This window comes from Anastrepha obliqua, chromosome 1, assembly GCF_027943255.1.
Source record: "Anastrepha obliqua isolate idAnaObli1 chromosome 1, idAnaObli1_1.0, whole genome shotgun sequence".
In the NCBI taxonomy this organism is placed as follows: Eukaryota; Metazoa; Arthropoda; class Insecta; order Diptera; family Tephritidae; genus Anastrepha; species Anastrepha obliqua.
Genome location: NC_072892.1, coordinates 115,301,835 through 115,446,013, shown reverse-complemented (window position 1 = coordinate 115,446,013; position 144,179 = coordinate 115,301,835). Strand labels below are relative to the sequence as shown.

At 36.7% G+C, this 144,179-nt stretch overlaps 4 protein-coding genes across 6 annotated transcripts; 2 read left to right on the top strand and 2 right to left on the bottom strand.

Moving 5' to 3' along the window:
• The first annotated feature begins 46,137 nt into the window (after positions 1 to 46,137).
• LOC129236777 (scavenger receptor class B member 1) lies at positions 46,138 to 63,138 on the top strand. Its single transcript, XM_054870994.1, has 9 exons — positions 46,138 to 46,236; positions 57,958 to 57,985; positions 58,563 to 58,654; positions 58,761 to 59,270; positions 59,386 to 59,555; positions 59,622 to 59,908; positions 59,980 to 60,098; positions 62,571 to 62,696; positions 62,766 to 63,138. The coding sequence occupies exons 1-9, from the start codon at positions 46,138 to 46,140 to the stop codon at positions 63,123 to 63,125; spliced, it is 1,791 nt and encodes a 596-aa protein (XP_054726969.1). The 3' UTR covers positions 63,126 to 63,138.
• A 212-nt stretch (positions 63,139 to 63,350) lies between these two features.
• Positions 63,351 to 75,421, bottom strand: LOC129251766 (CLIP domain-containing serine protease HP8). Its single transcript, XM_054890858.1, has 5 exons — positions 74,258 to 75,421; positions 64,671 to 64,935; positions 63,890 to 64,594; positions 63,743 to 63,830; positions 63,351 to 63,682 (listed from the first exon to the last, which is right to left on the bottom strand). The coding sequence occupies exons 1-5, from the start codon at positions 74,355 to 74,357 to the stop codon at positions 63,515 to 63,517; spliced, it is 1,326 nt and encodes a 441-aa protein (XP_054746833.1). The 5' UTR covers positions 74,358 to 75,421; the 3' UTR covers positions 63,351 to 63,514.
• Positions 75,422 to 103,196: 27,775 nt separating this feature from the next.
• LOC129235759 (serine protease inhibitor 42Dd-like) lies at positions 103,197 to 106,189 on the top strand. 3 transcript variants are annotated; one of them, XM_054869788.1, is made up of 4 exons: positions 103,197 to 103,249; positions 104,812 to 105,749; positions 105,811 to 105,952; positions 106,012 to 106,189. In XM_054869788.1, exons 2-4 carry the CDS (start codon positions 104,862 to 104,864, stop codon positions 106,134 to 106,136), a joined length of 1,155 nt encoding a protein of 384 aa, XP_054725763.1. In that variant the 5' UTR covers positions 103,197 to 103,249; positions 104,812 to 104,861; the 3' UTR covers positions 106,137 to 106,189. The 3 variants fall into 3 exon arrangements, with proteins under 3 accessions (XP_054725763.1, XP_054725762.1, XP_054725761.1); XM_054869787.1 differs by lacking the exon at positions 103,197 to 103,249 and adding an exon at positions 103,283 to 103,301; XM_054869786.1 differs by lacking the exon at positions 103,197 to 103,249 and adding an exon at positions 103,582 to 103,855.
• A 15,385-nt stretch (positions 106,190 to 121,574) lies between these two features.
• Positions 121,575 to 126,273, bottom strand: LOC129235758 (plasma membrane calcium-transporting ATPase 1-like). The gene has a single exon (XM_054869785.1). It carries the CDS (start codon positions 125,893 to 125,895, stop codon positions 122,509 to 122,511), a length of 3,387 nt encoding a protein of 1,128 aa, XP_054725760.1. The 5' UTR covers positions 125,896 to 126,273; the 3' UTR covers positions 121,575 to 122,508.
• Positions 126,274 to 144,179: the final 17,906 nt, after the last annotated feature.

Below are 144,179 nucleotides of genomic sequence, written 5' to 3'. Positions count from 1 at the left end.
CACTGTCAAACATCTTCAGTTTGGTCTATAATTTAACCATGAATCGTCTTACAAACGAACAACGCTTGCAAATCATTGAATTTTATTATAAAAATGCGTGTTCTGTTAAGAAAGTTTAAGATCCCCTTATTGGCGGCCGCCGTAGCCGAATGGGTTGGTGCGTGATTACCATTCGGAATTCACAGAGAGGTCGTTGGTTCGAATCTCGGTGAAAGCAAAATTAATAAAAACATTTTTCTAATAGCGGTCGCCCCTCGGCAGGCAACGGCAAACCTCCGAGTGTATTTCTGCCATGAAAAAGCTCCTCATAAAAATATCTGCCGTTCGGAGTCGGCTTGAAACTGTAGGTCCCTCCATTTGTGAAACAACATCAAGACGCACACCATAAATAGGAGGAGGAGCTCGGCCAAACACCTAACAGAAGTGTACGCGCCAATTATTTATTTTTTTATTTTAAGATCCCCTTTTTTATCGAAAGATTGTGCTTAGCGACGAAGCTCAGTTTTTGGATCAATGGGTACGTAAATAAGCAGAATTGTCCATTTTGCAGTGAAGATCAGCCAGAAGAGTTGCAAGAGCTCCCAATGTATCTAGAAAAGGTCACAGTTTGGTGCGGTTTATAGGCTGGAGGTATCATTGGGCCGTACTTCTTCAAAGATGCTGCGAATCGTAACGTAACTGTGAATGGTGAGCGCTACCGTGAAATGATATCCAACTTTTTTTTGCCCAAAATGCAAGAGCTTGACTTGCATGACATGTGGTTTCAGTAAGATGGTGTCACATGCCACACAACACGCGTGACAATAGACTTGATGAGAGGCGACTTCGGTAAACATTGTATTTCACGTTCGGTAAACATAGTATTTCACTCACCCTTTATATGTAGGTTCATATGCGGTAAAGGTTTTTTTTGTTTTTCTTTTTATTCGAAGGGGGAATTTTACATAGATCCTGATCGCTAAAGGTGCACCTCATACGGGACCATGCACAGTCAGTATTACTACTAAACTGGGCTTGCGAAACAGTACACCTACGTACTAAACTCTAACTCCGACCTCTGTAGCTTTAGTTTGCTCTGCGGTACCGCCGTTTAAGCATTGCATCACAGGGCCAAGCTAGCCAGTATGACTCTTCATTTATATTTCTGTCTCCGTCTACCCTTCATTACTTCTTTGTCTTCTTGGTTTACTGCGTTCTCATTCCTTTTTCCGCAGTTCCTGTAACGCATTTGCGGACCATTCTCTCATTTTGGTCCACACCAACTTCGATTGCAGTATGTGATTTACAATGTTGCCCGGGGTTATTCTTTCTTCTATGGACATTCTTTCAGATGCATATCTCGGGTAGGAGAAGAAGACATGTTCCACGTTCTCACTACCGTTGCCGCAGAGCGAGCAGTCTGCTGCGTCCTCGAGGCCGAGTCTTCGAAGATACTCTCTATAGCATCCATGTCCCGTCAGGAACTGTGTCAAGTAGTAATCTGTGTCACGATGTCCTCTCTGAACCCAAGCCTGCACGCTTCTGATAAGTATATGCGTCCACCTCCCTTTTGTCGCTAGGTCCCAGCGATTTTGCCACTCAATTATGCTCCCCCGTCTTTCTTAAAGGGTTAAGGGATGTGAATTGTGTGCTATCATTGACTACTGAGAAAGATCAATACATTGTGAAGTCTGTATTGGCAAACAGAATGGAAGGAAAGGCGCTTCAAATGAATGAATCATCGTTGGTACTGTAGGAAAATCAATTTCTTGAAAATAATGATTAGGAATGGGTATTAACATTTTTAATCGAAAAGTTTCTGGAATTTGAATTATAAAAAAAATTATAATATCTATTTTTAGATACTTAAATTTATGCAGGTCCATTTGGCAGCTAATTCGTTCTTGTAAGTATTCCGGGGACATTTTATACTATTTTAGTAGATGTTGTGGTGTCCTGAAGTTGTTCAATTTGAACAACTGTTCGTGATATGTATTTTGAAAAACAGGTTAACGAATATTATAATCTCTTAAGGTCACAAGTGTTTGATTAAAATTATTATTGATCTTCATTAGTTGGTTTAATGTTGTAATTCCTTTCTGTCTATAATATCAAAAGTTCTACATAAAAAATTACTTAGGAATAAAAGTCGACGGCGAAATAATAAATAACATACGATTTGCCGATGACACCACTATATTGGCTGACAAGATTAATGACCTGCACCTCCTTAAAGAAGTCAGCGGAAAAATTCTGCAATACGACCTAAGTATTAACACCCAAAAAACAAAATTCATGGTTGTTTCAAAAAACTCTCAACAAATCACCACATCAAACATATTGACCTATTACGTTTATAAAGCCTTAAGTGTGGCAAGCGTAGGAATAGCAATCCTAACTTAACAAATTAATTTGTGAAAGTAAGAGTACTTTATGATCAGAATGCAAAGGTTCAAGTTTTTGAATCATGTTATTTAGTAATTTATTATATGTTGTACCTCACAAATGCCTATGAAGAAAACAAAAGTTTAAATGAATATAAATTTATCACCAATAATTTCTGATTGACGCTAGAAATATAATATTGGAAGGCAATTACATTATCCATTCTGGTTTATGCAAAGTTTAAATTTTCAGTCATTATTATGATAATAAAAAACAATTTTTTAAGAAAAAGTTTTCTATATTAAAATACAATACAACTTTACAGAAAAGAATAACTTTTGAAGATACTGTTTTAGCAAGTGAACAAAATACAAACGAAATTGCTGAATTGAAATTTCAAAACAAAAAGCCACTTACACTGACAGCAACAGCAATAGTAATGGAACTAATAATTGTTATGAGTTTACTTATTCTCTTTAAAATTATTATAAATATCAAGAAATTCGAAGAGACTCGAATCTAAAGGAGGGGCGAGTTATGTATACAAATAACAGCAGAAATAAAAAGGCGAACGATTCCCCTATGTTGATGCAAACTACTTGATGTAAACAACAAAACAACTTGGAAATAACTTACAAAAACAGCAACAACTTATCAAAAATAATATCAGAAAAGCAAAGCCGCGGTTTCAATCATTTCGCAAAAATGTCGATAAATACTGAAAATCGTAGAGTTGGAAGTGAAGATTAGACAGAAAACCTTTTGTATAAAAGTATATTCATCAGATTCACAGCGGCACTGTGCCAGTTTAGTATTAGTTTCAATCGGTATCGATCAGTGATAAAAGTTCACACACATCCGTAATATATTCAGTGCTCTTAGTGAAAAATTAGAAAAATGTCAGTGGGTCAGAGTGTAAATAGTAAATAAGGCTGGTAAAAACAAGCTTATGTATGGGCGATAGAGAGCGATCAGGATCTCTCACTGAATCTCAGAATTAGTAGAAGAAAAAAAACAAGCTTATGTATGGGCGATAGAGAGGGATCAGGATCTCTCACTGAAATTCAGAATTAGTAGAAGAAAGTGTCTGCCGTTTTTGCGAACTAGATCATGAAACGCCAGAATATTTGGATCATTTGACATCCACATTTGTTAGATGGTGCAGAATTGGTCTGAAAAGATGCTTTCTAGAAAGCAAAGTTTAAAAGTGTAATTATTTACTTTATACAATTGTTTTTATTATACAATGGAAGGCTTTTGTCGTTGGGTTTTGGGCTAGAGAATATATGTGCCTGTATATAGTTTTAAATTATTGGAAGTAATTACTGTATTTATTATGTTGTAGACTTACGTCAGAGTTTGTGAAAAAATACATTTATATTAATTATTAGAGGCAAAAAATTCCCCTGTGTGGAATACTTAAGATGGCAATAAAAACTTACATGCCTTAAAATGCCGGCGGAGTACTTAATTGTTGTAAATAAATGTTGAACTTCAACACTTACTAGAATACAATGCAATAAAATATGCTGGCTTTTCGCTAATGAATTTAAAAGAAAGAGCCTACGGGTGAAATAAATATAATTAAAAGAATTCATTGCGAATTACTAACTTTTTTTCTAAGACTTTCCATTAAACTTTCGGCTGATAGAACACTGCGGTTATGAGAATAATCCATTTAATGCCCGGCAGTAAGCTTTCAAGAAATATTAAAACAAAGAAAATTCCATATGGGTAGCACAAGCTAATAGCTCTTCCTTAGTAGAGAAAGTCAAACCTGCTGGTGCCCTTTCAGGCTCAAAAGAACGATTATAAACTCATAAAAGCAACAACAAGTGTGATATGCTTATTCTTCTTTTGGCGAGAATGCGATTTTATGTGCAAATTTTCTTACAGTAATTGATGAACTCATAATTTAAAAGTCAAGCCATAATCGACATCTGTCTAACTAACAACAATTAATTAGTTTTTTCATCTAAGTCAAGCGTGTCATTTTAAATGTACGTACATTACGATGATGATAATAACAGCAGGTGGTGAGACGATTTAAATTTTTTTTAATGATATTTCAGGAGAAGGAAGAATAATGTTTACTTAAATTGTAAAGGCTGTTGCTAGTGTCGGAAGGTTAAAAGATTAACAGAAAAAAAATGACAAATACATAGATAATATATTTAATAAAAGTCACGTAGTCGAAGGAGAAAATTGCTGTGAAATATAATACGTAAATATTAGTTTGGGAAAAAAGAAATCCATAATTTTTGCGTAAAATGATTGCGCAAATGGTTTAAAATTGTTTTATGTTCGATCTTTAGCTCCTGGGCGATGCCATGAATACTAACATGTCGCACAATTTCGGTGATTTTATCGACATTTTCTTTAACATTGAAAATGCCTGAACGGAATTCACAACACTAAAATTTCGCGTAATTAGCTATTATAGTATCAGCACCAAAAGCCCCATACACAATATAAAGGGTGATCAGATTGGAGGTAATATTTCCAACAGGATTTTTTTAACAGATCATGCGAGACTACTGTAAAACTTAATAAATAATTGTTTTCAGTATTCATTGCCATTTCATCATGGATAGACTTGTGTCGCAAGAAGGTTTACAAATCGTACATTGTATTATGAAAATGGACGCTCTGCAAAAAATGTTCATCGAGCGCTTAGGCCAACTTATTGCGTACATGGATGACCCCAAGCCATTCGAGAATAGCCATTACATCCATTGAAAATAACCGTTTGGTGCGGCCTATAGGCTAGGAGAATCATGGGCGCACATTTTTCTAAAAACGCGGCTGGCGCCAATGTAACAGTGATTGGCGAACGCTATCGCACCATGATAAAAGGCTTTTTTATGCCGGAAATTGAAGACCGTGAGCTCCAAAATATTGGGTTCCAACAAGACGACACTTCTTATCATACATCCTGTGAACCAAAGGATTTACTGCGGCGTCGCTTCGGTGAGCAATTTATCTCTCGTCTCGGACCAGTGGATATCATACATTTGGACTTTTATTTGTGGGGGTATGTAAATTGTGAATGCTTTGTGAATAAATCAGCTTCGAATGAGGCATAGGAAGTCAATATTACTAAAGTTATTCACGAGATACCGACCGAAGTCCCCCAAAGAGTCCAAATTGGTATTAGCGGATGGTGGAGTTACGGCTCAGTTGCGGCCAACATTTGAAAGGGATTATTTTTAAAAAATAAATGTTATGAATGGTTCTACAAAAAATAATAAAAAATTTTCGTTGTTTTATGACGATTTAAATTCCGGTACCTCTAAATTGATCCCCTTTTACTTTGATAATTCTTTGCCGTGAGAATCAAACATACAAAACATTGTTGTTAGTCTAGTGATACCACCTTTAAGGAATAGGCCTTGGAATGGCCTACTATGTTTTCGTAAAAAAAATATTAAAATGAGTAAGAAAGAAATAAATTGTCAAAGCTTCTCAAAAAGTCCCTATGTAAAATACGCTCTAAAATGCGCAAATATGAAAATTGACTTATAAATAATCCACAAATGAACCAACCTAGAATAAATGATTTCAAGAGTATCTCAAGCGAACTTTGTTTCAATGAAACTTCGACTACTATTTGAACAGATGCTATCTAATTTATTAACTTGATAAAAAATGTTTTTAATATAATTTAAAGAAGTCAGTTCTCGCACGTATATGTTAATAATTGTGAGCAATATACTTCTTAAAATATGTTAAACGTAGTAAAATTAAGAAAAAATGTTCTTCCTTTTCTATAGGCTATAATAATATTACAGATATAAACAGATACAAAATGGCATCCTAAGCTTATTTCTGCACTAAGTCAAATACGTGCTCAAACAAATTGACATGTTTAAATATAATTATTAGTACAGAGTCTCATATTTATTTATTACCAATATTTAAAATCCCAATTGAGTGTTAAAAGGTTTTGTTTTGAAATATATTTATAAATTCGATCCAAATAACTTCTTACATTTTATTGACTTCTGCTCTAAAAAACCAACATACAGGAGAAGTCCTCAGAAATTGTTGCTATAATATAAACAGCTCTTTCGGATCGTCAGATGTTTTCTGGCTGGAACTAGTTTGTGTTGCCCGAAAGACGGAAAGAAGTAGGCGGGCATGACTTCAAAATGTTAATATGTAATCACTTTTCAGTTCAATTTTGAGAACAAATTGGCGAAAGTAAGATTGCACACCAGACTGAGCCCCAAAAATAAGTTTACAATAACCACTTAGTTTCAATGGTTACTTTGAGAAGACTTAAGAGCCATACAAATTTTTGTTCTTGGTGAGCGCTAAAAATAGGCGGAATCGAGTTTTCTTCATAACTCTTTTATTTATTTCTTGTTGCCAAAGCCAGATTTATTGTTAAAAAGATAAGTTTGAGTACTGGATATCCGAAGGAATTACCCAAATAATACTTTAAATTTTATTAAACACAAATAACTCAATTTTGACCCCTTAGATATAACTTTACTCTTCAGAAATTTGAACATTTTAGTCACCGATGCATTTCAGACTTTTTAGAGTATTAAAGGAATAAATAAACAAATCGCAGTAAAAAAATGTGTATCATATTAAAAAAAGTTACAGCGAACTTGAACTTTAAGCTTCGTCTTAAATTAATTCCAAATTATGTCTGCGTAATTTTTTTCGAAGGAATATGGCGGAGATCTCTTTTTGTGATCCAATAGTTGAACTTGAACCGATTTCTTTGTTTTTCTTTTCATTAAATAGCTAGCTTGTATTAGTTGCGGGATACAGAAAAATTTTAAATATCAAAATGAAAAAAGTAAAAACTTACATATTGAAAAATTTTATTGCAGCAGAAGCTTTTATTCTACATGAAACTAGTTCATTCCACCGAGTTAGATTTCGTTGTTTACAAATCAAGGTAAAAATCAAGGCATTTACTAGATTATAAGTTGTGAGTTTAACCATATACCTGTATGTATATTAGGGCGGCTCAATTTGTATGGAATGATTTTGTTCGACATCGTTCCGAGGAGATTCGGATTCTACATGAAATTCTAAGAAAATAATTCCAGTATAGTTTGGATCTGAAGTCAATTTCAAACCCCCCCCAGAATGAAACTATCTTTGAGGATTGAGGAAGATAGAGACGGAGTTATGGCTATGAGGATAGAAAGTGAAAAAGACCTAAGGCCAAATGCTTTAAATCATAAAAATGCTAAATGCTTATTAATTATAAAAAAATGAATGATTTGAAAAAAAATGTTTTTAATAATATATTTTTTTAAAAACTATAAAATTAATTGATTTTGATTAATTTGCAAGTTTTAGTTTGATTTACAAATAAAAAAAAAACTACATATTGTAATTTTTTTTGCAATATTAAGAAATGACTTAAAATTTGCATTGTAGCGCCATCTTATGTTTTTTAATGAAAAGTAGGGTTAAAAAATTAACTTCCTACTAATTAAGAATAGCCTTTTAAAATTTTGAAGGCTTGAAATTAACCTTAGAACTATACTCTAATGGACTTTTCGTTTTAATATATCTACATATATATAATTTTACAATTAGGTCAAAAGCGTTAATGAATGCTGTTTTATGGCTAACATTTACTTAAACATAACATTTTTCCTTGCCCTGCAATATTGACAATTTAAAAACTAAGGTTGGCTCGCTAGGAAACCGATTGCATATCTATATCCCCGGAAATACCCAGAAAGTCGTACTAAAAAGTAATACTCGTAAATAGTAACAAAAGGTATTAACGGGTTTTACTTTAAATATGCAAATATATGTGAAACAGAAAAACATATATGATAAACAGAAAAACATAAATGATTTTTACAGTCAATTTTATCTTAAATTGTAAATAGTTTTATTTCATGGTATGTTTAAATACTTGCAGTGATTGGAATTTGTATCACCATTAACACCACAGACTTTGGCAGATCATGGCTTCCGCAGCTTAATTCTTCCATTTAACTTGACAATTAGTCAGCCCCTTTCAATTGACACCGCTCGTTGTCCTTAGATCGTCTCCTACAGAATCCAACCACCTCTCCGCGGTTTTCCTCTGATTTTTTTTCCACCGGTGTTATGTGATACGCTATACTAGTAGCTCTATTTTTTGGCATTCTGCTAATATGACCAAGCCATATTAGCGTTGACTCTTTATATATTTTACTGCATTTGCTTTTTCTATAAGAATATCGAGCTCTTTGTCATATCTTACTCGATACGTGACTCTGCCATGTAGAGTGGACCATATATTTTTCTGAGTATTTTCCTTTCGCTTTAAGGGTACACACCTCGCAACCCTACGTAGGGATTGGCCTGATTAGCGACTTAAAAATGCAAAGTTTGTGCATGCCGAAATTCCAGTGTCAAAATTTTCCTCTAATATTGGCATCCCTAGCACATGCATATATGTACATATGCGCAATACACAGCTTTACACACAATTTTATTTAAGTTATAACTTCATATTTTGATAAGTGATCAGTAACTGCCACCATTGGAGAAGCTTTTTTCTAACAAAAATCAATAAAAGCTTTCTATACACGACACTATTGCCAACATTGGCGAATGGAATAGTAGACTATTTTGAATTGAGCAAATAACGAACAGACGCGGCTTTAGCACACATCTTTTGCTTTAAGAGCAATAAAACGCTATCTGCCCGCAACAGCTGTTGTGGCTAAACACACAAAAGAAAGAAAAAAAGCACAAAAGCAAAGTATGTAAACAAACAAAATTTAAGCAAATCAAAGGCAGAAAACTAAAGTGAGCAAATCAAAAATCACAAACTCAAAACTTTTAGTAGAGCAAAAGTTAACGCAAACTCAAACTGATAGGCGGAAAATGCTTAAGTAAGTCGAAAATTGAAAAATCAACTAGACCGGTCTAGAAATGATTGAACTGACAAAAAAGGTTTAACATTTTATTTTTTTTCGCTTCTTAAGTATTTCATTTTCTTGGTTACATTAATTTCAACACTGATGCTGAATTAAAACATTTTTTTTTCTGTCAACTCCACCTTTTTTTTTACTTTATTCGTATGCGCGTAATTTTCTGATTGCGAGCTCGGCTTCACCTACTCGCAGCTTATTATTGTTGTTGTAATTTTCGGCTTCTGCTGCGACAGCGGCTATTTGGCTTCTACTTCTAGTTATGTTGATGCTGGCTTTGCGCCTTTAAAGCAGTCGTTGCCGTTGTCGAATCTGAAACGTGTATGCTGGCGATAAGTTGGTTTTTTTTCATGGTTTCAAGTAGAGTCGATATAAAGGGTCAAGTTGCAACTATGAGATTCGCATTTACTCGCGAGATTTTGATAAGCTAAAAAGTGTTGAATGCGTGCGCATGCGCAAACAAACGTGGGGAAGAAGAAGAACATATCAATGCTGATATAAAATTATAAATAAGAGTTGGATTTAAACATTTCCGGTATAAAAAACAAAACAAAATTTGCCTTAAAAAGAGATAAAATATGCGTTAGTTAAAATCTAAGATATTTTTTTAATGACACAAAAAAAAACCCAAAATATTCCAGTGCGTTTATTGAACCGTTAATAAGTTGTGTAAGGTGTGGCTGAGCTCAATGAAGATTGTGCTCACTCTAAGTTAAATAAATAGTGAAGAAGTGCTTATAACAAAGTCGTTTTATTTTGTCATGCCGCCGTGAGAATTTAGAAAAACAAAGAAATATCCAAAAGTTTGTGATAAATCTATAAAACGAGATAAAGTAAATTACTCATAAAGTAAAATACTAGCGTATATGAGTACAAGTAATAATTTGCGAATAAATCAAGGAGTTACTTGAATTAAAAAAGTCAAAATATAAATAAGTTTCAAGAATTTTTTGGTTCATTACTTGCATAATTGCGTTTAAAGCAAAAGTGATCAAATAAACGGAAATATGAAGTTGTTTGCATCAGCATCAAAAAATGGCAGTAAGTAAAAAAATATTGAAATAATAAACTCAAGCTTTTAAGCGACCCAATCGTTCAATATGAACCTATATATAATATTATTATAAAATATTGTAGAAAAAAAGTAAAATAATAGCAAAAAATTTAAGTTTTTTATAAATACAGCATATTTATGTTTGAAAAAACAAAAACAGAATAATGAAACCAACGCAAGACTGAGTCTTGTCGAGGCCCTCTGCTTCCGAGAGAAGTGAACAAGGGGGAAAAACAAAAAAGAAAGGGTTTCGTAAATTAAAGAGTATTGAAAAGTTATTCAAAATTGTGAGTTGAAAATTTGTGTACGAGTATATCCTTGGCATGTGTTTGAACCAAATTCCTCCTTCACTTTGTGATTTGCTTCATGGTGTTTTTCATACAATAGAAGGTTAGAAATATTTATGTCACCCATTCAGGGCTGTTGCTTTTTTACAGGCATCTTTTTCATGGCAAAAATGCGCTTGTTGAAATGCTATTACCCGCTGAGGAGGGATAGTAATAAAAAATAATCCGTTTTCAGTATATTAATGGATAATGTGAACAGTGAGGATAAAAAATATAAAAAAACTAAATACAATATAAATTAATTATAAAAAAGAATTAAATATAAAATATATATATATATATATATTGTAAATTTCAAGGTTAATTTTTGTCTAAAAATATTTTGGGTTTTTTTAATTATTTATGAGTCATTTTGGTGCAAAAATTAGTTACCAAATTTTTTTTTTGTTTTTTTTTGTTTTGAATAAATTCTTTACTAAATAAAAAAAAAATGATTTTAAGTGTTGAACATCTTTACTTTAACCTTCATGCTGTATAGATCACAGTTGTAAAATATGTTTGACGCACGACGCTATTTGCAAAAATTATAAATCCCCCGATAAGGTGATTAATTTTGCGCCAACTTTTATAAGAATTCAAAATCTCGAAGTAGCCTACACATTCATTTAACAAGCTTGGATTAAATCGCGTTATAAGAAAAATGTATTAAAATAACTAATGAAATAGCAAATAACAAAAAGAAAAGTTAATTTTTGTTTAAAAATATTTTTATTTATTTATTTATTGACTAGTAATATAACTCCAAGTAATTACCTTACAATTAAAATACACTGCCTATAAGGGCTATCAACCTTATTTACAACAAAAGGAAAAACAATTCATTTTAAGCCATTCAGTTAAAATTTCGTATGTGAAATTAAAAATCTGTCTAGTCAGATCATAAATGAAAAAAAATTAAAAATATTGCTTAACTTGAATTACTAGTGATGGATTTGCAAGGTAGTAAAAATGCGCGTAAGTGTGCGCTTTTTTGTTTTCGCAAGTCCTAACTTAAAAAGTTTTATATACAAGCGTAAGTGCAATAAAATATTTCTTTTTAATTTCTTCCGGTTTCATAAAAATTGCAAACCCTTTTAGCAAAATATAAAAACATACATGTTTTTATTACCGAGGTTTATGTTACAGTTTTGTGTCTTTGTTTCTGAATTTTATAATAATATACATTTTTATGCTTCACCTTTGCTTTCCATTTGGGTATTTAACCTCCAAAAAATTGAGTCATACATTCGGTTATTTAGTGGTCTTTGTAAAGGATATATATGATTATCTAAAAATTCACTTATAACTCTGTAGGTAAAATATTATGTAATGCAATGTCGCAAAAAGACCCCGAGGTTCGTAAACTTAATTTCGGATCGTAGATTACGGATCTGTGTTACTCAAAATATTTCCATTATAATCTGCATTGGCTTTTTAGAAATAATTTGTGAATGTAAAGGTTTACAGTTTATTATTATTATAATTTTTTCAAAATTCAACATTAATTTAGATGACGGATTATCAATGGATTACAATTAATTTTTTAGAGTTTTAATATACTCGTATTTTTTTTTTTTTTCAAAATAATAGAATATTCTATTTTAACAGAAATTCTCAAGCAGGGAGAAAAAAAATTGTTTAAAACTTTAAACTTTTTAATCATAATTTGTAGAATGCTTCTGGATATGTAGTTTTATTGTCAACTGCATTTGAGTGCATGTTTCAATAGACAACCACTGACTATACAATTGATATTTGACAATTTTTCAACCCTGAATTGTTATGTCTTTTCCGTCATAAAATTACAAGCTTAATTTGTTTCTATATCGAAGAAAAGGTCTAGCAGAGCGGACTTTGAAAGCTGACCTTGATGAATAACTCGTCTCCCAGAGAAGGCAATTGTATTAGTTCCGTAGCGGCCAGAGATATGCTGATCACTTCTGCCTGAAATACAGTAGTGTTATCAACAAGAAGGAATGATAACTGAATAGGCTCCAGTTTCAAAGCTGTAGTCCAGGTTTGCCCTTGCACGCAAACTTAACATCTAATCGCAGCTCAACCTCAATATCCGAGTAATAGACTGTCCAGTGAGAAAGAACTGTGTTAGGCAACACTTAGACATAATTTTTTTTAACTGAGACCGGCAAACCTTACGAGAAACACTTGTTTTTTCTTAGCTAAAACTCTACTTAACTTAGAAAACTTGAAGAGATGTAGGTTTTAGATTCCTGAGTTAAGTTTCTAAATGCAAAGAAAGCCGTGCTAGAATTATGCTGCCATACATTTTTCTTAATTACTTTGAATAAAATTTTTAAGTGTAAAACATATGCCAACGTGTCGGAGCAAAAATGGAGCCAAAGCAAACAAATAAGCGAAACAAAACATTGTAATTTGGATGATGGAAATATCGTTGGTGCACTCGTGGTGACGCGCTTAATAACAACTTCTGCGTTTCAACGAAGTTTAAGTTAAGTCAAAGTTGTGTCTTACACAGCTCAAACTGCCTCCTTAACATTAGCTTCGAAGGTTGCATATCAATACTTCTCTCTCTATCCGGTAGAAGACTTGTGCCCTTTCACCATTACTTCCCCTTCAGTACTGAGAAACAGATGCCTCTTCTCTGCGGGTTAATTCTATACAGGCAGGTGATGCTGAGGGTAGAGCTTATTGGATTATACTAATTGCTTCATGCAGGTTTATTGGTTGCAATTCAATGCTTGGTCTGAACATTTGCTTCGATAATGGATGCCATTATTGGGCCATAAGGCGAAACTGCGGCGCCTCCAGCAACTGCTACTTTTTTTACAATATTCAAAAGTTATCAATAAATCGCTTGAAAGATAATACAAACTTAAAATTGGGATATTTTGAAAAACTATCTAATCAAGAAGACCGGAATGCAGATTCATATTCTATTACGCAAAATTATAGGTATATATATATATTCCCAAGCTGTAATTATATTTATTTAAAGAAGATTAAGAATTTGATTTGCTGCCAAATGCGACTTGCTTGCAGCGCAGCGCGTCTGTTTCCTCTAGTCGCCTCCACGTGTTAGATGCCCAACTACATCTTCGACTGGCTGCGGGTCCCAGTCTAGGGCTGCTTTTGTGATATCTATATGTGGTTTTCGCAGTGTGTAATCGATCCATTTCCACTTTCGCCGTCAGATTGCAGGGTGAACGGGTAATTGCTTCGTCAATGCCCAGAGATCGGTGTTAGTTATGGTTTCAGACCAGAAAACGCGCTGAATTGTGTGAAGACTGTGATTGATAAATACCTGGAGTGCTTCTATAACACGTATTGTTGTGCTCTACACCCTATTGACACTACTTGGGCAATAAGGAAATCAAAGTTCATCGAACTTATTTCCAAATAATCGCCAATTTCCAGCAAGCTTTAACTGCAGTTTTCTCTTAACCACAGCAGATAACCGCTTAAATAAATAAATAAAATAAATAGATTTTGAAACTCGAAAACTATAGATATTTCAGAACGGAAATATTAGAAAGGTACCAGCTGTAACGGCTACCAACCTTATATAGAAGCAAATACATGTATGCCTTTTTAACCCAACATATATTTCTTATATAAATAAGTATAGGGTTATTAAATAGGTGCGCTTCAACTTTTTTCCGATAGGGAGGGCGAACGACGCAATATTTTTTATTTTTCGCTTGTCATTTGTAAACTTCATTAGTATACATTTCATCATGGAACGCTACACACTTGAGCAACGATTGCAAATCGTGCACATTTTTTATGAAAATAATCGTTCTGTTGCTGCTACTTTAAGAGCATTACGGCCATTTTACGCTCCATTTAACAAGCCGTTCCGTTTTGGTGTTATGTGAAGTCATTGGTCTACAGTAACAAGCCGGCGACGATTTGTGAGCTCAGAGCCAATATTGAACGCGAAATTGCTGGAATTTCGGCCGATTTATGTAAAAGAGTGGTCGAAAATTGGGTTCAACGATTGGACTTCGTAAAACGTGCACGCGGTGGTCATGCAAAAGAAATCGAATTTCATACATAAATGTATATGTTCCAACTCGATAATAAAAAAAAAAATTAGTTAAAAAAGTCAAACCGTTTGTGTTTTATTCAAAAAAGTTCAAAAGTTGAAGCGCTCTTACTGAAAAACCCTGTATATAGGGTTGACAGACCTGAAAGCTAATACCTTTCCAAATGTTTAGTCGACATTTATCGAAATGCCCTATCTGTGTAAGTAAGCAAGTTATTTTTGAAGCTATAGTACAACAAATGAAGTTAGTACTGGTAAATATTTTAATTAAAAAAAAAACTGAAAACGCACACTAAAAACGTAATACGTGCAGACAACCTCTTATTAATAAAATTACAGTTATGGTAGCTACTTTTAGCCAACTAAAATCAAACGCATCATCGATTTTCTTAACTAACTTCAAAAGTCCAATTCGTACTTAGGATTCTTAACGTATCTCAATTTTCTGCTCAATTTATCACGTGTTGTGATTCAAATTATCCCAGTGCAATGTGTAGGTAAAAATGTAAAAATCTATATTTAAAATGTGTCAAAAAATTAATGTCAAGGTCACTGTGCGCTCTCAATAATACAAAAAATAAAAAATTAATATAAAAATAAAATCAAAAATTCCAACAAAGGTATGACAAAATATGAGTTGTAAAACACGATATGATAACAAAGGTAAATGATTGGTGCTAACGCTGTTATATGTATGAATACATATACATATATATAGAGTGCATGTGTGCGTTTATGTATATTTGTGCAATTAATTACAAACACTGATAGAGGGCCGTTATGTTGTGTGTTAACCAAAAATGAGCAAAATCAATGTACGAAAACTCATACATTCACACATACATAAGCAATGAAACAACTAAAATATTTACCAAAGTCAAACCATCTCACTGGGTATATCAGTGGGTATAGATATCAGAATAAAGTGCACTCAATATTAAAAATGCAAAAACTACATACCGATTTGCAGCTACATGACCATCGCAAACATTTATGCATTTATAGGTAAACATACACACACATATATAAACAAATACGAATGTCTTATACAAAAAGCCAAAAAAATTAAAAAGAAGCCATTGAAATTGATATTTTAGCAGACCAACAGAAGAAGCAGACTACAAAGATCAAGGAGAGGAAGTATATTGAAAATGAAGCAGAAGGAGAGAAGCGCTTAGAGAGCATAAAACAAAAATTAAAATAAAAAATTATAACACTTTGTTATTATTTTTTTTAAGTTCGCCGCGGGCAGAAGCAGCCCACCAACAGACAAATATATTTCGAAATAATTTGTAAAATTATCAAGTTTGTGAGTCGAATGCATATATTAAATATATATGAGCGCTAAGAATTATGCTAATTGATAAATTGCAGCAAAGCTGTTAGCGACGCTTGCGCAGACGCCGATAGCTGGTTAGGTGAAATTAATCAGCATTAAATGACTATTTCGTTAAGTGATTTAATGCTTTATTACGAGGTTTTTTTTGGGTTTTAATATTTGCTGAAAGTATATTTCCTGCGGCTTTTGTTTTTGCGTATACAAATTGTAGTTTCATTGAAGCTCTAAACACTAACAACTTCTCTAAAAAATGCTAAGCAATGAAAGTAAACAAATTGGTGCTAAATTTACAATTCTTTTTTTTTGGAAATTTTCGTCTTAAAACATAAAAAATAAATCTATAAACTACTCGAATTCGGTTGACGATCACTGCATATCCATCCATTTAATCAATTATCACCTCTTTGGAAACTAAAATTGTGGGGTTTTTTCTATGAATAAGTAGGTGTTTGTGAATTTGTTTGGTTTTTATTTTTTATTTGGCATTTTATTTGCCGTTTTTTTTTTGATATGTACTGTAAACAAGTCAAGCTCGAGTGTGTTCTTCGAATTCTCTTTTATGACTTCAATTGTCTCAAAATGTTTTCCACGGAGCGGCAACTTGAGCTTGGGAAAGAGGAAAAAGTCACATGGAGCCATATCAGGCGAATACGTTGCTTGCGGAACGATATTAACATTATTTTTGTTCAAATAATCGCGAACAAGACGTGATGTGTGACACACAATTCCTTCCTTTTAAGACGAATGTTCTCGCGCAAACGCTTTAAAACGTCTAAATAATATTTAGCGTTAACCGATCGGCCTTGCGGAAGAAACTCCGAGTGCACCACACCTTCGTAATCGAAAAAAACTGTCAGCATACCCTTAATTTTTGAGCGACTTTGGCGTGGTTTTTTGGGTTGTTATACGGCCCTCTTTGAACGATTTGTACCACTGGAAAACACGTGCACGCGATAGAGCAGAGTCCCCATAGGTTATGTGCAACATTTTTAAGGCGTCTGAAGCCGAAATTTTGTTGGAATAACAAAATTTCAAACAAATTCTTGTTCAACTTAAATTTCCATCGTTAAATTCGAAGAACACACTCGAGCTTGATTTGTTTACAGTAGCACAGAAAACAAACTATGTGACATATCACGCTGAAATTTGCCATGTAAGCTTATAACAGTCCTTCCAAAAAAAAAAATTTATTTTTGCCATATGTCATCCGCGGACCGTTTTATTGATAACGTCTCGTTCATATTTGAGTAGAAGGTATACTTGTTTACAAGGTGGCGCGAATTAATCACTCTGTCGGTAGATTTATAGTTTTTGTAAATGATGTGGTACGTCAATTATATTTGACACTTGTGAATTAGACAGCTGCGGTATACAAACGGAAACGCGCTGCACATAAAGGTAAAGTTTACCATCACTTAAAATATTTTTTTTATATTTAGTCCACCTTGTATAAACATTTTATTCCAATGAGATGCTGGTATATGCAAATACCGCTACTTTTTTGTTTTGCACTACATAAAGTAAGTAGCCACGCTCGTTTTCATTCCTACAGACCTCTCACCAAATGAACGGTATACATATGCATTAGGGTGGAGCGATATTGTATGGAAATTTTGTGTTTTTGAAATAGCATGGCAGTGAAATGCTGTCTTCATAAGAATTAACTAAAATCACAACATGTTAAAATCTTGGGTAACATTTTGAAGTGCTTTTAGCCTAATCAAATTTGGAACAATGAATGCAATTTTACGCGGTTATTAATAAACTTCATAAACCAAAGATTTAAAATTTTTTATTTGTAACTTGTTTTTAACTGCCGCTCTAAATTAAAATAATAATTATGATAATTTAAGAAATAGTGAATAAAAATCGATAAGATTTATCACCCATTTACGTACTTTCAAATTGTCAGTCGGTTTATAAAGTCCTTTCAACTGTAATTACCTAAAAAACGAAAAGGACTGCATGAACCTTCTTAACACGTTAAGGAACTTCAGCAGAGTATTATTAGGTTTGGTTTCTAGGCATGAGAGATATGAAAGTGATGAAATAGCTGATCATATAGCTAAAAAGAGGGGCGAACATGCGGCTAATTGAGGCTGAGCCTCTCTATGGACTTACAAAAGGCCACATTAATGAATTTATTAGAAAGTGGGGAAACAATTCCCAATTCACTCAGCAGAGTAGACTTAAGACTTTGAAGTGATTATTTTGCAGTCCAACTGTAGCCTGAGATGTTTCTCAAACGAAATTGGGCTTTCTGAGACCATTTTCCTTCATTTCTTTGAAATGGTCTCTGGAAATTCAAAACACATTCTTTGTGAATATCTTGCATTAGACAGAAAAAGGATACACCACCTTGGAGGTTTTGTTGTGCATACATATAAATCATATATAAACGCCAAAATATTCGAAATTAAAATAAAAACCCCAACAAATTGGGTACCTCAGCAGGCTTTGCACAATAGATCTCTTTTGGTCGCAGTGCGCAGTAGCTTAATAATAATAATAATATCACCCACAATAGAAGCTCGTCGCTGAAAGAAATTTAGACCACCAATTGCATCAGTAACAATAAACAGTGTTATAAGCTTCCTTAAAAGGCCAAGAAAACACTGTGAAATCAATCTATCATAAACACTAACGACAACCAAAAGTGAATACAAGTGTATGTAAGAAAGTATGCGTGTACGTATGTACATACTTTTGAAAAGGTTGAACTTAACATTTTTTTGTTAATTAGTGGGCTTTTATCATACGATGATGCAAGTAATTTAAATATTTATTTACTAGTAATATAATTTTAACAAATTAAAAGCAGCAGCTTTCATTTAATATCGACGATGCAAAAAATATTTTGCACCTTTATTTCTGGGATAGAAAGCCAACTTTCTGCAGGTCAGCCAAAATCGATTTACAAAACAGAAAAATTTCACTCCACCCTAATATGCACATTTCATTTCTGTATTGGTTCACCTAGACGTATACGCAATATTTAGACGAGTAGTACAAGTGCATGTATGAATATATGCTGAAGAGTATCTATTGCTAATTTGATTTCTAATGCTAGCGACCATACAATAATTCTTTTTACATCACAAATTTTTTACTACTAACAATAATTAATTTTGTTATAGTTTATATTGTTTGCAAGTTCTCTATAAGTTGCCAAGGCCTGTCCAGTTCCTAATGTTACGCAGCCACGAAAACTGTTTTATGTGAATACATCATTTTCCTTAAGTTTTACCCTTTAGTATTAACTGATTATTTATATTTTTATTATAATGATATTGGCAATATGTGGCCAAGATGTGCCGTTTTGCGACGCTTTGTTGTTTGCAGGAGATCACGATCACGTTTAATACGATGTAAACATATATATTAGAGAATTTTTAAAATTCTTCTAAACGCTCAAATTTCAAAAGCCTCAAGTCTGTTCATGTCACATACTTTCACTGCCCACCATTCCACACCGTATAGAAGGGGTTTTCAATTGGCGCGGGTCGATTTTGGCACCCTGTGGCAGCCATTTTGTTTTGGTGACATCTGTCAAATCTTTTGTTTATTATTCAGTTGTTTATGCCAAATCATCATGGCAAGTTACACGATTGAACAGAACGTCCATTTTACTCCATTTCAACATCTACCCGCCCTTATTGAAAAACCCTTTAAAACGAATTTGGTGTTTGATGTTAAAATCATCCTGAAGATTTTCTTAAATTTGCAGAAGGTGGATGTTGCCATTTCTATTCTTGTCCTTATATCAGCTGATGCGTCCCAGTTTTCATTGACCAACAACCAAGGGGTTTGTAGCTTCAAACTTTTTCTATCGGTTCACTATTTAATGTTATTGCAAATCGTTCTAAAATTCATAGGAGTGACTGTAGGTCTCCTGCTGACAGCACAAATTTATTTTTTTTTGTGTTGATTCTTAGTCCGAATTGATGATTGCTATTGGTGACTTCATTCAATAATGGAGAATATATAATATAATATTCGTTTTATATAGGGTTTCGTAATAAGAGCGTGTCGAAATTTCAGCGCTGTGAGGTACTAACGATTTTTTTATTTGAAAGCTTCGTGAATAGGGCAGGTCATCTAACGCACAAAACTTGAAATACCTTTAAATAAGGAACGAATGTTTTATTTTCAATTTATGTTTATTAGTTCAAAGTACAATTTTTACTGTCAATTAATATATTTTTTAATAATTCCCAACGTTGTTGAAGTGTAAATTGACTCATGCCATAAAACGCAGAATTAACATAACTCTCTGTTTTAATATCAACGTATTTTATTTGGAGTATTACATCCTTACTGACTATGATCACAGCTGGGGTGGATCATAAAATTATTTATAAAAATATGTAATTTTAAATTTAATTTGCAATGACTTTATGTAACTCTTATTTGGGAAAATCTCTATGTACTTAGAAATATTTGAAAAATTACACTTACCTTTTATTAATAGCTAATTGAAATCTTAGGATGGTTCCATGTGTAGAAGTCCACGCAAGTGTGGAAAGTTACTGATCGCCATTCACTTGGGAGTGGCCAGGACGATTCTTCTACATATGGTTCAAGCAGCTCACAACGTCCGGGATTAGCCCACGTATCCTCTGGTTAGCTTCCGAACACCCGTTCGGGAGTGAGCTAAAGTGAGAAGGCGAAGCATCCCAGCATAGCTGGTTGTGCGCTGGGTTTGGGACCCGCCACTTAAAAAACCCCCCCAATGAAAACAGCAACAAAGCCTCGGATGAGAACTTCCAACACTGATGACGACCCCTGCAAACGAAATAAGGAATACGATTTGAGGGCATGCACCTGGAATGTCCGGTCCCTTAATGGGGAAGGTGCCTCTGCCCGGCTGGTTGATGTCCTCGTGAGAGTAAAGGCTGACATCACTGCCATCCAAGAGATGCGATGGACGGGGCAAGGTAAGAAAAACATAGGACCTTGCTACGTCTACTACAGCTGCCATGTAAAGGAGCGCAAATTCGGTGTCGGATTTGTTGTGGGAGAGAGACTTCGTCGCCAAGTACTGTCGTTCACTCCGGTGGACGAGCGTCTCGCAACAATCCGCATCAAAGCGCGATTTTTTAATATCTCGCTAATTTGCGCCCACGCCCCGACGGAAGAGAAGGACGATGCGACCAAGGATTCTTTCTATGAGCGCTTGGAACGTTCCTATGAGCGCTGCCCCCGCCACGACATAAAAATCGTGCTTGGCGACTTCAACGCCAGGGTGGGCAAGGAGGGAATTTTTGGTCCCACAGTCGGAAAATTCAGCCTACACAACGAAACATCCGGTAACGGACAGAGGCTGATCGACTTCGCCGGGGCCCGAAACATGGTAGTCTGCAGCACCAGATTCCAGCATAAAAAGATACACCAAGCTACCTGGCTGTCTCCTGATCGAAAAACGCGAAACCAGATCGATCATGTTGTGATAGATGGAAGACACGCTTCTAGTGTATTAGACGTACGTACGATCCGAGGACCCAACATCGACTCGGATCACTACCTTGTTGCAGCCAAACTGCGCACACGCCTCTGTGCAGCAAAAAACGTACATCTACCTACGCAAAGAATGTTCGACATCGAAAAGCTGCAATCACAACAGACAGCCAGAAGATTCGCCACTCGACTCTCACTCCTGCTCTCGGAGAGCACTGCCCAACACACCGGCATGCGCGAGCAATGGAGCAACATTTCTCGTTCCCTACGTACCGCCGCCGAAGAAGAAATCGGATTCCGGCGAGCCCGAAAAAACAATTGGTACGACGAGGAATGTCATGCTGCCGCCGAAAGAAAAGATGCCGCCTATAGAGCCACGCTGCGATCGGGCGCAACGCGAGCCATGTGGGATCGCTACAGAGAGCTGAAAAAGGAAGAGAGATGTATTATCCGACAGAAGAAACGAGAGGCCGAAATACGTGAGTGCGAGGAGCTTGAGATGCTGGCCAATAGGAACAACGCCCGAAAATTTTACCAGAAAGTTCGGCGGCTTGCAGAAGGTTTTAAGACCGGGGCGTTGTCCTGTAAGAACAAAGACGGCGATCTGGTGACTGACGTACAGAGCAATCTTAAATTATGGAGGGAACACTTCTCGAACCTGTTAAACGGTGACAGCTGCGCATGTCATAGAGAATGTGAAGATCCCGATACCCCAATCGTTGACGACGGAATTGTCGTTCCGTTACCCGACCATGACGAGGTGAGAATAGCAATATCACAGCTAAAGAACAACAAAGCCGCGGGCGCCGACGGACTGCCGGCTGAGCTATTCAAATATGGCGGCGAGGAGCTGGTAAGGTGCATGCATCAGCTCCTATGCAGAATATGGTCGGATGAAAGCATGCCTGCCGATTGGAATTTAAGTGTGCTCTGCCCAATCCACAAGAAGGGCGATCCTGCAATTTGTGCCAATTACCGCGGGATTAGTCTTCTAAATATCGCCTATAAGGTTCTAGCGAGCGTATTGTGTGAAAGGCTGAAGCCCACCGTCAACCAACTGATTGGACCTTATCAGTGTGGCTTCAGACCTGGAAAGTCTACCATCGACCAAATATTCACGATACGCCAAATCTTGGAAAAGACCAATGAAAGGAGAATCGACACACACCATCTTTTCGTCGACTTCAAAGCTGCATTCGACAGTACGAAAAGGAGTTACCTGTATGCCGCCATGTCTGAATTTGGTATCCCCGCAAAACTAATACGGCCATGTAAGATGACGTTGCTCAACACCAGCAGCGCCGTCAGAATTGGGAAGGACCTCTCCGAGCCGTTTGATACCAAACGAGGTTTCAGACAGGGTGACTCGCTATCGTGTGACTTCTTTAACCTGATGTTGGAGAGCATCGTACGAGCCGCAGAACTTAATCGCTCAGGCACAATTTTTTATAAGAGCGTACAATTGCTGGCGTATGCCGATGATATTGACATCATCGGCCTTAACAACCGCGCTGTTAGTTCTGCCTTCTCCAAACTGGATAAAGAGGCAAAGCGAATGGGTTTGGTGGTGAACGAGGACAAAACGAAGTACCTCCTGTCTTCAAACAAACAGTCGGCGCACTCGCGTATCGGCACCCACGTCACTGTTGACAGTTATAATTTTGAGGTTGTAAAAGACTTCGTGTATTTAGGAACCAGCATTAACACCGATAACAATGTCAGCCTTGAAATCCAACGTAGAATCTCTCTTGCCAACAAGTGCTACTTTGGACTAAGTAGGCAATTGAGCAGTAAAGTCCTCTCTCGACGAACAAAACTAACACTCTACAAGACTCTCATCATCCCCGTCCTAACGTATGGCGCAGAAGCTTGGACGATGACAACATCCGATGAAGCGACGCTTGGAGTGTTCGAGAGAAAGATTCTGCGTAAGATTTTTGGACCTTTGCACGTTGGCAACGGCGAATATCGCAGACGATGGAACGATGAGCTGTATGAGCTTTACGACGACATAGACATAGCGCAGCGAATAAAGATCCAGCGGCTTCGTTGGCTGGGTCATGTCGTCCGAATGGATACAAACGCTCCGGCTTTGAAAGTATTCGATGCGGTACCAGCTGGTGGTAGCAGAGGAAGAGGAAGGCCTCCTCTGCGTTGGAAAGATCAGGTGGAGAAGGACTTGGCTTCACTTGGTGTGTCCAATTGGCGCCGGTTAGCACGAGAAAGAAACGACTGGCGCGCTTTGTTAATCTCGGCCAAAATCGCGTAAGCGGTTATCGCGCCAATTAAGAAGAAGAAGAATTGAAATCTTAAAGCGATCTAGTGATAGACTTATTTAAGGGAACCCGGTGGTCTACAAATTTCAAAAAACCAATTTTTTTTTCGATATTTCGAAAGTATAGTATCTTAAGAATACACTGTGAAATTTTCATGTCGAAATTCCTAATATTTTAGCTTCAACAGCCGCGCGCTCCTGCACCTTAAACTTTAAACTCATTTATCTCGAACCGTCGTTGTTCGTCTTTTTTCGGTGCTGTCAAAAAAAAAAAAAAAAACTATTCCCCCGAATCGTCTGAAATTTTAATATGTTGTTCAAAACATCTATGGCTATCGCCCGTACTAGAATCATATTATTATTTCAATTGTTTCGTATTTTTTTTATTAAAAAACTGAAACACTCAAAAATGTCAAATTCAAAACCGCGCCATTTTGTAAATTTTTTTATTTTTTTTAATTCTAGTACGGAACATAGCTACAGTCATACTGATTAATAATTTTTTTGGTTTTTGTGTTTCAAACAAATAGAAGAGCCAAAATGGACAACATCGTCCAATCGCGCCATTTTTAAAATTGTTTACATAAAAATTTGTTTTTTTTTCATTTTTGCATGTAAAGGGTGTTAAATTTCAAGGGCCGATGTTGGATGTGAAGCACACCTAAACGTCAAGCTTTTTTGTGCATTTTATTTGACATTTTTCAATTTCAGGCTAGCTCAATTTGAACCATGAAAAATACACAATCGAGCCACGCGTTCAAGTTATTCAGGCTTATTATGAAAGCGGGCGTTCAAATCGAAATGCATATCGAAGAAAATCATCTTCAGTGATGAGGCACATTTTCACCTCAGTGGATTCGTCAATAAGCAGAATTGCCGCATTTGGGCGAATGATAATTCAAGAGTGATTGCCGAAAAACCAATGCACCCACAAAGAGTGACTGTTTGGTGCGGTTTACGGGTCGGCGGCATCATTTTTTCCAAAATCAGGCCGGTCAGGCAGTTACTGTGAATAGTGTTCGCTATCGTGAGACGATAACGAACTTTTTATGGCCCGAATTGGAAGTTATGGATGTGGACGATATGTGGTTTCAACAGGACGGTGCCACTTGTCACACAGCTAACGAAACAATGGCTCTTTTGCGCGAAAAATTTGATGGCCGAATAATCTCACGTCGCGGCGATGTCAATTGGCCGCCAAGATCATGTGAATTGACACCGTTGGACTTGTTTGTTTGGGGTTATTTGAAAGAAAAGGTATACGTCGATAAGCCAGCAACAATTCAAAAGCTAAAGGATGAGATAATTCGGCACATTACCGGCATAGAACCTCAATTATGCCTCAGCGTCATCGAAAATGTGGGCCATCGGATGGAGATGTGCCGCCGAGGCCGCGGCGGGCATTTGGCCGATATTTTATTCTATATGTAATTGAGCCATACCAATATTATCATAATAAAGAGAAATGACAATAATTTAATAAAAAAAGTGTATTTTATTCAAAATCAACACTGGCCCTTATAACTTAACTAGCCTTTAGAAGAAGTTAAATAAAAAGCCTAAACAATTTAAATATCGTTTTCCTTTTTATTGTCAAAAAAAATCCTGAAAATACCTTAAAATCTCTAGAACACCTGGACCCTTTAAAGCATAATTGGCACGAGTGTCGCTTTAAAAATCCGGGCAAAAATAAATACTATTTAATTCTTTCTAATCTTTTTTATTTAGCGACATGTCATCCTTTTAGGCTTATACACTCGTCCAATGCTGTTCTAGGTTCCGTCAGAATAATAAAATTTGTCCAAGTCTGAAAAATAGCCATTTGTTTTTGCAATCACCTCCTCGTTTAAATAAAATCATTTTCCTGCCAGAGAATCCTGAGAGGGATCCGAGGAAGCCAAGTCTGGAGTATATGGAGTAAAACTTGGTGTTTGTTCTTCCAAGAGATGCTACTAACTAAAGCAAATCACACAGGCATCGGAGATATTTTACGGTACTTGCATGCGCTGATCGATTTCGACATCACTGATTGAATTATAAGACATAAAATTGGCAGTCACTGCTAAAACAACATGATCAACTCAGCTCGTCAACATTAACACGCCTCTATAAGAAACTTCTAAATATGTGTATAATTCGCATGCCTTCCTTGCTGCTAGATGTTTGGACGAGCATCTTCTCCAATTTGAGATGCTTATCTTCAAATTGTTCTAAATTTCACAGGGGGCTACAGTTTTATATTTCCTCTGAACGGCAGATGCTTCTTATGAGAAACTACTTTGTTGGCGAGGTCTCTACTAAACAACTTTTTTTATCATTTGATTTTCATCCTCACAATCAACTTCAAACCTGGCACAAGCGAATTGTAATGAAGCGGCCGCTTTGGGCTTACTACAGTATTAGTAGATTCCATGAATGGTCTCAAATCAATATTCGCGCATGTATTTTATTTCATTTTAATGTTTATTTATCATGTTTTGTTATATAAACTTGAATCCGCTTGCACTGAAATACTTATCTAATATTGACTAACAGCAAAGGGCTCCCATCACAAACGTTTTTTTTCTCTTGATATTTACATATTAAATTAAGAAGAACTTCAAAGTAGAATTTACATGTGTAAATTTACATAAAAACCATATTTGATAAAACTTGCTTGGTTTATAAAAATTTGTATTAATTACCTTTCCCGTACCTGATGTCTATAGCATAGCTGCGTGTCTATTTCCATTTTAATTTATTGGCATTACAAAGTTTGTATTTCATTATCAATAATCACTGGTTTTGAAGGGACTCCCAAGAATATTATGTAATTTTATTAGGATCCATAATACAACATTTTTGATTGTGATTCTTTTATTCTTATACATTTTTTTTTATTATTTTCAAACAAGTTCATAATCGATTTAATTTGGTCGCGGCTATTAAGGGGTGAACCATCAGCTGGTTTTAAAAACAACTTTTCAATAATTTTTGCTTTACCGCAGCTGCCTTTGCAGTAGCCTGCTTATCCAAATCAATTTTGATTTCTACAGGATTATCGGAGAAGTCCTCCTAGATAAATAAATAATTTATGATTAATTTGGTTGCATTAGTTACATTGGGAGTTTTCTTAGTGGCATGAGAACTGTTGATATTGATAACTATGGTTTGACAGCTTAGGGTGGCAAACTATGTTGACATTTCTGTTCAGTAGGATTTGGCAGGCGCCCTTTTGAAATTAATATAATATTTTCTTTTGTATAAGCTACTAACCAAATTCAATAAAATACATACACTCGTTGAATTTAAAAATAAAAATATATAATTGGCGCGCGCATTTCTCTCCTCCTTTTATTTGTGGCGTGCATCTTGATGTTGTTCCACAAATGGCGGGACCTACAGTTTTAAGCCGATTCCCAACGGACATATTTCTTTTATGAGGAGCTTTTTCATGACACAATTAAACTTGGAGGTTTGCCATTGTCTGCTGAGAGACGACCGCTGCTAGAAAAAACTTCATCTATCATGCCATGTTTCATGCACGGGTATTCGAACCTACGCATTCCCGAATGTTAGTTACGTACCAAGCTATTCGGCAAAGTCGGCCGCTCGTGGAATTTGCTCTCATCTAAATACAGTTGGAAATCCAACAGTAAGCACGATTATACCTTTAATAAAATATAGGTTGGTGGAATTTGCTTTCAAGGAAACATGGGTTGGGCATAACAGATTTAGTTATTATTTCTTTTACATAACATGCGTAATTTTGGTGGTTTTTTAGAAGCCGCCTATATCGAATACATAAATATGCAAATGAAATTTATTTTAATAATTTGATAAGGGCTTCATTTATTTAATTTGATGACTATTTATATCTAAAAATGCGGGTTATAGATTTAAATTATTTTAAAACTATTGCAAAAAGTAATAAAGCTCGAATATAAAGTCTGATTAGCTTATGTGGAGTGGGGGACCGAGGGTAGCGAAAGATTTAGCATCAGGGTAAGCACGTTTGGGCTTTAATTTATTTGCGATTTATATAGTAGCTCACGGGGCCTGTTAGGGCTCACCAATGTGATGCGGCGCAATGTCTTTTATTAAATTTATTGAGCTTTGTAGCGCGTGAGCTTCTCACACAGAATCACTCTTATGAAAAGAGTTTGATATGTGCAATATATGTATACATATGTGTCTGTAGTAAACAAATATTAAATGCTTCTAATTTGGCATTTGAGAAGTTCGGCACTTCTTGTTGAATAAACAAAAAGTGCAACTGTTTCTTGATTCGTTCACCCTGAATATGAAACATAAATTATAGGCAACATTTTTTTTATCTTAGATAGGTTGCAACTCAGACAACGGCAAAACTTCAAGTGCAATTGGGCAAAGAAAAAATTTCTCATAAAAACAGAATATCAAATTATATATTTATAATTTACACATATTTTCCCGTGCTTCTTAGGTGGAACAAAAGAACATCAAATTGCCCACTTCAAATTTGAGGAGAACCATGACCTACACACATTTCAAAGACTTGTTTTAGTTTACCATCTTTAACAACCAGTTTATTATTATTGTTAATTTACATGCGAATACCAAGAATAGAAATATGTGAGTTACACTGCACAACAAAATGCAGAATTTTATTTTAATAAACAAAATTTTGCCAACGGATACCAGTCATTCACCGTTTTTTTAATTTCATTTTGAATTTTGAAGTGGTGGACGAAGCTTTTCCTTTCTTAGGATGGATCAGCTTACGAAATCACATTATCCTTAAATATGTGATAGAAAATATTAGATGCACATACTGAAAATCCATATTTTTTTGTCAAACAAGGTGAAGAGCAGACTGAACCGTGGGGAAGTTTGGCTGGTGTACCCGAAGGAAGTATTATGCATCCTATACTTGCTATATATGATGCTTACGATCTCCCAGCTTCTGAAGAAACAATGGTTGGATCGTTCACGGATGACACTGTCATACTTACAATTGTGACGCTTTAAGCCTAACAAGACAAAATATTTCCACGGCGCTTTTACACTAAATCGAAAAACTTGGCCATCCGTTAAGCTCAATCAACTAATCATCCTCCAAACTAAAGTCACAAACTTACATAGAAAATTCATATTTTCCCCATAGGTAAGGCTCTGAAAATAAAACTCAGAAGCCTACATTCTTTACTACATCCAAGTTGTCATGTTTTTCTCGAAAGTAAGCTCTCACTTTACGCATCTATCTTGAAACCGATATGGACATATGGCATTCAACTTTGAGGGGCACTGCAGCTAACTCCAACATGGGAATATTTCAAAGATTCCATTCGAAAACCCTCAGAATGAACTCCAACTGCAGCTAACTCCAACATCGAAGTACTTGAAAGATTCCATTCGAAAACCCTCAGAATGATCTCAAACGCCCCTTATCATATCACAAATGCACAAATTCTTCGTGATGTTAAAGTACCCACAATAATTGAAGAAATAAGAAAATATGCCACATCACACAACAATCGCACTCAAGCCCAAACTCGAGAGAAAATCTAAGAAAGATCTTATATGATAATAAATTAGTCTGAATTATTGTTTGTCATAAAATTAGTAAATGGTTGCCCCGCTGGGTGTATTTCTTAAATGTTTTTTCTCTTAAATGAATTAAATAGCTTTAAGTAAAAATATTGGTTAATGTTTCAAAACAGAACACATTAAAGAAATGGATTTAAAAAAATAAGCTTATGAAAAAGTGAAAACATTTACCGATTGATGGATCACCTCCCAAGACGACGAAACTTGCACGAGCTCCGAGCTGGGTATGCATTTCATAGTCCATATATATATATATATCCTTTAACTCCTTGTGGAGCATAGCCCATGCAGTTGTATTATAATAAAGTGATAACTGGAAGTCGCGTAAAAACCGTGTTGATTTTTGGAAACTTTTTTGGCAAACGATGTTGCGAATTTTCGTCCATATAAAGCGCATGTTCGGAAGTTCGTGTGAACACTAGTGTACGAGCATGGGTAGATGACCAATAGTCGCGTGTTGCTGCCAAATATTTGCATTCGAAATTAACGAAAATAGAACTAAAGTAAAATGTCCCCTGTAAAAAAAATTATTTTGTTTTTAACCGGTTTGCTTCCGATTTTTTTCTCATTCTAATTATTCGTTATTCTAATAAGCAAATTATACAGGCTCGCATTTTATTCGGTGAGTATCTGTATTTATTCAATTTATTTATAAAATAAACAGAACTACGGAATAACATGTTTTCATAGTAACTGTTCCAAATAAAAGAAATTACACCGAAACTAGGCAAATTAATTCAGTATAGTTGTATTATGCAAAACTGTTAAAATATTCGCCCATTCTATTTATAAAATCATACAAAAATGTCTGCTAGCATGTCCGTGACGAATAAGCGAATAGCTGTAGTTATACAATATAAAATATTTTGGAATTCTGCGACATGCCTTGTTTTTTTTTTGGGGCTTATAAAAATCGGGTATATTTTTATGAGCTTGCGAACTTAAAATTATAATACAGAACAAAAATATTGTTGGAATAATCTGGTAAATAGTTCCATGGCATTTAATTTTTAAATATTATATGATATTCGTCATATGTACACCACGGCTACGAGTTGCATGGCCCACTCGATTAGTCTGGTGTCAATGGTGGCGTGAATATTGCAATAAATCAATTATGAAGCGCGCTCGTATGCTCCCAGGAGGAGTGAACAAGGAAAAAAAAAATCTGGCTTTTTAATTACAGGTTGGTAGTTAAGCTCGAAAAAGTAAATCATTTTCTTATATGTGAACCTAATATAACAACAGCGCCTTCCTCATTCCGAAAGGAATAAGAACCGATAATGCCGCGAGCTGCTATACCGCACGTAAAATAGACGAACTACTTTTAGAAGTAAATTTCCACAATTCCAAAGCGTTGTTCTGACGTTAAACGATTCATGATGACTTGCCAAATCTTACTGAACAGTTTGCCTTTCTCAGCTGTCAATCATAGTTATCAATATCGAAAAACACCCGATACATTGAATTCTTTTTATTGGGAACTTCACCGAGCAGCTAATAAAACTAATAATAATTGGCACTTTATTTTGGCACCTTTTATTGGGGAGTTGCCACTGCCCCAAAGATTGAGAGCATTTTAATTTCTCAATAAACTTTTTCTATGATACACTTTTTTATGGCAAAAATACACTCGCCGCTTTGTCCTTAACTGTCGAACAGCGACATTTCCAATTTTTCTCTAATTTGCTGAGCTGGCAGCTTGGAACCAGTCAAATGATAGTTAAGTACAAATCATATCAGCCTCGGCTTATTTACATAAATTAATACAGAGGGATATTCTGTGAACCACTGATTCGGAAGGGCGCTGCTGGAATTTCCAGTGTTTACTATACACAAAAGCGCTCTTCGTCGTAATGAAATTCATTATACGGACGTGACTAAATGAACATATGCACATAGTTGGCTTGGTCTGATAACGAAGGAGCGCTCTTCCAAAATGCCAAAAACAAAAAACAAAAAAAAAAAGAAACAGCAACATGAAATACTACTAAAAGCGGTTAGCGTTGGCTACTAATAAAACCGCTCCGCGTTTCAAATAACGCAATACACCATTTATGTTGCTTGTTTGCAGCAAGTGGCTCCAATGTAAACAAATCGCACGTGGCAACAGCACAAGCCAGCCAACCAGCCAGATACTTAACCAGCCAGTTAACAACAATATTCAATGAACGAGTGGGAAATATTCATTATAGTGAGTTAGTTAGTTGTAAACTTGTTGTTAGTGATGATCGGTTGTTGTTATTGGTGATTTATGTGTCGAAAGCATCTTGGCAACCATGTGAACGAGTTTTTGTTAACTGTTTACCTCTGCTTTGGCGTTTTAGAATGAAATGAAATGATTCAATCGCTGCGTTGAGTGCCGCTAAAGCGATAGATTGTTCACTTTTGTATTTCAATGAATAGACAACTTTTTTAAAAGTGATCACCACAGTTGCCCCATGCATTCCCAGTCTCACACACACGTACACATATATATATTGCTGCACAAATGGACTGCAATTTCGTTCGACTGGCTTCGTAAGTATTTATTTGTGCAACACTTGTACATGGATTGGAGCTTTTCCGGATTTAGTTTGTGAGAAGAATTTCAAACTCATGGGTAACTTGATTTGGTCTTTCATCGAGTTTTAGTAATCACTTGAAAACTTGTTAATAAGTATTATTTCAAAGTTTAATGGGGGCTGGGATTTTGATGAACCTGTCAGTTGGTTGTTGAATAAAATAATAAACATTTTTGCTGGCGACTTTAAGTTTTATGGCGGCTGCAGTGTTCAATTGCTTTTGTGCGCTGCATTCACGCTAGTACGTTTAGAAGTGGCGAACTCGATACCTGTTCCCAATATATTATTAAAGCACAGTTTTTATAATAATAGCAGTGGCGCCTTGGCAGGTAATGTTAAATCTCTGGAGGAGTTTCTGCTATTAAAATATTAAAATAATAATTGCCGTTCGAAGGTGGAATAGAGTTGCGTTGAAAAATCAGGTCGTACTCGTTGTAATGGTTTGATTCTGTGCTGATCTACAAACATATGTATGCATGTATGCAAATTGTTCTCCTCCCACTGTGTCACTGAGACGAAAGGTGCTGGTTATTCCAAAATGTAATTTGCTTACTTCCCGTCGATTGTCTTTCGTTAGAGTTTCTTAAGGGGAGAAGCTGGTCTAGAGCGCAAAAAATGGGCATATTTTATGAATTTATTTTGACTCAACAAAGGAATCAATCGAAAATCTGTGAAATAGGTTTAATAATATAGCATTCATGGTACAAATACAAAATTTTTCGTCTGAATTAATTTCAAAATGGCCGCTGTCCAGCAGTTCTCCTAAGGCGCCTTTTTTTCTAGTGGGTCCATTGCCGAAGACGTAAACTCCTTAATTTTTGTCCTGGATCAAAAAATAAAATTTTTTTAGTTTCTATATAACAACAGAAAGAGACGTACGTAGGATTTTTTCGATATTTTGTTTTTTCGCGAAATGGTGCACGTTTGAACAAAAAGTTACAATTTTCACTATAAAGAACGACATAAAATTGTTGATTAAAAAAAAACTATGTAATATAAATAAAAAATCCTACGTACATCTCCGGAGAAAGGTATTTCGAATGTATTGTCAAAATTTCGTAAGAATCGGTAAAGATTTGTTCGAGTTATGTCTTCGGTCAGTTTAAAAAAAGTGATTTCGAGAAAAACGCGTTTAAAGTTGTAAGTAGCGTTCGGGGTATACCTGCGAGGCACTGCCGTCGAATGAAAAATTTGGGCATTTAGACATTTTTGCTGGCATCCCTCATTTGGTATATTATTTCTAAGACCCTAAAGCACCTTTTAAGACAAAAAAAAATTTTTCGATTTTTTCAAAATTCTAGACCAGCTTCCCCCCTTAAGAGCAATTTAAAAAGGGACATAAAGAGTATTTCAAAAAACGCTCCCAGATGTTGTTTTAAAATAAAATTTAGATTCTTTTCTATTCAAAATATGATTTTTAACAATTATAAGTAAAAAATTATTATTCCCTTTTTCTTTAACTCTTATTGGGACAAAATGCTTGAACCACGCGTCTTTCCCAATGGACATGTTTTTGAGCAATATATTCCAGTTTGGTGCCCCTAAGAAACTTGTCACCTACAATACCCATGCAAAAGTTAAAAAGCGCCATACAGAGTTTGATTAAAAAGTAATGAGCCTTATTTTTTTAAGCAGTTTTATTAAGCCTTTTGGCCAATTGTTGACGAGGTCGGGCCGAACCCGGGCGACGCGGTTTTTCAGCCGAAGGAGCACTTCTTTGTAAAATGCCGCGTTAACAGTGCTTCCTGGAGGTACAAACTCCTTGTGGACGATGCCTCGAGAGCCGAAAAAGATGATCAGCATGGTTTTGACTTTCGACGTCCTCCCGGCCTTCCTTGAACGACTTGTGCCACCGATTTACCTGCGCACTGGACAGAGTTTGGCCCCCGTAAGCCTCCTTGAGTAGCCCAATGGTTTCGGTACTCGTTTTGTTTAGCTTTACGCAAAATTTGATCGAGTAACGTTGCTCCAACGATCGCTGCATTTTCGCCACTGCAAAATCCTAACACACTTTTAAAACAGCTTTCACGCGCTGAGCGATGTTGACTGCACCGCTGTTGCCAGCGAACTGGGACCGGTTTCTAGTGAAAGCGGAAGGTCCAACGATCATTTTCCCCCCCCAGCCGATTCGGTTGATCGCTAGGCAAACGCTCCGCGCGGGAAGGCTCATTACTTTTCAATCAAACCCTGTATATTCAAAACCTTTAGTTTGCTTCTTTTGGTTCATACCATTACCTCTTTAAATATTTTAAGTCCTATTTTATTACCCTGTATATTAAGTGCGCTAAATGACTATAGCAAAGGGTCTTGTTGACAAGTTTTTAATTTTAATAATATTGTTATGAAAATATACATAATTTTCCTAGAAATACCCTATAAATCCGAATTTCAAACATCGTGGAGTCTCAAACTAAAAAACAACATATTTTCAAATTTCAAACTTTTTAATTACAACCTCTCCTTACAAGAAATGCTCGAATTTTCTAGAAAGAAAACATCCAACTCCGTCATCAAACAAAACAAAAAAAAACCAATGCGATTTTTGAGCTTTTTCGGCTTGCAGATGTGCTGCAAATGGAGTGACCTACAAGTCCAATTTATATTTTTATACAAACGGCAAAAAGTAGGCTAAGAAAAATGGATGAAATTTCATAAAAATTTCAAAACTTTTACTCATATTTTTTCGAGTGCGTATTTTTGTATTTCATTCAATTTATACGTAGATAAGTATAAGTAGTATTGTGAAAATTTGAAGTGGCTATTATAAGCAGTTTAGAAATTATGACATTTTCGCTGAGCATTTATCGCATTTTTGGTTCTTATGGAGAATATTTTTAAGACTATCATGAACATGCCAGTAACTTGTATTTTTTGAAATCTCAATATAATTTGAAAATTTTGCGTAATTTTCAATGACACTTACTGTATTTTTTGGTAAGCTATAACGCACTAAGGAATTTGTAATGTTAAAAGTAATACTTTAAAAATAAATAAAATTATCAATATTTTTTATTTACGTGATTTTTGACCGATTTCAGTTAGTTTGAGTTCTACTTTAAAACCTGCATTGCATTGCTATATTGACTGTATTCAGCGTCTCAGGACGGCATGAAATTAGGAGTCGAAATTTTTTATTTCCAGGTATCTTTTCTGTCCGATATGTTAGATAGAGTATGCAGTTTTATAGTGCATTCAATATCAGTATAATAAAGTGCAAGTACGAAGCGGCTCAAAATTTGCATTGATTGTATTTAATATTTCCGCAAAGGGACGCAATAACTATTTTATACATGCTTTATATAGAGAAAAATGCAGTTGCATTACTGAAATTGAACCAACCTTAAAACCGAATATAACGGGGGATTTTTTTTAGCTATTAACACGTTTCGTGTTTTGTTTCACTGTCAAACATCTTCAGTTTGGTCTATAATTTAACCATGAATCGTCTTACAAACGAACAACGCTTGCAAATCATTGAATTTTATTATAAAAATGCGTGTTCTGTTAAGAAAGTTTAAGATCCACTTTCTTATCGAAAAATTGTGTTCAGCGACGAAGCTCAGTTTTGGATCAAAGGGTACGTAAATAAGCAGAATTATTGATTTTGGAGTGAAGATCAGCCAGAAGAATTTGCAAGAGCTACCAATGTTTCTAGAAAAGGTCACAGTTTGCTGGAGGTATCATTGGACCGCTGCGAATCGTAGCGTAACAATGGACTTGTTGAGAGGCGAGTTCGGTGAACATTTTATTTCACGTTCGGGACCTGTCAATTGGCCACCCATATCTTGCGATATAACGCGTTTAGATTATTTTTTGTGGGGCTATGTTAAAGCTCATGTCTATTCAGAGAAGCCTGCTTCAATTAACGCATTGGAAGACAAGATTAAAGCATTTATATGTGAGATACCGGCCGAAACATTGGAAAGAGTATGCCAAAATTGGACTAAGCGGATGGACCATTTGAAGCGTAGTCGCGGTCAACATTTGCATGAAATAATTTTCAAACGTTAAATTATATGGACTGTACTATCGATTTAAATAAAAATTTCATGAATTCTTCTGAATTTTACGTGTGTTTTTTAGAAAAACTTGCCTATAGCTCTTAAAAAATCACCCTTTATGTATATAAATACAAATCCATAATTTTCTCAGTAGATGGCAGTGGTGATCGATATCTCGTAAAGAATCGATTAAGAATTTAAAGTATATGGTCGTTATTAAGGTGAGATTTCACACTAAAAAAAATATTTTCCTGTTTTTTATTTCATTCAGTTGCGAGTTACGGTCGTATCATCCCCAGGAGCAAAAGGTCGATTATAAAACAGTTTTAAACCGTTTGCGTAAAAAAAAATGGATTTCTTTTTACTTTATTACTTACCGGTCTTAAGCTGTTGATGGCACTGCCGAGATAACAAAATAACAATAAAGCCGATCACTTAGTTTAAAATGCTCTAAAAATTATTTTCCAAAATTTAAAGTTTTTGATAAAAAAAAAATTAATTCGTTGAAGTTTTTTTTAACTTTTTCAAATTTGATTATAATTATTTTCTATATTTAGCTTACTGAATGACTACATTTTTATAAAATTGCTGCCCATAGGCTCCGCTGTACGAGGTTTTTTTGAAAATTTAAGGCATAGAGTAGCTTATATTGATTATAGGACTAGCCTTACGATATTTCATATTTGTAACTTTTGTCTTAACTTAGATCTGCAAAAGGCATTAAATGCCAAATAGGCTGATTCGGGTTCTTTATGAATGTAACATTTGTTATCAATGGTAGTTCTCCATTCGCTATAAAGAAGTCGAAATCAGCTGTTTTACGAAGTGAAAGCAAATAAAATTTGAAAATAACGCGTGTGCTGAATATTTCATGCTTAAACTAAAGGTGATGTAATGTTTCTCATTTTCACACTGTGACGGACATCTTGAACTGCTTAATAAAACCGTGATTTCCCTTGGAAAAACTACTTTTTATTTCAGAGCGAATTCTAAAGACAAATTACTCAAATAGAAATGAAATCCATTCAATTCATCAATTCCCGGAATTCAATGTACCTTAAGGTGCAATAAAGGAAAACATTCGACGCATTACATTTTTTTTAGCAATCTTCGGGGAATATTTTATCGTTAAAGACCGTTATCATTATTTTTAAAGACGTATACAAGTAGGCAACAAGTCCCTCACGGACTTATATCGTTATGTGCAGAAGAACTACTTTCTTCCGTACTTTTTGACATACCGATTAAATCAGGATGTACTGGAGCATTAGGAGCTCGAAACAAATGAGGTGGTTTCCGACGACTCTCTGTTCGCCAACTTTGCATTAAATGAGGACGTCAACTTTGATAGCCTATACGAAGATACGCTTGAGTACATTGCCAGAAACATAATACGAAAATTGAAGTTGACCGATTGCTCGTGCAATGAGCCTACATTCACTTGGGTTCACACTTTATCTAATATACATAAATGTGACAAATCCACGCAAATAGTTAAGCTAAAAAAATAAGTAATTAAGTACAATTTATAAAATAATATAAAATTTTTCTATGGTTTACATTGACATTTTTTTTCTTTTTACTACCTTTCCAGAAAGAGGATAAATGCATGCCCCTTTTCCCCTTAGTTCCAAATTGCATTCATGGATTCAGTAGTAGCCGAAATCAGTTGTCTAACCTTACGCAACTTTTTATTATTTAATCATGTCACAATTTTCCGTTTTTATAGCTTAAATTTTGATTTTGGAATCCTGATTCTCATGCGTCTTAAATAGACAAAAGTTCCTTTTCTTATCTAAACAGAGGGTAAAAGAGACATATGTATTGTTTAAATTTTTTATTTCCGATTTTTCTATTTCTAAGCATTCTACAAAATTTTTTAAACACGTACATTTTTTTAATTTTTGGAAGGCTCTGATTTTTTGCTCTAAAAACACATCTAATAATTGGAATTTCATCTTAACGGCGAGATATGATCTTTTGCGCAGAGATTGCTTTATGACTATTTAAATAACCATTAGGAGGTAATGGGTTAAACTAGATATCATATTAATTCATTAGCTTGAAATGATATGCTTGATAGCGTGATTAAGATTTTATGAATTTTTGTAGTTTTTTATTCTTTATGCATAATGCATTTAGCTTAAATGTAGACGAAGATTGCTTGGTATTTAACTCCTCACAAAGCCACATGAAAAAAGCAAAACTCTTCAACTGGAAGTACGTTTTGTTGCGGAAGTGATCGTTGAAGGTGTACCAGCAGCAGAAAACCAAATCAATGCAAAAATTCTGAAGTGTTAAAAGAAAAGAAAAAATCATTGAAAGAGTGCAAAAAAATCGTAATTCAAAGAAGAAAACACAAAGGGGAATAATTTAACTTCATTTTCACTTTTTGGTTTCGATTTTGTGTTTTTTGTTGTTTTACTCTGACTAGCCTGCAATATGAAGCCATAGTGTGACAGTCACTGTCATTGCCAAGATCAACACCACAATGACTTCTGCTTTGGCTCTAGTTCACCAGCATCGATACGAATTTATCTGCTTGCGGCGATAAAACAACCAACTACAACAACAAAGCAACAAAAAATAAGAAGTGGGTCAAGTTGGTTTGTAGTAAGAATTTTTTGAAATTTTCGAAATTTAAAAACAAAATGTATGTATATATACATATATATAAGTATAAATAAAATTTGGCACAAAAGAGTGTAGGAAAACCAGCACAATAACTCACACACACCAAGCTGGCAGAGCTAACCCTGTAGGGAAAACTGCTAACTGAATCATGAACGGCTCGAGTTTCTTATTTTCCATATTATCAGTTAGTGAATTTTGCACTACGATGCCCTACAAAGCCAGGTTTTGAGAGTTAAGACTTAGTGTTAACTAAGGTCAAGTCCAGGATGTTTCAGAATGAGTGTTAAATTTGATAAATTATACTCATGTATGAAAAATCAAGTAGCAACCCAGCTGGCGCTGCTGCTCATGTTGTCGCAATAGCCTATAGAATTTAACCTTACAGTTCAAGAGATCGTAGGTCGGTTTTTGAAGCAGACTAAATAATTTTCAAGTTTTGTTTTCATTTCTCAAATTATTGTACTTTAAATTATAAATTTAAGAACTTAGATAATTTGTATTTTATTAAAATTTAAATATATTTAATGAACACTCAAAAATATAATAAAAATACCTCCTATTGACAATTTTTGACTGTTTACGGATTTATTTTTGAATTTCAACTATTACAAGTCTTTTTTAATATTTCATTTTAGTTCATGGGACTATAATCCAACATAATTCAAGTATCAAACTTTGTACAAAATTTATAAAAAATTGACAAATTTCGATCAAAATTTCAAATCTTTTAAACAGAATTTTTCGGAAAATTTGGATATGGAGTTTTATTGCCCCTTAAATATATTATTTTGTTTAATAGAAATACAGTTTAAAAAAGCTCTATATTATCGTTGATTTGTGATAATTTTTTACGCTGAAGGTGTTGCACATTTCCACATATAACGAAGCCATTTGTTCAACGAAAATTCTGAACCAGTAATGTGGTTTACTAGTTCAGGGTTTCCTTGTGGGGCATAAGTCGTGTGAAGCATAGCAAGCGATTGCCGGTTGGATGAAACTATACCAGTTGCGTGTTGAGTACCCACCGAATATGAGATAATTTTGCTACTTTGACAGTATTTTATGTCTCATAGTTGTGGTTTTTTTTTACCCAAGCTGCTGTTCCTTGTTCTGAAATTTATTTGTAATGATACATCAATGGGCTTTTGGCTAAAAAATGCGTTAGCCTTTTTTCATTTCCTTGGGAATTCCTTAATGGAATATTTTGTTTTATCAAAAAACGTGATCTTTTCCGGTTTCGCATTCAATATAATTGGTCCCTGACACTGGTTGTCTTCGATTCCATTATAGTGGTCGTGCTTGCCTTTACCATAAAATCAACGACGACAACTCGCGCGACTAAAAGACCAACCAACAAGTAACATTTACTCGTATGATGATAAAAGAAAAAAAAATTGTAAATTGCAAATTCGTACCGAACTTGAACTTCATTGAAGCGAAAACGATAAAAGGAAATGCATGTAAGATCTCATTGAGCTACACACAATGGGTCACTTACGTGAAATCGCGGTCTACTATATAATAATTTTCTTTTTTTTAATTTTTAACAAATAGCGGAAATTTTGTATACAAGATTACGTAAGCAAGTTGGTTATCCCACCTATCAACAGAACCTGTGTAATTACCGCAAAGAATATTTTTACATTTATCTGTACTCTCCTTCTTCTGGGAACTGTTTTTAATCGGATAGCAGTAATTTTTTCAAAAAATAGAGCAAGTAACGGATAGCGCTTTTTGATAACTTGTATAGTAACCGCTTATTAATGCACCGAACGAGTGACTCATAGTTAGCAGGTTTACTTATTATCGAAAAAGAATATGCAACTTGTCAAAGTACGGCAGCTTATGACAGTAGAGGAGATAAATGCCTATAAATATTATAGTAGAGGAATGAAATGCGAAATTTTTCATGATCGGAGGCAGAAAAGCAGTAAGTAAAAAGCAGTTTGAAGTAACTATTGAGTTGGAAGCAGGTTAATTTCGAAATACCATATTGTATGGGCTTAAGTCATGGAATACCATATTTTTAATATATTATATAAATACCATATTTTTTATATATAAATTTAAAATATAAATACCATATTTTTAATAACAGTTAACCCTTCGTTTGGTCGATGCACCTGTTCAAGCCTTTTGTTTTAAAATTCAATTTCGAATGTATGTACTTTGCATAGTTTCATGAACCTTTGTAACAGCTTTACCGCAAAAAACACCATATATTTTGATATATAGTAAAATGTATGTGAGCATTTTTAGTGATACTATTTATTTATATTTGAAATATACATGGTGAAGTCCAAAATAAACAAGATTGAGCTAAAATAGAAAGGAAAGGAGCTTTGATCTGATAACTTCGAGCTTATTTATTCAAAATAGTCCCCTCTGGCCTCGATATACTGTTTTGCGCGATCTAAAAGCTTTTCGAAAGAGTGTTTCCGGTCATTGAGGTCAGCCGTTTGGATGTAAATTTCCGAATAGGTAGGAGTCCCAGGGAGCCATATCAGGCGAATGCGGTGAGTGACTGATGGTTAAAATGCGATTTATAGTCAAAAAATCAGTCGGAAGGGTGGATCGATGAAATGGTGCATTATCATGCAATAAGTGACAGCTTCCTCCTTCGCGGTATTCAGGTGGAATTCGACGAATGCGATGCAACAAACGCTTCAAAACGCCAAGATAGAAAATTGCATTGACGGTTTGGTCCGTTGGCACGAACTCTTTGCGGACAATTCCCCTGGAATCGTAACAACAAATCAGCATCGACATGATTTTTGACTTCTCCAAAGCGATTTTTTAGGTGGTAGCTCGTCTGGGGCCTTCCACTCGGCTCTTTGACGTTTAGTTTTAGGTTCATGTTGGGAACACCACGTTTCATCAAGAGTTACAATATTGTAAAGGAAGCTCTCATCTTTTTTGCCTCTTTACTGAGATCTTTCGAATGTTCAATCCTGAGTAATTTTTGGTCCTCAGTTAACTTGTGCGGAATGAAAAGTGAACAGACCTTTCGTAAGCCCAAATGATCAGTGAAAGTGCGATAAATCGACGTTTTGGAGATATTGAACTCCAATTCCATGAATTTCAACTATCATCAAAAACCTTTTTATGACGCCAGTCTTGTTTGTTTGGGGCCTTGTATATATTTACAAATAATATACTATACTTAAAAATTTAATATGTTTATTGAATACCCTTTTTATAGTTTTGAAATCGATTCAGATCATACGGACGATTTAGCCATTTATTCCCATTTAATGATACGTTTCCACCAAAGCCTAACCAGGGGTTTCGGGCTTGAGAGAATTGTCAACTGTTTTCACTGTTGTTATCCGTATGTCGATTATCATATATTATTATTAGTATATCGACTCCAGAGAAACAATTTTTTTTGTCAAAAGTTAGTTACGTTTTACTCTGTTATAGGTTTTTGAATATGAATTCCCCGAACTTCAATTCTGCTTTCTTACACACTTGCACAAAAGTGAGGTTATTTCGAAATCAATCATAAATAGTTTCTAAAAAATCATAGCAACTTTTTTGCGTTTTATTATTACTAAATATATATTTGATGGATTAAATAGTTTGAATTAGTTTGGGATTCCTAATTTGAAAATAAAATTGAATCAAAACTGCAGTATCATATGGGAGCCCTTATGCGGTAAAGGGTTAAAATGCATACAAGCCCAACACAAACACGCTGTGAAAGATGGTTTTGAAATGGGATTGGGTTATAATATTTCTAATGGTATTTGGTTTGGGCTTGCCCTCAAACATGCCGGCGGTAGTAAACCTAAAAGTATGACCGGGGGGAAACTTGTATAGGGTGTGTTTTAAAGAGCTTAAGCACTTAAAATGATAACACAAATCATAAAATATTGTTGGAATTGTTTTTTATATTATAATCTAGTAGATAATTATATGGGATATATTTTTTGAATATAATATCTGGCATATGCCCGACATGGCTTCTAATTACATGGCCCATTCGATCAGTTCAAATCTGAGTAATACATAAATCTAAATGAGCGCAATCAGCAAAAGTGCGCCAAAAACGATGGTAATTTGGCTTCGAATCTATCACGAGCTGTATTTTATAGGTATAAAAGCAAATATCCTTACGTAAAATTTTACACGAGGACAAAGGTCAACAAGTTGGGTCATCACCAGTGTCTGCATCAATACTTCGCTCTATGAGCTTCGCGAATAGATTTATTTTTTCAAAGTAAATTTGTACAATCGTTGCTCTGGCGTTTAACGATTTATGATGACTTACCAAACTTTACTGAACAGAAATTACAACACACTTTGCCATTCTCAGATGTCAAACCATATTTATCGATATCGATACTTCTCTTGCAGCTAAAAACCACCTTTTAAAGGCATTTGCTAAATTTTTTGTTTGGGTTTTCAGTTTTATTAAGTGTTTTCTCTGCTATTTACCATCTCGGTCTTAGCTATAGGTATTCCAAGATCTCTGCCATGATGCTCCTGTTAATGCCCTTGGCATTTTGGATTTATACATCTAAATTGGTGTTATAACTGTATTGTAGAGGAGCACTTTGTAACCTAAGCTCTATACAGATTTCTTATTTAGTGACCTGTTCAAGCCAGCTGCTTTCATTACCATCCGTAATACTTTTGAGATACGCATCTTCCAAATGTTACTCCATTTATTTTGGGGTATGTAGATGTTATTTAGAGTAATTGTGGGACACGATTGCGTAACATGTTTGCCGTTTTTTCCTTGACTTTTATGCGACATTTAGTAAGCCATTCTTCAACAAGATATAAATGTTCTTCTAGTATTTTCGATGCTTTTTTAGGGCATTTGTCACAACTGAGTAGGCAGTGTTATTCACTATCGTGGATATCATTATTTTCCTGCTTGCTGGAATATCAGATATGTAGATGAAATACAACATTGGCCCTAGAACGCTGCCTTGAAGAACACCAACCATAATTTAAAGCTCTTCGAAAAAATACTCGTTTAACACCGAATCTCCAATTAAATAAGTATTTTCCTACAATTTTAAATAATTATATCGGAATATTTTTTCAACTCACACTTCAAATACCTGATCTACATATATTAATAAAGGTTTCAGTGAGCCTCGCAAATCACTAAGTACGAATATAATTACCGAAAATCTGCGAAAAGTTGAGTTTAGAGTATCAAATAAGTAATTAATAGCAGCTAGCCAGTATTGCATTGTCTAATGACTGCTAGGAGGCATAATTGCTTGAAATAATACTATGTAATTACTTTGAGCATATTTGAGTCTCCTTTTCAATATGAAAATTTAAGAAGTTTGATTTTTCCATAGTAAAACAGCTTAACACAGCTCTTTGCTCCTCTTTTGGTTTGGCTCACAACAGCTGATTTCAATAAGTTTCCGATAAAAACTAGATAAGACACGGATTTGCACGTAACTCACGAGATGAGCCGAACTGAATGTCTTACAGTCTTACGCAATTTGAGTTAAAACACTCTGAAATAGTTTCTGAGTAATTGAGCGTATTTTCTTTGTTATCCAGCTCAGTATCCCAACCAATTACAACTGCAATGTTCCGAATAATTTGTATGGCTGTTGGCAACAGTAATATAGGTAAAACTTGTATTTTGGTAGAAATAATAAATATTATTATGTATGGACAAATTCTTGCAATATTAGCTGTTTGGAATATGACAGCATTACAGATGAAACATTACTAGAAGACAAAGGATATGTAAATAATACACATTCCCAAGAGAACGATATTTCAATTGAAAACCGACGTAATGCAGTTTTTTATGGGCTACTGTTATAAATTGTCCGTTGTTGTTGTTGTAACTGCTTACCCATATGAAACCAAACAATTACAAATTACCAATTAGCTTATGCCTAATGGCGTAGCATTAAGATTCACTATAAAATATATAACTAAATTTTTGAAGTGAAAACTTCTTTAGAATCGTTGGGAGTGATTTCAGACTCGATGAAACGAAAAAAGCGACACTCTTGGCTACGAAGCGTTATATTATATGTTGATATAAACGTAGCGACGAACTAAATAACTTTTAGGCCAGCGCCGACAGCATGGGGCGATAGCCGAGCGGCTAGCAATGTGAGGTTCCGATCCAAAATCCTTGGTTCGAATCACAAGAAAAAAATTTTTTTTATACAGTTATTTTATTTTATTTTATGATATGTTTATGAGGAGCTTTTTTTCATGGCGGAAATACACTCGGTGTTTTGCCATTGCCTGCTGAGGGGTGAGCGCTATTAGAAAAATAGTTTTCCTTAATTTTGGTGTTTTCACCGAGATTCGAACTGACGTTCTCTCTGTGAATTCTGAATAGTAGTCACGCACCAACCCATTCGGCTACGGCGTTCGTTTAATTTTACTGATGCAAAAATGAGGAAAAATATATGAATAAAGTTTGCTTACTGTTTACACATTTTCCAAAGGTGACGGAGAACCAAAAAAAAAGTCGATTTTCAAACAAATACGAGTGCATATGTGTAATTGTGTTAGAGTTTCGGTCACGCCCCAGCAAAACCTGCGTGCATATGTGTTTGTAACATTCAAAAAAATGTAATTGTGTTAGAGTTTCGGTCACGCAGGTTTTGCTGGGGACGCTCATAATAGCAACCGCGTGTGTATTTTTATATTCGTAAATATTTTCATTTTTAAATATTTACTGCAATTATGCCGAAAAATAATGCAGAAAAGTGTTGTGAATATCGACAGAAAAAAAATCAATAAATAGCATCACGGAATTCATTCACGAAAATTTAATAAAGTATACACCAGAAGTATCGCGGATACTTAGAAAAGATTACGATAAAGTTCCAATGATTTTAAGTGGCGATTTTAACGTAAATTTTGCATTGGGCACAGCGGTTCCTTTAATTGACGTTCTCAATACAACATTCAATTTAAAAATGTGTAACAATCGCACTGAATCGACAACACGATCAAAAACAACCATTGACGCGGTATTTCAAAGATATGTTGACAACATCGAAACCAAAGCATTTGTATCATATTTTAGCTATCATAAGCCACTCGTATCATTTGTTGACATTGAAAACATTGAGGATGAATAATAATAAAATGAAGAAAATAAAATATGAACTTTATAGCAATATTATAATGAACCTATAATTATCCCGCTCCTAATGCTGCTTTCGTCTCATTCTCTCTCAGTTTGTTTTACGGAAGGTTTCACTTCTATCGCGTCTAACCGTTAGACTGGTATTTTTTTATTTATTAATTTAATTTACTTCACAAAGCTTCATGATTATGTACTAGGTGTGTTTAAAAAGTATCGCGAATTTTGAATTTTCGCAGCTTACGTATATTCGAATTTCGATTTCTTTGTTGCGATATGTTGGTACTCATGTTTTTCATTCATGCCGCCGAGTTCGGCCATTTTGAATGTTCAGTTAATTGTTGACAACTGCTTCGCTTGCACGTGTTTCGGCTCGTCTTCGATTTTTACCTATTTAAAATGATGGTTCAAAGAACCTGTATCAAATTTTGTGTGAAAAACGAAAGTAAGTGCGCGGCTGCATTCCGAATGCTGACTGTGTCATACGGAGAAGCTACTTTAGACCAAAGCAACGTTTTCAGTGGTACAAAATGTTCTCAGAAGGCCTAGAAGATATGAATGACGAAAAGCGTGCCGGACGTCCGAACACTTCAACAACAGACGACAAAGTGTATGAAGTGAAGAAAATGGTATTGGCCAATCGTCGAATCACCGTTAGAGAAGTTGTTGAGGACCTAGACATATTGATTAGCTCGTGCCATTCGATTTTTTTGAATGATTTGGGCATGAGACAGGTCACCGCAAAATTCGTACCAAAATTACTCAATTTCGACCAAAAGCAGCATCGCATGAACATTGCTAATGAGATGTTGGACTCTGTCCGCGACGACCCAAATTTGCTCCAGAAGGTCATAACTGGTTAAGACGTGGAAATCAAAGCTCAGCCATCTCAATGGAAGCTGCCGCACGAACGAAGACCGAAAAAGTGCGCCAAGTTCGGTGGAATGTAAAAGTTTTGCTTACCGTTTTCTTCGATTGCAAGGGCGTTGTGCATCATGAGTTCTTGCCACAGGGTAAAACAGTCAATAAGGAATATTACCTGCAAGTTATGCGCAATTTGCGAGAAGCAATCTGCCATAAACGCCTGCATTTGTAGAAGAAAAAACATTGACTCTTGCATCACGTTAACGCCCCTGGTCACACATCGTTACTTGTGCGCGACTTTTTGGCAAAAACAACACACTAATGATGCCACAGCCACCGTATTCCCCAGATCTGGCCCCTTGTGACTTTTTCTTGTTCCCGAAACTGAAGAGCCCCATGAAAGAACGACGCTACGCTACGATTGACGAGATAAAGACGGCATCGAAGGAGGAGCTGAACAAGATAAAAGAATGATTTTTTGAAGTGCTTCGAAGATTGGAAAAAACTTTGGCACAAGTGCATAATAGCTCATGGGGATTACTTTGAAGGGGACAAAATAGATATTAATGAATAAATAAATAATTTTTGAAAAAACACAAAATTCGCGATAATTTCGAACACACCTCGTATACATTCATTTGTCAGTGCTATCAACTACAAAAAACTGTGAATTGAAAAAGTGGAAAAAATAGCTAAAATGCTGAAATATCTGAGTGAAATAATTAGTTTGAAGTATGAAGTTTTATGAGAAGTAGTTTTATAGTACGTCTTAATTCACTAACTTTTTTATGAAGAGGTGAATGAATTTGAAAGTTCGGTTAGTGGGTTAAAATATTTTGGAGGAATATTTTCAGCGACATTTCACTAGGAGCTTACAAGGAAAAAAACGTAAAATTCTACAGAAAAACAGTTACCAGAAAAAATGTGTAAATGAAGAAGAGGAAAGTCTAAAGAAAATAAATCAGATGGTTATAACTAATTGGTATATTTTTTGATATCTAAAAAGTGAATTCATGTTTCTGATAACCCGTGAAATTTTACTAAATTTGTGAAACTAGGTATTTCACTCAATTGTGCGTGTTCAATGCTTTTTCTGAAGTAAATTAAATAAATAAAAATATTGTCTTAAGAATGAGAATGAGCGTTGGAAGTTTTTAATTTCGTCTAGTACTTTCATCTTGGAATTAATGCGCCCAAAGAGACTGTTGCACTGTGTAATTCCAGAGCAAAGGTAAGAGCCCAATTAAACATTTGGCTGCGGCGTGTGTTTGCTGACATTAGTCTGCATACCTATCATATTTGACGCTTGTGAACTAGACGGCTGAAGTATATAAACAGAGCGCAATGGAGCGCGTAAAAGTCAAAATAAAGATAACCATCACTCAAAATCTGTTTTTTGTTTGTTATTTAGTAAAAAAGTTATTCACAAACAAAATTAGTTTACAAGGTTTACTTACGGTTCATATGTAGACAACCTCATGCATATTCATGCCTTTAGTAGATTTTATGTTATCAATTGTTCAAGTCAAAAGTGGGCGGTACCAATGGCTGGCTATGAAAGAAAAAAGTTATATTTATGTGTATTTGTTCCAGTGATTTAAGGTTATACTTAACCGAATTCACTAGATTTCTGATGTATTTTAGGTTCAGTTTATTTACGTAATTGCTGGCCTCTCTTTCAATTACTGTATTTTTAGGTAGTTTTTTTGTATGTATACCTTTTCACGCCCTTTTCTGTCTGCATCAGTGATTTTTGTTTTTTTTTTTTTTTTTTTTTGATTTTGTGTGATTTTTTTGACTCATTCACGTGTTTTGTTGAAATTGAATATTTTCTTAACCCTCCCCAACACTCAAATTTCTGCTCGACTGCAGTTGCATAAGTTCGAATAACATAAAAATCAACTGGTGTACATGAATATTTATTTTAGGCGTGCATTGTTGGCCTTTGCTTGTCAAATAGCCACAATCAACAATCAAGTGTTTCATTGTCGAAAAGCAGTTCATTGTCAACAATCTTGGTCTACGCTTTTATTGCAGTCCGGATGCATCCGCATCGTAAAATTGATGTTGCTTTAGAATACGTAAGTGTGTGTGTGTATCATAATATGCACCAACAGTAATGCAAGCAAGATGAGACATTGGATATGTGTAGACATAATTGGGCCAGCTACAAAATTTCGGTTGAATGCTTGCGTTATGTTAAAATGTGTGCAAGTAGTACTCACTCATGTACAGTGGCAAGCTTAAAAAATGCAGCGTGAAGCAGGAAATGATAGTGAATTAGGAATTTTATACCGATTTAGTTGGTGTTGTTTTTTCTTTTCAACTTCATCAGTGTATCAATGTTACAACGCAATACTTCCGGCTGCAGCTGCAACTCGCCCTCCTCTTTACAAGGTCGAACAAGACTTAGAAGGGTGTAGATGAGGATTAACTAAGATAAGTTGTCTGGCACGACAAGACAACTCGAGCACTTTGTCTCATACATACATTTTATGGGTGTTTTGCGTGTCAGTAATTAAACTATTTTTATTTCGCAGAACTCTTTCCTTCTCTTTTTTATCTTTTCCTTCTAGTTTCGACGCGTGTATGCTCTTGTATCTAGTGAAAAGATAGAAGTGATATCGAATCCTTAAAATCATCTGAAAATATGGATGTAGATGGTCTTTCAGCTAATTTCTTAAACGATGTTCTTCACACAGTGAACTTTTAAAAATCATTTTTATTAAGTTATTATCACCCGTGAATTTATTGCTGACTGGAAAAGAGTTTTTAGAACCAATTTTCAAAAGCGATAACAAGAATAATGTGCCAATTACAGACCGGTTGCGAAAGTGCCCACGATATTCAAAATCTTTCAGTGTTAAAGAGAAATTGCTGTTGTTGTTGTTGTAGCAGCATAAACATTCCCCATATTTACATACGGGGAATGCTGCTGGAATGACAGTCCTTGGCTGGATATAAATCCGGGTCGTTTCGGTAACGTAGAACCGGCTGTCGTGGAAACGAAGAGAAATTGCTATTCGAAGTTAGTAGCTTCATTTGCTCAAACCAACAGGGCGAGCGGATTAAATTTTATCTGAGCGATAGACATTGTGTGGTTACTTTTGACCATGTCTCGTCTGAACAATTTACCGTGCCGTCTGATTCCCTCAAGGAAACATATTGGGACCTCTGCTGTTTATCTTACTTACTTACTTACTGCAGTCCTGATGTCCTCGGATAGCATAGGACCTTTATCTTAATCATAAGTGACATTAGTTCTTGTTAGTCATCATCTATATTTCTACTATATACAGATGATCTCATGGATTTTCTGCAATTAAATATTTTCATGATTCCATTATTCTTCAAGCTGAGTTTTATTCACTACAAACTTGTACTCTTGCTTCTAAATGTGAATAAGTACTGGCATGCTCTGATACTTTTACTATGAAGTTCAATTCCCTACGCATGAGTTATCATGAAACAGGTTTATCTCTAAATAGTGCAACTGAAATTAAGGATTTAATAAGCTTCATTACGCTTATTAATTATATTGTTTGGAAATTTATGCAATTTTAAGTTTACGCTGAAAATTGTATACATTTCTTTCGTAAAATCTGTACTTGAATACGCTGTCTTAATTTGAAGGTCGCATCATGCCAATGATATTTGATGAATATTATTAATTTTCTCTCTGCTTCCAAAGAGCCTCACTGACTTTGCCATTTGTCAGATAAAAAATGTAAGCCTATATTTAGTAGTTGCACCTTTTTCACCTGCCATTTTATTGTTCGTGTTCTGAATAATTCAGTTAATTGTCTTACCCTTTTCAAAGGATTAGCTATCATATTTCCAAACGTAATCTGCAACGGACCCCGATATCTTATGTTGGAATTCCAAGATACAAATATGCCAAATTTGCTCCTTTGACTAGAGTCCTAGCTGAGTTAAATGATGCTCCTGAATCGGATCCTTCCTTGTAGAGCTGTCCATGGCTTATGATATGATTATTTCTAAATGGTATTAAGCAATTTTGTTCTACAATCAGTAAGAATTTTCCTCATTTGACTAAATAATAATAATAAATAATAAATTCGAAGGGCCTTGCTTTTTTCGATTGTTGCAGGAAAATTTTCATTTAAAATTAGGGTCCGGCCTTGGAAGAAACAAAAATTGGCAAGAAAGTCGTCAATTGAAAAAGGTGAAACTTTTAATTAGATAGAAATACGTTATTTTCAGCAAGGCATTTTTTTGCCTGCTACTGTATGTATGAGAAATAGTAATTAGGTAAATCGAATTTTGTTTAAAACAATGTTAAATAGTAACCAAAATTAGTTGCGCTTTGCGTAATTGTTTACGGCTTTTGCTTTGATATTGGTTGATGGTTATTTTTGATGGTTTTGACAATTTTAGATCTTTATTTTTTCGTTTTTTTTTCTGTTTTAAAGAGTCTCATTGTTTCAGCTAAAACACAAATAAAAATAAACTACCTGTTCATTGACCACAATGGCCGCATTGTCAGCAGTGGTTCTGCACTTATCAAAAATATATGCATGTATGTATACATACACATACATATGTGACTATGTCAATATGTGTTTACGCAAGTTCAAATATTTGATTATCATATTTCAATACATCACAGTGTCATGTTCAAGGATCTTTTGCCGCAAGCAAATCAAGTCGGTATACATACAGGTATACATACTTACTTGATATGTGCATATGTGTACATAAAACTGTCGTATAACAAGTATTTTACAAAATGCCTTGCATATTTATTAACTAGTATTGTTTTTAGTTCTTAATGATTGTATGATTTAAAATCTGTAAACACTTACGAAGAGTGGAAGATTCTTTGCTGACCGCCGTAGGTTGAAAATATGTATAATATTTATTGCTAATGTTTCCTTTCTGTTAATGTTTATTTAAATATATAATCTTATGAAACGTAAAGCGACAGGTTTGGGTCGATGTAATTATCTGCACTATAATAAAACTGTAATAGAATTCATTTGGACTATTTTTAGAATTTTTGTATTTGCGTTTGCCTGTTTGATTTTGACTAAACTCGGACTTAGCATTGAGGAATATTTTTTGTATCAAAATTGCATGCCCTTGGGTTAGTGGCTACGAAGTTCTAACTCAATCACAAAACTGGCTTCAAAAGAAAAAATATTCATAAAGTCTTCTTAATTGGCGCTATAACCGCTTACGCGATTTTGGCCGAGTTTAACAAAGCGCGCCAGTCGTTTCTTTCTCGTGCTAACCGGCGCCAGTTGGACACACCAAGTGAAGCCAAGTCCTTCTCCACCTGATCTTTCCAACGCAGTGGAGGCCGCCCTCTTCCTCTGCTACCACCAGCTGGTACCGCATCGAATACTTTCAAAGCCGGAGCGTTTGTATCCATTCGGACGACATGACCCAGCCAACGTAGCCGCTGGATCTTTATTCGCTGCGCTATGTCTATGTCGTCGTAAAGCTCATACAGCTCATCGTTCCATCGTCTGCGATATTCGCCGTTGCCAACGTGCAAAGGTCCAAAAATCTTACGCAGAATCTTTCTCTCGAACACTCCAAGCGTCGCTTCATCGGATGTTGTCATCGTCCAAGCTTCTGCGCCATACGTTAGGACGGGCATGATGAGAGTCTTGTAGAGTGTTAGTTTTGTTCGTCGAGAGAGGACTTTACTACTCAATTGCCTACTTAGTCCAAAGTAGCACTTGTTGGCAAGAGAGATTCTACGTTGGATTTCAAGGCTGACATTGTTATCGGTGTTAATGCTGGTTCCTAAATAGACGAAGTCCTTTACAACCTCGAAATTATAACTGTCTACAGTGACGTGGGTTCCGATACGCGAGTGCGCCGACTGTTTGTTTGAAGACAGGAGGTACTTCGTTTTGTCCTCGTTCACCACCAGACCCATTCGCTTTGCCTCTTTATCCAGTTTGGAGAAGGCAGAACTAACAGCGCGGTTGTTAAGGCCAATGATGTCAATATCATCGGCATACGCCAACAATTGTACGCTCTTATAAAATATTGTGCCTGAGCGATTAAGTTCTGCGGCTCGTACAATGCTCTCCAACATCAGGTTAAAGAAGTCACACGACAGCGAGTCACCCTGTCTGAAACCTCGTTTGGTATCAAACGGCTCGGAGAGGTCCTTCCCAATTCTGACGGCGCTGCTGGTGTTGAGCAACGTCATCTTACATAGCCGTATTAGTTTTGCGGGGATACCAAATTCAGACATCGCGGCATACAGGTAACTCCTTTCCGTACTGTCGAATGCAGCTTTGAAGTCGACGAAAAGATGATGTGTGTCGATTCTCCTTTCATGGGTCTTTTCCAAGATTTGGCGTATTGAGAATATTTGGTCGATGGTGGACTTTCCAGGTCTGAAGCCACACTGATAAGGTCCAATCAGTTGGTTGACGGTGGGCTTCAGCCTTTCACACAATACGCTCGCTAGAACCTTATAGGCGATATTTAGAAGACTAATCCCGCGGTAATTGGCACAAATTGCAGGATCACCCTTCTTATGGATTGGGCAGAGCACACTTAAATTCCAATCGGCAGGCATGCTTTCATCCGACCATATTATGCATAGGAGCTGATGCATGCACCTTACCAGCTCCTCGCCGCCATGTTTGAATAGCTCAGCCGGCAGTCCGTCGGCGCCCGCGGCTTTGTTGTTCTTTAGCCGCGTTATCGCTATTCTCACCTCGTCATGATCGGGTAGCGGGACGACAATTCCGTCGTCAACGATTGGGGTATCGGGATCTTCACTTTCTCTGTGACATGCGCAGCTGTCACTGTTTAATAGGTTCGAGAAGTGTTCCCTCCATAATTTAAGATTGCTCTGTACGTCAGTCACCAGTTCGCCGTCTTTGTTCTTACAGGAAAACGCCCCGGTCTTGAAACCTTCTGTAAGCCGCCGAACTTTCTGGTAGAATTTTCGGGCGTTGTTCCTGTTGGCCAGCATCTCAAGCTCTTCGCACTCACGTATTTCGGCCTCTCGTTTCTTCTTTCGCATAATACGTCTCTCTTCCTTTTTCAGCTCTCTGTAGCGATCCCACATGGCTCGCGTTGCGCCCGATCGCAGCGTAGCTCTATAAGCGGCATCTTTTCTTTCTGCGGCAGCATGACATTCCTCGTCGTACCAATTGTTTTTTCGGGCTCGCCGGAATCCGATTTCTTCTTCGGCGGCGGTACGTAGGGAACGAGAAATGTGGCTCCATTGCTCGCGCATGCCGGTGTGTTGGGCAGTGCTCTCCGAGAGCAGGAGTGAGAGTCGAGTGGCGAATCTTCTGGCTGTCTGTTGTGATTGCAGCTTTTCGATGTCGAACATTCTTTGCGTAGGTAGATGTACGTTTTTTGCTGCACAGAGGCGGGTGCGCAGCTTGGCTGCAACAAGGTAATGATCCGAGTCGATGTTGGGTCCTCGGATCGTGCGTACATCTAATACACTAGAAGCGTGTCTTCCATCTATCACAACATGATCGATCTGGTTTCGCGTTTTTCGATCAGGAGACAGCCAGGTAGCTTGGTGTATCTTTTTATGCTGGAATCTGGTGCTGCAGACTACCATGTTTCGGGCCCCGGCGAAGTCGATCAGCCTCTGTCCGTTACCGGATGTTTCGTTGTGCAGGCTGAATTTTCCGACTGTGGGACCAAAAATTCCCTCCTTGCCCACCCTGGCGTTGAAGTCGCCAAGCACGACTTTTATGTCGTGGCGGGGGCAGCGCTCATAGGAACGTTCCAGGCGCTCATAGAAGGAATCTTTGGTCGCATCGTCCTTCTCTTCCGTCGGGGCGTGGGCGCAAATTAGCGATATGTTGAAAAAACGGGCTTTGATGCGGATTGTTGCAAGACGCTCGTCCACCGGAGTGAACGACAGTACTTGGCGACGAAGTCTCTCTCCCACAACAAATCCGACACCGAATTTGCGCTCCTTTACATGGCAGCTGTAGTAGACGTCGCAAGGTCCTATGGTTTTCTTACCTTGCCCCGTCCATCGCATCTCTTGGATGGCAGTGATGTCAGCCTTTACTCTCACGAGGACATCAACCAGCCGGGCAGAGGCACCTTCCCCATTAAGGGACCGGACATTCCAGGTGCATGCCCTCAAATCATAATCCTTAGTTCGTTTGCAGGGGTCGTCATCAGTATAGGGAGGTCTCATCCGAGGCTTTTTTACTCTTTTCATTGGGGACGATTTTTAAGTGGCGGGTCCCAAACCCAACGCACAACCAGCTATCCTGGAATATTTCGCCTTCAAACGAAACTTCAAGCCGCTTCCTTTCAACGATACTGGAATATGGTTTGACAGTCTGGAACTCGCTTTACCAGATTTTTGCAGATAAGCTAGAATCTATTGAAAAATATTTTTGCCTTTTTTCCTCCCTACAATAGTCATCTTAAGCTACAAATAATACGTGTGGTTAAACTGGACACAGAATCGATTTCTATCCCGTTTTCTCTAGCGGAAGTAAACCTTAATGTTCTTCCTTCGCGAAACGTCAAGGCTTCTTTTTTGTAAATGTAATTTAATTAAGAACTTAATGAAGCATTTTGATTTGTATGCCAAGATTCGTTTTTCACCGTTAAGAAAGCAATCTCGATGCTTAACAAACTTCGGTCTTTCTTTACTTACTTACTTATTGCTATACTTTTCTCCCAGTGAAGCATTGGGTCCTGATAATCCCGATAAATCTAACTCTATTTTTTGCTTCTCTGCTTTTTGTAGTTCACGAATACCCATTGCTATCCAGTTTGACATCAATAGATCTTCGCCAGGTTTTATTAGGGGAACCTTAGTGTTTGTTTTGCAAAATAGTTGTTCCCTTTGCGAAGTGTGTGTTCTATCCATTGCCACTTCCGTTTTTTGATTTCATTGTTTGCACATACTTGATTGGCTCGATCCCAGAGCTCTTCGTTTGATGTGCGAGCAGGCCAGCATATTTTTAGAATCTGCCACAAGCACTTATTTACAAAGACTCGGATCTTATGACCAATAGATTTTGCACATTTTCAGCATTCCGAACCATAATCTAACACTGACTTGACATTAGAGTTGAATATTCGCAATTTAGTCATTTGTCTGATTTGACCTGACCGCCATATATTGCGCAGCATACTAAACGCGACATTGCTTTAACAATTCGGATAGCAACGCCTTGGTCGGCGTCACTTTTATTTGTAACTATACTACCCAGGTAAGAAAAACGATCGACGCATTCAGTATTGTAGCTGTCTAGGTATTTCTTTGCTTGTCGCCTAAACAAATATGATCTTATGCGTACTGTGCCTCTCGCATGATCGGATTAGCCTTAGCAAAGCAAAGAAGGTTAGCAATACCCAAAAGTACTCTTCTGATTAAATTTTTCAAAAAGAAAATAAATGAAAAAACACAACTAAATGTAAAAAAAAAAAACAAATAAATGTAAAAAACTGAAATATTATATACATAAAAATAAGTTTGCATCAATCGCGTAAATTATTTATTGATCTAAAGCTTTGTTTATTTGCAAGTGATGAAAATCTAGTCACAACCAGATCATAACTGCGACGTATTCTCTTTATTTTACCAATGGAAACAGCATTTTATAAGTACAAATTTGTTGATGCTGCTGCTGTAACTAACGGGACCAGAGCACTCAATCTATTCCGGTTTTGTCGAATTAGCATTGAGAATTCTAATTATTCTTCACGTAATCACATTTTCCTGCGGGGTGCGTACACAAAAAAAAAAAAAAGAAAAATCCATACAACAGTAACAATTTTGCCAATTACTCATTGTATATGTCGCTAATTTTTCGCTAATTTTAATTATAATTGACAATTGAGTGGCTTTGTTGTTGCTGTTGCAGCAAGGTTATTATTCAATTTTATTAATCTGCTTCTTGTATTTGTCAAATGAAATAAACTCCGATGCTGTTGGTATTGCTGTCGATTGTCTGACACTGACATTGACAGCGACACCGACAGCGATTGTTGCTTGTTCGATGTTTAATGCGTTTGTGCTGTTGCTGTTGTTGGTCGTTTTGTTGGTGCTGCTGCTGTTACTGTTACTATTGATGTTGCTGTTGCTGTTGCCGTTGCGCCTGCCAATGCTCTAATAGCTATTGTTGGCGCTACTATCAGGTACCCTCGATCGGTGTTGCTGACATCGGGGCGCACAAAACACGTTTATATGTATGTATACACACAAACATACATACAAATACATTTATACGCTATTTACGTATGCATATAAGCAAACAAAGTGCGGGTACAATAATCGTTCGGTTCAATGCTCTAACTTTCCTGCTACTGCTACCAACCCGACCGTTGCCAATCACACTGTTGTTGCCTTAATTGTTGTTCCAATCTGATTTATTTGTTTTTGTTAGTGTGGAGTTTGTTTGATTGTCTTGTACGAGTAGTTATTGTTTATTTGTGTTTTTTTGTCTTGCATATTTCCATAATTTCTTTTGCTGCAATTGTGATTGCATATAAATTTGCCATTTTGCAGTTATTTGTTTAGTTTGCTAATTAATTTATTTACTCCGTATAGTTGGTTTTCAATCGTATCTCAATACTTACTTGTTTTACAATTTCTGACTTACGCGACGAAAGCAAAAAGTCTTTAGTTTTAATTTTTTTTAATTCCGGTTTTCTGTTGGCGAATTTCATTGCCATTGTCATTGCCATCGCCACAGGTGGCAATAGGTGGTGATGCGCTAATAACTCAATTATGGGTTAAATGCCAAATTAATCAAAGTTTAAGAGCTGTAAAAAAATTGACAGGTGGTAGTTAGAAGTATGAATATATATCAGTATAACAAATCTAAATTTTCTGCCACACTTTTCTCATAATCTCATATCTTTATAACTAATTCAATACTGTTCCTTCTATATTTGAGCACCTCAACTTAACTTTAGATCCTTAATGTAATATTTTTCTACTACCAAGCCATATTAGAACATCATAGCCTGGAAACTGAACACAACGTAGCACTCTTGGTCAATCAAGAATGTAAAAGAAAAATCAAAATTGTATTGAGATTAAAGCAGGATTTTTAATAGGGTCACAACAATTGTGTGTTTATTATATTACAAACAAGCTTTTTAATTTAAATAGGGAAAATAATAATTTTCCTTTTTACTAAAGATCTATACCCTCAGCCGTAGCCGCCGTAGCCGAATGGGTTGGTGCGTGATTACCATTCGGAATTCACAGAGAGGTCGTTGGCTCGAATCTCGGTGAAAGCAAAATTAATAAAAACATTTTTCTAATAGCGGTCGCCCCTCGGCAGGCAATGGCAAACCTCCGAGTGTATTTCTGCCATAGAAAAGCTCTTCATAAAAATATCTGCCGTTCGGAGTCGGCTTGAAACTGTAGGTCCCTCCATTTGTGGAACAACATCAAGACGCACACCACAAATAGGAGGAGGAGCTCGGGTAAACACCTAATAGAAGTGTAAGCGCCAATTATTTATTTATTTTATTTATACCCTCAGTACGAATTACGCAAGAAATGCCCCATTGGTGCGTTCACTTCGAGAACTCAACAAGATTTGGAATTATATAATATTTTGCCTGATTTTTCTTCTCTTTAATAATCTCCCACAGATAGTGTTTATTGTATTGTATAGATTCAGCACTAAATGTTCCTATGTCGAATAATTCTCCCAATAATGTATCGAAAATATCGCAGCTATAAGTACAATAGTTCAAAATGGGCTAAAGAGTCCAGGGCCTAACTTATAGATGGAACTAATTTTACTGCGTTCACCCCTTTTTCAGTTCGTACTAATCTTAAAAATACCGCTGCTAAAATTTCATGATATTCTATTCTTTAGTTCGTGAGTCATTGTGCTAATAGGGACGCTATTTTTGTTATTTTCAAAATAATGGATCAAAAAGAATTTCGTGTTTTAATTTTACACTGCTTTTTGAAGGGAAGCGATACTTTCAGTTGCAGAAGTTAATTTCTAAAATCCAAGTTCAAAATTGCATGCCCACAAGCAATTTCGTCATCATAAATTAAAATATACCTAATTCATAATTTAAAACTGTAAGTGATATTAATTTTCCCTTTTTCGCCTCTTTTATTTCGTTTCAGGAATACTCAAATTGTGCAGTGTTGGTATTGCTTTTATAATTCTGGCTATACTGATGTTTGCGATCGACCCATTACAGATACTAGTCGATAATGTAAGTGTATTGGAAGCATAAAAATAATTACTTATCAAGCTTTATTTTGGTGCTTCTCCTCTTCTTATGCGTGCGATAATTTTCATATTTTTAATTTTGTTTACAGCAACTGACCCTCAAGACTGGCACACTACTCTATAATTTGTGGCTGAAACCACCGCTTGAAGTGTTTATAAGTGTGTACATGTTCAATATTACCAATGTGGATGCCTTTATGGGCGGGCACGATACCAAATTGAAGGTGGTCGAGGCGGGCCCATATGTATATCAGGAGTTGTTGGAGAACCAAAATGTCTTATTTAACGGCAACAACACTGTCACGTATACGCCGCAACGATCTGTGAGATTTGTGCGCGAACGTTCTGTTGGTGATCCGCTGGTTGATAAGATCGTGGCACCGAATATACCCTACTTGGGCGTAATATCAGCGGCCGCTGGTTACTCCTTCTTCGCTAGTATGGCTGTGAATGCGCTGACGAAGAAATTCAATTCGAAGCCGATGTTGGAGTTGACAGTGCATGACTATTTATGGGGCTATGAGGATCCATTGGTGCATTTGGCGTCAAAGGTGGTGCCGAATGTTATACACTTTCAGCGTTTTGGTCTAATGGAAAGGGTGAGTGAAATGAAAATATTATATTCTATTGCAAGTATAAAAAGTTCATAAAAACGAAGAGGAATTAATAATTTTGACTTACGATCTTCTTTATTTCTTTATATTTTCGTTGTAGATGTTCGATGAGGGCCAAAATGTGGTTACAATGAAATTGCCGGACAAGCTGAAAGAAGCGGAAATGGCGAGCGATGATGTTGCAGTTGAGGAAGCAGATCGTGACTTCTCTATTGATAACTGGAATGGCATGACGGGTTTCAAAAATTGGGACTACCACGAAGATCGCAAGTAATTTGTGTCTGCTGTAAAAAGTTGCATATAAAGTTAATATTAGATCTTCTCCGACATTCTCAGCCGAAGCAAAACGCCTTGCAACACACTTCGGGGCACATACGATGGCACTCTTTTTCCACGAAACATACACAAAGGTGAAACATTCCGAGTATATCGCAAAGCTTTCTGCCGGAGTCTGCCCATTCAATACTCGCACCCTGAGACAGTTAACGGCTTCAAGGGATATAAATTCAAATTGAAGGAAAATGCTTTCGATAGTGATTTGGGGGATGAGGAGACATCGTGTTATTGCAAGAATAGGCGTTGTTTGAAAAAGGGACTAGGCAACATTGCGCCTTGCTACTACAGTAAGTAGAAAAAATATATATATAGCTAATGAAAGGAATTTTTACTAAGGAAGCGCCAATTTCTCATTTAGATATTCCTATGGCGGTTTCTTTTCCTCACTTTTTCAACGGTGAACCTAGTCTGCTAGAAAATATCGAAGGATTGAAGCCTGATAAGGATAGGCATGGCACTGAGATCATCATACAACCGGTGAGTAAAACGAACCACAATTTTTAATCACACTGGAAGGCTTGCGAGTAAATCATATAGGGTTGAAAAAGCAAGTTGCGGTTCAATGTAGGGTAAGTCGCAGTCGCAGTCACTTCGCAGTCGCAGTCGGTCTTTAAAACAACTCACTTGGACCGTTGACAATCCATTTCGATACATTATTTGAAGCTGGAAATAACAAAAAAAAAAAACTACAACGAGGAACTTATTATCATATTTATCGATACCGAAATATTGAACACTTTTATTCGAAATATGCCAAAGAACTTTATATGCATACTTTCACGAAAATATCTTCAACAGCAGTCGCTTTCCAGAAGGCAATGTAGTCTGATAGTTTTCTTAGACAAATTTTCACTGCACATAATATTTTCAAATTTTCTAGTAGCCTACACTATGCAGTTAGCCTGATATACACCCTTCCTTTCCCAAGATTAAATTCTTCGCAGTGCAATTATTTTAAATTAGAAATCGCAAGAATCTCAAATAGGAAGGAGGTACTATTATTTTTTTGAGCTCAAAGGAAAGTAATTGTAGTAAAAATATATACAATTAAGGGCTTTATCAGCATCAAAATTGAGAAGAGAGACACTGTCCCACCAGTTTGGTTTAGATATAGTTGGATGTACCAGATATCACCTTACTAGCCAGTAAACATGGTGTGCGGTGCTTACTTATCAAGTGGATCGACAGCTCTGGCCGACACTAAATGCACAACGTATGAAATATCTGCTCTCTCTCTCAATAGACAGGGCACTCGTCGCGCCTCTAGCTTGAATTGCTTATAAGCTGCTAGATTTTTAGGAATGACTTCTATACAAATTCTTACAATGTGGAGGGGATGGAGACCAAGTGCATACATTACTTTCTCTACCCCTATATGGCGCTATTTATGTATTTATTTTGAACCTTATTTAAGCGCTTGGTTGGCAATACTTTAGGCAACTTTAAGATCTGAGCTTCATGGATATCAAACACCTGTCGAAATTGACTTGGTGTGCAAATTGATTTTAAGGAATAGGGATGATTTTACCATTCTGCGGAATCTAAAGAGCCTGTGTCAGTGCCGACTGCGCAACTCAATCAAACTAGAGCGACCGAACTTCGGCTTCTGCTTCGTCTACAAAAGTTCAGTTCGGTTATGATTCGGTTGCGGCAAAAAAAGAACCGTACTTTGGTCGAACATTTCTTAAAATTTTTTGTTCAAAAATTATATCAACTTTTAGTTTTTGTAAATTTTTTTGAATAGTAGAATTGAAATTGAAAGTGTTTCTTTGTTACTTTATGGAAGTGTTCAGTATAACATAAAATTATTAGACCATGACTAGCCCATAACATAAGTATAGGCACACAATGCATGAAATGGCACAAGATAAAAACTGCTTTTTTACTGAACCCATTATATTTAAATCATAATGGCCGCGGCCGCCGTAGCCGAACGTGACTACGGTGGTGCGTGATTAAAATTCAGAGAACGTAGGTTCGAATCTCGGTGAAACACCAAAATGAAGAAAAAGCTTTTTCTAATAGTAGCCCCCTCGGTAGGCAATGACAAGCCTCCGAGTGTATTTCTGTCTTGAAAAAGCTCCTCATAAAAAAATATTTGCCGTTTGCAGTCGGCTTAAAATTATAAGTCCCTCCATTTGTCAAACACCATCAAGACGCACGCCACAAATAGGAGAAGGGGCTCGGAAAAACAACTAGAAAGGGTGTACGCGCCAATTATAATATATATATATATATATATATTTAAGCGCCTGGTGGACAATTCTTTATGCAACTTGAAGATCTCAACTAGATGGATATCAGACACCTGTCGATATTTACTTTATGTGCAAACTAATTTCAAGGAACAGGGGTTATTTTACCATGCTGTGCCTTCAAAAGCGCCTATCTCATCATCGACTGCCCAACTCAAACTAACTAGAAACCGACCGAACTCTGGCTTCTGATTCATCTACAAAAGTTCTGTTCTGATACCATTCGGCTTTGGCCAAAAAAGATACCAAGCTTTGCCTGAACATTTCTTTAAATTTTTTCGTGGAGAAATTATATCAACCTTTAGTTTTTATACAATTTTTTGAATACTGGTATTGAAATTGAAATTACTTTAAATATATTATGGAACTGTTCAGTGAAACTGTTCGTGAAATGCCATCGAACGTAAACTACTGGCTGTTTTTTAATGAATCCATTATAAATCGTACCCATTTGACGTAGCTCTATTCTATGAGCTGAAATTAATGGGCTTCTTTTGTTCATAAAAATACTGAATTTTTTTTGTAGTCATGACTGTTTTTAACTTGGACCCTTAAAATAGTCAGATTTGCTTCGGCTGAAATTGGCCGAAGCTGGGTCCTGTTGAGTCGCTTTTCGGTCATTATTTAAACCCAACCTTTAAAGTTTTATGCCAAATATTAATAATACTATTTTTTCTTTTTTTTTTATTTGCAGCAACTCGGCATCCCAATGAGAGTGCGTTCACGCTTTCAAATAAATTTACTGATGGGCAATGTCAAGCATAACCGAGACGTATCGCAGTTCAAGAATATGGCATTACCCATATTCTGGATTGAAATGGTAAGTCTAAGTGAATTGAAAGGAGATGCCTAGTTTTTTGTCATATTCAAACTTCGGTGTCTCCCACAGGGCGTTGAGGATCTTACACCAGGCGTCAAAATGCTGCTCACGCTACTCTTCCGCGTCTGTCCATGCCTACAGCTAGGGCTGGTAATTACACTAATCGTGATCGGCGTTTATTTGGTATTCAGCGCATTATTATGCTGCTTTTGGGTGCCTGCATCATGGAACTCTCTCAATGCCAGCGTGGAACAAGCAATGAGTGCGGAAGCGGGTCGCAAATCGAATATGGGCTTTTTGCCGCTGCTAAAACAGCCTGCGTTAGTTGAGGTGAAAAAGTTGCCGAAACAGTCAAAATCGACAAACCAAGCGAAATGTGATTACGATGTGACATTGCTGCCGCTGCAGCGAAACTTTAAGGCCAAATGAAGAGTATGAGAAAAATCACAAGATACCTAACTGTGATATTATAAATTAAGCATGCGTTTGTTTTTTTCCTTTTGTAAATTATTGAGGGGAATTCTAGCAAGGAACAATTGAATTAATTTCTAGTTTTTGTATTTATGTACAATTTTTAATTAGTCTAAGTAACAATTTTGTACGAAACTACTTCTTTTCTATAAATTATTTAATAATAATTAGGTCTAAGCATGGTTTAGTAAGCTTACAAATAAATGTAATTTAAAAATATTATTACAATTATATTATTGTACTTTTCCCTGTTTTGTTTTGCTTCGCTTTACATTAATAGCTACATACTGAGCTGTACGAGTACTATTTACATCAACAAATACATAGACATTTTTGTATGCTCTTGGTTATTCGTTTGCTATTGTGTCTTGAATCCATTTCATGTAGTACGAAATGCGCACATAGACATCAGGGAATCCCTCCATGGCGCAACCTGAGCCGAACGAAGTAATGCCGGCCAATAGCCATGAGCCACTCTTGCTGAGTCTGCATTGCAGCGGCCCGCCTGAATCACCCTGTGTAGCATATGAAAAGTTTTGAAATATATTTTATTTTTATTTAACCTTAAAATTTACCACACAAGTACCGCCTTTGCCATTTAACTTGCCAGCGCATAAATGGCCACGGTGAATCTTCACGAAACTGCCATAGGCCGCGCGACATCTGAAATTCAAATCCAATTGCTTAGTTATTGTTCTTCGTATATAGTAACAAACACACACCTCTCACTGTTGTGCAATGGCACTCGCGTCCTTAACAGAACATTCGTTAAATCACTGCTCACATTCGATTTGCCCCAACCCGTCGCCACACAATCACTGTATGGCAACTCCTTGTAGTCGTCCATATCTTCTTCATTCTTCAAGTAGTGCTTACGCGGGTCTAGAAGGCCCTCATAGTCCCGGTAATTCCCCTGAACCTTCATCAGTTTGTCATTTCGCCGCCGTGTCATGCGTAATGCACGCCCGTGTCTCTGCGTGTCTGTTTGTTTTAGTCGACTTAGTATTTTCGTGTTCATTAGCTCGCGCATGCTGGGTAGAGTTACATTTCGATTACGTCGCACTTTTTGCACGCTTCGAAGGAAATTGTCACTCAAGTCGGGCACACCGGAGAGTCCCGGTTCTAAGGGATCATCTGTTTCACCTTCGGCAATGATCTCTTCATCACTGCTGGGCAAATCGACATCCGACAGCGACTGCTCATTGTACACGAAGGGCAGGCAGATGATGCGGATGTTGGAGTTTTTGCCCAAATTGGCTTGAGTGGAGAGCTTCATGAGCGCGAGATCGTGACGAAAGTTGCGGTAACGTTTATGTAAAATGATCTTATCGACTGGAATACGTTGTTCATAGCCAGACTCTTCGAGTCGATTGTGTTCACCTAGCACGACAGTCCACAGCAGCGGAATGGGTAGATTGAAGAGATCACTGTGAAGCGGTCGAATAATATCCGTGAAAGAGGGTTTTGAATTTCAATTCTTTGTGTGTCTTATTGACTACTTACTTATGTATGCAATGCGCTGCGGAAAGTATCCAATACGGATGAATAAGAACGCCGCCGCACCAATGGCCTAAAAACCCCATTGATGGATGTAAAAGCTCCAGCGACGCTTGCCATGGATATTGGCCATCCTTTGTGGGTGAACCAGCTATTATGCGAGGTGTTCTATCAGTTTGCTGATTTTGTTGTGTTTTCTTTGCCGCAGATTCTGAATTTGCTGTTGCTGCTGTTGTGCGTGGTTCGCGTCGACTGGAGCGCGAGCCACAACCTACGTACATACAAAGAGTTCTACATAAGTTTTTTGCGCATAAACAAGCAAATAAAAAAATATCAAATTAAGGAGTGAGATCAGCCTGCAATTCAGAAATAAATTCAATTTATTTTGCTTAGATTTTAAGTACATATTCTTAATAATAAAGCTTTATCATGGGAGAATTACACTCGGATGTTTCCCATTGCCTACCGAGCCAAATCGGCTTATTAATTGACCAACAATGTTGCTCACTCTTCAGTTTTCAGTTATTATAGTATACTCGTATATTATAGTAGCAGTAAATCGTATACTTATATAATGCAATAATACGAGTACAATTACACGACATTAGCTACCTAGTTGTGGGAGTCGTGTCCGATATGGGTTCTGGAATTCAGCAAATATGGAAAGAACTAATTGTGTCATCTGGTATGTGAATTTTATTAAAAATTTCAATGTTAAATTCTATTATTAATACTTTTCTTTCTTTTATTTTATTACAACAAACGTGGTTCGCGCATCCAGCAACAGACGAAAGCTTTTCCATTTTTGCAGATGTTCCACTTAAATTAAAATTGCTGTGCAACCATTTCCTGGATAAGAGGTATTTGCATAAAGCTTTTTACCTACGCTTCAGTGTCCGATGCTTATATTTTACAGGGTCCAGCACTCGAAGAGTAACCAATTAAAAAGGCCACAAATTTAGTTTGGAAAATTACTTTTATTCAATTCAAAGTAAAAAATCTGAGAAAAAAAATACAAAATTAAGAATCAATTTACTTTTGCTCGATATGACCACCTTTTACCTTGACGATGGCCTTGAGATGGTCCAGGAATGAGTCGCAAGCTGCCCGAATGAGACTTGCACGTATTTTGGCCCACCCGCGGACGATGGCTTTTTTCAACGCCTCGAGACTAGTGAATCTTTTAGTCCATCGGATTCGCTCGAAACGTTATTTTTTAACCATTCTTGGTTTACTCGAGCTTTGTGAGACAGTGCCGAGTCCTGTTGAAACGTCAATGGTCTATCCCCGAAATGTTTGTCTGCCAACGACTTCAAAGCAATCTACAGAATACTTTCCCGATAATATTTCGCATTTACATTGACGATTGGAGAGCGCCCATCTGCGGTTACAGCGGCCCAAACCATTACCTGTGGCAGGTGCTGCCTCCTGGTGGGCAATCGATGACTCAAATTCTTGTATGAAGGGTCGGTCAAATGAACCCTATAATTTTGGGAGTTTACAAATTGCTCAATTTGAATAACTTTCCGTCTGAAAACACAATGTTTGGAAATTGAACGCCTTCGGCCAAGCAAAGCCACTCCTTCGCTCTCTCAAGTCTGACTTGTTGCTGCTTTGATGTGAGATCATGCGCCTTTTGGATCTTGTAAGGCTTGACTTTGAGATCATTTTTCGGTATGCGGCGGATACTATGGTCAAACATTTTCAGTTCTTTCGCCATTTGATTGGCACTTCGTCGGAGATTTCGCTCAAGTCTATTTTTCACATTTTGAACCATTTAACGTGACGTTGCAGTCGTTTGATGACCACCTCCACCTCCTGGTCGTGTATTAGCTGCGCGAGTGGTCTGAAGTTGGTTACACTTCGAGTGCTGGAACCTGTACCTAAGCCCACGCTGTAACATGCAGGACAGAAAATAAAGTTGGCAATACCGGTGCTTTCCCATACCACAGTAAGTGCCATGATTGGACCAGTTTATATAAGGTTGTCAAAAAAGTCTTGCGGTATTTTTATTGAATTTTCAATTGTTCATAAAATTGGTTATAATAATGCGGTTTAAGTCAAATATGCCCCATTTTGTTCGATGACGAGTTCCCAACGAGATGCCAACTTCATAATGCCCCTCTTATAGAAGCTCGCTTCACTATTGTCAAAAAACTCGGAGAGCCAATTTTCACAGGACTCTCTTGTGGACAACTTCCGACTACCAAGCTCGTTCGCCATGGACAGAAATAGGTGGTAATCACTTGGTGCGAGATCCGGACTATACGGTGGATGCAAAAGAACCTCCCATCCGAGCTCCCGGAGCTTCTGGCGCGTCACCAAAGATGTGTGTGGCCTGGCGTTGTCCTGATGGAAGACAATTCGGCCTATGTGGATCAAAGATGGCCTCTTCTGCATGAGTGCTGCATTCAAGCGGTCCAGTTGTTGGCAGTACAGGTCCGAATTGAGCGTTTGGCCATAGGGGAGCAGCTCATAGTGGATGATTCCCTGCCAATCCCACCAAACACACAGAAGAACCTTCCTGGCCGTCAATCCAGGCTTGGCTACCGTCTGGGCAGCTTCACCGCTTTTCGACCACGACCGTTTGGGCCTCACGTTGTCGTAAGTGACCCACTTTTCATCGCCAGTCACCATCCGCTTCAAAAACGAGTCGATTTTGTTGCGATTCAGACGCGATTCGCATGCATCCATACGGGCAAAAATGTTTTTTTGCGTCAAGTCGTGTGGCACCCATACATCGAGCTTCTTTTTGAATCCAAGCTTCTTCAAATGGTTTATAACGGTTTGATGACTCATGCCCAGCTCTTGGCCGATGCTACGGCTGCTACTATGCCGGTCTCTTTCGATCAATTCAGCGATTTCATCGCAATTTTCGACGACAGGCTTTCCGGACCGTGGCGCATCTTCGATCACCTCTGCACCAGAACGAACACGTTGAAACCATCGTTTTGCGGTGGAAATGGAAACTGTATCGGGCCCATAAACTGCACAAATTTTATTGGCAGCATGAGATGCATTTTTGCCTTTATCGTAGTAGTACTGTAAAATATGCCGTATTTTCTCTTTATTTTGCTCCATGTTTGCGACACTATAACTCACGAACGACTAAAAACAAACAACAATTAATCAAACACGTGTTAGCACGTGAAAAGAGCTTTCCAAAAAGCTCTAGCGTGAACCGATGTGACGAATACAACTAATATAGAACTACGCGCTTGCAAAGACAAGCTTGCGGAAATACCGCAAGACTTTTTTGACAACCATATAAGTAAGTAGAATCCGTTCGATATTGTGAATAATTGGCTTGACGTGTTCAAAACAAATTTTCATATTATCAAAATATTCCTTTCAAAAACCTTTTGGAAAGAGTCCAACTCGCTTAACTAGAGGTACTAATGACGAAACTCCGCATTGGCAAAAAACTACGCTTTCTTTCAATTAAAACAAATGTTTTCATGCTCAATAATTGTTGACCGATGTTGGCGTTCTTGGCATAAGAGCTTATTAACTATGTCTAGTTGTATTTTTGAACGGAGTAAATTGAATGTGGCCATAAAAAGAAAAGGAAAATCTACCATCGATCAGATTTTCAAAATACGCCAAGTCTTGGAAAATAGCCATGAAAGGAGAATCGACACACCATCAAAACTTAATTGCCCCGGCACAATATTTTATAAGAGCGTACATTTGTTGGCGTATGCCGATGACATTGACATCAACGGCCTTAACAACCGCACTGTTAGTTCTGTCTTTTCCAGACCGGATAAAGAAGCAAAGTGAATGGATCTGGTGCCAAATGAACACAAATCGAAGTACCTCCTGACATTAAACAACCAATTGGCTTATCGGCACCCACGACGCTGTTGACAGTTATGATTTTGAGGTTGTAAGAGACTTCGTTTATTTAGCAACCAACACTAACACCGATAATAATGTCAGACTTGAAATCCAACGAAGAATCTCTCTTGCCAACAAGTGATACTTTGGACTAAGTAGGCAATTGAGTAGTAAAGTCTTATCTCGACGAACAAAATTAATACTCTATTAGCGTCGTGCGAAGGGGCGTCTATTGGAGTGTTTGAGACGACATCGACATAGTGCAGAGAATAAAGATCTAGCGGCTACGTTCGCTGAGTCGTCCGAGTGGATACAAATGCTCTGAAAATATTCGATGCGGTACCAGCTGGTGGTAGCAGAGTAAGAGGACGACCTCCTCTGCGTTGGAAAGATCAGGTAGGGAAGGACTTGCTTTAACTTGCGTTTCCAACTGACGCCGGCTAGCATGAGAAAGAAACCAGTGGCGCGCTTTGTTAAACTCGGCCAAAGTCGCGTCTGTGAAGAAGAAGGTTATAAAATAAAACTCGATCAGACATACTTATATATAAATAGTCCGCAATAATAACGAAGCTAGTGCGCCTCCCCTTCCCGCTCAAATGCTTAGCATTAGGGGAGAAACTCTAAATTTAAAACCTGTTTGAATGCATAATGAATGGTTTTCTCATTCCAATGTCATTAAAATCACAGATTTACACAAAATATTAATTTTTTCCTCAAGAACCAGACCATCTAATTCTTATGTAAAATGGGTCCCTGATTCGGAAAATCTACATAATTTTTCTCTGGCTCGACTGGCCTTACAAACCAATTGGTTCTAATTATGTATTCGATGTCCTATTAAGACGCAGGTACGAGCGGTCGAGTTAGGTATACAGAAGACCCTCGGGGCTGATTCTCCACGTAATGTGGGGATCGAAATTCCCTTAAAAACCTCTGATTTGCTCCAGGACAGGTGTACTTTTGCGTCACTTCAGCGAGCGCTAAGTTTGTGCACAAACGTGCAAAGTTGCGAGATGCTCGAAGAAACTCCTAAGGCTAACACAGCCGCTGCTCTAGAATTATTTTGTGCCCAAATATACTTTGAACATAAGCATATGTACTTAACAAACCACCTGTACTTATTTAAATCAATTACTATTATATTTAGAGGGCTTTTTAATAATTTTAATATTTATTTTATTTTGAATGTATTTGTGCAAATGTTTAATAAATTGATACATTCTAGTTTTGGAAAAAGTTTGTTGACATCGACGCTGACATTAACGTGCTCTGCACACTTCATCTACCCATGTGAAAGTACACTCATTAGAAATATGTTCCGTCAGTCGCAGCATCGCATCTTCATGGAGACTATCCAACTCTTCATTTTAGCTCTTTGTTAAATGCCTGCCCGTGGTAAAACTTTAATTCCTTCAAAATCACCTCATTATCAGAAAGAAAGCTTTTTAAATTCTCTATTGATGTGTAAGTTATCGAGTCCACTCGGTTTCATCAGTTTGCACGTTACCACGAGCAGAAAAACTTGCGGTGCTGTAGTCTGTGATTAATTAGATATTGCTAAATTAACCCTTCTTGGTAACTTCTGCCCTTCGAACCGAAAAAGGATGTACCGAAAACGAATATAAACGCATAGGAACAACATAAAGAGGAACTCAAAATCATTTTGGAGCTTCATAAAATCGAAAAAATTCTGTATCTGATATTCCTTCATCAATGTTTCCTAATGAAAAAAGTTTATCACCTATTACTTCTATTTTCAATTCAAAACTTCGTTTATCACCCCTAAACATACGAATGGAAACAAAAACAACGATTTAAATTACAGACCAATCTTGAAATTCACTTCAATACCTAAGTTTTTTGAATTAACTAGCAAGTATAGATCATATTTTGCAGTCAATTGCATTTCACAGCCATTGTTGTGTCTTTTGTCAATTCTTTGTAAAAGCGCAATGTGTTTTATACCGGTCAGAACACCATTTGTGGATAGCAGATCGTTTGTAAAAATTAGGTATAGGATTGGACTTATATGCCTTGAGGGACCCCTTCTTTAATTTGTTGGAAATTGGATGATTCATTTTCATATTTTACTTATAACAGGTTAAATACGATGTAAGAAGCAAATATGCATTTAGCAGTTGCTTTTTTTATTTTAAAGAGTATTTCTATTTTCTCTTATCATATGGCCAGGAAAACTGCTAAAAAAATTTGATTTTGGTTGAGCACTGTTTGTATTTTTCGACGAGTGTATGGACTAGTTAAGCAGGCATTAAGCAAATGAGTAATGGATGTAGTTTTTTGAGAATTTCGGTCGGGATGTGAGCATATAAGTGTTTTGTGATCTTTTAGTTTTTAATAGTGCTAACTATTTCAATTTTGGTGAATCTCTACTACCTCTACGCAGACTTTCTAAAGGAATCCCAGCTTTAGAAAGTCTGCGTAGTAATTCCTAATTTAAATTTATTTATTTAAATATCATTGAAACTAAGCTCACCTCCTTGTGCTAATCGTAATTAGGTTATCGATTTTCTTCATATGAATTTCATGTATTTAATTGTGTCATTTCATAAAATTATCAAATCAAAATCATATTTACTAATTTCAGTGCTTTGAACCAGTAGTTGGACCTTTTATCTCGGATACGAGGATATTTATTTATTTATTACTTTTATTATTATTTCAAGTCAATGAAGTATCACATCTTTACAGAGTAAGATTACAATTCAAATAGAATATAATGATATGCGCGATAAAAATTAAGGAATTCACCACTCGTCTACATTCGAATTCTAGGCGCTATCGGAAGGCATGGCGAGAGTAGAGGGTAAATAATGTAAAGCGAAGCGTACAAATCTCTTTTGAATACGTCCTAGACGCTCAGCGTGAGAAGTATAAAAAAGGACTTCAAATTAAGTCATATTCAAGTCTTGCGCAAATAAACGTAATAAAAAAAATTTTCCGAACAGTACATGAGCTTTAACACGTTGGCTGCCACGTCGCACGTTTTCATGCGACACCTAAATGTTACCCTGAGGCCACGTCACACATTTTTGTACATTTTAATATGGAATTTTCCATAGAATTTGGATTCTCTGGCCTATGGTGAACATTTTGGTGTATTTCCTATGGCCGTTGTGTATTTTTAATGGTATTTTTTTGGATAATAAAAAATTTGTAAATTAATTATTTAATTAAAAGAAATTAATTAACAAAACAAATATAAAAATATACATATATGTATGTAAATTCAAATGGAAATCAGTAGAAAAACAATAAACTTAAAATTAAAAATTCAATTTTTTAATGGAGATCAGTGCAAAAATTAATTTTTCTGGTGGGAATATTTAGGAAAACATTCTACACATAGTTGCGGTTTATTGGGCAGTAGGTGGTGGTCCTTTTCAAGCTCTTTCTGGCTGTTACTCTATCAGCAGATTTTTTTGACATGGCATAACACAATACACAAGCACGCCTTATTGTTTTTCCGTTGTCGTCCTTTCTTTTTTCTATAAAATGTTTTCCTTTTGTTATGGGTTCTGGATACATGAAGTTCAACAAAGCATTTGAAGTCTCCTGCCGGAACTTGGTTATTTAAAATATCTTTGTTTGTAGCCTTTTTATATATTATAAAGGCATTTACGACAGACATTCCTAGTAACAGTTCAAAAGCCACTTTGCGGTACCACTTAACACCTCTTCTGAGAGTGGTGGCGTAGGCGGTCATTTGATCGGATATATCAACACCTAATTTGGCTTTGTTGTAATCAATAACAGCAAGAGGTTTTTCAAAAGCACGTTGCCTTCGCTTCCTGGTGGAAAACTAAGTAAAATAAACCAAAAATATCAAATACAACTCAAAAACTACAAAAAATTACTGTCGCACATTTTCGTGCGACGTGGCCCCACAACATGTGCGACACAAAAAAACCATTATAACTGCAAAATTAGCGACCAAAATAAAGTCGCGAGTAGTCAAAACTTATTTTTAGGCACTAAGAAACAACAAAGAACATAAATAAGTTGTTGGCCTCAGGTGGCCAAAATTGTTAAATGACACTGCTACTGAACGATCAAAATTCTAAAAAGGCTTTGGCAGCCAACGTGTTAAGAAAAAATCAAGTTTTAGTGGCCAATTGAAGTGAAACGGGAATCAAAAACAGCACCCAAGTCCAGTATTTCATTAATGCTGAATACAACAAAGTTCCCAAGATAGTACGACATCAAAAAAAGAGAGCGAAGTTTCGAATTGAGATTCAAGCATAAATTAGAAAAGATATTTCATTGAAAATATACCTTTATTACTTTATTTTTTTAAAAAAGGTCTGCCAAGAAATATAATAATGGACAGAATAAAAAATGAAGTTAAAAAAATTAGTGAGTATAAGGGATTTATAATTAGGCTTATTTAGGCTTTTAATTTTTTATTCACAAGTAAATTGCATTTCACAGATTTCACAATTTTATTACCATGCTGCAAGCAAATAATACAAGGGGCGCAAAATTAATTCTCCAATTTTGGTTTTTAATAACTTTTTAATTAATAAAAAAACATTATTTTGAGTGATGAAAATCTTTATTTTGACATTAACGCGCTCCATTATTTGTCTGTTTGTATACTGTAGCTGTCTAGTTCACAAGTGTCAAATACAACTGATGATTGCAAAAATTATAAATCCCCCTAATGGCAAACTTGTCCTTTAAATATATATGCATGCCTCTAAAGAAGTAACACATAAACCATCCGGCAATGAACAGGGAAAGCTGTCGTATTATTTCATCTCTATTATTGCTCCATAGGGGAATACCAGTATCTGTCACACATTTCTAATACCATTTGGCCGTAATGAGTCTTGCTCTGTTTCTAATGGAGCCTACTTTAATAACAGCAAATAAAACGAAATGAAATTTTCTAATTTTTTGCCCTTTTTATCGCTTAAATTCAGATAAAGGGTTTAAAAGTGACGCCTAAATGTCAGTAGTGCATAATTCTTAGACGGCAACTTTCTTTATGCCATTTTTTACGTTTGTCAAGTAGACAGATTTTTTTTGAGGAAATAATCATCGGAATGAGAGGATAATTCAAAGTTTGGTGAAAAAATTAAAAAAATTGGTTCTGTCGAGGATAGAAAACCAGACTTTGGTGTTTTGAAAAGTAAAGCCATTGCGAATAAGCCAACGTTGATTCCACTGCTGAAGCACAACATTCGGATCGAGATTACTGAACTCAATGTGATAATGTGGTGAGTGAGTCCTTGAAAGTTTTAATTCATGTATGACAGTCTGTACTTGTGCTCTTAGTGGACATTAGGTTAGGTTAGGTTGACCTGGGTGGTTGAAAGCCAGCGCATAGACTTACTGGTCCTTAGTGGTACCAGATGGAGCTTGACCCTTACGTTTCCTTCTAGTAGGCTTCTTGTTATAAGAATACGACTTTTACGAATCTAAGTAAGCTCTGAAGCTCTAGCCCCGAGAGACACTCTAACATATTGTAGAGCTGCTAAACATTTCATTCGGATTCTAACTATTACAGGTACATAGTGGCCATTTAAATGATATTATTTTTCGCATATAATTGTTAAGAGCGGTATTTTGAATAACAATTGTGAAACCTGAAATAATTTAAATTTTTACAAGTTTACATATGTACATGCACATATAGAAAGTAGTCTTATGCAAATTCCCTCTATGGTATTTTCCAGCTATAAAATTCAAATAATTTGATGCCATATATTTCTAAAAACGTTTAGTTTTACCTGCACTGAATTGACGATGTTTGAAATTTTGGGTTGTTGTTGCTGCTGTTGCTACAAATATAATTAGGCACAACAACAATAAGCGAGGCAGAAAAAACATGTTTAATCACATTATTTATAGATTGTTGCATGGACAGCTCAGCGCTAGTATTTGTGGTTGCGAAATCTTGAATATGTGCAGCATTTCCGCATCTGCACACGGTCGCGTTTGCCGTTCACAAAGTCATTTATTTACACTTGAACAGGTGTCTAGGCGCACTTAACAGTCCATTAAAAATTTTTCGCGTATTACCATTCAATGGCGATTCGGTGTCAAAACAGTCCTTATTTATACAACAACAAATCGCATATGAATTTTATGAACACGACGATTGTGCCACTAGAGTTCGAGTGTTGCGGCTCAGGAGCTGGATGCGGATTTGGTGCACACGCGCGGAATTTCCACTTTCACACAGCAAGGCAAACGAAACGATAATGCGGCGGTGCTGAATGCGCCACTCAATGTTGACTGGTAAAATTTGCGCATGCCTTGCGAAAAGTACTTTTCTTCTGGTAGCGTTTTTTCTGTTTTTTCTTTTTGGTTTGTTTGTTAGTAATTTGCTAACTTTGTATTAGCTTTAATTTAAAAGTATACTATTTTTCACTTCATTATGATGATCTACTGCTTGGCTTTTGCCTTTTGCCACTGTTTTTGCAGCTGCGTTACGGGGTTTCTGTGCGCGGAATCCACTCTCTTCGTGCGTTTATTCTGCACATTTAATTACTGGCCTAGCTCATAATTGGTGAGCACTGCTAATACGCTTCTGTATATCATTTACCAAAAAGTCCATTAATCACCTGCAGCAAAGTGGCCGCATAAGCAGCATAAGACAGCGCTACTAATTGTGCGCAAGTGCGAAGCAGGTGCAATATTTTGAAAGAGGCTAGGATAGAATGTACGAACGCGGCCGATGTGTGTACATCAGCGGATAGCGACAATCGCGTTTGCAAGCAATGTAAATCATTTACTTTTGGTTTCAGTGAGCAACGATGTGATTATGTAATGGAATGCACTTTAGACTGAACTGCAAGTAAAATAAAACTAATAGCTTACGAATAGCGCGATATTGAGCGCTCATAAGCCTTTTCCTTTCTTCAACACGCTCGCGCTTGAGGACAAATTGCTTGAACACAAAGCGTTCCAAAAGTTGCGACTCGCACGCGACTACCGTTCAAATGCAACTGCACTAAGCTCCTGTCGCGCACGCGGCCTCTACTTCAGCCGCAACAACCGCCGACGTGCAATGGCAGCGGGCGTCACGGCGTCAAACACTGCCTCCCATGCAGCCTCCCTTCCATTTTGAGCTTTTCAGTTGAGCGCACCGCTTTGTATAATTTTTGTGGCTTTATGAGTGCACGCTGCTGCTGCTGCTGTTTTATGTACCTCACACACATACATACATAACACCTATCACCCAACATTTTTCCATCGCCCACCTGCCGCGTCCTTCTCCAACTACATACATACATACATACGCGTATTAGCGAGCGCCAGTGCGAGTGTAAATGATGTTTGAAATGAAAATTTCATTGAAAATAAAAGTGATTCGAGAAAAAGAAAAAAAGAAAACAGTAAATGAAATGTATGATGAAAAATAACAACAAAGCGAAATTAAAACAAAAACAAAGCATCACGTCAGTACTGAGTCGTTGTGCTAGTCTTCAACCAACAGTATGTTAGCGGTAGTCAAGCATCCAACCGCGTCACCTTGCATCGCGCTAGCCAATTCAGCAGCACGCGCTACTACGTTGAACTGGCGCTTTGCCGTTATTCGATTACTTTCATTTTCATTTGCAACACTGCTGACCGTCCGCCGTGAGCTCGTAATACTCGTGGTATGACAAAGCAGCACCTTCCAAAGCATCTAATTGCTTTCTTTGTTGTTATTTTATCAATGGTAGTCTTCTAGTTAGCTATGGCTATGGCCGTTACTGCCGCCGCAACTGCTTCAGTTGCTTTAGCTGTTGGCTGATGCTCAGTGCGATTCACCTTTTTAGTCATTCCCCCAACTCACTGTATGTATCAGCGACCAAATCACTCTCACTCTCATTTTCTCCAGTGCATGCCGGTAATAAATCGCATCCGCTTGTTTGTTAAATGCAACATAAACCGGGAAGTTGTTGTTACCTATTTGATTTTTATATCTATACAAAGCTCTGCTGCAACGAAACTAGTTGTTGTTGTCATAGCCGCTGGCATTACATAGTTTTGTCATGTAGGCGTATTGTAGCATCCGCAAGCGTCAAGAGGTCGGCCGTTTTATTTACACGCGCCCATCTTGAGTTTTTTGGGCCGTGTCTTATTGTTGTTATGGCCAATGATAATCTCGTTGAAGTTATTACCACAGTTGTGCACGTAATTACGGTTATTTTTTTTGTTGTTGTCATCTCCTCTTTTATTATTGTTGCGCTTGGTGGCTTTGTTGTTACTTTATGGATGGCAATGACAATCACGATAATGGTGTTGCGTTTTATGTGCATTGTTGGTGATGCTGCGCTGCTGCTGGTTGGCGAAGTGTTGAAAATCTCATTGAAAATACAAGTGTTGCGAAATAAATGTGAGCCGCGTTACATGTGCACATTGCCACGATACGGTACAGTGGTATTCATTTGTTTCGAATGCGCGGGTGATTGATGACAGCCAAATAATTCGCGGAAAACAATTTAATTACCTGCAACACCTATATTTTTTACATAAGTACACCTACGAGGCTCATTATTTTACGATGATAAATTATTACGAAAGTAACAGAGGTAAATATCACACATATAATACAGGTTAACATATGTATGTAAGACTGTGAGTTATGAAATTGGAGTAAATCACTCAAAATAGACTTCAGCAAAACTCTGAGCCCTATCCGCCTTATCATTGTAAGTATTTTGGGTACATGTACAGTTATTATTATTTTTTTATTTTTAACTTGCGTAAACAAGAGGAGTGATTAATAAATAACGAGACTGGCGCTGCCTTCTCTTTCGAATGCGGCACATATCACTTCTGTAAACAAACCAGTATCAGCATAGCCATTACATTACATTAGCGTTTACATTACAGCTATTTTTTGGTCCGCAGGAAAAATATTAAATGTAAAAGTGATTAAGAGCGTCCGTATTTCAAATAATGCATTGTCAATCAGGTACATCATCCCAGTGTTGAATCATCTGCCATATTCGGCATTGCATTGTGTGACTTTTACCGTAAAATGAAATTTGCATTAAAAAAACGAGGTATTTGAGCCAATTGAAGGTGTAAAGCAGCTAGCAGAAAGAGATTTCCAGTTTTCAATGATAGAGATAGAGAACGTAGGTTCGAATCTCGACGAAACACCAATTTGCCGTTCGGAGTCGGCTTGAAACTGTACGTCCCTCCATTTGTGGAACAACATCAAGACGCACGCCACAAATAGGAGGAGGAGCTCGGCCAAACACCAAAAAAGGGTGTATGCGCAAAATATGTATGCATATATACCATATGTACGTATATACATATTAGGGCGGGTCGATTTAAAAATGGCCCATTGCTCTGTGAAAATCATATACTAGGGATCAAAATAAGAAACTTTGCCGAAGGAACCATAACACTAAAACGAATTCTGATGGGTAGGGGCAAATTTTGAAAAATCCCACTTTGACCCATTTAGAGTGTTCTAATCGAGTCCAAATGTATGACCGACCCCCACTAACTTTGGACGATCCACCCATGCCAGTGGCACACCCCCTGGAACTGCCCTGAGGGGGTCCCCATACAATCATTTCAAAATATCACCATTTTTGGCCTTTACATGAGAAAAGAAACTAAAATGTTCGACCCAAATTGGGGGACATCAGAATTCGTTTTAGAGCTATGGTTCCTTCGGCAAAGTTTCTTATTTTGATCCCTAGAATATGATTTTCACAGAGCAATGGGCCATTTTTTTGCCTCCCCACAAAATAAACTAAAAGTTCGACCCAAATTGGGGGACATCAGAATTCGTTTTAGAGGTATGGTTCCTTCGGCAAAGTTTCTTATTTTGATCCCTAGTATATGATTTTCACAGAGCAATGGGCCATTTTTTTGCCTCCCCACAAATCGGCGTGGCCTAATACATATTATATATGGTTGAAGACTTCGAAAATGCTGTTAACTCATGTTCGCCAAATTTTGATCACATTAAATTGGCCATCGGAAATAACTTCCGAGAGTAACTTCTGTTGCCACCTCACCGGGGACTCGGCAGTAGAATTCTGCCCGCTCATTTCACACACTCGTCCAATCAGACAGCAACGAAGAAGCATGAGCGTACATCAAGGCGAATTGAGTATCTTAGGTGACGCCATTAAAAAACGAGTTTCTCAATTTTTTGCGATTTTGACAAGTCTGACGTCAGCTCCCTTCGCAATACAAAACAAACGAAAGAAGGAGAAAATAAACATGTTTGTGAAAATCCACTGGAAGGCTTGGTTATATTGTGATTTGTAAGATTAAAACTAAACAAACTAATGCAAAAGAAATACCGGGTGTCAAATTGCTAAAGTACAGGTCGAAAGTCGGAAGTGCCTAGAAAGTATGTGTGTGTGCGTATAATTTCCTGTGTTTGGTTATTTCCATTGCTTTCACCTACTCTTCTTCTTCACAAACAAGCAATTCCTATTCCTTTAGTTTGTTTATAGATAAATCCTTACAAAACAGCGAATACGGAAGGCGCAATCATTTTCTCTAACATTCTTGAGCATAGGCTGTGTTGATTTTTTCCTATATCACCAACACTATCTCAGTTTTGTCGTAAACAAACCGCCATCACATTCGCTGTTGTGCGACCAAATCAGTTGGCTCCTTCAAATTCGCTGATAGCCGGTTAACAGTCTGGCATGGGCCAAACATTCTGAATTCTCTCCACCGTGGCTCATGCTGTTATGTATTCCCATTGCTTTTCAAAATATCACAATGCATCTGTCATATTTTGTTTTACGCGACATTATAAGCCAGATCCTCGTAGCCGATTGGTTGGTGCGTAGCTAAACCTCGCTAATGCTCGTGTTTGAGTCTCTGGTTACGAAACACTAAATAGTAAGAAAATTATGGACACAGTTTTCTTCTAATGACTCCTCGGCAGACAATGGCAAACTTCTGAGTGTGTTCCTGCCGTAAAAAAGCTTCTCATAAGAAACTATCTGTCTCTCGGAGGCGGCGTAAAACTGTAGGCTTACATCGAGTAAAATATTTATAATATTCACTGTAGTGAAAGCTTTTTATTAAATATATACATATTTAACCGCTATTAATAAAGTAAATATTGAAATATATTTTAAAAGGTACGAGTATATGTCTCTAAACTAATTTGTGTTTTAAAAAATTTGAGGGCATCGAATGAGTGTTGCGTGTTTTGCAGAAAATCATTTGCAGGTAAATGAGACTTTCTGTGGTATTGCAGTGAATAGTTTTTTGATTGTAATCAACAAAACTGTATCAGTTTAAAGAAGAGTTTTATATTGCGTATTAAGTTTGTGGTAAAAGTTAATTTTAGAGGCAAAGTTTTAAACTGGCTTTAAAAAAATGTCAGAAGCGTGTTTTGCCGCTTTATTCTTCGACTTGTTTCAAAATTTTACCAAAAGAAAAACATTAACTTGGCAACAATAACGAATTTACAGATGGACGGCTGAACAGGCATGGCTAAATCAACTTCTTCCATCAGTTTGAGCATTTTGGTACACATATGCCTACATCTGTCTCGATTATTTTATACTTGTGAGATAAAATCATTAAGTAAACAAAATTTTGTACCGTGCGGGCGTAAAAACAAAAAGAAATTTCAACCGTTTTTGTGAAGAAAAATTAATACCCAACTTTGATTAAAAATAACAAAAATTTAAGTGTGCTCTGCCCAATTCATAAGAAGGGTGATTCTGCAATCTGTGCCAATTATAGCGGGATTAGTCTCCCAAATATCGCCTATAAGGATCTAGCAAGCGTATTTCGTGAATTCAACTAACTTATTGGACCTTATCAGTGTGGCTTTAGACCTGAAAAGTCTAGCATGGACCAAATATTTACAATACTCCAAATTATGGAAAATACCCATGAAAAGAGAATCGACACACACCATCTTTTCGTCGAATTCAAAGCTGCATTCGACCGTACGGAAAGGAGTTACTTGTATGCCGCGATGTCTGAATTTGGTATCCCCGCAACACTAATACGGCTATGCAAGATGACGTTGCTCAATACGAGGAGCGCCGTCAGAATTGGGAAGTACTTCTCCGAGCCATTTGATACCATACGAGGTTTCAGATATGGTGACTCACTGTCGTGTGACTTCTTTAACCTGATGTTGGAGAGCATGGTACGAGCCGCAGAACTTAATCGCTCAGGCACAGTATTTTATAAGAGCGTACATTTGTTGGCGTATGCCGATGATATTGATATCATCGGCCTTAACAACCGCGCTGTTAGTTCTGCCTTCTCCAAACTGGGTAAAGGAGCAAAGCGAATGGGTCTGGTGGTGAACGAGGTTAAAACGAAGTACCTCCTATCATCAAACAAACAGTCGGCGCACTGGCGTATCGGCACCCACGTCACTGCTGACAGTTATTATTTCGAGGTTGTAAAAGACTTTGTTTATTTAGGCATTAAGCATTAACACCTATAGTAATATCAGCCTAGCTATCCAACGTAGAACCTCTCTTGCCAACAAGTGCTACAAAACTTCTTTGCCATGCTTCCAAATTGGTGCAATTGTCGTTTTGTAGATTAAGTATTTGTTTTGCAGCGAGACCTTTGACTGAGGTCCTAGCAGCTAGATCAGTTGCCGAAAGCGATTTTTAATTAAAAAATCTTTTTTTTACCTTTGGCCTTTCTAGTTTAGTTTAGAGACAATTGTAATGTCTAAGTATTTAACTTTCGTATCAGTATTCGCGTCAGAGTTCCAAATCTTTAATGAGTCTATGGTTACCTTTCTGTTCGTGTAATTGACTTGAATTTTTTTTTCGCCAATAATTTCTATATTTCATTTTTTGAACCAATCCAGTATTTGTCTAGGTTGTTTTGTAAACTTGTTTGTGCTATATTCGAATCTCTCTGAGATGCCTTTAATACAGTGTCATCTGCAAACATCGTAATTGTGCTGTTTCCTGAAGACGGTTCCCGTAAATCAGCGGTGTAGATGAGATACAGAGTGGGTCCTAATATATTATACTACCTTGGGGAATTCTTGCGTTCATAGGTTCAATGTATGAACATGCGACATTACATTTAACATACAATTTTCTATGTTGGATGTAACTTTTTAGCATTAGAAAGTAGTCATTTGGCAACCAAGGTTAGAGTTTGTGCAGTAGTCCAGGGTGCAATACTTTGTCAAAGGTTTTAGCTACGTCGAGATATACAGCCCCGCATACTTGTTAATTGTTGAAGTCTTTATTAATTTTGTGAGTGACTCTATGCACTTGTTGAATTGTCGATTGTTTTCGTGTAAGTCAGAACTGATGTTGGGGAATTAAATTTATTTTTGTTATGATAGGCTCTATGCGATCAAAGTTTCTCAAATATCTTTGATATTGTCGACTTATTGGTCGATACGACGATGCAAACGTGGCGTCTTCATTGGGCTTTGGGATCGCAATGATTTCGGCAATTTTCCATGCCTTTGGGAAGTATTGCAGCTTTATAGCAGCGTTGAAAACGGTCCTTAGATAAATTATTCTTCTGTCAGGCATATGCCTTACAATTTTCCTGATATGAGGTCATGTACAGGAGAATTGTGTTTTTTTAATATCGAATTAATTAATTGTTTTATCTCTGTTAATGGGATCTTTTTTTGATGATTTGCTCGTTGTTTTGCCCCTTGTGTGAGTCAAATCGAAGTCGGTATTTTTTTCATTTTGAAATATATTTTTAAAATGTTGGGCTAAAATAGTCGCTTATTCCGGCGATGTTCGGGCCCATTGCCCGTTTGTGGTTCTTATTGGTGGGAGACGTATTGTAAGTCCAACCATCTTTTTTGTCGCCTTCCACAATGAATAGTTTACTTTAATATATTTAAAGTAAAATATGTTTTCAACCTTTAAATCAAGAGGTTTCAAGGCGTGGCCGTCACACTTTGTTCATCTTATGATGAAAGAGCATTTTAATTTTCTCTATAGATCTGAGTTATAAAATCTTTTGGAAAATTGAAATGCACTAATTCTCTACTACCTTTATGTATGGGTATTCTTTGTACCTTTCAGGAAAAATAACAAAAATAACAGGTTAGGTCAGCAGAGTTGCTCGTCTAAGATAAGTCACTCGGTGGTACTAAAGCCCACTGTGATACTTGCATTTGATTTCCATCCCCTATCTAAGTTGCTTAAATCAGTTAGATCTTTTTAATAAGGATCCCCTTAAGAAGTCCCTCCCTTGAGGCATTTGGTAAATTTCCCTCAAAGAAATAATAGCCAAGATATTTTGCACTACTTCTTTGAAGTGCAGGGCATTCACAGAGTTGATTTTGTACCAACTCAATATTTTCTTCATTTCCATCACTCCTGCAGAAGTCATTGTGAGGTACACCCATTCTACTGGATAAGGTACCAATAGTGCAGTGTACAGTTATAACACCTGTGAGAACGCTGGGAGTTGATCTGTTGAATCCAAGCGGCCATTTTTTCCTTTTATGATTCAGTTTTGGCTAGAGCGCTTTGGAGACCCTGTATTTAGTAGGCGATTAGGTTCATGTCAATCGCCGTATACAGTTCGTTTAGAGGAATGCCTATGTTCTCTAAAACTCGCTGAAGATCAAGCTCAGAGCCTTTCCTTGCACACTCATCCACTTTTTCATTTCCTTATCCTCCAGAATGGCCGGTATAAAATTAACTAAAAATTAGTACACAAAAATTTGGCACATATATACCTACATACATCATTATTGCTATACCGAGAATGGATTTATGCCCTGGAAGCGGCAAAATTTAGCCATATTTAAAGGAATGTATTTTCCTTTAACTAAAGCAAACTTCTAATGGGGTCTACATTAAATATTTAGTAAATCTCTCACTGTTGCAAAATTTTGAAAATTTGGGGGGTGTTGACGACGGCAGTGTGACGCGCAGTTAAAATCCTTTTCCTAAGCTCCTAAGCAGTAAGTAAAGCTGCGAAGCTGAATCGAAAGCTGAAAACTTTATTGAGATCATGACGAAAGCGCATGGGCGTCGCAAAAAACTAGTTTTTCAGCTTTCGATTAACAAACGCAGCTTTACTCACTGCTTAGGAGCGTAGGAAAAGGACTTTAACTGCGCGTCACACTGCCATCGCCAACAGGGGGTGTATTGCACATTTTATAAGAAAATCCTTAAAAAAAGTAGGACTTGTATTTTCCTCACTGATTCAAAATGAGCTGATTATATAATGAATTAGAAATTTGGTTAATTGATTAATTTCAACGCGGAGTTTGTTTTTCAAAACAAAATAAAAAAAAGACTTTAGAAGAAACTTATTCAAAGTTTTATTGTACTAAAAATAGTGGGGTTTGTCAATTATAAATGAAAATTATTACTATATGTCGATTCTTTTACTAAAATTTTCAGTCACTTTTGGGTAAAATGGTATATCTCATTTATCACGTCTCATTAATCACCACTAAATAATCCCGCGGTGTGATATGGCATGACCGGCGCTGCCAATTAACAGCTGAATTTCAAGAAATTATGCGATCGGGAGATTTGGTTTGTAGATAAATTAGTCTGTGACATAATTCTGTTGATATCCGTTATATCCATGCCATTAAGAATATGTCAAAATATAGTTGTTAAAATCTTTCGACCGCGCCATCCAATTTTAGAAAAAAAGGTAGATTACGCCTCCAGATGTTTTCCCTTCAATTACCCGGTCCAACACCCGTTGATATTGGCACATTAAGTCGATTCATATTAATCGACCAAATTCTTAAAAACGATCTTAGAAGGACGATTTTATGTTGGCCAAAAATTTCACGAATTTTACGAAATGTAACTTCTCCAATTTTGATGGTCGATTTTTATTACTTTAATGCGATTTTCGAGCGAAATGGAGTTCACTGTAACAATTGCCAAAGCTTCTGCTGGTTTCTACTGTGTTGGTATGTTATACCTACATATGTCAAAAAGTCAAATGTCAAAACTGTCATAATGTTAGACTGTTTTATGAGTTAAATATTTGCATAAAATGTAATACAGAGAAGACGAGTGAAGTAATGAAGTATAAAAATAATATATTGGGAGGTTGAATTAGTTTTAAAGGTTTTTTTCGAAGATTTGGGGATTTATTGTGAAAAAACGGTACAAAATATTTTATTCGAAGTATTGGCCATCGCTAGCTACAACTTTCGCCCATCTTTCGGGCAATTTCCGGATGCCGTTTCTCCAAAATTCTGGCCGCTGCTTGGCTATCCATGACTCAACCCATATTTTGGTAGCCTCGTACGAGGAGAACCGCTGGTCCGCCAAATCGAGACTCATATGCCGGAACAAATGATAACACTGCACAACAGCATTTCTGATGATTGGGTTATGATACATGTTTTTAGTCCAATTTTTAATGACAATTTCAAATCTGTAACTAAAATTCCTGTATCAGCTCTATATGACTCTATATGACACATTTGACTTTTTGTAATAAAACACTATAGATTTAAAGATTATTATATTTTATTGCCTTCTTAAGTTTAAAAAAATTTTCTTTTATATGATTTCCTTGCTGAAGTTGAAGGCATAGAACTGTTGTTAATGCTCCAACAATAATCGGCCATCATGTATGTGTTCCAGTAACCTTGATAGCGTTCCTCCATCGTACGAAGGTCCTGGTGGAATCGCTCGCCCAGTTCTTCGCTGAGATCCCCAAGATGGCCGGAAAATAGTCCAGATGGTTGTGAAGAAAGTGTAACTTAACGCTCATATTACATCCAACCCTTTGGAAGTGACCCATTAGTTGTTCGACGTGCTGAGAATAGTCAGAACTTTTCTTATTTCCTAAGAAATAAGCCAAACAAACTCATTCCATGCCATTTTCTCAATCACTGTCATAGTGTCTATGAAATTTGAGTCTTTTATTAACGACCTTATCTGTGGCCCGTCAAAAGTATCCGCTTTTATCTTTTCTGCACTCAATTTTGGAAACTTTTTAGACAGAAAAAGAAAACAATTTCCATTTTTGTCAAGAGCTTTAACAAATTGTTTTATAAGCCCCAGTTTTATATGTAACGGAGGTAAAATTATACGATCCCTTGACACTAAAGGTGGGTTTATCACGTCTATGTGCCGATCGTATGGAAGGATATTTCCATTTGTCTCGATTTTTTCGGTTAATGCCAGTTATTTTTACCATACAAAAATAACAGTCGTCGTGGTGGTTCACAGGTTCAATCCAGATCATAGCAGTTTCGTATCTAAATTTATTCCTTTTCTTATTCGTCCACAAACGTAGAAACTCAACGTACGTTTTGCATACCTTTTGTGGAATCCAAGGCTTATTTTTCATTTCCATTGGGTGGCCGAAGTAATTTTTATACGCCTCATTCACGAACGATGTCACATTCAAACGGTTTTCTTGAAACATATACTCTCCGCAAATAAAACAAAAACTATTCCGGTCATTTATACAAACTCGTCGTGACGATGCCATGACAAATAATATTAAGAAAACTTAATATTTGTTTAAATATTCGTCAATTAACACTGAAATATAGTGATTTTTTTGTGATAGCTATAACTCGTAAACAAGAGCTGTTACAAAAAAATGAGGGTATATTTAGAATCAGCGTTGTCAAATTAGTAAACATCAAGTATCAAAAGTCATTCATCAGACAAAAAGTGCGATTTTGCTTTTTTGTGTAATCGGAAGGAGCTATGTCTGGACTATACGGCCGGTGGTTTAACACTTCCCAGCCAAGCGCTCCAAGGTATTTTTTGACAGGTTGAGCAACATGCGGCCGAGCGTTGTCATGTTGCAAAATAACCTTGTCGTGCCTTTTTACCGTTTCCGGCCGTTTTTCTTTCAATGCCCGGCTTAAACGCATCAATTGCAGTCGGTAACGATCCCCCGTGATTGTTTCGCCCGGTTGGAGCAGCTCAAAATATACGACGCCGACCTGATCCCACCAAATGCAGAGCATGATTTTCTTGCCGTGAATATTCTGCTTGGCCGTCGACGTTGATGCGTGGCCGGGCAAACCCCATGATTTTTTGCGTTTTGGGTTATCGTAGTGGATCCATTTTTCGTCATCAGTCACCACCCGATGCAAAAAACCCTTCCGATTTTGTCGCTCGATCAGCAATTCGCACGTAAAAAATCGCCGTTCGACGTCGCGCAGCTTCAACTCGTACGGGACCCAATGCCCTTGCTTTTGGATCATTCCCATCGCTTTTAGACGCTTGCAAACGGTTGATTTATCAACGCCCAATGATTCGGCAAGCTCTTCTTGGGTTTGGCACGAGTCCTCGTTTACCAATTCCCCCAATTCCGCGTCCTCGAACTTTTTGGGCTGGCCAAGACGCTCCTTGTCTTCGGTGTGAAAATCACCACTTTTGAATCGTCGAAACCAGTACTCACATGTTGAAATCGACGGAATATGGTCTGGGTAGGCCTCCTGCAGCAATTCACGGGCTTGGGCTGTATTTTTTTCAAATTGAAGCAGAAAAGCAGACCTTCCCGCAAATTGCGTTTCGACGGCACGAAAGTTGACATACTCGGAGCACGAAAACACTGCGTTGTTTATACTTCAGCGAAATGACAGATACTGATAAACAAAGCCTAGGGATGAGGCTTTGTCATGAATATATATTCAGTATTGCCAACGCGATAAAGCGATAAATAGCGCCATCTGTGTGTCGCCTTTAAAACTAATTCAACCTCCCAATAGATATGAAATATAAAATAAGATTCATGACGAGTGGCTAGTAAGATTTCAAATATTTTTTACCCTATGAATTTTTAAATACTTTCAACTAAATTCAAAGAATTCTCGTGATATTTACAAAAAAGTTAATCGAATTGGCCAACACATGTTATTTTATTTTCATTTGGCGCACATACCTTCATGAAATAAATATTATTCTTGATTGAATCAAATAAAAAAAATTCCACCTTTGATTTCTCTTCAATTGAAAGTTGGATCTAATCACACGACTCATGTATTTCATAGCAAATATATTTATTGGCTTGACAATGATATAAATTTATGAAAAAAATTATTAATATCTAGGAACTAACACATGGGCTGAAAGGTCCCGGGCCTCACACATAAATGACATTAGTTTTATTGCAATCAACTCTTTTTCAGTTGGTAATAAGCTTAAAAATACAGCTGCTAACATTTCATGACATTCCATCCATTAGTTCGTGAGTTATTGTGCTAAGAGTAACGCTTCGTATGTTATTTTGAAAATAATGGATCAAAAACAATTTCGTGTTTTAATTTTACACTGTTTCATCATGGGGTAAAATACCGTTCAAGCAAAGCAATGGCAAAGCAAAAGAAGACACAAGTCAATCTAAACAATGGCGAAACTACACGAATTGAACTTCGAATTGCCCCCACAGCCACCCTATTCGCCAGATTTGGTTCTCAGCGACTAGTGTTTGCTCGCAGATCTAAGCAAAATGCTCGCCGGCACGGAAGTTCGTTCGAATGAAGAGGTTATCGCTGAAACTGAGGCCTATTTCGAGGCAAAAGATAAATCGTTCTACAAAAGTAGAAAAGTTAAAGAAGTTTTAGATCAACGCTGGAAAGATTGCGTGTTCTTGATGGAAATTACGTTGATGAATAAAGCTAATTTTGAGCAAAACAATTATGTTTTCTTTGTTAGGCCCGGGACTTTTCACTCTATGTGTGGAATACCTATATGTATATATTTCTTACAACATAAGAGGGTCTTGGGGGAATCTTTAAATCCATTCACTTAGACTGCTGCCGATCCACGGTTATATCACAGTAGTAGTTTATCTGCTTCTGCTCTTTGAACCATTTTGTTTTAAGTGCAAACCCTGGCTGACCTTATACCTCTAAGATTAACAGTATCATTCAAGAACGATTATCCAAGGAATCTAAACTATAGTGGCATGCCACGAGGAGCAGGGACAGAGAAGATGTCTGACAGACTCTACCTCCTCCTCATTCTTGTAGCTACTTCACTCTTTGAGCTTAACCAGCCAGCTGCAGTGCGAATACGCTACAGTGATTAGGAGACGAGCCGAAACGCTTACTTTTGGTTTCTTACAGTAGATGCCAAAGCAAACTTTAAGGGCAGGTTATGACCCATCAATAAAGAACCGTAAGCAGGTATATTGTAAAACTAGTCACATTTAGCAGGAATGCTAGTACTAAATAACCTATTAAAATATGGTTCCTCAAAACAGTCAATTAGACTAGTTGGGCTCAGGCCATGTCCAAAACGTATATCGCGTCATTCATTACTTGCGACAAGCCGAGTAGCAGTGTTACCTGCATTCTGTTTACCAACTAAATCTAGGGGAGGTAAGAAGAAAAGAGTATTCAGAGCATCAAAGTGTGTAGTTTTAAGGACGCCGCTGATACATACGTATACGCGCCATACATTGGCCTGAAGCCTGTTTCTAATCGTAGTCTTATCGAGAGCCGCCCAGCAGACTATAATCTCGTAAAGGAGAATAGGTCTGATAACGTTCCTATATAGCTATTGCGTGTTCTTAAAACTGGTGTTATTTATATTTGAATTATCTAATTCCTTTTAATCATTTTTTGCTTACTTATATTTGTACACATAATTCGTAATTACACCCTTAGTTGGGGGTTTGAACTAGCTCCTCCTGCAATTTGTTGTGTGAGGTCCTTCCAAGGTTTTAAGCTGCCTCTGTACGACAGATGGTGTTTTATGAGAAGCTTTTTCATGGCAGAAATACTCTTGGAGGTTTGCCATTGCCTGTTGAGGGGCGACCACTTAGAAAAAACTATTTTCTACCATTTGCTGTTTCATAAACGCTGTTTTGAACCCGTGCACCAACACATGCGGCTACGACGGCCGCTTACTCATATTTACTCACTAAAAGTGATGAGTGAAAAACCCCAAATACCTGGATTACAAAAGGTATTATATAACTATTTAATAAGCGATCGTTGCTATGAATAGGAAGTTGCTTAATTTTTGTATTATACGAGTAAATAATTGTATTACAATCGGGCACTTAGCTATCGCCCATATTGCCTACATACATACAAATGCATAGGTGCATATTATATAATACATATATAACTGTGAAATTTTCACAAAACCACTTAAGTCGACTTAAATATTTCTTACTGTTACACAACCAACTTGCTTGGCTTAAAGCGATATTTAAACTGTTAATAATTAAAGGCCACGTAACTTAAGAGTGCATTTGAATAAAAGTTGAGCCCAAATATTAGATTTTTCTATGAAAGAATAGGATTTGTTGACCTAACAGGCAAATCTTTTAAATTCAAATAAGACGTTTTGTCGAAAGCCCTCAAATATAATATATATGTATATATACTCGTATACGTAATATACATGCCGCATGAAAGCGATTGGGTCAGCCGCAAATTAGTTAACAAAGACCAATATTTATTTACGACTGCCGGGCTTTTCTTTGATGGCTCATTAGTTCAAAGCCAATGTAATCGTCTCAGTGAGCCGCAACAATGGAAAACAAAGCTAAATACAACAAAAAGGCAAAGGAAATATAAAAAAATTTAAACTGAATTAGATTGAGTGTATTCGCACATTTTGTACCCAATGCATGAAATGAAATCTAAAACATGCTTTTGTGTTCCATTTTCACTATAAATCTTAAATCTTAAGATCCTAGCGAAGTATGAATTTTAAATACATTTTTTCTCAGACATTTTAAACATGGATGAGTATTTGAGGTAGGTTGGGCTTCAACGATTTTCCAAATTGTGGTTTTTAAAAGACTACCTGCATTCCTAATACATAACATGTACACGGAATTTTGTGCCTTGACACGAGACCGCACCTTGATTGCCTAACCACTTACAGAAGGAGTAATCCAAAAATCTGAAGCAAATTATATGCGGCGATTAAATCTCGCACTGAAAGTGTTGCTTTTTCTTTTCCATAGCTCCTACAAAAGCTTTTCCGTCGGGGTCGTGAGTCCGGTGGTAGTGCATAGCGCCCATTTTTTTCCTTTGGTGTGCCTTAAATTGTCTTCCTAAACTGTGGTGAGTTTTCTAAACATAGGTTTTCGCTTGCTGTACAGGGTAGTTCTAAGGCTTTATTTCATTTACGAAAATATGATACCCAAGAAATTTTGTTTCTTTGAGAAAAATATCTATCAAGCCCTGCTTCAGATGCCCTGAACAAATTGGATTTATATTTTTAGAAGTTGCAGAGATGTTTAGGAGTTTAAAAGATTACGAAAATACCACACCCAATTAATAGCCCCGTCTCAATGTGTCCGTTTAGTCCGCTGCGGCAACGATTTTGATTGACAGCAAAATAGATTATTTGTATTTGAGCCGAAGACGCCAGATACGTCCCGTACGCCATGCATCAGGTTCGTGCGTATTTTACCCATAATTTCACTTTTTTACGATTTCTGCATACAAAAAATTATTCGCGGAATATATCGGAACTATTTATATTTTGTTTGATATATTGTGCATTCAACAAGTGATTTTAATCGCGGATAGAAGCGCGTGTTGTTAAAAAATAAAATGGAATCTTCGAACGCGTATAAGAGGCATATTTTGTATTATTTTTATAAAAGTGGTAAAAATGCAACAACTGCTGCTGCAGAAAGGATACCGTGAGTGTAAGGACTGCGCAAAAGTGGTTTTCAAAATTCGACGCCTTGCTCGAACTCGTGAAAGCTGAGCCAAATTTGACAGTCGATATGATAGCTCAGAGGTTAAATTCATCGCATGAAACAGTTCAATTGGAAAAGGTTTCAAAGCTGGGGAAATGGGTTCCGCATAGACTTTCCGCCACCAACCTTCAGCAGAGAGTGAATGTGTGTTCTCAGTTGCTGCAACGACTTGAAAATGAAAGTTTTTTGAACAGTAGCGTTACTGGCCTTCACCTCAAGAATATTCTCCTGTCTATTTGGTGGGATATGGCCGGTATTGTTTATTATGAACTTCTGGAACCAAAACAGACGACAACTGCTGATTATTATTCTTATCAGCTATCAAACCTGAATGAGGCACTTAAAAAATCGACAGTCTTTAGTGAATAGACGCAAAGTTTTGTTTCACCACGACAACGCAAGACCTCATACCGCAAGGCAAACATTAGGCAAGGTGAACGAGCTCGGATGGGGGCTAATGCCGTGGATGCGGATATTGTAACTTGTGATTATCACCTTTTACGTGGACTTAAATCCCTTATGAGTAACAAGAACTACTCCTCAAGAGAAGCAATAAAAAGTGATATCGAAGCGTATTTTGGCTCCAAGGACAAACAAATTTTTGAGTAGGGAATTAAAAATTTGACTAAACGTTAGGAAGACATTGTAAATAATGAAGGAAAATATATTATTGATTAATAAATACTTTAAGCATATTTTTTATTAATTTTAAAACCACCTTTAAAAACGGACGAACTTATAGACTGACCTGATACGAATGCAACAAAATTGGCAACTTTCTACTTGTGGCGTACGGCAAGTGCGGCAAAAATGACAAATGATTTAAAATTAATTGGGTCAATTCAAATGCACCCTTATGTTTTCAATTCGTTTTACACGTCACGTCAGTCAAATGCGTTGCCGCAACGTTCCGTTCAGACCCATTGTGACAGCCTTATAAGCTATAACGAGACTAATTTTAATTCAACAGTGCATCATAGATAAGATAAGTAACGTGTATTATACCAGCAAATATCTGGGAAAAACACAATAACGAATAAGCAGACATTTAAATCAGAAAGCACACATTTTTCATCTCTTTTTTTACTACTTATTCCCGCTTACCTTATTTAGTGCAGTTTGGCACACAGCGACCTTACACACAAGCCGCAATTTTTGAGAAAAAATGGTCGTTTTGTTTTCAAAATTTTAATGGTAGGAAAAAATAATTGATTAATAAAAGATAAGATTAAGCTAATAAACTAAAAATTCATTGGAGCCAGCAGTTTTTTAAATTTTTTCTAAACAAAAGTATTATATTCCTCGAACATTTTCTTAAGAGTTTTGATGCGCAATTTTTTATGTATAATTTTCAAAATCTTCTTTATATACCAACTAATAGTACTACATATTTACTAGGTTGTTCTGTAAGTTTTACGTTTCGCTAAGAGAGCGTATTTTTGTGTTGAACCACTCTCCATATGAAGGTATGTGAAGTTTCATTTCAATCTGCCAATTCTTTCTTTGTTTAGATTCACTAAATGGCGACGTGCCACAGTATTTTCTGCAATGGAAGAATTCAAGTATCGAGCAGTGATTAATTTTTTTATTTTTGAAAGGTTTAAAAGCAAAGGAAATTTATGCAAGACTATTGAATGTATAAGAGCTTTTCGCCATCAATTAGTTCAGTTTGAAAGATGGGTTGCTGAATTTAAACGTGGTCGTACAAACCTTGAAAACGATCGATGTGAAGGACGTCCAAAAACAATAAGAAGACCAGAAATCGTAGAAAAAATACAGAATATCATCGAGTGGCTGAAAGAGATTTAGTAGAAGCTCTAGGCATCTCAATGGGCGCAGTGAGCAATTTTTTGACTGAAGTATTGGGTTTTAGAAAGCTGTGTGAAAAAAGGGTGCCGCATTCGCTAAGAATGGTACGAAAACACATTCGAATGCGATTTTCTCAACAACAATTAGAGTGTCGATTCATCACTATGGATGAAACTTGGGTCTATCACAATGATCCTGAATCAAATTAGGAGGCTAAAGTGTGGGGTGAACCTGGTTCTTCGGCTCCGAAACGTGTTTGTATCCAGAAATCGGCCAGGAAGGTCTTGAGGAAGTATGATGAGGTAATAACAGCTGTGGAAGCGTATTTCAGTGATGAAATTCATAAATTGGAATCTCATTTGGACAAAGGTATTGATGTTCACGGAGACTATACTGAATAATAAAATGTATTCCAAACCATAAAATTGTGTTTTTCTTTTCGAACCCTAAAACTTATTGATCAACTTAGTAAATCTGAAAATTCAAACGAGTAAAATATTATCTTTAAGGGGGAACGCCACTGTGGGGGGTCAAAAAATAGCCGGCTTTTGGGAATATTTTTTTGTAAGTAGGAATGATTACTCGAGGATCGGACAAAAGGCAGTTTACTAAATATGTATTAAACTTTGTTGATGTAATTTTTTATTAAAAAATATTGAAAATTGACAAATTTATGTAAATAAACGTAACGAGCTAAAAAAAAAAAATGGCGTCATCTGGTGGCAGCGATACAGCAATGAATAATCATCTGAAATCAAAAAACCAAAAATTTTATTAATCTACACAGTAGTAGCTATCATTGTACGTAGCCGTTTTTTTGTTTTGTTTTTGACAAAATTGTGGTGATTTGAATTTCGATGTATGTTTTTCACCATTTTTTTGATTTTCAACAGGCCCAAAAAAAAAGATATATTCAAAATTTTGAAAATCGGCTACGTACAACGATAGCCAATGCGATAACAAAAAAAAGAAAATTAAAATCGGTTCATTAGTCTTCGAGAAATCGTTGCCACCGTATCAAAAACAGTCGTTTCGAGAAAAACGCGTTTGAAATAAAGCATCGTATCGTAAGCGCTACGGGGCCGAACCGACGGGCGCTCACTTAAGTGCACATAGAATCGAGAATAAAGCGAATTTCGAAGTTTTTACCACATTCTCTTGAGTAGTTATACATTTTATGCAAAAGGCAATTTGTGCAAAAAAAAAAAAATCGGTGTTTTTGAATTTTCACAGTGGCGTTCCTCCTTAAGCACCTTAAGTGGCTTGAAACATACCTATGAAAGAAATGGGACCAATAGCGATGTTAACGATAAGGTATTTAAAAAGTACATAATACACAAATAGTTATTTCTCCCTAGGGTAGTTCCATGTCACATTGCAGGAGCCGAAAGAAGTGAACTTTTAAGAATTTTAATTTAAAAATTTAAAAGTTTTGCAGCAGTCATCTTTATTTTATTATTATAATGGATTATTTTTTATTTCTTTTATTTAAAATAATGTTTTTTAAAATTGCTGGGGTTAATCACAGGGAAGGCCCCTAAAACAAGTCATTTACGTGAAATACGATATTTCTCAAAGCAATTTCGATTTACAATGAATATTTTGGCTGTTAAATGCTTATAAAATGGAAAATATTTACCGATAGGAAAAAAGTCGCATTAGTTACTAAAAAAAACTTAATAGTATAAAAGTAGTGTGCAATTTTTCTCACTTTCTCATTCAAATCGCAGTTTCAAAAGCATTTAAAGGTACTCAGAAAGGTATATCCAAAATATGTAATTTTGAGAATATTTGCCGGATGGTCTGAACTTTGGTCATCTTCGCAAAGCTACAACTGTCAAATTCGGCAAGATTACTCATTTAGCTCGGAAATTTAAATAAGGGGTTTTCCAATAACAGGTGTTATTTTGGAATGGATTGCGCTATCGAGAGATGATTAACGATTTTTTATGGCCAGAATTGGATGGTATTGATCTGGGCAAAGTTTCGGGAAAAGTTTCCGGACTTTTTTCTTTGGGGCCACGTGAAAGAGAAGGTCTACGCCAACAGCCCAGGGTCGATTCAAGACCTCAAAGATGGAATTCGTATATATATATCCTAAATTTTAATCTGTAAATAAGAAATCCGTTGGCCAAACATTCGGGAAGAAGATCGTCTTCTGTAATGCGGCTCATTTCTGGTTAACCGCTTAATGATTTTGAATGATCAGCGCTCACCTGCGGTGGATATACTCTAACGCACCAACCCGAAGCTGCCCACACGTTTGTATTACATATGACACAGGAACGAATCGTGCTTGCCAATCGCTACTTGTCATGTGTACCGGCTTCTGCATAAGGATTCTTCTCAGATATTTTATAAAACTTTATAAAATTGTTTGTAAGTGTTTTTTTTTAACAAAACTAGGCCAATAAACAAAAGTGCAGTATGTTGTTCTAAGCAAGAAATTTCGGAAAACGCATCCGAAGAGTGAGTTGTTATTGGTGTAAACATTGTGAAGTTGGTTTGTATTTGGAGCCATGGTTTTATATAAATAAAGTAAAGAAATAATTGGTGCGCACATTTCTGTTAGGTGTTTGGCAGAGCTCCTCGTCCTATTTCTAGTATGCGTCTTGATATTGTCCTACAAATGGAGAGACCTTCAGTTTTAACCCTACTCCGAAGGGCAAATGGTTTTTATGAGGAGCTTTTTCATGGCAGAAATATACATAAGTACACTCCAAAATTTAATAAATTACTAAATAAATAAATGCGATCGGGCGCAACGCGAGCCATGTGGGATCGCTACAGAGAGCTAAAAAAGGAAGAGAGACGTATTATCAGAAAGAAGAAACGAGAGGCCAAATTACGTGAGTTCGAGGAGCTTGAGATGTTGGCCAACAGGAACAACGACCAAAAATTCTACCAGAAAGTTTGGCGGCTTACAGAAGGTTTTAAGACCGGGGCGTTTTCCTGTAAGAACAAAGACTGCGAACTGGTGACTGACGTTAAGAGCAATCTTAAATTATGGAGGGAACACTTCTAGAACCTATTAGACAGTGACAGCTGCACATGTCACAGAGAATGTGAAGATCCCGATATCCCAATCCTTGACGACAGAATTGTCGTTCCGCTACCCGACCATGACGAGGTGAGAATAGTGATAACGCGTCTAAAGAACAAAGGCGCGGGCGCCGACGGACTGCCAGCTGAGCTATTCAAACATGGCGGCGAGGAGCTGGTAAGATGCATGCATCAGCTTCTATGCAAAATATGGTTGGATCAAAGCATGCCTGCCGATTGGAATTTAAGTGTGCTCTGCCCAATCCATAAGAAGGGCGATCCTGCAATCTGTGCCAATTACCGCGGGATTAGTCTTCTAAATATCGCCTATAAGGTTCCAGTGAGCGTATTGTGTGAAAGGCTGAAGCCCACCGTCAACCAACTGATTGGACCTTATCAGTGTGGCTTTAGACCTGAAAAGTCTACCATCGACCAAATATTCACAAACTCCAAATTATGGAAAATGTCCTTGAAAGGAGAATCGACACACACCATCTTTTCGTCGATTTCAAAGCTGCATTTGATCGTACGGAAAGAAGTTACTTGTATGCCGCGATGTCTGAATTTAGTATCCCCACAAAACTAATACGGCTATGCAAGATGACGTTGCTCAACACCAGCAGCGCCGTCAGATTTGGGAAGGACCTTTACGAGCTGTTTGATACCAAACGAGGTTACAGACAGGGTGACTCGCTGTCGTGTGACTTCATTAACCTGATGTTCGAAAGGATCGTACGAGGTGCAGAACTGAATCGCTGACATATCCCGATGATATTGACATCATCGGTCTTAACAACCGCGCTGTTGGATCTGCCTTCTCCAAACTGGATAAAGAGACAAAGCGAATGGGTCTGGTGGTTAACGAGGTTAAAACGAAGTACCTCCTGTCTTCAAACAAACAGTCGGCGCACTCGCGTATCGGCACCCACGTCACTGTTGACAGTTATAATTTCGAGGTTGTAAAAGACTTCGCTTATTTAGGAACCAGCACTAACACCGATAACAATGTCAGCCTTGAAATCCAACGCAGAATCTCTCTTGCTAACAAGTGCTACTTTGGACTAAGTAGGCAACTGAACAGTAAAGTCCTCTCTCGACGAACAAAACTAACACTCTACAAGGCTCTCATCATGCCCGTCCTAACGTATGGCGCAGAAGCTTGGACGATGCCAACTTCCGATGAAGCGACGCTTGGATTGTTCGATAGAAAGATTCTGCGTAAGATTTTTGGACCTTTGCACGTAGCCAACGGCGAATATCGCAGACGATGGAACTATGAGCTGTATGAGTTTTACGGCGACATAGACATAGCGCAGCGAATAAAGATCCAGCGGCTTCGTTGGCTGGGTCATGTCGTCCGAATGGATGCAAACACTCCGGCTTTGAAAGTATATTTGATGCGGTACCAGCTAGTGGTAGCAGAGGAAGAGGAAGTCCTCCTCTGCGTTGGAAAGATCAGGTTGAGAAGGACTTGGCTTCACTTGGTGTGTCCAATTGGCGCCGGTTAGTACGAGAAAGAAACGACTGGCGTTCTTTGTTAAACTCGGCCGAAATCGCGTAAGCGGTTATCGTGCCAATTAAGAAGAAGAAATAAATAAATAAGTAAAACTGCATTTTCGCAGAGAGAAAAGGTTTTTATTTTGGTCCGGCAGTAACATGATCTTTTACTGATCGATGATAATAAACTTTTTGTGGCCTAGAATAGATGGTATGAATCTAATAAATATCAGTAAGATTGTGCACGAAAACTTAAAATTTGTATGATGAGGCGTTGGCAGGTTTAGTCATCTTGCGTGGCGGCGACATTCGTTGTGGTGCAACTTTACCTGAAACTACGTGAAATATTTTGCCTATGCAGACGATTGACGCCCTGAAGCTTAACATAACTTCAAGTTCTTGAGAAATTAAACGTCATTTATGCGAAGATGTCCACTAAGATTTGGTGCAACTTATAACGGAGTCGGGACTGCCACCGTACGCATGCGTAGTCTATTAGACGAATGTTTAGTAATCCGAGGTTAAAGCTTGGGGCATCATCAAAGGCTTTAAGGTCGAAGTGCAAGCCTACCCCTTTTTATTCATTCATTCATTGATTTAGCTTCAAAGTTTGCGTGCTCGTAATCAAACTACCTTTAAGGGTACATACTTCCTTAAGAAAATAAAATAAATAAAGTTTTTGAAGGTACTCAACTACATTAAAACTATTTACATTGTAAGAAAAACTTACTTCCATCAAATATGGAGCACTTTAAGCTCTCATTCTGCTTGTGTATTGAAAAGCCAGAGCTTGACACTCACAAATGTAATTAAGTTCTGTTTCCTACCTGCCCTCAATGCTGCAACAACAATTGTACGGGCAACAATTTGGCAAAAGGTCAGTGTGCTGCAATTGAAGCGATGAGTTCAAAAATATTTTTCAGGAGCTAGTAGAAGATCTTCCAGATCTTTAATTTGTTTGAAGTAGTGCTTAAGATTCATCAGTGAAAAGCAAATTAGTTAATGATTGGAGTAAGTATTGCCAGATGTAGGAATTTAGTACCATTTTGGCTATTTATAAAACTATACTTTTCCTTTTGAGGATGCGGCGGTTTGATGATCGTTCATGGGCAATTTTTGGCTGAGTGAAAACTTCAAATTGAAACTTATTGTGCATACTCATTTACTTCAATAGTGAATAGCATCAGCTTGAAAATTTCGGCTGTTATCGGTGACGCTAGTGGCAAGAAAACTGAACGAGAGAATGATGTTTTATTTCTTCAACAGTTAAGTTTATAAGAGGAATAACTGACAGCGTTTATTTCCTTCATAAAGTGTGAATAGAGTTGGAAGATTTAGTTGGTTGGGTATAAAAATCTCAAATGCATAACATACAAATTAAGAAAAAGAAGCACAAGCAAAGTCGATCGAAGTACGACGGATGGTGTGTAGAGAAAAGGAAAAATAGTTTTACAAATGCATCGCTATATGTAATAGTAAAACTGCCGTTACTTTTGAGCGCATCGTAAAAGTGCACTCACACATACATACATACATATATGTATATATTATATATATATTTACATATGCATAAGGTGAACTGACTGCATGGATGATATGAATTTAATTGCTGAGCACTATTTTTTTTATTTTTGTATGAACGAGCACGGATGCATGGGTGAAGAGCTCAAGAGTCGCGGAGAAATCGTCGATCAGTACAAGACCTTGGCCAACCTTGGTGAATCTAAAAATGACAAAAGTACTGTATAAAAAGTGAATTCAACAATAATAGTTGCAACAAGCAGAAAGGAAAGGAAGCGGATGAATAACAAAATGAACAAGAAAAAAGAAAATAATAATAAAAATACCTAAAAAAATTAAATCAACGGCATGTGATTGCTGTCGGCAACAATTTCTCTGCTCTATTGGTATTGCACGGAATGCTTTTGTTGCTTATAAGTATACCCCACAAATGAAACTAGCACTTGCATATAAATAGTGACTGGTGAAGATTCTAACAAAACTCTTTTAACTACCTATGGGATTCCAAAACGAAGGAAGCTTGTCTTTTGTGGGAAACATAGTGCGGAAGACGTGGAAGAAGAATCAGTCTGCCCACTTGCTATCATTTTCGGCTCATGTTTTTTAAACTTAAAATCATTGAAGTTATGAACTGAAGTTAATCCGATCCCAAAAAATTTAAATTGAGGTTAGAAATGCCAAGTTAAATGTAAAAACACTAACTAGCAGCCATCGCAATATTAAAACCGTTTCTTTCCTAACCTATAATTCTGCAATTCAGTCCATAAGAAGTTAAATTTTGTTATAAAAAACATTTGTATATTAAGTCAATATTTTTAATTAGCAGAGCAACTCTACCCCCTTCAATTGCTAAACACATCACATGGTAAAAGCAAATAAAGGGTGATTAGATTGCAATGATAAATACATTTTCTAATTTTTACGGCGTTCAGCCGTAATTAATTTATTAAAAATTTCATTGAAATTCTGGCTCAGTTGAAAATACGGAGATCCTGGATATTATCAACTTCTCAGATGATGTCCATTTTTAGCTTGGCGGCTATGTCCACAAGCAAATTTGACGTTATTGACGCGGCCACAATCCAGAAGTGATCAGCCAAGTATCAAGCCATCCACAAATATTTACTGCTTGGTGGTATATGTCATACTGGCATCATCGGATCGTATTCATTTCCAGATGAGGAACCAGATACTGTTACCGTCAATGGTCCTCGGTATAGAGCGATGCCGATTTTCTGTGAACAGAGCTGCTATTAATTGAATAACGCAGCAGATACTGTAAATATAAGACCCTCGAACTCCTATTTGGAGCATGAAGCGTCAACAACTCCTCTTCGCCATCGAATAATTTTGCAAGGGCTCTAAACTAATTCAAATTCTTATTCACAGACCTCATTTATGTCTTAGTTTAACGGCGCCAGGTGGTTCGCGGTCTGCCTACATTGCGTCCTGCCCTTTAGAAGGGACGTCACATCGGATTAATTAGCGTTCCACAGGAGTCGGTGACAGATATAGTTCGAGGCCAGAAAATTCGCATTATGCGGCGCAAGTAGCGATTAATGAACGTTTGGAGACGCCTTGTGATCATTTCGGTGACCTTCCACGTTGTACAGCCGTATAGCCGGATGGACTTGAATTGCTCTAGCGATCACACATCCCAATTAGCAAAAACCTGCGTAACCACTCTTAAAGAATACGATGAGGAGCAATTCAGGTTAAATGCTTTGGAAATATTGACGTATAAATGATATTGTAAAGACTCATTATAGATTGGACCGATCGCTTGAAACAGTAAAGCCGAATGGGCCATTTGAATGATGTACTAACACATACATAATGGCATAGAAGTAGCCGGAATAAATTTGATATCTTACACCGCTATTTTCTTAATTAGTCTCCTATGGTTCGTATCTGGACACGCTATTACATATACGATCGGGTCGTTTGAAATGTCTGCGCAGATATTTATGTCGGTTAAACCTTTTTTGACGTGATAACGTCTTATAATTCGATTTAACAGGCTGCACGCACGAAAAAATGTGTCGTTACCTTGCTCATTAGTGTTACCTTGCTCATTGCCGTTACCTTGCTCATATGTCGTTACCTTGCTCATTGCCGTTACCTTGAATGAACTGCAAGCGAAAGCGCGGAACGAACGACAAAGCAAACGAACGGCAACGTTCGACATCTTGCTCTCTCCTACTTAAGTGAGCGTATATGTGTATGTATATGCGCATATGTACATATATAAATTCACGTATTTGTATTTGCACATGCCTTCTTATTGATTATTATTAATTTGATTTACTTGAAGAATTTAAAATAAAACCAAGTTTGTTAATAATACCTGTTGTTTTAATTATTAATTTTTTTATTATATATGAAGGAAAAAATGTATGGTAATATTTACCATATACCTTATAAGATATGTTGTATACTAATATATGTATATAAACATGCATATACATATACAATTTCGCGCAATTTTCAAAAAGAACAAATCTATATGTAAAGATGCATACAAGTCATATGGACATATCAAATATACGAATCTATTCCGTTGGCAAGCAAATGTAAGATAATGTGCTTGAACTGCAAGCGAGAGCGCGGAACGAACGACAATGAGCACAATCGGCCCCCGCGTTCGGCAACGTTCGACATCTGGCTCTGTCCTACTTGAGTGAGTATATATATGTATGTATATGTATGTATATGCGCATTTGTATATAAATTCACATACTTGTATTTGCATATGCCTTCTTCCTGTGTGCATGGTAATGAACCATTTCTCTGTTGAGAATAGGACGATGATAGGAAAAGTAGGAAATGAAAGGGAGTGTTTCGAGTGCAATGTGTCTAGAAAAAGTCAAATCGATGATGGTGCCTCTTAGTGTTGTTGACTTATTAACGTCTCATGCACACTCGAAATTGAACATATCTTTCATGAATTTGATAAATGTTTCGTCATTTTTCACCTTTGTGTAAATGTAACTTGACCTATTCCATTGCAATTCCATTTACCTCCCCCTCTATATCCATACAAAATATCTATCAAACAAATAAAATTAAAATTTTGTTTTGAAAATTGCAACCATTCCATCAATATTTTCTTATGACGTTGTCACGTTAAACTATCGTCAGTAAACCGACTTTACAGACAACCTCTTTTTTTGTTAAAAATTATCTTTATTCATCAACGTAATTTCCATCAAGAACAACGCAATCATTCCAGCGCCGCTCAACATTTCAATACTACTTTTGTAGAATCTTTTATCTTTTGCCCGAAAATAGGCCTCAGTTTCAGCGATAACCTCTGCATTCGAAGCATTTTTTAGGTCCTCGGACAGCTAATAGTTGCTGGGTGCCAAATCTGGCGCATACGGTGGATGAGGGAGCAATCCGAAGTTGATTAACTTGTGACATGGTGCGTTGGCTTGATGAAACAAAATGATGAGCAAACACGGTATCGAGTTTTAACAGAGCTTTCTCATAGTCAAATATTCATTCAATCCATTCAATTCAACACGTTCTGTTCTTTTCATATCTTTACGATGACAGCTAACTTACGCAACTTCACTTTTCGATCATTCAAAACGATTTTTGGAATTTTTTTACGTTTTCTCGTGTTACCGCCTCATTTAGATGTCCAGACGTCCACTGAGTTGTACATCATCGTTGGCTCTACGACCCGGTTTGAAGTCAGCAAACCAGCGTTTTATTGTTGTTTCTGATGAAGCGGAGTCCCTATAACACTTATCAAGCCATTGCTTCGTTTGAACGCTATTTTTTCCCATCAAAAAGCAGTGTAAAATTAAAACACGAAATTATTTTTGATCCCTCGTTTTGAAAATAACAAAAGTAGCATCACTCTTAGCACAATAACTCACGAACTAATGAATAGAAAGTTATAAAATTTTAAAAGCCTTAAAAAGACAGGTTAGTACTGACTGAAAGGAGGTGAATGCAATAATGCATAGTGCAATTTGCATATGTGTTAGGCCCGGGACTTTTCAGTGCACGTGTTATAATAAAACATTGTTATTAATATATTATACTATTACGCTGCCCACTACTGTACCTGTTGAGGTGTGTGTCCGCCCATTCTTATAAGCGATGAGACGCATGGCTCACTCATTTCTCTTTTACCTCTTGCTAAATGTTAGATGGCTCTCTTTATCTAATCCCTGCTGAAAAAAATCATATTCGAAAAATAAAACAATTCCACGTCTCGTTATTTGTTTTGCTATCTGTTCAAGTAGAAATTTGTGCTGGTAAGAACTTTATAGTAAAATTTAGAGAAGCGAAGTCAGCGCAGGTTGGAAAGTGGGTGTAATAAATAAATATGTGCTCAAAATGAAACCGGCTTAGATTTTAAATATATACAAATTATGAGAGTATCGAAATTGCGGATAATGCATACATATACATGCACTTATACATACGTATTTAATACGAATTAGAATTCGTTGTTTATAAACAATATTCAGCTGGTGATGATTGATTGATACTGCAGCCTACATACATATATTTGTATGTACATAATGTACATATGTGCATTTGTATGCAGATATTGGACGCCAGAGAGAAAGTGCTTAAAGCGATGAATTCTATTAACAAATGTCGAGCTCAAAGCAAGCGTTTGAATCACGGTTTTCCCCCTTATCTGTTGTCGGCCTGTAAATATGTAGAACTGATATTTGGGCATCCGGTGTATATAAGTCGCAGTGATTAAATATTTTTTTGAGTTTCAATAGAATTCTGGAAAAGTGCAGAAGTCAGACAGATTGCTGGTGTACAAATAAATAAAAAAACAAACAGATATACAAAGCGATTTGCAGGACGTGCAACATTAGTGAATAGAATGACGTCATTACAGTGTAGGACCTTATTTTTACTACTCATAATACACACAGACATACTTACATGCAATTAGATGCAATGAAATGCTGAACCAGACTAAAAGAATTCATTAAAAATTAAAAAAAAATGCGAAATTAGATGTGAATCGTTTTTCTTTATAATACCGGCGCTATTAATAACAACAACAATGCCACCGGGAATTTAGTTTGGTGTAAAAATAAAATTGAAGTATAGATTTGATTCTGATTAGATATGCAGCCACACACAGACATTGCTTCGGTCGGAATTCTGCCTGACATCGGATGGAAATCTTTTCATATTCGTTTATTTTGTTTAACAAATAATTTTGGTTGTATTATGAGTAAAATATTAATGTGCTGAATGCAAATGATACTGCAGCGAAAGCTAGCAGTCCAAAGATCGTCACTTCTGTCCCAATTACTTAAACATTAGTCTCGATTCACAAAGGGAAGTATTTGGAAGGGAAACATTTTGTTAGTGACAGAAAGACAGACGGGGAAGAGACAGGGGTTTTTGTTTCCTATATTAAACGTCAAAAGTAACGAAGTTGCCGAAAAAATGTGCCCCTGTGTGACAGCGACTGAAATATCGTGTCTCCCTTCCGGATGTCTTTGGGGTTAAGTGGGACTTAATTTCGGGATTGATAAGAGTTGGCAAATTTGGAATGAGAAATTGAAAATTGTATGTGTTAACGCGAATTTATACAATGTGAAGTCACCAGCGCGACGATAACATTTATATGTGTTTTGTTTCGGATTTGGTGGTTTGAATGTCAAAATTTAAGTTATAATGTAAACAAATAAACAAAGCAACAACCAAAAAGCAGATCACTTTTACATTCAAACCACCAAACAATATCTTTTATGAAATCGTCTTGGTCTATACCAAAATATGTTTTTGTTTTCAAAGAGTTATCGTTTATTTTTTATCCATTTTCTTTGCCTGCTTTCAGTTTACTTTGTTTTAGCCATAACAACCGTTTTAGGCACAACCTCTATTAATATGGCCATGGCCGATACAACCGCACCTTCGTTGGCGGCCAGCCATAATCTCTTTGCCGCGGATATATTTCAAATTATTGCCCCCGCACGATCCCAAGAAAACGTGGTTTTTTCACCGGCGTCCATACAAAGCAGCCTGGCGCTCGCCTTTCTCGGCGCCGAGGGCGAAACTGCCCAACAAATTCGACATGGCCTACGATTGCCAGCAGCTCTGGATAAGACTAGCATAGCGGACGATTATGCTGGCTTTCTAAAGAAGAACTTCCAGAGGAATCAGTCAACATCGGAAAATGCGCCAACGCTGCGTATGGCCAATCGTATCTACGTCAATGATACTCTGCAATTGGCGCCGCAATTCAATCATCTCGCCAAGAGTAGGTTTGACTCCGAGGCGGTACCTACGAATTTCGCTGATTCGGCTAATGCCGTTAAATCTATTAATATGTGGGTTGAGCATCAAACAGAGGGAAAGATCAAAAATGTGTTACAGTTGGTGATCTCTGATGCTAGCGCCATATTGGTAAATGCAATCTATTTCAAGGCTAAGTGGCTGAAACCCTTCAGTAAAATGTCAACATACAATGCCGAGTTCAGGATGAGCGGAGGACAGACAGCAACAGTGGCTATGATGAATTCGGCGGAATTCGTGAAATATGGCGAATTACTCGATTTGGATGCGACAGCTATTGAACTGCCCTACAAGGATTCGGACCTCTCAATGCTGATACTTTTGCCCAACAAAGTTGATGGACTACAGGAATTGGAACAGAAATTGACAAATGTGGACTTAAATCTTATTGCCACGAGAATGGAAGCAGAAACCATATATATATGTTTGCCAAAGTTTCGCATCGAATTGGATATTGACTTGAAGAAGCCGCTGCAGGAGGTTAGTACCAACGTGGATCGGTTCAAATTTACATCATATTTAATCGCGATTTTCTTCACAGCTGGGCATGGTTAACATGTTTAGTGACGCAGCTGACTTCAGTAGTCTTTTTTCCAATAGTCCATTGCAAAAGATTGACGAAGTTAAGCACAAAGCTTTCCTGGATGTGAATGAGGCTGGCTCAGAGGCGGCTGCGGCGACATGTAAGCAACTGTTTGCACTGATGAAACTTTATTGTGATGTTATTTGCTTTTTTTTTCAGTCATGAAATACAGGACCTTCAGTATGAAATTGGACACGAAACTCTTTATAGCCGATCATCCATTTGTATTTGCGATTAGAAACAGGGAAGCCGTGTACTTTGTTGGACATGTGGCGAAGTTCTAAGAATAAACCTGCTATTGTCTTTTTGCATTAATCTAATAAAGTAAAATTAAAATGGAATACCTATTATTTTTAATTTATAAAGTATGTAAACATGTAAAACGCTAAAGTGGCATAGCATGGGTTGGAGAAAATCCAAATTTGGGAAAATTGTCTTAACAGTCACCGAAGGTGGAAATGTCTTCGATAAATAATGAGAATGTTTCCCTCTAAAAAAACTCATAGTGTACGGGGAAAACTAGTTTTCTTGATTTTATTGTTTGTACTGAAATAGTATCTGGATCTCCCTAGCGGGGAAAACTCTCATAGTACCGGAAAGAGCCAAACATCTTGACCTTGTACTGGATACGAAGCTAAACTTGCGGCTCACAGTTGCAGATGGGAAACACAAAGCAACGACAGCGATGTACTCCCGCAGCCGGTAAATTGGACAAAATGAGGAATGGAACCTTGAACAATACGCCACTCAGGTGTAGTTAGGCCCATTTCCTTCTATGATATGATGGTATGGTTGAAGGGTGTGAGCATTAAAAGGGCTGACTAGGTTCAAAGACTCACATTTGTTCGCATAAACAGTGTAATGCCAACCAAGCACCGCAATAATGCTTTCATTGCGGCACCAACTCTCCTTCCAGTAGATCTTCATGCAAAATATATCGTCAGTAGGGCGAAAATAAGACTGAATACCTTAAGTAAGTAGTCAAATATGGCCTACGGCTATGGTATGATCTTTACTGGTATTTCGAAGCCTGCCATGCTGTTGGACTATGCATTCCCCCTACAATTTCCATTACAACATGCACGACGCTCCTACTCTCAAGGGAAGAGTGGGAACGGGACGAATAAGACAGCGCGAGTCCATCCATGTGGATACAGATGGCTCAAACCTCGAAGGTACGGTGGGTCGAGGTATACTATATATTCCGAACATCTGCGGATCTTTCCAGATCTCCTGCACAATAGGCTGACAATTTCGCTCGATTTTCAGTGCTAAATGCACAGAATCTCTGCTAAGGCAAAAATAGTTTTTGCATACTGATTTCTTGAGCACTGCAGAGGAGAGGCGTTCAGGCACATTGCTTCTGCAGAAACTGTCTAGATGATTTTGCACATTTTTACCACTGTCCTGCACTATCCAGAGACAGATTTACCGTTTTAAGTAGACAATTTTAAAGTTTTTGCATAGTTGAATTGATTTTAAAAGAGATAAGCGCAAGTTCCTCGTGCGGCATCACAATGCGCTATGAGCCTGAGTATGCCTTGTAGTGGACAGCCAAATTTTTGGGTTTTTTTAATTCTCACAAATTAAATTTCTGCTACTTGTGACGCAGTAGAGCATTTTTTGAGTTGGCTCCACTTAAAATCTTTTTATAGAAAATGCATATTTGTATTATTTACTGCTAACTACTGCAGTTGTTATTGCAAATTATGTGAATCAAAATACTGTTTGAATAAAAATGCATCGCATGCATAGTTATTGTCTAATTTAAATGGAATTTTAGCAATAGCGTGTCCAATATAAACTTATTTGTGGAAATTTATATTTTTTGTTGTTTTTGTTTTCAAAAATGAGTCAACAGATATGAATTAGAAATCCAAATGTTTAACGTAACATTGTTTTTAACCAAATTTTTTTTCGACACATTTCTTGTTCTCTTGACAAGACGAAGTTGCAGGTCTTTTACTTATTTGCAAAACTAGAGATTTTCTCTTTCTTTGAGCTTCTATTCAAGCCGGGAATGTTGAAATATGTTCTTTCCAAAAATAAAATGTAATACTTAATTCTCGTCATATTTAAATTTTTTTCTACTTACATTGAAAGGGGCAAAAAAGCGACCCAAAAATGAAATAGCCTTTTTGCATGAATCTTAACAATGACAAAAATATCAAAAGCGAATTGTGAGCTTTTTATCAACTACTAGCTTATACCCGTGGGTTTCACCCCACATTTCTATCAAAACGTAGGCATAGTAAATAAAACAACTTTAACTTTTTTAAGTCAGTTTAGGTATTATTTAAAACGATCGGATATACGACATTTTTTGTTATATTATTTTGAGTATAAATAAAAAGGTTTTTCGGTGCGCCAACTCTCGAGCAGGCTACTTATAATTGGCCATGGGTAAAACATGAGTTCGTTAGATTGCTGGACTGTTTACTTACCGATAAAGCTTTACCAATAAGAGAATGCATTCAATTCAGCAATAGTTTCAATTTCAATTCAGTTTTCTTGGAGGTGTTAGAGATTAACCTCATATAACCCATTCCCAAATTTCATTGGTCTAGCCTAAATACTTCCAGAGTTATGGACTATAAAAAATTCCAGTTGTATGGGAGGTGCCACGCCCTCTTTTTCGTTATATGCAGTTTTTCTGGATGTGGTAAGGATTAATGTCTTATAACGCCTTACCAAATTTCAGTAGTCTAACGTAAATACTTCCAGAAATACGGACTGTTAAAAATTCCATTTGTATGGGAAGTGCCACGCCCCCTATATATATCAAAATATTTTGTAGCCCATGACCATCCCGGTAAGGTATTCAGTTCGTGTTTCAAATTTGGTTACGATCGGTTTATGCGTTTAGGACGCAAGTCGATCTATAGATACATACATAATTTGAATTTTATATATATAGATGTTGTATACTAATATATATATAAACATGCATATACATATGCAATTTCGCGCAATTTTCAAAAAGAACAAATCTATATGTAAAGATGCATACAAGTCATATGGACATATCAAATATACGAATCTATTCCGTACGCAAGCAAATGTAAGCTAATGTGCTTGAACTGCAAGCGAGAGCGCGGAACGAACGACAAAGAGCACAATCGGCCCCCGCGTTCGGCAACGTTCGACATCTGGCTCTGTCCTACTTGAGTGAGCATATATATGTATGTATATGCGCATATGTAGGTATATAAATTCACATACTTGTATTTGCATATGCCTTCTTCCTGTGTGCATGGTAATGAACCATTTCTCTGTTGAGAATAGGACGATGATAGGAAAAGTAGGAAATGAAAGGGAGTGTTTCGAGTGCAATGTGTCTAGAAAAAGTCAAATCGATGATGGTGCCTCTTAGTGTTGTTGACTTATTAACGTCTCATGCACACTCGAAATTGAACATATCTTTCATGAATTTGATAAATGTTTCGTCATTTTTCACGTTTGTGTAAATGTAACTTGACCTATTCCATTGCAATTCCATTTACCTCCCCCTCTATATCCATACAAAATATCTATCAAACAAATAAAATTAAAATTTTGTTTTGAAAATTGCAACCATTCCATCAATATTTTCTTATGACGTTGTCACGTTAAACTATCGTCAGTAAACCGACTTTACAGACAACCTCTTTTTTATACCAATATTAGCTTACAAAGCACCACAATATAATTTTTAAGTTGAGGGTACAATAATACGTACCTATGGATTTTTTACATGTCTTAGCTATCGGCGCGGATGAGCTGTTATTCAATTGGTGCAGTTGCATCATCGATTTTCTTATGTGGCAACTTCCAAGTTGAATAAATAATAACAATAAACAATGAAAATAACAACAGAAAAGAAGAAGTTGGAGAAAAAGAAGAAGACACGTCAGAGATAGGCAGTAGTGCGATCAGCTGTGCAAAAGCAACAGGTCGAAAAACTCTGATATGAAATCGGATACGACAATGGATCAGCATAGCCAGAAGAGCTGAAGATTATGCCAAAAGTGAAGAATGGGGGCGGAGATGTACACAAGCGGAACGTGGCGAAACCCCTTCATCTTCGTGTTTTGTTTTTGTATTATTTATGCTTTTTCCGAGACATTGTTTGTCTGCCTTCAATTACAAATGATGGTAATGTTGTTACTGCTGCTGCTGCTGCTACTGCTATTGTTAACGAAGATGATGATGATGGTGCAGTGAGGCACGCTGGCAGCCTGCAGGAAAATTTATTAGTACTAAGCTGGTTGGTCACTGATGCCGAATGTAGCTACGTGCGTGATTACCACTCGGTGGTGCCCGAGCTCAAAAACCGCTATGGGCACGAACTACCAGAAAGATAAAAAATGTTTTTTTTTTTTTAATGCTAATAGCGGTTGCCACTCGGCCAGCAAGGGCAAAACCTTGAATGTATTTCTGCCTCAAAGAAGCTGCTTGTAAAAAACCATCCATTTGTGGAAAAACATCAAGGCACGCACCACAAATTTAAGAAGGAGCTCGGCCCAATAATCGACAAAGGCTGTAAGTACCAATTATAATGTATGTGTAACCTAGGGTGCTTCTAATAAATTTGTACTATCACTAGTTCGTGATACGCTTCACGTAAGCAACAGATGAATTTTATCAGCGATATCATTGGATAAGTACCTGCTTACCTCCATTATCTTCAATTGCACTTTAGAAGATGTCTAATTCCAAATAGTCAATTACAGATCTGTTCATGAAGCAAATTGTTTGTAACAATTGTACAAATTATTACGTTTTAGTGTTCATGCACCCAAAAAACTTGTAAAATAGGGGAAAGTGAGAGAGCAAACTGACGTTTCATTTTGACGGGAGTTGCAAGTTTTTACTGGATGCATTTTTACTCGTAAGAATTGGCAAGTGAGAAAAACAGCTGATCGCAAAGTAAAAATAAACACGAATTAAAATTTGCGAATTTCAATTGCTAATGGAATGTTCTTCATCTGACAGCGATGATGAAATGAAACAAATTATTGTGGGCAAAATGAAATTATGAGATTCCGAAGCTCGTTATTTTGCATTTTATTTGCTTTATTTACTTTTTTACTTAATTTAATTTAATTAATTTTTAATTTTTGTATTTTTTGCTGCCAAAAATATAATCAGCTGTTCGTAAACTTGGCAATTATTACTGGTCTTGCGTTCATGTACTTTTTTTGATATTTTTCTCTTTGAGAGAGAATTCTTGGAAATTAAGTTATTGACAAGTAACTGGATCATTTTTACATAAACAGATCTTGTATTTCTTCAAGCGTCAAACATATTTCAAATTACTTAGCTGCTTGTACATCAGAAAGCATTTTATACATTTTAGGCTAGTAAATTGCCAAAGGGTATTATAATTTTATTGGCATAAGGGTAGTATGTAGCAGAATAAAGGAATCGAAATAAATATATAGGTGTTAAATCACCTATATAAAGATGTCAAGTGCCGCATAATGCACAAAAGCGTGCTATCGACGCCTTTACAGATAGATACTGGCGTGAGGCAAGGTTGTATTCTGTTTCATTTTGGCACTGGATGACATTTTGCACAAAAACTCTGAGCGACAATAATGGCATCCATGGTATTGTTTGAACATATTAAGGACCTAGATTTCATAGGTGATGTGGTGCGTTTGAGCTATAGGCCCAGTGAGGTGCAGTCGGTGGTTCCTGAAGTACTAGGGGGTTCAATAAGTACTCGTATTTAGCATCGTATGCTGTTATCTATCAAACGACGGCAAAACAAATTACAGACTGATTGATAGGTTAGTATATAGAGTAGTAGTATAGTACAGTAAAATATAGTATATAATTATTATATTAGGGCGGGTCGATTTAAAAATCGCTCATTGCTCTGTGAAAATCGTATTCTAGGGATCAAAATAAGAAACTTTGCCGAAGGAACCATACCTCTAAAACGAATTCTGATGTCCCCCAATTTGGGTCGAACGAAAAATCCCACTTTGACCCATTTAGAGTGCTCCAATCGAGTCCAAATGTATGACCGACCCCCACTAACTTTGGACGACCGATCCACCCATGCCAGTGGCACACCCCCTGGAACTCCCCTGGGGGGTTCCCCATACAATCATTTCAAAATATCACCATTTTTGGCCTTTACATGAGAAAAGAAACTAAAAAGTTCGACCCAAATTGGGGGACATCAGAATTCGTTTTAGAGGTATGGTTCCTTCGGCAAAGTTTCTTATTTTGATCCCTAGAATATGATTTTCACAGAGCAATGGGCGTTTTTTTTGCCTCGCCACAAATCGACCCGGCCTAATATATATATATATATATATATATATATATTTTCAAGCAAGTCAGTATAGAGGGGTTCAAAAATGGCCGCAGCGTCGCGAGAAGGGAATGTTGAAAAACAAACAAAACAATTTTGAGAAAATAGCGTCTTCATTTCTAACACGCGTACTTATTGAACCCCGCTCGTAAACAAACATACAAAACGAGCTGGTCTTGAAATTAACATAAAAAAAAAACAAAAGTGGTGGTAAATGGCTATAATACGATTCAAAATCCGAGTATAAGCATAAATGGCGAAGTAACTGAATACGTGAGTTCGTTTGAGTCAGTCACCTCACGGAAGAACAAAATTGCGTAAATTTAATACAAACATTTTATACAATGTTTGTGAAACTTGACAGCATTCAAGGACGATCAAAAACAAGATGTTAATCTTCGTTAACAAATGCTTGCATCGTATACTGAAAATCTGGTGGTCAAATCGAATTTCGAACGAATTGTTATAGACCCTGACTCAGCAAGTGGTTTCGGCTAACGAAATCAAAACTAGAAAAAGGATTTGATAGGACATCCCTTAACACAACCCAATAGATATATAGCAAGACAAGCACTTATATCAACCTGCAGGGTAGCAAACGTCCCGGAACACCAGCAAATACATCGCGAAGAATAATCGAAAAGATGTTAGCCGGGACGCGATACACATGAAACGACATATGCAGAGAGTCGTCGAGCAAGATTAGATACAGAAGAATTGTTCAGACGCTATGCACAGAGGGAAAATGGACAACAGTTGTAATAGTAAAGAGATGCTTATACCAAAATGTTCAGAAGATTCGATTATGTAGTTATATTCGTGCTTCCGTACGTTTCGATCACGGCATTTAGAGCAGATCTTAATATTTTACACTAAAAAATATAAAATAAATAATTGGCGCAAACACTTCTGTTAGGTATTTGGCCGAACGCCTCCTCCTATTTGTAGCGTGAGTCGTTATGTTGTCCCACAAATGGAGAGAAATAGAGGGAGTTTTGAACCGACTCCGAAAGGCAAATGATTTTTCGGAGGCAGAGACATACCCTTGGCAGAAATACACTCGGAGATTTGCCCTTGCATGCCGAGGGCGACCGCTATTAGAAAAAACTCTTCCTATCATTGCATGTACCAGGCAGAAGCCTTAGCTATGAAGGAGGCAACTGTATACCTTAGCACACACGCCGTAACAAAAACTACGATACATATCTTCTCGGGCAGCAAGGTGGCCATCAAATCAATGGAGGCAGTTATGCTAAGATCAAAGGTTGCTGGGAATCCTGTAAGATCTAAATGAGATTAGCACCATTTTCAAGGTAGGCCTTATATATTGAAGGAAATTGTAAAACCGCTGAGCTAGTCAGAAACCGTACTAATCTTTCACTGCTTGAAAACAGAGGCAGTATTGGAACTCCTATGGCAAAACACGCAAATTAAATATAAAAAGTAATATTCTCCAGGAGGTCAACAGGTCATGTAGAGAAGAAAATACATGTGTTACAATCAGACTATTTTGGCGGTAATAACAAAAGATCAGATGAATTGCTTAACCTCTCAAGAGAGAACATCTCGCTAGTCGTGGCTTGTGTCACCGGTCATTGGCTGTTAGGTAGGCACTCTTCTAGGTAGGCTTCTCATTAATGCTGCAGAAGTTGCAGAGACGGGGAAGTGGCAGAAACAGTTGGACACTTCCTCTGTAATTGTCCAGGCTTAGCCAGGAAAAGGTTGTTAGGAAAATACTATTTTGACTTTCTTATGGAACTATCCGGTGTTGTGATAAAACATATCCTACACTTCATAAGAGCATCTAACTGGTTCCACCTCAATGGACTTACATGGTATAAGTGCTTTGGCTACTCTGAGCCGGATGCCACAAAAACTTAACCTAACCTTTCCTATCAATTTTTGCTTCATGCATGGAGATTTGAACCTACGCATTTCTGAATGGTAGTTACGTACCAAGGCATTCGGCTACGGCGGCCGCAGAATTATAGGGTAGAAAAAAAGCGGTCTATAATATTCGACGATGCGGTGGCGAGGGAGTTGCTTTACATTTCTTAAATTTCATTTCGCATTTCTAACATGAATTTAAACATTTTATGATAGGATTAAATTCAGCTTACAGCTTCAATGATTTTATATCTAAAAAAATATGCGCTCAAAAGGAGAAAAACTGGGCAGACTCTTCGTTCGTGTCTTCCGCGCTATGTTTCCTACAAATTGCAGTCTCCCTTAGATCTCCAAGGGAGTTAAAAGAGTTTTATTAGAATCTTCACCAGCCACTATTTATCAGCAAGTGCTTACTTTATTACTTCATGCACAGGGACTCGAACCTATGCAATACAAATTTGTTAGAAGTGACGCAAGTAAAATTTTGAAAATATCTCACGCCCACTTTTATATGGCAAGTCTAAATTTCAGTCCAATCGTCCATCTGATGTTACAAGCTATAACTCTCATTGTCTATGAGTTTATTTGATTTCGAAAATTAACAGCCATCGCAAAATAAATTTTACTAAAATCTGGTCTGGACCGAATTAAAAAATGTTTATATGTTCAGCTTAAATTCTATTTGCCAGCTATTGTGCTTTCATTTATAAATTTAAGGCTTAACACTTCCCTAGATTTCAAGCTGTCACAGGTTGTAAAATTGTTTGCCTTCGGAAAGCCCGCATAATTTTCTAACTCCACTCGAACGAACAACTTCATTACATCAAAATGCAGAGCCAGCACGCAGCACCGCCGGGGCCGTAACATACGAGTACCATAAAGGCATTTGCTTTCGGTTTTGTCAGCTTCAACGTTCAGAGGACAGACACATTCAGAATTATCCAAAGTTTGCTTCACTAGTTCTCGTTTTCCCTGCAGGGTATGGATGGCCATAAATATGTTAGTCAGTCTACAGCTGATTGGTATCGCAGTTTTGCAATGGCATTGACAGTGGCAATGGTTGTGCGGTAACAACAGCAGCAGTTGCATTGTTGTCGATTTAGTTATTTTCGAATTTTCACAATTTCCAGCGTTTACTGTTATCAAATACCCAGTTGTGCTGCTAAAGCTGTGTTGCTGCCACAAAGAGTGACGATGTGATATGCATACATCCATGCACACGTCTACATTTACATGTACACATTATAAGTAAGTGTATGTGGCATATATGTTGGTGCAATTCAACTTCCACTCACTTGGCAACTCGCGTGACGCTCGAACGAAAACGAAAGTGAAGTTGAATGCCGCCTTTTGTTTCCTGCATCAACCGCTTTTGTGTTCGTCGTCGCAAAATGCATGGTGCTCCTATGCAAGGCGAGTGACAAGCTGGAAGCTGTATGCCTGCACACACACACACACACACATCATATTATATTCACGCCACTTTAGTTCGCCAACTCATTCACCTGGTGGCGCCTGAGTTTACATTTGTCTTTGGCGTTTCTGTTTTTTTATTCGGAAATTTATTTAAGTGGCGCATTTTTTCGGGCCATTTTCTCAGCTTTGTTGCATGCAACCACAGCATCGCGTCTTTAATTAATTCAATGCTGCAAATTGCAGTTGATTTTATATTGTGCTGAAATTGCATAAACGGCGCATACAAATATGTAAAAATATTTCCATTATACGTATGTTTTATCAGGCATTGAAAAAAAGTTCACGTTCAACATGCTTTCGATTCGCTTAGTGTTATTGCTTTGCCTCACAATCATTTTCAATGTTTTTTTCTGTATTCATACTAAGCAAATGTGTTTCTATAATTTACATACCCATTTTTTTATAATTTGAATTGAATGTTATTTCATTTGTTTGTCAAAGTTGCATTTAGTTTTCACAATGCAAATATTTGTCTTTATTTAGATGTTTCTTTTCTTATTTGCTTTTGATTATCGTAAACATTTATGGCGTTTGGCTACTGCACAAAATTTGCATTCATATTTTACGTGTTTGTTGCCGTGGGTTTAGTGTCGCTGATGTTACCATTTGTAGTCATTATTTGCACGCTTGGAATTGCCAAATTTTCAAAAAGTAAATGCTGAGTGAGTTTACTGGCTACAGACATCTACTTAGGCAAATTACAGTAATTAAATCTGACATTGAAAACTATTTATTTGTGTGTATGCGAATTCCGTTTAATCGAACAATTGGGCTACCAATTAAAAATATAATACTTCAAGCGCATCAAAGTTCCAAACTTTTCAATCAGAATTTAGAAACGAAATTTGGGTACATATATGTACCTATATAAGTTAATGTTGTTAAGGTTAACACTGCCTAACCACAAAGTTCCCACAATATCAATGACAGCAGCCCATATAACACCAAGAAACCTGTACCTCCACCTGAAGGCCAGGAAACGCGCGCAAGCTAAACCAAGCTGACAACGCATCTGCACTTCCCGTGGGAACGCCTCTCGACGTATTCACATGCAGTTGCAACGTGGCAGAGGCCATCGTGTAGGTTAGCTTTAAGTTTATTAAACATTTGTAAGTTAGTCACTTTTTAGTCAAGAAGTGAGCACAAAAATAACTTTGTTTTGTTTTTTTTTTTCTAAATAAAACTTGTAAAAAGTTAAGTTATATGTCCATGGATATAATGGCGGTTACACCCTTTTTGACTGTTTGGCCGAGCTCCTCCTCTTATTTATGGTGCGCATCTTGATGATGTTTTACCTTCAGTTTAACGCCACCTCCGAACGGCAGATGCTTTTTTATGAGGAGCTTTTCCATAATAGAAACCCACACGGAGGTTTGTCTGCTGAGAACCGATCATCATTAGAAAACTCGTTTTCATAGTCCTTTAAATGTTAGTATAAGAAAGTGCAAGTTGTAAGTAGCCCAAAATTCTGGTTTATTCTTAAAATATTTTCGCCTGGCGGTCTTGGGCACTTCCTTCATATAACAAATGCTTGATATTTCATATATGGAAGAAAACATCCAATACCGTCAACGAAGAATGTTGCCAAAAATCAGCGGGATTTTTATTTTATTATACCAAAATTCAATGGTCTATAAAGCTACATAATCTAAATTTTTTAAAGATTCAGTAAACTACATATACTTTCATAATATACATATCGAAATTAATTAAGAAACAAATAAACTTTTTGAAGCCTTGTCATTAAAATCCTGTGCTGTAGACTTTATATATACGAGGGTTGCTTTAATAGGGTTGCGTCATTGCAACACTACTTGTGATGAGCTGTAATTCGATATTTTTATTGAAAAGTCTGGTATTTTTAACTTGTGAAAATTTTCGTTCGATGATTTATTACTTCTTTTCGATGTGGATTATCGAGACAATGCACATTGATCAACTTACTTCGATTTTTAGCATTGAAACACCTGATTTAACCACTACGAAACGCTGGCACAACAAGGTCCAACGTGGCCGTCGATCCTTGCAAAATGAATTTCGTGAACGTCGCCCAGAAACGGTTTTTGCGCCAGAAGCAATGGACGCTGTGCGCCATTTGTTGCACATAAATCATTGCGTCTCATATCGCGAGATAGAGGCATTCTTGGCAATAGTGGAACCAGCATACATTGAATATTGCATGAACATTTGGTCGTCAAGAAGATTTGTTCACGTTGGATACCGCATAATTTGACAATTGCTGAAAAAAGGACTTGTGTCGATTAGTATTTATAACGCAATGGTAAATAAATTCAGCCGTGGTGGTTCAAAGTACGTTGTGACATCGTAACAGATGACGAATTTTGGATATGTGCAATTTTTGAGCATTGAAAAGATCGTAATCGTTATTTATTTTATTTTAATAATCTAAAGTACAAATTATCTTTAATAATAAGCGAAATCAAGATATATATATATATATATATATATATATATATATATATATATATAATTGGCGCGTACACCATTTTTGGGTATTTGGCCGAGCTCCTCCTATTGGTGGTGTGCGTCTTGATGTTGTTCCACATATGGAGGGACCTACAGTTTCAAGCCGACTCCGAATGGCAGATATTTTTATGAGGAGCTTTTTCATGGCAGAAATACACTCGGAGGTTTGTGATTGCCTGCCGAGGGGCGAACGCTATTAGAAAAATGTTTTTCTTAATTTTCGTGTTTTATCGAGATTCGAACCTACGTTCTCTCTGTGAATTCCGTAAATCGAAATCAAGAGATAGAGGCGAGCATTATGGCACGGAACAGAAGCCTCGAATCGTAGGGAACGCAATGCCTGCTTATGAAAAGTCAGGTGCATTGCGACGAATGAAGCCTAGAACCAAGCATGATATTGAAAGATATCGAATAAAACTCCAAGATACTTAAACTCTGTTACACTTTGTACTACATTATTAGAAATGGTGTAGGATGTGTTAAAAATGTACTGACTGACGCCTTGAAAATATTAAATGAAAACAAAATTGTTATATTCAGAGATAGACGCAATTTCATGCACTATTGGTGAATATTGTGTATGTCGAGTTGAAGCTTCTGAGCTTCTACTGAGTTCTTATCGGATTAGAAAATATTCAAATCATTCGCGAAGAGCAAGAAATTCGAAAAGAGAAAACATTTGCGTATGTCATTGATAAAAATTACAAAAAGAAGTGGCCCTAAGATGCTCCCATGGCGCACACCTGTAGTGGCAACAAAATGGTTCAATACTACTCCACCTCGTCTGTCCGTCAAATATCAGTTCAGTCCAGAAGTTCGTGCGTTTTTAAAGGTGGTTTTAAAATTAATAAAAAAGATATTTAAAGTACTTATTAATCAATAATATATTATCCTTCATTATTTACAATGTCTTCCTAACGTTTAGTCAAATTTTTAATTCCCTGCTCAAAAATTTGTTTGTTCGTGGAGCCAAAATACGCTTCGATATCCCTTTTTATTGCTTCTTTTGAGGAGTAGTTCTTGTTACTCATAAGGGATTGAAGTCCACGGAAAAGGTGATAATCACAAGTTGCAATATCCGGAGAGTATGGTGGATGCGGCATTAGCTCCCATCCGAGCTCGTTCACCTTGCCTAATGCTTGCCTTGCGGTATGAGGTCTTGCGTTCTCGTGGTGAAACCAAACTTTGAGTCTATTCACTAAAGACGGTCGATTTGTTTAAGTGCCTCATTCAGGTTTGATAGGTTCCAGAAGTTCATAATAAACAATACCGGCCATATCCCACCAAATAGACTGGATAATCTTCTTGGGGTGAATGCCATCTCTACCGACTCCGTTCTGGGGTTTCATCTTTATCTAACCATTGGCGCTTGCGAACAGGATTATTGTAAAGGACCCATTTTTCATCACCAGTAACGATGCGGTTCCAAAAATTTTAATTTTCAAGCCGTTGCAGCAGCTGAGAACACACATTCACTCTCTGCTGAAGGTTGGCGACGGAAAGTCTATGCGGAACCCATTTTCACAGCTTTGAAACCTTTTCCAACTGAACTGTTTCATGCAATGAATTTAACCTCTGAGCTATCATATCGACAGTCAAATTTGGCTCAGCTTTCACGAGTTCGACCAAGGCGTCGGAGTTAAAGAGTTCAAGCCGACCAGCGCGCGGGCATCCTCCACGTCGCAGTTACCACTTCGGAATTTTGAAAACCACTGTTGCGGAGTCCTTACACTCACGGTATCCCCTACGTGAACAGTGTTTATTTCTGCAGCAGCAGTTGTTGCATTTTTACCACTTTTATAAAAATAATACAAAATATGCCTCTTATACGCGTTCGAAGATTCCATTTTATTTTTTAACAACACGCGCTTCTATTCGCGATTAAAATCACTTGTTGAATGCACAATATATCAAAGAAAATATAAAGAGTTCCGTTATATTCCGCGAATAATTTTTGCAAAAATTGTACAAAAATCGTACAAAAGTGAAATAATGGGTAAAATAGGCACGAACTTATGGACTGACCTGATATTAGAATATTAGAATCTCGTGCGACACTTTGTCAAATGCCTCAGAGAAGTCAGTGTAAATGCAATCAACTTGAGTCATCCACCTTTGGTTTGGCACTCTAATGATTTATTTTTTTCCCGAACATCAGATATGAAATGTGAGGTCAATGTTTTTCAACGCCTAAAGAAGCTATTTAAGCTTCTCGTTTTTCAGGTATCGACTTCTGCGGGGCAAAGTGCTTTGAAAATTAGTTCAAGCAAATACAGAAGGGTATTGACTTCCATGGAGAATATTTTGAAAAACAATAAAGCCACTTTTACTATTATTTTAATGTGTTTTCATTATTGGGCGCAAAATATGAAAGGCATGCGCTTACAGGGTTATCTGGAAAACCGTCTTAGATACTTAACCCCTTCAGACCTGAATTATTGTTAATGGATAATAATTATTTTTTTACTAATTATTAGTAAAAAGGACATCATAAAAACAAATGTGTGAACAACTGAATCATACTTACTCGTATTTATTAAGTTTTCCGAATTTTCCACAATTATGCACATTAGGTCCCAAGTGTTGTCAACAAAGTAAAATAAAAATATTATAAGGCTTTAAATATTATGTGCATAATTCTGCATATGAGGACCAAAGGGGTTAAGGACTTTATGAGGAATTTATTATTTATGTTAGTTCTGAATAATTTGGTAATATGACATGTTGACCAACACTTAACGGTTTTAGATATATTCGATGCTAAATATTTTTTAAAGAAATATTTTTTTTTTCACTATTATTTATTTCTTAAATTTAAAAATTAAACTCGAAAAGTTATCATTTCAAATTGAAAACTAAATTACTAAATTACTTTTTCTTATCAAAAACAACTCACAAAAGAATTTCAGGGAGAAAAAATAACTCCCGAAAAATTAGTTTTATTTTTGATAAAAAAATATAGCTCGATATACCCAACTGGATGTAAAAGAATACAATAAAACTCAGAAATTTATTATTCTTATTGGTAGCAAATATTAAATCTGAAAATGATAATTAGATATATATTTGTTTCAACTCGTAAATTATATCTGTTGGTTAATTAGTTGATTCTAGTTACTTTAGCCAGTCTAATAAGACAAAAATTGCCGCAATATTGCAACCCTTTTACTACTTGACACACTGAAAATCTGCTACAATATTGCCTAAATTATTTGCACGAATTTTGAAAGAATTACGAAGCATCGATGCCTTTTTAGTAATTTGTGAAATGATGAAGAAGCGCAGTGGCAAATACGAAATAAATTTTTTATACTTAGGTTGCGGCAAGTTTTAAAACTTTTTGTTGGTTAGTGTTTTATGAGTATAAGATTTTGATCATAAGTTTCATTTCCATTGCAATTTACTTTGCGCGAAAGAACCACTCAAATAAAACTTATGTTCAAAGACCAACAATCAAGTTTCAGTCGGTAAATTTTCAGGTAAAAGCAATATTTAAATTATACTGAATTATAAATTAACTTTACTTCCATTTTTGATTTCTGTATAATATTGTAGATTTTTAATTGCATTTGTCTTGCTAATGATAAACAACAGATTATCAATATTTTGTTGTTCGAACGTCTGATAATGCCAATGTTGCTGGTATTTTCGCTATATCATAAAAAGTAGCATGCCGCAATTATCGGAACCCGAAAAAGCCCGGGAGGTTTCAACATTGGTTTCAACGATTTGCCACAATGCCAATGTTGCCATTCTGGTACTAGATTTAGTTATTTTTTTAAATCGCTCAAACATTTTTCTTTTAGTCCTAGCTCTTGTTTGTACCACTTTTGAATTTGAAACAACCCTTTTGACTTTTAAAAATCTGAACTTCATTTTAAACATTTCACAGTTCCTAGAAAGCATTTTAATTTTTTCTATTCTTGGGTTCACAATTCAACTTATTATCAATAGCAAAATGAGCGCAAATTAATCGACTATTACAAAAGTTCCATTTCTAATTGTATGTGCAGCAAAGTAATGTGAAAATGGAAAAGTAAGCTAATTATTTTATATTCAAGCACTTAACTTATTGTAATAATATTTTGCATTTTTTAACTTATTTATATGCTATATTTGTTTAAGTCATCCAACTTATAATCAAATTTGCTTCAATTATACAATTTTCTGCATATTTTAGTTGCCTACTTTTGGACCAATAAAAGTACGCACTGCCGTTTTCAACGCGATTGTCCTGTGCTATTTTGGTTTTTGCGTACGTGGAATTGTAAAACTCATCGGTATCATTTATGTTTGTCTGTATGTTATGTTTGTCTATATATGTATATATATGTAGCGGGAATGGTATTGTGCTTTCTGATGTTGGTCGTTGGTTGACTTCGTATTTTAAATTCGTGTCTCAGTTTGTAATTATTTTTGTGGCTGTTGATGCATTTGCTGTGCAGCATCGGAGAAGGCATTCAAGTGCCGTGTTGTTGAACGGCCATTAAAATTAACCATTAACCGGGGATCGGGCTGCGTGGACTGCGCGAATTATGCAAGCTATGCAAGCTATGCACCGAACGGCGTTCGTTCAAGTCTTCTAATGTTGAGTGGAATGCACGAGTTACGCGCAATTGAGTTTGCAGTCGTGTCACTCCTCTTATCCAAAGAATTTTACCAGCGCGTGGTTTTTTATCAGAATCAATTGAATCAAAATCTAGTTCTCCCAACTGTATAGCATCGGTGTATTCCTCGGGTTGCCCACGACCCCATGACAAGATTTTTGGCAATTTTTTTGTAGGCACTGATGTGATTAATTGTCCCCAAACTAACGTACCGACACCAAAGCATACGCACCATAGCCATTGGTCAAGCGATAATGCCTTTGTGGAGAAAGCCATTGCACCGTATTGTATAATTACGACCTGAGCCATCATGGTAAAGATCCATATGGTGTAAAATATCGGATTAGTTAGCAGACCTTCTATCACGTTTCGCTGTCCATGTATTTTTCTCGCATTGATCTCATTAAACATAGTCATCATAACAAATGCATTGAAAATAATAGTGAAGTGTTGTGTGGGCCCAGCACCAAGGTCTTGACCTCGACCAGATTCAATATCAAGTAGCCGATCTCCCACAAACAGCAAGCCGAAAATTATAAACAACTGATACAGAGCTTGCCCTAAAATATTTTTCATCATTGTGCGTGATATCAGGGGTTTCGTACGCCCGTAGGGTTTTCGCAACAATAAATCAGGTGTAGGAAGTTCTGTGGCCAATGCCAAAGATGCAAGGGTGTCCATAATGAGATTAACCCACAACATCTGTACAGCCTTGAGCGGCGAGTCTTGCACGGCACATGCCCCAATAAATGCCACAATTACGGCAACAACGTTGACAGTGAGTTGAAATTGCAAAAATTTAGCAATGGAATCGTATACATTGCGTCCCCACATCACCGCCTTTACAATACTGCTGAAATTATCATCGGTCAATATAATATCCGATGCTTCCTTAGCCACGTCTGTGCCAGCAATGCCCATCGCAAAGCCCACATCAGCTTTTTTCAATGCGGGACCGTCATTCGTACCATCACCAGTCACAGCAACTACCTCGCGGTTTTCGCTCACTTTGCTATCAATAATGCCTTTAACAAGAGTGTATTTGTCGGTAGGCGACGATCGTGCCAAAACACGCAGCTTCGGCCAAACTTTATCGAGCAAGTGTTGTTGTACGTCTCCGTTGCTGTCCCTAATACGACGATTAAATTCCTTGCCTTCTAATATTAGAAAATCATCGTTAGGGCGCAGTATGCCACATTTCGAAGCGATTGAACGCGCGGTATTGATGTTATCACCGGTAACCATGCGTACAGTTATACCAGCACGTTGACATTTTCGTATAGCATCAGGAACTTCTGGACGAACGGGATCTTCAATACCTACCACACATAAACATGTCAAGTTGGTCATCACATTATCTTCGTCATCCCAATTCGGTTCACCATCAATATGAACTTCGTTAATTGCCGCTTGTCCCGGTACGAAATCACGAAAAGCTACAGAAATAGTTCGTAGCCCATCACAAGCCATTGGTTCGATAACTTCACGTATCATCCGTTCTTGCATGTCAGAAGTGAATTTCTCCAAGACGCCGTCATGTCCATAAATGTAAGCGCACTTTTTAAGCATAATTTCTGATGCTCCTTTTGAAAAGAGACGATAACCACCATTTGGGCGAGGTATTACAGTACCCATACTTTTACGTACGGAATTGAATGTATATACACGCGTGAATTTATCCTCAGTAATTTCATCTCGTATGGACTGATACTTTACCCCCAGACCTTGCACGAATCCTAGTAAAGCACATTCGGTTTTATTGCCCACTTGTATGGGTAAGTCTCCCGGATTATGGCCAGGCATAATGTTGGAGGTGTACGCTGAATTAACTGAAATGCCCATGGTTATTAAGTTGCCCACATGTTGCGGTATGTCCTTCAACGTCGGTAGAATTTTGCATAACTTCTCACAGATGTAGGATTGTACGACAGTCATTCGATTTGTTGTAAGTGTGCCAGTCTTATCTGAGCAAATGGCAGTGGCATTACCCATAGTTTCACAAGCATCCAAATGCCTCACCAAGTTGTTATCCTTCATCATTTTCTTTACGGAATATGCTAACGACAGGGTTACAGCTAATGGTAAACCTTCTGGAACCGCCACTACTAGTACGGTCACGCCAATAATTAAGTGTTTGACCAAATTATTTGCATAAGTATTTTTCCATGGTTTCTCTTCAATCACAAAAGTCTTTACACAAAACTGTATTACTAATATAACTACAGTTAAAAGCGCTACTGCGGAACCAGCATAACCAATTTGTATAGCCAATTTGGTCAATTTCGCTTGCAGCACAGACTTTTCCTTTTTGTGGCCAGCCTCAACCGGTGACGCAGCTTGTTGGACATGATTACCATCGGACTCAGATTTGATACCATCTTTTTGTGGTGGCGACATATTTTTCATTGGACCTCGACCATCATCAGCACCTTTTTTACGTTTTTTCTGCTCAGTCTCCTGCTCGTCAACAGCTGCACCCAGTAATGTGAATATGATGCCCGCTTGGGAGTTTACACCAACAGCCGTGACTACCATTTTTCCGCTACCTTCCATAACGTGTGTACCCGAAAGTACCATAGGATCGACATCCACCCCTTTCTTAACATGATCTGATTCGCCCGTTAGTGATGACTCGTCAACCTTGAGATCATTACTTTGTATAAGAATACCGTCAGCTGGTAACAAGTCACCGTACTTTATCTGTGCAATATCACCCACTACAATATCGCCAACAGATATTTGGCACACTTCTCCACCACGTATAATCGAAAATTTGTGCTCGCCTTCAATACGATTTTGCAAGCCTCGAAATTGACGTTCTTTCGAATAATCATTGAATGCCGTCACAAATACTACAACGATGACCGAGATCAAAATCGCTAGACCTTCTATCCAGCCATGGTGCTCGTCTTCTTCTTGCAGTACAGGTGCATCCTCGTCGGCGGGTTTGTAAAATGATAAACCAAGTGAAACCAGCGCAGCTACTTCTAAAATAATGAGTGTGACATCTTGTAACGCCTCCCACACTAATGTTAAAAATGTCTTTGGGGGTTTCGGTGGGATAACATTAGAGCCGAATGTCTCACGCCTATGCTCAATATCCGTTCTTGTCCCGCGTAGACCATCGTTTGTTGAGGTATATAATTTATCGCACAATTTGCTGACACCGCCAAGTTCACTTAGCTTAGCTACGCCCTCCCTACCGCGATGCTCCATGAGCTCTCGTAAATTTTTAAGAGAAATCCCATATTGCGCCGGTCTTCCATCTACTGTGGCCATTTGTTAAAACCAAAAGTAAACTCACTACCGAAGAAGCGGTATTTTAAACTGTTTATAACCTGAAATAGCGTGTCCTGAAGCTTTAAATATATAATATATCACCGACTATAGGTACGTGCACTTTTTAGCGCAATGATTTAACGCGCCGACCGTTTGACTAAAACGAGTTTGCTGCCGGACTGTCGTATATGTACTAAAAGTTAAATGCTACTCAAGTACTTTAAAAAGTTATGTTTATTTTTGGCTGCGGATGTTGTTGACGCGTTTAAATTTTATCTGCCCGCAAAACAAGTTTAACTTATCTCTACTTTCTGCGTATATTATCATTTTGTTTGATAATATAAGTATTACGTTACCCAAGGCGAATATATACAAGGTGATGGCATTCGAGCAACAACAACATTTTTTTTTAAATTAGAACTGTCAAGTGAAAGATAATGGAAGAATGAAATGAATGACAAATACATAAAACTTGTTTGTCGCGCATTCGCTATACAACAACAACTATCCGTCATTCCGTTTTACTGGCATTTCTAAATTAAAGGCGAATGTAAGAAGAAGAGGAAATCAACTACTCTTATCACATCACCTTCTACTTATATATAGATATGCCTTGACCTTACCACTGCCATGCCTTCGATGTTTCTTTGCACTGATATTCGCAGAACCGATATATCCTGCGGATATCTTAAAAAGCGAACAAAAGGTAGCCAGAACACCCGAGAGAGCAATGAGAGCAGCAATTCGGTGGCTTATATGAGTGAACAGTGCTCAGCTAAATGATAGCGGTAACATTTTTATAAAGCCTTCCAAATATTTTGTCATAAATAATATTCCTATACACCGCACGAAAAAATTATGAGACCAAGATGATATGATGATATCTACTAAAACAACAATAGAAAATTATTCCAATATCGTGTATGTTTAAAACTGTGTCTCATAACAAAAATTATTCCGCATTTATTGCCAACGAAATATGTTAATTATAAGACCAAAAGCAATTGCTTTTAATTTTAAAGTGTACAAAAAAGTTATTACTTAAAATTATTATTTTATAAGTGCTTTTGACCGCTTTATCTCGTTCTCACATTTATGTGATTGCTTTAGTATAGAAACAAGAAATATGCCGCGCGGAAAAGGTTTGTTTGAATTTGAGCAGCAACAAATTTTAGCATGCAGAGAGAGGGAGGCCTTATAATGCGACATATTACTTCGAAGCTAAAAAGAAGTAAAGCTGTAGTTTTGTATTACTTCCATTTAGAAGAGAGTACGAATGTACCAAGAGAAGTGGTAGAAAACCAAAACTTTACCCTGGAGATGTTCGGGAAATCAAACGTTTAGCTATAAATAAATCAAATAGTCCTGCTGAAATTAAACACTCTTAATTTGAAACTAGTAAGTTTGTCGCATGCAACAAATTTTTCAAACGGATTCTAGTCTAGAATATGTAAAATGCGTACCTAAAACTAAGTCAACCACACGACACTAGCAGCGCAGATTGTCATTTGAAGAAAAGCACCAATTTTTGGGAAGATGACTGCGAAAGAGTAATTTTTGAAGTGAAAACTTCTTTAGAATCATTGGGAGTGATTTGAGACTCGATGAAACGAAAAAGCGACACCAAAAAGAAGAAGAAAAAAGATATACGTATATATATGTATGTATAGAAAATGCTTCATTACCAGGCACACAGAAGGATGGCATAAGCAAATTTAAATTTGTGAATTTATATATGAATGTATATATGCGGATATATGTATATATGTTGTGTGTATGTACATATGTGCCTCGCCACAGCAAAACATACGGTAAAATTTCTCAAGAAATCCAGCGCGCATTCATAGGCGCAGCGCACATTCATAGGCACAGCATTGCATGTACAGTAGGGCGGGTCGATTTAAAAATCGCTCATTGCTCTATGAAAATTGTATTCTAGGGATCAAAATTAGAAACTTTGCCGAAGGAACCATACCTTTAAAACGAATTCTGATGTCCCCCAATTTCAAAATATCACCATTTTTGGCCTTTACATGAAAAAATCAACTAAATGGCTATGTTTTTTCTTTATTTTTATTTATTTATAATATTATCTATTTTTTCTCTTAAGAAATTTATTTAGTCAGAACATATGTAAATGAATGAATGTGAGTTATAGAAAAGAAACTAAAAAGTTCGACCCATATTGGGGGACATCAGAAATCGTTTTAGAGGTATGGTCCTTCGGCAAAATTTCTTATTCTGATCCCTAGTAATGATTTTCACAGAGCAATCGGCGATTTTTTTGCCTTCCCACAAATCGACCCGGCCTAATGTACAGTAACCTTGAACAGGCAGCTGCGGTTGTCGAGCATTTAGAAACATATATTTACATACATATATGGGTGCAAACATATTTACGGAGCCGCGGGCACTCGACTTGACAAAAATTAAATATTGGCAAATAATTCTACGCGAAATATTCCAATATTGACTATTTTCGAATTGTCGAGAAAATTTGCATATGGGCGGCTCGTTTTATGAATGAAAGTACTTGCTCTTAGAACTATGAGCTCGAATTTATAAATCAATTTTTTGATGATGAGTTTTTGTTGCACAGTACAATAGTTGAAACTGTTCGGCGCCGTCGCGACTGCTCAGCGCTATGGCAACTAGGATGATGGCCGCTACGCCTGCGCCTATTAATGCATTTTGTTCTTGTAGTCGCTAGGCATAGAATTTTAGCTTTGGACGACATACGCATTTACAGGAATAAAGTGAGTGGCCTGTGTGTGCGGTTGTATGTAGATGCATATGTGTATATTAATAAGCATTGTTTTGCTGGAAGTTCAGAACACAAATATGTATGTACGTACATAGGCTAGGCCATAGTATAGCATACATACATATGTATAAAAAATTCAAACCAAGCGTCCTACGAATGTTTGCGTGTATGTTAGTACGTCTGTGTAATATACGCGCTACGACGCTCATAATAGCAACCGCGTGTGCTGTATTGCGTCCGTATTTTTATATTCGTAAATATTTTCATTTTTAAATATTTACCGCAATTATGCCGAAAAATAATGCAGAAAAGTGTCGTGAATATCGACAGAAAAAAAACAAAAAGAAAATAAAACTAAAACTAAAAAAACCGCAAAGACTTTAACAGAACGTGTACGTGAATTTCGTGCACGCTGAAAAACATTACGAAATGCTTTTGTATCATATTTTAGCTATCATAAGCCACTCGTATCATTTGTTGAAATTGAAAACATTGAGGATAAATAATAATAAAATGAAGAAAATAAAATATGAACTTTATAGCAATATTATAATGAACCTATAATTATCCCGCTCCTAATGCTGCTTTCGTCTCATTCTCTCTCAGTTTGTTTTACGGAAGGTTTCACTTCTATCGCGTCTAACCGTTAGACTGGTATTTTTTATGAAAAACAATTCAATCTCGATGGACCAGAAGGTTCCCAAATGTATTGGCATGATAAACGGAAGAAAAAGTAGGAGAGAATGGCTCGTGATTTCGGAGGGAATCCGGTCATGGTTTGGGCAGTCATTAGCGTCGAAGTTTTGCCTTTATATTTCATATCCACAAAAATGAGGGTGAAGTATATAACACTTATTATTTCTTTGGATGATAATTTTGATGAGGAGTGGATTTTCCAGCATGACAATGCAGTCGTTCATGCTTCCAAAGCAACAAAAAAGTTTTTAGCAGCGAAAAAAATACCAATTTTAGAAAGGCCTATCTGCAGCCCAGACCTTAACCCAATCAAAAATGTATGGACAATACTTTCTCAATCGGTTTTCAAAAATCGAATAGAGTTCGATAGAACTAAAAGCCTTAGAAGTGGGATTAATCTCGGATGGTCAAAAATTGATCAAAATATTATAAAAAATCTTAATTAAATCGATACCTCGACGATTTCAACATGTTCTAATCAAAGGAGGATGAAAAACAAATTACTAAGCTCAAAATTATAAACCAACTCCAAAAATTCCATTTATTTATTTTAAATATAATAACATTGGTCTTTAAAATTGTTCGTTCTATAGATTTTACTTTTCTTAATAATTAATTAAAGTTTCGTGAAATGTGCGCTTATTTGCGGATATTTTTAAAACTTTTCTCATTTATAGTGTGGTATTAAAAACAAAAATTGTTTGCTCTAAACTGATGATAAAAATATAAGAAATTTAATTGTGCCCATTATTTTTTCGTTCGGTGTATTATTAGACTGCTTGGGCTACCAACAAAACTTTCAGCTTATGGATAAAGCTAGAGATTGACTTTGTAGAAGGCAAATATTTCTGCTATAGACTTCGGTCGAAACTTTATGGACACTTTGGGCATGCAGTCCTAATCTGGAGCGATATTTTTTTATTTTCAAACATTTTTAATAGACCTGCAGAAAGTTTGCTTTGCATCCCAAAAATAAGAGTGTAAAATATTATTTGTCTCATCGTATGTTAAAAGATGCCTGCGGCACCATTAATACACATGCGAATATACATTTATAAAGGGTCATTCAAAAGAAGCGTCCCGATGTTGTTTTAAAATAAAACATGTAAACATTTAAATTCGTTCAGGTTTCGCTATTTTTATTCAAAGTAACGCTCTTAACAATTATTTGTAAACAATGACATTATTTCACATACAAAAGTCTACCATGAGATGCGCTCAGGTAAAATCCGCCAATCCGTCAATTCATGAATGTCGATTTGTTGAGGAGTCAAGATATCATTGTTGAAGATTCTCAATATTCCCGACAGAACGTCCAATTTTTGGACTGCCAGTCCGTTTTCTATCCTAGACAGAACAAGTTTTTTTAAATCTTTTCTCGACCCTTGTCGATTCAGTCGGACGATTACTTCCGCTAAAAATATTACGAATTTTGCGTTATTTTGTTCTTAAACATCGACCATTTTTATAATAACAGTAATTTTAATGCATTGTTCAACCGTGTAAACTTGTTCTTCTGTTTACTTGACACATGACAAAGATGAAGAAAACATTAAAAAAGGTATCGTCTAGGAATTATTCACTACTGACATCTAGGCGTCACTTTTGAATTACGCTTTATATAAACATACTTGTATTGACTTTTGGTTGTTGTGAGTGTTGAAATTGAATTTAAAGCTCATCACCTTCTAAGGTAGCTTGTAACGCTATTTAAAGTTGTTGATGCATTTGGTGGCAGCAAATGACTTTCTGTGAAGAGTTTGTATTGTGGATAAGTTGTGTCCGTTTTTATTATTTATTATTTAAATTATTAGCACTAATGAAATGTATGTCACTAATAAAATTTTAGTACTGCCATAAAAAAATTAAAACTTTTGATATATCGGAGATATTAATATTTGCGTCAAATTTCGTTTATTTTTCCAATTTTTTTGAGCTGAGAACTCCTCAAAATGTTAATCTAGGTAATACCTTGTGATTTCTATTAACTCTTTTCATTCCCATCTCATTCTAAGAAATATTTAGAAAAAAAATGTCCACATTCTATCGTTCCACCTTAATGAAGATACAACTGGACAGAAAAAGGCAGCACGGCCTTTTCTGGGCACAAAGCAGACAACGCTAAATTTTAAACCTTTTTTTTTCACTTTTCATTTAAACAGCTGTAAATATTTTTATTCAGCCCTTTCTATCCTTTTGTTCTGTGGCTCCAGCCTTTACGGCTATATTTTTTTTTTTGACAGCACCATCCAAAGCTAACAAAACAATCACCCCACATCCACACCTTTTATAGATTATTTAAAAAAAGCTCGTCAGGTGGAGAGCGCGCATTTCACTGTTAAAATACATTTGTATTACCGAATTTCTCGCCATCACTGTTTTATATCAGCTCTCATTTCGTAGCTTGACAACTCGATTTTCATTTTACCAAACGATTTGCATGCGCGAATGCAGCGATCCGATTTGCTTGATGTCAACTTGGGAATGAAATGTTAAGACAGTAGGGTGCCCACACGAGAAAACCGGACAAAGTCAAAAAGGAATTGTGCATATAAAAAAACATTTAGTAGAAGACGCATTTAGTAGCATTGGTAGATTTGGGGTTAGTTTGTCGCATACGATTTTGTTTGGAAGATTGTTTTGGCTATTTTTTTGCAGCTATTTGGCCGACAAGATCGCTTAACTAAAGTCCCTTCGAAGCTTTTTCTCTTGAATCATCTCAAATATAGAGTTTCGTGAATAAATGAAAATCAATTACAGCTTTGAAAATAATATTCGACGCATAATTGACGAGATGGAGCCAAAAGTGCCTAAATGCCATTGAAAATTACACTAAACTAATCGACGCACGCAAGATATATTTGGAAACTATTATTTATCACTCATAAATCGCAGACCCTGTACTACATATGTCAATAAGCAGACAATGAATTTCCATTCAGTAAATTTATTTAATTGCAATTAAAAAAAAAAACTTGAAATTCCCAGTATAAAAAGTTAATATTTAATTATCAATTTTGTTGCTTATACATAAGTAGGTAGGTATGTATGTACATAAGCATGTATGCTTCTCCAACCGCCAACGAAATGATTAACTGCAACAGTTTGGAAACTTTTATCTTATCTAAATATATCAAAGAATTAATATACTGCTAAATTTTATAATAACGTAAGGGAACAAATTGAAAATTATAAGATGTAGAATTCGGTTTTGTATACTTTCGTGTGTGTACTCAAAAATATTCAAGTATATATGAAGAAGTTACTCAACTTACTCATCTCACATATTACAACGCATTCCTATATATACATACATACATTATGAAAGCAGTAAAAAATTGAAGAGTCAATAAGTAAATATTTAAATAATAAGCAACAACTGCACAACCGCAAGGCTCTCTCTAAGAGAAAGAGAGGAGATAACAAGAAACAAACGTAATTGACGATTACTAATTGCATTTTAATTGCCGCCAGCCAGTAATCACTGCAGCAGAGTCGGCGGCAGAGCAATGAGTAGAGCAATTGCGCACAGAATGAGCAGTACAAAAAACAAAAACAAAACAACAAAAACATAAAAAAGTGACACAACAACAATAAACTCAGCGCCCTGCGTTAGCTGATTTTATGCGACATTTGCAGTTTTATTTGCATTTCCTGTCATTTGTCCGCATTTGCCGAGACTTAAATACGTTTACCTCTAAAATCGGTTGAAGTGCTTGCTCACAAACGCATCTGCATAAAAAATCCATATATGTATACATAAAATACATATTTATCAAGCTAACATATGTAGCCATACAACTTAAGTAAGCAGAAAGATGTATATACATACGAGTACATACATACATACATAAGATAAGAGACACAAACGGGAAGCTGAGCCATATTCTAAGGCTGCAAACACAGTGCACGCTGAGACGAAGACGAAGATGAAGAAGAAGCTGAAGAGAAATTGCTGCGTTGCGAGTAAGCGAATAGGTTGCACAGTGCAAGACGAATTGGTTGCGCTTTTGTTATGTTAGTCGCAATGGATTCCTCATCAGATGATGACCTGCTGATTGAGCAAAACTTATATTTTAAATTAAAACGTATAAAAGTAAATAAAAAAAGTACACCCTATAAATTTGGGAATAGAAGCATTTGGTGAATTTCATCATTTGTATGATGAGCTGCGCCACGATGAAAAGAAATTTGTGGAATATACCAGAATGACAATTAGCACATTTGAATGTATTTAATTAAAATTGAGCCACTTATTATTAAAAATTGGACTGATTTTAATAAAACGCCAATTATATGTGCTGAAAGGCTAATTGTGACGTTAAGGTAAAAAATAATTTAAAATATATTTAGTTTTATGCATTTTATTGATTATTACTTCTCATTTAATTACTTGTTTATCGACTGTCTTAACTTATTTTGAAAATGTAATAATATTTCCTAATTTCCACAAATTACAACTAAATTTGAACACGTGCCAAAGCATAGACAGAACAAACAAACAAAAACAACGGTAACTAGCAAGCGATTCATCTTCAAATTCAGTACAGCAGCGTTTGAAGCTGATTGCTTACGTTTCGTCTTCGTCTTCATCTTCGTCTTCGTCACAGCGCGCACTATGCGTACGAGGTGCGAATTCATACGATTTGTTCTGCACTGTTTTTCGTCTTCAGCTTCGTCTCAGCGTGCACTGTGTTTGCAGCCTAAGAGGGCCTTGCTGGTACGACGATAAGTGAAAATTTCAAGACGTGTATGCTATGTCAAGCAAAAATTAAAATATATTCATACCTACTGATCAGTAAAAATTTTTTTTTGTAATTTTAGGGGTATTCCAGCTTTTATGAGATCAAACATTATTTTGACGTAATACTGTACTCGTCTGTACCATTTTATATACGGCAGCTTTTTGTTTTTTATGATTTACTAAGTTGTTCAATACGTTTCGGGGTTTGATAAGAAGAACACAACTAATTGGTTTGAAATACTTTACTATTCAGTTTAGTCCCCCTGAATATCAATTCAAGTGCATCTCTAATGAGATTTCAATTTATGAATTCCATCCCTGAAGTAAGAATCTGGAAGAACTGCAAAATTCACTCCCACAGCTGTTATGACCTCATCATTCGATGAAAACAGGGCCGAAATCTGGTGAATACGGTGGATGCTCTACCAACTCGAACTTTAATTCATGAATTTTAGCCATTCTTAATATAAAATGCTCTTGTGACACATTCCTGCTGAAAGAGATTTTTATTTTCGTTCGCAAACTTTGTTTTTTCACGAATTCTTTCGTTCAGCTGGTCTAAGAGGTTTCAATAATATTCAGAATTTATTGTTTTACCAGTTTGCCAGTAAGCCACAAACAAAAATCCCTTTGCATACTAAAAAACTGACGCTAACACCTTTTTGGACAGGAACTCTTTTCGGAGCCAAATGGTGATAGACCCAAGTCTTATACATAGTGACGAATCGATGCACAAAACACACTTTATCCTTTCGAAATCGCTCTAAATGTTGCTGAGAAAGTAGCATTCAAATGCGTTTTTGTTCAATTGTTAGCGAATGCAGCATCCATTGTACACACAGCTTTCTTTAACCCAATACTTTAGACAAAATATTGATTACACTGCCCAATGAGATGCCTAGGGCTTCTACAACATCTCTTTGAGTCACTTGACGATTTTCCAATACGATATGCTGCATTTTTTCCACGGCTTGTGGTGTTGCTGTTGTTTTTGGACTTCCTTCACGGGGATCGTCTTGAAGGCTTGTACGCCACTTTTAAATTCAGCAACCCATCTTTCTACTGTACTAATTGATGACGAAAAGTCTTATACACTTTGAACATTCGTTCATAAATTTTCTTTACTTTTAAACTTTCTAAAAATAAGAGTTCAATCACTGCAGTGCAGAAGATACAGTGACACGTCGATACTAAGTGGTTTTTATATTTATAAAGGATGAATTGACAGATTGAAATGAAATTTCACATACGTTCATATGAAGAGTGCACCAACATAAAGAAAGAATTTAGGCTAATAGCAACGCCGGCTCTTATCGAACCCAAAACTTATTGAACAACTTAGTACATAGTCCGACGTGAAAGAAATTTTTCGACATGCAACTGTAGTTGACTGTACCGCTACTGTACCGCTACTAGGGTAGCTCCTTATTTATCTTTATAGTGTTTTTTTTGGATTGAGTTAAATTATTTCAATTTTAAATCTATGGTTTGATATTCCTGTTAGCGCATTTCATTTTCATTTATTAATTGAAATTTATTTCGACTTTTCGTGTACTTTTAACTTCTACATTTGACTTGGATTTTAAATTAATTTTTAAATGCCAATTTTCTTACATTGGCGAATTTTTTAACTCATTTCAGTTTGTTTACATATACTATATGGGATTAACTTTTACATTGCTTTATTTTTATTGCATCCGATAGGTCTATAGTATGCGACCTTCTAATCGAGGAGCCATTTTGCGACTGAAAATATTCAAAACAAATAAAGAAACATTTAAATAGTTCGATATGGTCCACATTTAGTACATACATACATATATGTAGAATAATTCAAACAAGAATATGAGAAGAAATTTTTTGCGGAAAATATGCTCACAATGTGGCATTAGGGTCGACATATTTTTAGTAATCGCATCTATGACCCAGGATTTCTATGTTTTGTAGACTTCGACAAGGAATGTAGTTAGTTCTTAACGATGTTATAACCATCTTGCGATCGCAAGGAATTTGTGGCGAAATTATAGAGATGATAAAAAATCCGAATACGAGCTGCAAAACATGCATTAGGGTGACACAATTAAACATCAGCGCTCCCAGTTGCAGGCATCAGGCAACGAGATAGTTTAAGTACCATCCTTTTAGAAGTGCGAGGATTCACGTTAGGACAAGAAATTGCTATTGTATGGTATGCTGATCTGTAGGAGTTTCGTTTTCGAAAAATTAGCGGAGAGGTACAATAGAAAAATTTCAAAATCAAATGACAAATCCTTGACAATTTCGCAAAATTCAATTCGATGCTAGCTAGCAGTCTATGGAGGGGCATTGAACAAGTTTAGGAATTTAATTAGCTTGGATCTACAATAACATGGCTAAAAGACTTACAAAAAGAAGGCTGCGCGCAAATTCTCAACACGCATATCTGGGTGCCTAAGGTACGACATTTGGAAAAATAATCACAAGAGTAAAGAAGCGAAGGTTAATATTTATAAAACATGCGTCATTCCCAGTGTGACATATGCCGTAGAAATGAGAGCGGATACGAAAAATACAGAGAGTGTTGCTAATAAAGTTCCAAGGCAAACGCTTCGCTCTATAGCAGACTTTCACTAGAGTAGTATCATATGCGCAATGAAGACCACCGTGAAATTTTCGAGGTGCAGGATGTCATTAAAGGGACCCGAAAACGACAAAAAGAGTGAAGAACAACGTAGTTAGAATGCCAGACAATCGCATAACCAAAGCTGCGATGGTGGTTAAATCTACAGCAACACGACCCCAGGAAGACCGCTAAAACATGGACCGAATGCAGTACGTCCACTACAACGTAAGATTGAACTTTAATCTGTGATACGAATTTAAAAGTGATGAAATTTGTTAAATATTTTTCTGATTGTTACGTAATTTTTCTTTAAATTATTGAAGTAAATTAAAAAAAAAGGATGTTATCCTAAATAAAGAAAAAGGTAAGCATTTATGGTCCGATTGGGCTTACCATATATACAGATTATATACAGGGTGAACGATATGAAGTGTTACCTATTCAAAACACCATCACTTTTTTGTGTGAAATTAGTTTTTATTGATTTCAAAGACAACATTTTTCAAAAATGATTACAGTTTTAACATGTATTCACTTTAGCTCGATATGACCACCTTTTGCCTTGACTATAGCCTTCAAACGGTAAAAAAATGAGTTGCATGCTGCTCGAATGTAATCTTGAATCCATACTGACATATTTTTTAGTCCTTACCTTGCTCTCCTAAATGAACCAGATCTAATAGTCCATCGGATTTGCGTCTGGCGAATTCGAAAGCCATTGTGTGGACGAAATGAAGTGTGGAACATGATTTTTTAACAGGATTTGGTTCACACGAGCTTTATGAGACGGTGCCGAGTCCTGTTGGAACGTCTACGACCGAAATGTTTGCGTGTCCACGACTCTAAAGCAGCTTCTAAAACATTTTCCTCCGATAATAAGTCGCATTCACTTTGACACAAGGCTCGATAAAAACGATTGGAGAGCGTCCATCAGCGTTCACTGCGGCCCAAACCATTACTTGCGATGGGAAATTGCTTCGAGTGGCCATACGTAGACTCAAATTCTCGTATGAGCGTTCGGTGAAGTAAACACGATCGTTTTGAGTGTTTATGAGTGTTTATGAACTGCTCAATTGGGAAATTTTTTTCATCAGAAAACACAATGTTAGAAAATTCGCCACGTTCCTTTGCTCTTTCGCACCGAACTTTGGGCTGGGGTGAAAGATCGTGTTCTTTTTGGAACTTGTAAGCCTTGACCTTGAGCTCATTTTTCAATATGCGTCGAATGCTGTCTTGCGATACTTTCAGTTCTTTGGCCATTTTTCTTCCACTTCGACGTGGATTTCGTTCAAGTCGAGCCTTCACTTTCCGAACCATTTCTGGCGTTGTTGCGGTTTTTTTTGGTCCACCTCCATAGCGTTTTGCAATGCTACCAGTATCATTGTAACGTTTATAGTCCGATACACAAACATTTCATTCACTTTGAGCTGACTGAGCTCACGAAAAATGGCTGGTTGTGATTTTCCAGCCAAATATAAGGCAATCACATTATTACGTTTGAGTTCCATCACAGAAAAAAAAAAATTCAACAAAACTGAGACGCAAATTCTTTTGATGGCTTATAAACAATATATTGAACTGTCATTAGAACAATTTTGACGTTGATGTCATGAGCTGTTTTACAGATACAAGCAGTGTGAAGTTGGTAACACCTCATATCGTTCACCCTGTATATATTTATATTAATTGTATGAAAAGAAATATTTTTTAACCCACTATGTAGCTCTGAGATCGCGATATTTAGATAGCAATTGCAGAATATCTACATTTCTCAGATTGAAAAAGCAATTATGCAAGTTGATAGAAGCGATTTATAACCACTCTCTGATCTTTTTTTGTAAAAAAGAAAAAGAGAGCGAGTTTCGGGCTGCAGAGAGGGCCGTATTCATAAGGTTCTCTTCCTAATTGAAATAGCGGTTTCAACAAAAAAAACAAAACATCATTATTTTGTTCAACCTTTTATAAACCTCAGTTTAAGAACTGCACTGCGCAAATGGTGACCAAATAACTAAATTTCTAATGACGAGTTCCTTACTCGAGGCGAACAAAGGCCGGTTGAGATTGAAATACGCGAACGAAAGTGGAAAAGGATAGACCATACAGTCCGTAAACCAATGACTGACATCAGCGGCATGTCCCTAGGCAGAAAGCCGCAAGGCTCCCGCCGAAGAGCACAGCCGAAAGAAACATGGGGACCAAGCCTGTATGACGAATTGTGCAAATTGACCCCAATAGAATTTATTTATATCGGCACTCTGCATCCCAGCCGACAAGATAGCAAATAATAATAACAAATATTTGAAATAGGCGAGCTCATTTTAAAATATGTTGGACAAGCTTGCCCTCCTATTTGTGGTGTGCGTCTTGAGGTTTTTCCGCAAAATGAAATAGCCTACAGTTTTATGCCGCCTCCGAACGGCAGGTGTTTTTTATGAGAAGCTGTTTTTGCGTGGCACAGTTCTTGAATGACTTGATCGAAAGAAGGACAAATAAATAAAAGTAATCAATTATTTTGTTGTTTTATTGTTAAATCGGCCTTGAGCTCATACACATAAAATACGAAAATTATATATTTGCTTTTTTATCTGAGAAATATTCAAATTTTGTTCTTAGGTTCTGTGAAAAAAGTTCAAAAAGGAATATATTTTGGTACGTATCCAGGATATATGCGTAAGCCGGGTTTGTATCTTCCGTATAGGTTTCCAAAAAACTACCACATTTGAAAATGATATGAAAAGGCAGAGGTCAAGGACTTGAATAAAGGGAATGAAAAATTGTGTTGCTAAGACACAGAGAAATAATCTCTGATATTCGCTCTTTCGTATATGTAGTGGCAAAATTTTATTTACAAGAAACAAAAACAAGCAAGCAAAAAAGAAAATAAATAAATAAACAAGCAAACAAACAAACTTTCATATTTGTTTTTAAAATTATGAAGTAAATGATTTTTTGGAAAGGGTAAAGATTATTTTGTCAAAGCTGTGCTTATCACTTGTATGGTTTGGGTTTAGTAATCACGTCATGTGTCATTTGATTCTGGTGAGTATGAATATATGACGTGGATGTATGCACATATATCAAGTGAATACCGTTTTATGTCAGTCTTAACTTGTGCAAATATTAGCGATTTAAGCAAAAATACTTAAAATGCGAATAACTTCGTAGAGCTACAACAATGTAATCTCCCAGTTTATGATTGAAGAGGCTACAGTCAGTTTTAGCCTATCGTATCAAGGCAACCCACATTTGATTGTTTTTCAAACTGCGTCACCGTTGCTATCTAATACATAAATTAACAACTTGGTGCCTATCTATACCTACTCTATTTAAGACTCATTGGGCCATTTGTTGTTACTGCGGTTAATTTATCAGCGCAGTGAGTGCTTATGACGAAAATGCCGCAAGGCATAAAAGTAAAAATAAAATTATTTAAAGAGGCAAAAAGTAGACTAATTCTGCGAGACTAATGCTGTTATCATTGATGACATTTTATACAAAAACAAAAAGTAACTACAAAAATGCGATACACACATACATACATATACGAGTACGAGTACATGTATGAGTATGTAGGCACGTAAAGGCAATTGGAAGAGCCAGCAAGAGGCTGGAACTGCGCTGCCGTTGGCTAAATTCATTGCCAATTGTCTACTGATTTTTCGTTCGTTTGTTGCATAGCTACTGTCATAATGTGACTTTTTGCCCTTACTGGCCTTCTTCTAAATATGCCAACGTAAATGCATATTTTAGTATACAAATAAGTATATGTATGTGTGTGTGTATAAGTGCACAAGTACGGACTCTTCAATATTGCTTTCAAGCAGCCAGCCAAATTTTATATGCCCATTGCCCACTGTGTCATCTAGTTGGCCTTAGCGACCCAGTAATTGAGCAACGCGAATGCACGTACACACATATGCAAGTATATGCATTTACATATATTGCTAATTGTGTGTCATGTGGTGCTTACTAGCATACACACATATCCAGTAAGAGCAGTACACATGCATGAGTGTGTATCGCCATGCACTTGCACTTACGAGTACACTACTTTCGAATGTCTGCAGCGGCGAATGCTCGTAAATTACTACGAAAAGTATTATGTCAACAACAACAAGAATGGCCGCAGTTACACTTGTATATTTAGCTGCAAACGCCCGCTCGCCCTAAGCTGCAAATATTCAATTTGGTTCGTGACTAAAAGTCGGCCATTCATAGCGCTGGCCGCCGTCCGCCGCCTGTCGGCTGTTTGTGCAATTTTTCTCTGTTTTTTTTTGTTCTTTTTTTTTTTTTGGTTTGTTCTTCTACTTTCAAAGCGCATCTATCTAGATGTGTCCTGGGTGGAGGAATCATTTCATATGTCTATTGGAAGTATTAAACATTTGACTTGAATGGATTGTGCGCCTTTGACGCTTGTGTTATTTCGGCTGCCAAAATCAATATATCACATTTTTAGACTGTTTTGTAGTAGAAACTTTTTGCTAGTAAATTGTGGCTAGTGTTGTTGTGTTTTGGATTTTTTGTTTTTGTTTTGAGCATGTAGTTGTATTGTGTCAGCACATTAGCTAAGAGTTTTTCACTTCATAACAAATGTTGTTGTGTTAGGATGGACGTTAGAGAGTATTGCGCATAGATACGAGCTTGCTCATGTGTTTGTGTATAAGTTGATTAAATGCCCGGCAGTGGAAAACCAAATAACTCTGGAAATATTTTAGTACATGTACTTATATTTGATAGAAGAAATCATAGTAGTTCGACAGTAACTAGAATTGCGCTAGTTGTAAAACGGCTAATAACAACGTGCGACAAAATCCAACATTTTTTATTATTCAAATAAAATTTCATATGCATCCAATTATATATATCTCAGATGACTAAATTTTTCAATTTTAAATTTTTTTTTTTATATACTTAGACCCATTCTGTGATATATCCAGTTTGGTGCCACCATTGCTGTCAGTTCATTGCCAAAATACTGATCGGTATTCACAGCGGCAGCCGGATGGATTGGTGCGTGACTACCATTCGGAAATCAGAGAGAACGTATGTTCGAATTTCGGTGTAAAAGTAAAATGAAGAAATTGTTTTTTTTTTCTAATAGCGGTCGCCACTCAGCAGGCAAGGGCAAACCTCCGAGTGTATGTTTCCCATGAAAAAACTCCTCACAAAGAATATCTGCCGTTCGGAGTCGGCTTAAAACTGTAGGTTCCTCCATTTATGGAACAACATCAAGACGTACACCACAAATAGGAGGAGAAGCTCGTCGCCATACTCAGAAAGGGTGTAAGCGCTAATTATATATATGTATATCTATATATTCACAGCTGAAGCTGCTGCATTACTTGAAGCAGCTCAATACTCTTCCCAGAAGAGGAGAAAGTTTTTCATTCGCAGCGATAGTAAATCCACTTTGGACGCTTTAAGAACCACACAAACAAAACTCCACTAATTACAAGCATTTGAAACGTCTTACTAACACGTGAACTACGTCTTTGCTGGTAACTTTGTGAAAATGTATGCAAAAGGGTTGGGTCGATTACTTGTAGATGACACAAAGCAAATGCCACTGCGAATCATTCTCAAAGCTTCTTCGACAGTGTATTCAATTTCGATGACAGTGCTATTATCTGCTGTTTCTTTTGCAATTTCATCTGCCTTCCCTTTAATCGGTATACCAGAATGACTCCAAAATCACATCACATGAACATTTAAGAATTCAAAAAAATCATGCGGTGATTGCTGCAACAATTGTATTTTAAGAGATTGCAGGCTGTTTGACTGTCCGAGAAGAGAAAAACTTTGTCCGCGCGCCCCTGATGAGCAGCATCTAATGTCTTTAACAATGCCCATGACTCTCCAAAGGTGGGAGATGTTCAACATTAGTAAGAATTTTGCGTAATAGTTTGAGTCATGGTAAAGTATTTTTGTAACTTTTATTTCAAATATTTCTAGCTCATTCTAAGCTTGTGGATGAGAATTTTTTTGTTTATTATGGACTAGTTCGTTTACAGGTATGACGCTTATACACAGGCTAAGAATTTATATTCCATGGTTCAAGTTGCTAGCATAGTAGAACTATGTACGAGTACTTCAGCTTCAAAGTAATCTGGTAATAGGGTATTGCAGAACTAATTGTTTTGCCTGCAGGATATTGAGGTTCGGTTTTTTCTGAGCCTACTTACATATATGTATTCATACTTATTTATATACACTTGTAAGCGAGAATGTACATACTTATATTGTATATATATGCATATTAGTCTATATGTATATCTTTTTCAATAATATTTTCGGCAGCCTTTTTGATTTATTCGTAAGTGAAATGGGCCAAACTCTCATACATGTACATATATACATAATTATATGTCAAGGCCACTTTTCGGTTAGAATTTTTTTAGCAAATGGTATTTGCTATTTCTTGATGTCGGGTTTATTAATACAATATAAAAGTTGCTTATTTGATTTAATTTCAAACCTTGAATGAGCAAAAAACGGCCTACCAATGTTACTCTTATGATAATAATTTGCATTATTTAATTTTTTAATATATTTTTCTGCATATAAGTCACTTAAATGCTCATACACTACCTTAGTATTTGGAAATTATTGAATTTAGCGCGTTTCTCACTTCACTTGTTCTTCGATGCGAGCGAAAGTGACATCACAAAAATTAGATAACGGTCAGGTATTTCCCGAATATAACGCAATTTCTTTGTTTCGGCTTAGAAAACAATTTAAACCAACAACAATTTTTAATAGTTTACATAATTTTTAGCGACGGCACTTAGAGGAAAAGAACTTTCTGATGATTTGAAAGTTTGTTAATAAAATATCACAAAGAGAACAAATCGCTACTAGCAATCGATAATTTAGTGAGTAAAAGTTATGCTACAACTCAAAGAATGGTAAATACCCCATGCTCAAAAAGCACCGGGAATGTTTAATTTAAACGAACCGCGCACGTAGGAACCGGTCCATATTATTTTCTTATGTTGGTACACCAAACAGTCACTTCCGTTTTGAAGCGTTTGAGAGACGCTGTACGTCACAGGCGGCCGGAAATGTGGGCAAACAATTCTTGGATTTTGCAAAATAATAACGCGCCATCGCACCGAGCCCAAATTGTGCTGGATTATTTGACCAAAAACCAAGTAATACCATCGTGCAAGCAACGCATTCACCTGATATAGCCCCATGCGACTTCTTTTTGTTTCCCAAGTTGAAGTTACCACTTCGTGGAAGGAGATTTCAATCGATAGAGGAGATCAAAGAGAATGGCAGTCGCTTCTACGTAGCCGAAACGACCCGGATTTATATCCGGCCAAGCATTGTCACTTCAGCAGCATTCCCAGTATATGTATGGGGATTATATATGCTGCTACAATAACAACAACATCTAAGAGAATGCGACGAAAGAGCTGTAGGCCAACCCTTCAGCGGCCTACCAGGGGTGCATGGAGGACTGGGTTAAACGTTGG

Coding starts and splice junctions, on each gene's coding strand:
- LOC129236777 (XM_054870994.1), top strand. CDS start 46,138: ATGTTCTCAGAAGGCCTAGAAGATATGAATGACGAAAAGCGTGCCGGA. Junction 57,986..58,562: donor ACGCAAGAAATGCCCCATTG/GTGCGTTCACTT, acceptor ATTTCGTTTCAG/GAATACTCAAATTGTGCAGT. Junction 59,271..59,385: donor GTTTTGGTCTAATGGAAAGG/GTGAGTGAAATG, acceptor TTTTCGTTGTAG/ATGTTCGATGAGGGCCAAAA.
- LOC129235758 (XM_054869785.1), bottom strand. CDS start 125,895: ATGGCCACAGTAGATGGAAGACCGGCGCAATATGGGATTTCTCTTAAA.
- LOC129251766 (XM_054890858.1), bottom strand. CDS start 74,357: ATGTTTTTTCTGCCTCGCTTATTGTTGTTGTGCCTAATTATATTTGTA. Junction 64,595..64,670: donor GCAGCGCATTGCATACATAA/GTAAGTAGTCAA, acceptor ACCGCTTCACAG/TGATCTCTTCAATCTACCCA. Junction 63,683..63,742: donor GCAAAGGCGGTACTTGTGTG/GTAAATTTTAAG, acceptor TATGCTACACAG/GGTGATTCAGGCGGGCCGCT.
- LOC129235759 (XM_054869786.1), top strand. Junction 105,750..105,810: donor TGAAGAAGCCGCTGCAGGAG/GTTAGTACCAAC, acceptor TTTTCTTCACAG/CTGGGCATGGTTAACATGTT. Junction 105,953..106,011: donor AGAGGCGGCTGCGGCGACAT/GTAAGCAACTGT, acceptor TTTTTTTTTCAG/TCATGAAATACAGGACCTTC.